The following is a 139,131-nucleotide window of genomic DNA, read 5'->3' as shown; positions in this document are numbered from 1 at the left end:
CAAGGAAAATAGCTCAGTGAGGAAAGGAAACAAAGAAATGAGAGAAGTAATTAACAATTAAGATGGAATGTTTTAAGAACAGTAACAACAATTAAAATGAATATTTCATATATAAATTATAAAAAAAACTTTAACAAATTAAGAGGAAGAGAAATAAAATAGAATAGTGTGCCCGAGTGTACCCTCAAGCAAGAGAATTCTAAATCTGGTGATTGTTTGAACCGTGGTACTTCACTGTAACTTACACAAAATCCAAGATGATTTAGTTCATCAACTAATCAACATGACCCGAAGGCATGGGCAGTTTCGACAGCAAGACCAGATAAAATTGGAGAAATAAAGAATCATGGTCTTGCAGCATATGCAATGGCTTGACCAGAGCAAAAACCTTTAGAAAGACTTTTATTATTATTATTATTATTATTATTATTAGCCAAGCTACAACCCTAGTTGGAAAAGCAAGATGCTATAAGCCCAAGGGCTCCAATAGGGAAAAATAGCCCAGTGAGGAAAGGAAATAAGGAAATGAATAAATGAGGAGAACAAGTTAACAATAAATCATTCTAAAACAGTAACAACGTCAAAACAGATATGTCCTATATAAACTATTAACAACGTCAAAAACAGATATGCCCTATATAAACTATTAACAACGTCAAAAACAGATATGTCATATATAAACTATAAAAAGACTCGTGTCAGCCTGGTCAACATAAAAATATTTGCTCCAACTTTGAACTTTTGAAGTTCTACTGATTCAACCACCCGATTTAGTGAATCATAGATAATTATACTTTAATTTTGAGCTACTTACATGAAACATATTTTTTCCAACTGGTTATCCTATGTTTATTTTGCATTTCTGACCATTATTATTGCTGTAAATCACTTGGTTTTAAAAAATCCCCACCCTCCAAAAAAACTGTTTTCCCATTGGGGTCCCCCACAATTGTCTTTATATAAGGGGGTCCAAACCCTCACGAACAGGTGGTTTACCCCAATAATCGTGGCTAGAGTTCGTCTTCCACTAGTGCTGACACCACTCGTTGTGACAGAACATTTTCTCTGAAGAATCTCTGCCATTATTATTATTATTATTATTATTATTATTATTATTATTATTATTATTATTATTATTACTTGCTAAGCTTAAGCTACAACCCTAGTTGGAAAAGCAGGATGCTATATGCTGCTGCTTTTATGATACGATGAACCTCTTTACTACTATCTTCTCTTCTTGAATCTTACCATTTTTTTATATAAGTTAAAGAATAGAATATCTCTATCAGCATTAATTCATACTATTTGCCACAATACTTTTACAGTAAAAACACGTTTTAAAATCATAACCCTAGAATAATACAGGCAATATAATACATTTGTGGGTACTAAGATTACTTCAGTATTTCAAAGTGATAGTATTGCAGGGGTTTTGTTATATCTCCTCTTTGTATTTTCTCTTTTATCCAAGCATCGAAGCAATGGTCTCAATATGAATGTAACTTAGTATACTTTGGATTATCAGGAAGGATATTATGTGGCAAAAAGAAGGATATTGCTATTTTAATCTCTCTCTCTCTCTCTCTCTCTCTCTCTCTCTCTCTCTCTCTCTCTCTCTCTCTCTCTCTCTCTCTCATGATCGTGGATATATAACAAATAAACAGGAATACAAACCAAGACTATAGCTTGTCAGATTTGTATATTACAAACTTATGAAATAAATTCAGAGATATGTTTTTTTTTTTTTAGTCAAAGTTTATTTATCTATGATTATTAAATATTTTATCTATGCGGTGACTAAATTTTTCTTTTTTCTTACAATGTTAAGAATTATGAAATTCTAAAACAGAAATTAGTGACTCTACATAGGTTTCTTGAGAGATAATGTCACAGGTCATCATAGACGAGTGGTTTTGATGTTAAAATGTAGATGGCGCCGCTGCTCATGCAAGGACACTAAAGGATACCTTTCACTACGGATGTCTGCTTTCGTGGTTTTGCCACCCTTGTTACGTCAGAGGGGTGGGGGAGGTAAGATTGAAGACTTGTTAATTTTAAATGTAGATGGCGCCACTGCCTATACAAGGACACTAAAGCATACCTTATAATACGGATGTCTGCTTCTTTCTATATCTTGCAATATTAAGTTTTATGAAATTGTAAGAAGAAATTTTTTAGTTTACAGCAGTTTCTTGTAAGGTAATGTCACATGTCGTCAAAGAATAGTGGTTTTCATATCTAGATGAAGATGGCACCACTGCTTATGCAAGGACACTAAAGCATACCTTCAAGTAGAGATGTCAGCTTTCTGGGTTTTGCCACCCTTGTTACGTCAGACGGGGGGGAGGTAAGATGGAATACTTGTTAAGTTTAAATATAGATGGCGCCACTGCCTATACAAGGACACTAAAGCATACCTTCCACTACGGATGTCTGCTTCGTAGTTTTGTCATCATTGTTACGTCATTGGTGAAAGCAAGACGGAAGACCTTGTTCAAGGCCGAGTTTAGTTGTATGTTGAAGTGTAGGTAGTGAAGGTATTAGGCACTGAGTCTTAATAGGTGAGTGTTGGATTATTTTTCAAGGTTTGTTTTATTCCGTGCTTGGTACATTATAATAAGAAATGTTAATGGCAAAGAGTAATTGGTGACTTCGGTAACATTCTTATTGAACTTAAAATCAGGCGAATGGTCGTAAGTGTTGGTACAGGTCGCATACTTCATTTTCACTAGTTTTAAAGACTCAGGCCGGCAATATTAAGGAGTGCTTAGGCAATCAATAGTGCTTTCTATTCAGCGCCTTTGACGATGTATTAAAAAGGTTGTCCTGGTGACCGGTACTAGTCTTGGTGCACTCTATCCTTGTTGGTCATAGTGAAAGGATGGTAGGTAGATGTTATTACGACTGCACCTTCACGGGCTCTAGTGCTAAGGGAGGGCGAAAGGAAGCTTCCTCCAGTCATTTTAACATGTTCGTTCGAAAGCATTCAACATACTGAAAGGAATTTTTCATACATCAAGGCCCATCTGAACAGAGTGTCGGATGGACGGCGAGAAATAAACTCCTAAACCCGTACAGCCTAATTAAATATGACAGCCTAAAACAGTACTTAGGTTGGGGGTTAAGGTGAGGTGCCATCTTTAAGAATTCATTGAGCCTACGATCCAATATGTCTTTTCAAAGTTCCCTAGAAAATGGATACTAACTATACCTTTTTTCCCTTTTTTTTTTTCTTTTTAATACAACATGCCTTCTGTCACACTGAAATGCTTTTAATATAAAGTCGGCACTTAGAACCACAGGTGGGGGAAAGTCTTAAACTTTTAATTAGCGATCTTGGCAATACTTTACTTGTTTACTTGTTTGTGTTTAAATTCAACCCTCCACTGAAGTACTGTAGAGTGAACTACTACTCGGGCGGGTCCATATCAATCATCTAATGAAACATTTTCATGAAACTTATACAATTCCTTTATTGTAGTATCTTCCAAATCATATGATCTTGTGAAAAGTAATGTCTATAGTTTCTTCTTAAATTCAATTGTTCCCTTTAGGTCCTTCATTCAGTTGGCAGTTTATTATGCCAGGCGCACAGTAGCTAAAATTCCTTTCATCAAATTTACTGTTTGTTAGTGGTTCAGAGAGACTGTCACTTGTCTTATGGTAACATTTGTTTAGTTCTAGTTTAATCAGGCATTCTTTTAGATATTTTGGCTCATTATAGTTGTATCTTAAACGTTAGTAAGAGTAGCTTGTATTAAATTCTCGCCTTTACCGACAGCCAGTGCAATTTAAATTAGTGCAGGGGTAATTCTATCCCTATTGTGTAGTCCTTTTATTAATCTAGAGGCTTTGTTTTGTACTAAATGAATTTTCTAAAGCTGATAATTTGGTAAGCCATAGAACAGTGAGTTGCAGTAATCAATTCTTGAAAATGTGGTTGTTAATAATTTTGGCCATAAATCTTTCATCTAAGTATTTACTAATAAATGCTATGTTTATAATGTGATAGTTACAATTTCTTACCATATGTTCATTCGTTGTCAGTCTATCATCCATGATTACTCAGATTTCTGACGGTGTTCTTTAGGTCAATGATTGATTTACCTATTTCAATTCTTTGTAAGCATAAGATTTTTTAATTTTTGTCTATTTCCAAAAATACACTCACTTTTATCTTCATTGAGCTTGAGCTTTTTTAACATCCAAGGCTTAATGTCCCTCATTATTTGACGTTACCACGATAATGCAAAAACAAAAAAAAAAATCTAACTTAATTGAGACAAGAACTTAGGAGAAAATCCACAGAAACTGGTTAAAGTAGATGGTAAATGAGAAACCACGCTATTTGTTTGAAGGTTAATCTTATGGCTCTCAAAAGACTGGGATATTAGTGATGGAAAGAGTGTGTTTCCTATTAAACTGTCCCTGATTGGGTATTAGTCACGCGATTCTCGTGTTTGTTCAAATGCTAGTCCACAAGTAAAATGTGGGTAATCATTGGTTAAAAACTGTCTGGGTGACGACTTGCTACGTAGAATACAGTCGGTGATGTATAAATGACATAATCTATTTTTGACTTCAAACGAACAAAGTGCTCATTCTGAAGAGTAACTTGATAGTTAAGAAGTTGAGGGATTAGGTTTTTTCGGGTGGGTCAAATTTAATTTTGATATTTAAACCACTTGTAGACCTAGTGCCGCTTAGATTTATATAGTGTATTAAATGAAACCTTAGACTTTTTTAGTGAAAGTACTTTAAATTTGAAAACTTTCTGGCAGAGCTATTGTATAGAATTAGACTAGATTTTTCCTCAGCCGTATCATGCTACTAAACTTCCTCATTGTTCCTTTGTTCTGGCAAGCAATATGTTTTGCTACATGCATTACCCCACTGGGCTAGTACTCCAGCGTAATAATACTGCCATGGCACATACTTTGAGACGCAACACTTTTGGTAGCACAATGTTCACACAAACCTGTAAATTACATCTGGAGTTCTACATGTAATGTCCATTAAAACTTTTAATAACCTCCAAATATAAGCAGCAATGATTACTGTAATCTGAATAATGGAACCCACAAGTCAACAAACTTTCATAGTTTTGGAGGGACGTATGAAATCCGAAATCATAGTTAACTGATTAGATTTTAACAGAGCAACCACTGGCGTTTGCAATTTTTACCGTACCCATAACTCTAACAATAAACTCTTAGTACTTTTACCTACAATCCGTTGACAAAACAATACCATCGGGAATAAAACTCCATAGCAGCGTAATCATACATGGGATAATAATTGGTATATAAGTCGGCAAATATTTTTTGCAATTGTTAATTTCTGGGGTATTGTAGCAACCTTTTTAGTAAGGAATTAATCATAGTACATGATGGTATTATAGAAAAACAAAGCTTTACTAATAGAAATAATTTTTATATGGGTAAACTTAATCTTCATTTGTCTAAAATAGTAAATATGTACACAATATATATCCTAAAGTAATGGGTGCCACCCATTGGGAACCTGGTGTTTGGGGTGGGGAAAATTTACTGGGGAATTGATAATGGTAAAACTACCCTTTTCTCTATACTGTACATTATTCTTGAACATAAAATATAATGGTGAAACTACCCTTTTCTCTATACACTATTCTTGAACATATAATAGAATGGTAAAACTAACCTTTTCTCTATGCCTTATTCTTGAACATATAATAGATCCACAATAAGATTACACAACACTGGCATCAGTCCCTTGAAATATTTATTTCACTTTCGTTTAAATTTTACAAATAACTCTTATCTGCTCCTATGCATAGGTTTATACATACCTTGTTGTACAATAACCATATACTTGTGTACACAATCCCTCCTCCCACTTTCCTTCTACCAATGGAATTAAAGCTGTTTGTAAGTCACTCCTCCTCCTACCTTCCTTTACCACATGAGGTTTACCATATTTTGGGCATGTTTGTATGCTGAGTGTGACGTAGGCACTTTTTGACACATTTTTCTTGGCACTTGCCAGTTCCCTTGTAGTTTCGTATTGTTGGTTGTGTGTTAATGGAGCCAACGTAATGTAGTGTAAAGGCTGCCATTATGGTTATATGGATGCAATAGCAAAGCATAGTGTTGAATATTACGGTACACCTAGTGTAATGAACAATTTGTTAGCTTTGTTATCCCTCAAAGGTTAGTGTCCAAGTGCTATTCTGTTAGCTTTTAAGAAAGACTAGGAAGTTTTTTATGCAACTCTGCAGCAAAAATTGTCAAGAGACAGGTGTGGTTAGTGTTAGTTCATGTAAAGGAACATTCCTAGGTCTGTGACCAGTGTAGGTTTGGGACCTCAAGAGGGGTCCAGGCCTTTGACCCCCACACTGGAACTAGTGACCTGGGAACTACTAGGTTAGGTCAGGTCGGGTGTTAGGTTCTGTGGCCTTTTACGAATCTCTATTGTTAAATAATCCTTTTTTTTTTTTATTTTTTTTTTTTTTTTTTTTTTTGCCCATCCAGAGTCCCAGGTTAACACCTGTGTTGGGAAGGGTGTTGGATAGAGAGAACGGCTTATTTGCTGTGTGGAAATAGTGTAACTTGTTGAATGCATGATATCTATTGTAGGAAAGAAGTTTTTTTCTTTATTTTGGAAATGTAGTTCCATAATTTTACCAACTAGTGCAGTTAGCGGGAATTGGTTTGGCTCTATTAGTTTTGACCAGTGTTTTGATTTTAAAGTTTGATTTTAAAGTATCCTGTGTGTACAAGGATGAAAAATGGTGTAACATTTTTTTCTCAAGTTTGTCATGGGTGTCTTAATTTAACCTTCAGCTGTCGTTTAGCACATCTTCTATTTAGTGTCATTTTCTCTCGGCAACTTTCGCCTCATAGTTGGTACGATAAGATTTTGTCAGACGCCAGTCTGTCCTTCTCCTTTAGTTATTATTCAGCCAATCAATGCCTAGGCTGATTGTCAATTCTGCTTAAATTCTGCCTTGGCTTTTGTTAGCTATTCATCTTGTATCGGGTGAATTCTTAAAGTTCGGTATTTTCATGCTAGAATTAATCTTGGTTACCTCCTATTCTAAAAAGGGGCTAGATAAGTTGTCCTAAGGCAATGTGTGTGAAACTTTCACGCTTAAATTAATACATAATTGGATAATTTAGCTAGTCCTACCCAGCCTTCACCACTATTGGTATTGCACAACTGAAAGAATTGCGTAAGGTCTCGTTCCAACTGTCCTATATTACCAATGATAGGAGGTATCAGCGTTGCCAATGTGGTCAATTTTTGCAGGTTATGGGGCTTAGGTCTAGCTGAATTATCCAGTTAAGTTTTAATTTCTGAATGAGAATTCCATATTTAAACATTTGATATACATACAAAGAAGGTTTTAATAAGATGTTTCTGCAAACCTCTTCCAAATCATAGTATTGAAACATTCAATGTCTGACTATACAGGACAGGAAATAAAATCCAACATTGGAACAGAATATATATTAAATCATGAGATATAGTCCTTTCAACTTGACAGTTAGTGGGTCTCTAACCATTGACTTAGTTACAAAAGTTGTAACACTATTGAAATGTGTTTGTAGTATCAGTAAATTTTTATGCAAATTTTCACTTTTATTGTAACTAATATTAATACTTTGGTTTGCAGATGTGAAGAGGAGCTCTTGGGACTTCCAAAAGTTTTTGACTCATCTGCCTAGCAGGCCTAATTAAAGATATCCAGGCTCAACCAGAGCACATTAGATTAACAATGTGTGCATCATTGCCTGGTGACGAACCCTTTCAGCACAAAATGCTTTGTGGAAGGCTTCCAAGATCAGCAACCAATCAAGAGTGATCCCACAATCAGAACAGTTAAGTAAACAGTTGAAGTAAATCTTAATGACCTTGGAAGAAATAGTTTAAAGAATTTATGTACAAAGTGCAGGCCAGATTTCTATAAAGTAGATTAATAATGAAACTATTGGGAATCTCTTTAATATAAGATTCATTGTATTTCAGAGCAATGTCTAATCTTGGATGGTCCTCGTTGAAGATGGAGGGAGAGTTCACACCTTGCTAAACAACGCTTAACAGAGCAGTAGCAGCAATCAACATGAGAGATCCTACAAGTTAGTCTTCCAGCTGATGCTTTCGGAGGAGAACTTGGATGTGAGATTCTTGCGAACGGACGATTAACTTTGTCGATCTTGCTGGCTCGTAGAATGGAGGATTCAACTATGAAGGGGTTTGCCTTGTCTCACAGAAAATCACAAGGTCTCAGTCAGACCTCAGTCATGGCGATCAGCCAGAAGCAGTCTCATTCCGTACAGGATCCCTGCAGAAAGTCTGCCTATAGCGCTCTGAGCGGCAACTCTTGCCCTTTTGTTGGAAAACTTTCTCCCATGTTGTCCGTCCATGACTCTGATCGAATGTCATAATGGCGTTGCATGTAAAGATTAAGTGGGGTTTTCGATTTTCATGTTTGTGACCATATTCTGCAAATTACGAAGTACTAAGGAATTTTAAAGCTTGCTTTAAATTTGGATAGAAAATTACCTGCACTGAGCAATTTTAATATATGTAGCTTTAAATGACTGTGAAATTACTTGCATTGAAAATACTAAGATTTTTGTAAGATAAACTATTTACCCTTGCCGGGGATTGAATTTTCTTAGGCATAACCTCAATATATTGCTTGATTTGCAATGCTGAGTTTTTATATCTGTCTATAAATGTAGGTGTAAATGCTTTTGAGAATGGAGATTAGCCAGTTTTGCTATTGTTTGTTTTCTTTGGACCAATTCAGAAGCTTGAGCAGTTTTGAGAATATAACTTATAAAAGGAAAAGAGCAGGAAAAATATTAAATTTTGGTTGGTTAATGATATAACACTATGTATTATGTTCATTATATGGTTACTAATATAAGAAAAAAAACTTTGTTAATGTACTGTAATGTTCAAGAAAATTAAATTGCCTCGACAAGTTAGCCGTGATGTCAGTTACCATAGATTTGCTTCTACCAAAGTATTTATAAAAGTTCCTCCCACAACAATTTTTCTATAGTTTTTTAGAATTGTGTATTCTATATCCACTAACTTTTCTTTTAGTCAGATATCTGGGCTGCTCTTCTAATGTGGTTAGTCTTCATTTTTTTAAACTGTTTTAATGTAAATATTCAACATAGTTTTTACTGATCTCCTTTTTCTACATATAATACCACAAAGGCTTTGATTAAATTATGAAAGTTATCTATTGAATCTCGCCATAAGACTCCAATATCAGTGTTTATGCTTTCCCTATAACTTAATTATTCAAGGAAAAGTCATCTCTATTTGAGTAACAATTTTGACTTATGCCGTTCTCAAATGTGAAAATATTCCTTGCATATATACTGGTTCCTATATAATATTGAAGACTAAGTCTTAACTAATAAACTGAGACTAATTTATGAACTGCTACTGACCAATGACATTGCCTAATCAAAATTACTGTTATTAAGCTTTTTAATCCAGTGTGTTTCAAACCTTTACACGATTAAGGTAAAGGTGTTCCTCCACATATGTTAAGTATCTTTTTATTCATTCTTTTTAAATGGAGTTTTTTGGAAGCTTTTATATTGAATCAATGTTTAATATGAAGAACCCATAGATGGTAGTACATGTGAATCCCAGACAGATACAGCAGGTCCCTCATTCATTTAGTTGTTAAGTACTGTTAAGAGTTATGGGATAACTGCTATTAAGTAAAAACCAAATTGTTATATGGTACAAAGTAATTCATTATATGCCGATGGTAAAAACTTCCTAGAGGTATTGAAAATATCCGAGTAGAAATTAGAAATTTTTAGCAAACAAATAAACAAGGTGGTTGTATGAAGTGGTGACACCTAGTCGGGTAGTTTTTTGCAAAACTACATCGACTAAATACATAAAACTGTGAATGCAGTTTGTAAGTAATTCTTTTCAGAATGTTAAGAACTTATATATTTATAATGTCGGTACAGGACTTAAAGCATTCATGCCAGCTTCAGAATCAAATGAAATGCCAAAATATGAGGTGCTGCTTGTAGTGCAGCTTCAATGGCTGCTCACTCCGGACTTCAAATAGTGTACTTTGATTTGGTAAACTTTGTCTTCGAACTGCCTAGCTGACAAAATACAAAGCTGCCATCCTGTGCAGTGACTGAAATTTTAACAAACGTAAGTCTGGTATGGTTTAATCCCTGTCCACACGATCGTGCATGGCCGACGGGCAAATAGCGATACCAAGGCCATTGAGCGATACCAGACCACAGTAGTTCGTAAGAAGATGAATGACGTCAGAAGCGGGAAACCAAAGAAAGGGACCTGGCAACACTGTATGATGCCAGATCAGTCTGTGGTTTTCCCGCTTCTGACGTCATTAACCATCATTCTTACTATTGTGGTCTGGTATCGCTGTTTGCCGGTCAGGCATGATCGATCGTGTGGACAGGGTAGTTTTTAGCAAGGCCTGAGAAAAGCAATCGTGCATGAAATTAATAAGAAATGGCTGCTGGCTAAAACATTAGACTACAGCAGTGTTGGATCTGAAGGCCTGGGAGTGATCAAAACACATGAAGCCCTGTGCCTTACAGTATACAAAGGATAAATTATAAATGAGTCTGAACTTAAATTCTGTAAGTTTTGAGAGAATTCTATAAATTGAAAATAATAGGACATTTATTGAAAGAAGTGCTTTACCGATCTGGGATCCAAATATCTAACCATTATAACATTTAGGAGATAACTTAAGTCTGTTGCTGTTTCCTACATTTTTTTTTTCCGAATTGGGTATAACATTGGCATTATATGGTTTATTCCCTCACATGAATTTTCAGTTTTTAACACGCAGAATTTTTCTTATCTCTAGTCTCCTCATCGAACAAATATCTGCTCTTACTAGTTATAACCTTTAACCTGAATAGTCACAGGTTGTCATAATCATTCTTATTGTATAATTGTAAAGAAATCTCAAAAATCGTAAAAATGTTTTGAGGTTCGGACCCAAATGTCTATGTCCTCCCACTCGATCATATATTATGTAAGTGAGGTTGCCAAAAACTGTTAACAGTTGGCCCATTATAGTATTTATTCCAAACTTTGTCTCGTTCAGTATAACAATGGAGTTTACCATGAATGAAAAATTTAAAGCATTTTTTCTTTCTTCCAACAAATAATCTTACGAATTTGACACTGAAATTTCTTGACAGGAATATTTTTTGCCTATTAAATGTTATCCAGGTAATAAATGTAGCCTTTGTCTAGTAGCATAATGACTAGCAAACCTTCGGTCAAAAGCAGGAAATTGAAGAGGAAACAGATGAGCTGTGCTGGTGTATGTGTCGTCTGTTGATAAACTGAAGAAATGTTTAGGTGAAGGCTCAAATGCGAATATGAAAGAGGTTAAGGATCATGCTATAAGGCCTCTGCTATATTTAATGTTTGGGCCTCCACAATCAGGTTCGAAGGGCAGTTTAGCCGTTCAAGTGTCATCCAGAATTGAAGTTATTTTTTCAGGAAGAGAGGAACGTTCCATATATAATTGAAGGACAAGGTTGCTGTTTTTTAGTGGCTCTGAAAGTACTGTAATAAATTAACAAAAGGAACCGTATGGTGTAATACAAAGGTTATTTGGACATAAATGTGTAGTTGAGTTATTTATATGGGCAAAGAGCAGATAGGTTAAATTTAATGGCGATTCTATCCCTGAACCACAATTGCACTTATAAGGGGGCTTCCAATAATAGTAATCAAGTGCTTAGGATCTAAACACGTTGTTGTATACACACTGCAACCTTATGTTATGTAAGTGTCTTATGGTCTAGAAGTGTCTAAATGAGCATGGCAATCGATGTTGTGGCAAATCCCACGATTCGATGGTGTGGGTGGACAATCGAGGAAAAGGAAAAAATCGAACCAAAAATGTAATTGCGGAGATGTTCGTAATGCCAGCTCCAGTGTTTGTCCCCCGAAGTCCCAAAAGTGATTGATCGCCTAAGACAATGGGACCGGAAAAGCAGCTTTAAGTAAGAAATGGTGGTTCTACTTTTTTTCTCCAGGTTCCAGTGGTTGTTGAAAATATCTGGGAAAACGTATGTAGCAAAACCAAAGTTCGGTCAAAAATAAATCTTGAGTCTTGAGTTCAGTATAATAACTATATCTCAGAATTGCGTAACGAGATTGAACTTAAACTAGCCGTGTTAAGTATTAAGAATACTAAGAATAGTAAATATTAGCAATATAAGGAGGTTGTTCTTAATGAAAGGGTTAAACAGATTGAACGCCCTGTTAAGTACCATGTACCATGAATACCATGAACAGTATATGATTTGCAAAATAAGAAGGCTTTTCTTAATGAAAGGGTTAAAGAGATTGAAGAACTTAAACGCCATGGTAAGTATTAACATTACTGTGAATAGTATATATTTGTAATATAAGGTGGTGGTGGTTGTTAAATGGTGACTCAAAATGTTACAGGTTGCAAATGTATATATATGATAGTAGTGGTTACATACAAAGTTGGCTTGTCAGTTAATATGCCAGGTTATGTGGAAAATGTGGTTGGCGATTGTACCTACATTCTTGATTCGATAACAGATTTTATGAAACGTTCAGCCAGTGAGCTGAGAATAAATGTTCTTCGTTATGCAAGTAAGTTAGAGTATTTCTCAAACTAGCACATACACTCCATATTATATTCTGAAATATAAATAGTTTAAGAAAACGAAATACTGATTTGTATGTACATAGCATCCTGCTTAATGATAATAATAATAATAATAATAATAATAATAATAATAATAATAATAATAATGTTGATGCAATAGCTTTGCAGGAAGTAGGTAGACACGTTTCCTCACTACAAATCAACGGTTATAATAATTTTAAATTACAAGTGGATGAATCCATGAATTGCAAAGGTTTAATCATTGACATAAATACTATTCCAGCATCATACTACTATGCTAGTAAAGTCAATTATACCGTGTTGGGCTGTTAAAGTAACTTTTCAAGTTGCAGAAATATATATTGTTTTTGGTTATGGGCATGCAGATTCTTTGGCTATTCAGGCTCTACCAGATATCATTTATTCTGAGGATTACTCTGTGATTTATATGCTAGTCATATTAATCTTGGTAGTTGCTCCCGAAATCACAAGGGAATTATGGAATAGTGAAGCAACACTTGTTAGAGGATGCAGGCATGATTGTTCTATACTGAGTACAGACAGATTTCTCTGTTGTGACCACTTTATCAGGTGACCAATTAGCTCTAAGAATTGGTTATTTAGAAAAGATTCCACTTATTAATAATGGAAATCGATATTTATTGCAAAATAGGCAGAAAACTGATTTGATAGAAAAAGTAAGTGACTGGCACAAGGAGTATTAACTGTCGGGTAATGAGGAAAAGGTTTTCTTTAAAGACTTGCTAGCAGTGATATAATGTATACTTTACAAACGACAGAAATAAAAACTAATTCTAAAATTAATCATAAATCTAGGTATCATAACGATCAAACAGAAGCAGGCTGGAACAAGTGGCTACGAAAATGCTATGGGGAATCGTCTGAAGACCATAGTAATATGCAATGCAGAGAAACGATGGTTACAGTGTCTACGAATGCTACAGAAAAGAGGCAAAAAGTTAGAAGTGAGTATTGAGAAGGATTTTTTATTATGGGACATTTCTTTTTCAAGTGGACATCTTTTCAAAGTTATGTCATATTTGGGATGGTGTCAATAAAGTAAGGAGAGCTAAAAGAAAGACTAATGTCTTTTCTGTCTCCTATTTTTTACGATGAATATGGCTGTTCTGTTAATAGCATTACACAACTTGCACAAGACCATAGGGTTTAGGAGAGAGAGAGAGAGAGAGAGAGAGAGAGAGAGAGAGAGAGAGAGAGAGAGAGAGAGAGAGATTCACATGATTGTGCACCTAAACATTTTCTTCATCCTAACTTTATTAGTAGTAGTAGTAGTAGTAGTAGTAGTTACAAGGCAAACTTCAAAGTTCTAGTTTGAGAACCCAAATTCTTCAAGTCTAAGGTACCTAATATAGGGAAAGCAGCCTATGGGACGGAAAAATTAACAAAATAATAAACTAGAAATTAGAAATAAGATAACAATATAAACATGATCATAGGCGCAAAGGAATCTGAAACCTATCCTGATTGAAAATTGTAACGTGTTTTTAGAGCACCCGAGAATTATTAGTGGGATAATTGGTTCATTTTGTTCACTTTAAAATAAAGATGAAATTTTGACTAGAATTTTGTACATGGTACCCAATGCACTATTTCGATCAACAAGCAATGTCTATTCCATAGTGAATCTTGAAGTAAAAAAGGATACAATAAGAATTTTTTTATCTATTTTTACTTATCAACATTTCCCTTAAGATAATGAATTGTTTCCTTATCAAATATTGAATATATGATTTCCTCATGTGATACATTAAGAATTTATTATTTATTTTTACTAATCAACATTTCCCTTTAGATAACGAATTGTTTACTTGTCGAACATTGAATATATGATTTTTTCGTTTTTTTCATGGTTAATTATGCAACCAACAGATGGCACTGGTTTTGTAAGTGGTGACGTAACATCTTTTGAAAGAAACTGTTTTCATGAAGAGTCCTTGTTAGTCTCTCAACCAATCAGGAGTCGTTTTCCCATTCTTTGTCTCGAAATAACGATACGGAGCCTTCTGATTGGTTGAAACTTGGAAGAAAGCCGGCGAGATGGAACTGTAAACGGTGAGAAATCAGGAAGCAATGGCAGTGCGTCTTGGGATTCAGACATATTCACATCTTCAGTTAGCTGCTCAAGTCATCTGCATATCGTGTTTGCATCTACTCCTTTGGATCTGTGGTTCCAGTAAGCGTCGCCTTTTTATGGGCCTGTGGCATGAAGGTAAGCCGGCTTTTGCAAATCTGTTGTCCAGGGTTTTTGAGTTAGGAATTAGGTTTTGAAATGAATTTTAAGTTGATTTTCAGTGTTGTATAGGGATGTTTTGATGTTATGTATCTCTGGAAAACAAAGGCAGGACTTTTAATTGCTAGAAGATGCCGGTTATAACCATATAAACAGTATTTAGTACCGAAAGCTTCAAATTCCTATAAATCAAATGCGAGATATAAACTTTAGTTTCCCGTAATGTCCCTTTTTTTCAAATTTAAAGAAATTCCAACCATGAGACCCGTTTAACTGGCTGTGTATTGAATCTGCCAAATTCTTAAAGGCTAAACCCTTAGTTATAATTCAAGGTTTGAACGCAAGACTTATTTAGTATAGCAAGCCTATTGCTTGGGGGTAATCAATAAAATAGCAAATCTTAAGGAGCGTCAACTAAATCATTTAAAATCTTTGGTTATTTGCACGTGCAAAGCAATAAATCATTCAAGTTGTTTTGGCCATTTACACGTGCAATAAATTAAATTTTTGGTTACGTGCAAAGCAATATATCATTTAAATTTTTGGTTATTTACGTGCAAAGCACAATCATTTAAATTGTTTGGTTACGTGCAAAGCAGTAAATTTACATTTTTTGGTTATTTACACGTGTAAAGCAATAAATCGTGTACATTTTTTGTTATTTGCGTGCAAAGCACAATCATTTAAATATTTTGGTTACGTGCAAAGCAATAAATTTAAATTTTGGGTTATTTAAACGTGCAAAGAAATCATTTAATTTCGGTTAATTGCGTTCAAAGCAATAAGACTTGGGCGCAATTCTTATATCATAATTTTTGTATTTTATTTGGAAGCGTTTAGCATATCCTGAGGACTTTTATTCGGGAACATTCGGTATATTGCAAATCGACGTAATTTTTTGTTTCCATGGGTAGGATTTTCAAAAGCGGAATTAATTAGATAGGTTTTAAAATTTCCATATAACCCATACGTATTTCATTTTGTAGTAATTTTGTCTTAGCGTAAATTTTAACGGATTAGTTCCGCGTAAATTATAACATTTCGTTTTTTTTTCTGTATTGTGAATTAGCACTATTTTTGCTTTGATTTTTTGAAGTAACTTCAAAGGCCAAGTTTGAGGTCTTAACGGTGTAATTTCCAGAGATTTTGAATCATATTTTGGTAGTTTTTTCTATCGTACTTGATATGTATTGATCAGTCATAAGTTTGTTTTTCTTTAATCTTTTGTGATAACCGGCAAATCTAGCAAGTGTAGGCTGTATAGATGAAAACAACTACTTAAAGTAAATTTTTATTCTATTGGAAACCTAGTTCTGTAATTTTATTTTTTTTTTGTATCATTGAATTATATAGGTCCCATTTCGGTTTTATAGCTTAGGTTTTGTTCTCTGGAATATTCCTGTCTTCAACGATTTTAGCTGTAATATATTAAGTCTAGGGAAATTTAGCATGAATTTGGTAGGCTTTTTATAGTTTTAATTTTCTGCTTAAAAAATATGGCTATTACTTTGGGTAAACTATCATCTAAGTTATCAGAGGGAAGTCTTAATTTTGTTTTAGAAAATATGGCGCTTTACTCAGGGTAAACTGAATCCTATACTTGTGGTTGCTAGCCTTGAAATTGTCTAAAAGTTAGCGAGCACTGTTAGATATCTCAATATACAGTAATTTAGCTTGTTAAAAGTAGCATTGTCCTGAGTTTCATTAATTTTGAATGAAAAGTTGAGTGGCTTAGTTCAGATGAATAAAGTTATATGGCTTTACCACAATGAATTAGAAATTGACTAGATAATATTTTATGGTACGTTATTAGTAAATATAGTTTTGTTTAATGCTGCTGTGATTTGATTTAAGCATAGCTACTTACAATTGATATTTGAACCCTTTAGCTAGTGTTCTTTAGTAAGTTACTTTATAGTCTCGGGATATCTTGTCAGGTTTTATGTAAATAATTTTAAACTAGTGTCCCTGATTTGAGTTTCTCATATTTGTAAATTTAGAGAAAAAAAAACAACTTCTAAATCACACTTTTTTATTATCGTGTATAAATGATTTTGCGTGTTTAAAATTTCATGTAATTAAATTTAGTAACTTAGGGTTTTTATTATAGAATTTTACTAAAACATTCAACCTCGTGACCATCTTGTCATATCTTGAAATTCCAGTTAATGGTAGTTATGTATATTTCAATAGTTTTTTCTCTATTGTGAATGAAATAGAAATGAATCTACTGTGTTTTTTTCATTTTCAGGCTGTGCAGTGTGGACTCAACCTAGACTTGTTTCCAAATAAGTTTTAGCTTTTTTCTTTTATTACGACGAACAGAAAAAGTGTACAAATTTAGTACAACTTGCATTCATTTTTCTGGCTTCGTAATTTAGGAAAACTTTATGGAGCGTATTTGGAAGTTTGTCAGGGTTGGGATTTATACGAGAAGAGAACACGAATAGAAAAACGTGTCAGAAGTATGAGACACGCTACTGAAGAGAAGGAAGAACGTTGAATGTTAGAAGTGAGAAAACGCAACCGAAGAGAATAGAGAATGTATAATGCAAGAGAAAATGCGACTGAAGACCGTCGAATGCAATAGCAGAAATAGAAGTAAAACAAATTTAAACTATTGTTCATACTAGTAAGCTCTTTTTCAATAAATGTCACAATAAAATTCATCTTTCTCCCTTCGTATTTTTTATTTATTCATCAATATATATTATCTGTATTTAAAGTTTAGTGGTCTGATCCAGTACATTGGCCGTACTGGAGTTTAAGGCAAGATGTAACAGGCTTTTACTTCATAAATGATGTGGTTAATCTCTCGACCGCTCAGTTTTTTTCAATCCATACGTTCTTTTTTCTCTTTCCGCTTCAGTATGTATCTCCTCACTAGCAACCAGACCTGAAAGAAAATTAAACAGATTAACGTTTACTAGCTTATCTGATTATAATCTCCGGCACAGATTTCATTGACAAACTATTGTTAAAATTAGAGGCATTAATGAATATTTTATGCCGTACATTACATATTTACATTAAAGAAAATTTTTTTTCAAATTAATTCTTCACTTAAGTTCGAAACACTTAATCCAAAATACAGATTTACACTGCGAATAATTTAATAATTTACGTAAAAAAGCTCACTAAAACGCAAAATTGTTTTGAAAGACAATTCTGTATAAAACTTACCCGTGTTCGTTTTCACTCCTTTGGAAGCCAAATCTGACTTGGAGGACATAACTACTTTTTGTCTACATCTTTTCCCACTTTTATGTAGGATCGCTGTTTCTGATCAAATTTTTCCATCTACCTATGTTCCACACCTCATCACCGGTTAATCCCTTTGATCTTAGGTCATCGTTGCAGTCCAACCACCTTCGCATCTTGGAAGAAAATGTAACCTGAAATAATACAATATTTCAAAATACTATTTTCTGGTAATATAATTGCTTGCCTTATCTTATCTAAAAATCAGTAAGAAAATGAAGCTCCAATGTATTTGTCTAATATATGTTAAATACCCAAAATGAGCTAAAATCCGGTCCAAATATTACCGGTGAATATGATACCAACAAATTAGCATTCCACAGGTATTCCCCTTAACCTCATTCCACTCAACCTAAATCTACAATTCTCTCATTCCACTCGATACCCTTAACGGAATCTACAATTCTATCATATTTGAAATTGTTTTACTTTTCACGTAAATTAGTTAGGATTTATACTACCTACCTATGTATAAATAAAGCTATAAATGTTACAATTTATACAACATTTTCCTATTGCAAACCTTAGTCTTATTAGCATCCTGTTTATAATAAGCTTCATGCTTATAATGCACATTAAAGTTACAGCAATGAATCTTCCAAAAATAATTTACACATCGTTCCCACATCTTGAAACTATACATAACTGGCTCTACGATTAATATTCATGTGCTATATTTAGTCAAATTTTGTAATAAAATCATTAAATCTTAGAAAATTATATTTGCAAATTGCTTTTACAGATAACTGATTAAGTTAAATGTTTCATTCACTTACTAACACCAATATTTCAATTGAACAGGAGAAATGGCAGCAAATTACTTTTCAATTCATGTCACTCCACAATACTTGAATGTGTCTTCTTTTATTGGCCAAGATTCTTTCAAGGATTTCTCTGGTACAAAATGCTAATCTTGTTTCCGTATGAGCTCCCATATCATTAAGGTCTCCTTAAAACCTGGAAAATTTGTTTTCATCATTGATGTGTACAAAGATTTGCAAAATATCGTGTAACTCTTAAATAGAAAAGTCTTAATGTTTAAGATTAATTTACAATGAGGATTAATTTATATAGAACAATTTTCATATATGCTAAGATATATATAGGTAGGCAACACCTTTAGAATATTAAATTGCTATTACAAGGCCAAATATCCTAATTTAACCTTCAAGTATCTCTTAAATTGCTTTCACACTTAACTCCATCACTAACGTACATAATAAGCCAACTGCTTTCGTGAGTATTTAGCTGAAATTTTCACTTCCATAGACGACAGAGAGGAAGATTGAAAAGGATTTTCAAGTGTCATGTATGAAATTCTTAAAAGAATACAATGTAGACAGTTTCCTTCATATTAAGCTCCTCAACTGACTGTTTCCAAAGTTGAAACCTCGAAAAACAAAATGCAACATTTCAATTTACATTCTCAGCAATTTGAGAAACTACAAATTAACTAGAGTTATTAACAATAAACGCGTTTGATTAACTGATCTTTTATAACATCCTCACCAATTTCAGAAACTTTAGACTAATTAGCTAGAATCATTAACATTTAACGCATTTCAACTGATTTTAGTTAACATTCTCAGCAATTTGAAAATCTTCATACAATCTATTACCTAGAATCATTAACATTTAACGCGTTTTATTATCTAGTCCTAGTGGACATCCTCACCAATGAGATCAACTAGCTCGAATCATTAACATTTAAGGCGTTTTATTAACTGATCTTAGTGGACATTTTCACCAATTTGAAAAACTTTATACAATCGACTAGCTAAAATCATTAACATTTAAAGCGTTTTATCAACTGATCTTAGTGGACATTTTCACCGATTTGAGAAACTTTATACAATCAACTATCTAGAATCATTAACATAACGGTTTTTTATTAACACATTTTATTAAATAGCATTTCCACCTAAATTTAGCCTAAAACAGTCAAAGTCAAACCTTCAAAATTCACCAGGAATCTAAATATACCAGGAAAGGTCTTGAGAAAGTAAATACCCTCACTGAAGACCAAAGTCAGCGTCAAAGGTATATATTTTGGCAAGAAAATTTTTAGAAATAGCAAACTAACAGCTTAAACACCTGTCACGAAAATCAAGAATCTTCCAAAATCGCCGGAAATTTAAAACCTACACGTAGAGATCAACAAACTCGTAACAAAGGCAAGAATTTTAAGAACTACAAAATCAGTCTTATTTGTAGAAATTATTTTTTCCTATTGATATATCAAATTGCAGGCAAATGAAGCCTAAAAATCTAGTAATCTCAATTACTATGATAATCTATGCCAATCGAAGACATTTCATATTTCCTCAATGTTAAAATCTTGCATTAGAAAAATCTAGTAACAAGACACCAAATAAGAATTTCTAAAAACTATTTTTGTAGACATGTAAATTACAGGTAAATACAAACTATATGCTTCTGAAAACCATTTAAATCAAATGGTACATCAAGATGAAACCTGCCATAAGAATGGGTAAGGAAAAAACACACAAGAATCTCGTGAAAATGTAGAAAAGAAACTTTACAAACGAATCTGTTGACTGTATTAGTGAAAACTTTATTCTAATGAAGTCGAAATTATGCCAGTTAAGTCACCAAAACTGGTACAAAACTGCTGGAGACAAATGATAAATCGGCACAGTTGTGTGGGAACGTTAACCGAAATCTCTCAACATAAGCCGAAAGAAAAAAATTTAAAAACCAACAAAAATCAATATTCACAGTTGCGTAACCACAGCCTTCAAAACCAAGAGTATACGAAGAAAAGATACAAGACCAGATTATACCAGAAATAGCGCCCTTTAATTAAAGTTTTTTCTTGGAAATGTTTTGACATTTTATCCTCGGTAAAAAAAATACCTGAAACGATGGTTGCTGACTTTCAAACCCAAACCATTGAGTTATATCACATTTGAGTAATTTTTGCATGTTCTATCTATCTTGCACAATTTTTTGCTTTTTATATGGTTCACTTTATAATCATTGTTAATACTAATCATATTTTAAATGAAAAAGGTGGAAAATTCAAATATTTCGAAAACACTTCTCTAGGTGCCAGATGACCAAAAATCATAAAAGCACTTTCACACAAATTTTTTCATTTGCAAGCACGTCACGTTTTTTTACAAATACTACCAATACGGATATCTATTATGCAACTTATAAGCAAAATTAAAACTTATGAGAGCTATTGAATTACAGTTGGAAAATATTTCAAAATCTCATTGATGAATCGACATTGTTCATATGTCTGCTGCCTAAGCTAAAATATTACATTCCGGATTGATCATAGAGCAGTTTCATGAACCATGGTACCCTGAAGCATCGAAGCTTGTTCTGAAACCCGACCTGATAATACCAATCAGACTAACTGGCATTGGAGTGCTAACACTCGATAGTCAAAAATTGTCAAATACTTGTTTTTTTGAGCATAAATGCATTTTGTCACAAGCCCTATACGAATAAGGTTAACAGAGGGATCTTATGAATATGACACCAGCTGTAAAAGAAAAATGACAGAGTCCATAAAAAAAGCTTCCCAATAGGATCAAATCTTAAAGAAATATGGACTCACCGATTTCCTTAAAAGAAATGCACTATCAATTCCTACAAAAGAAGATATGTTTTGGGAATGACAAGTCTCAGCAATGTTAGTGATGGGAGTGCAAGTCTCAGCAATGTTAGTGATGGGAGTGCAAGTCTCAGCAATGTTAGTGATGGGAGTGCAAGTCTCAGCAATGTTAGTGATGGGAGTGCAAGTTTCGGCAATGTTAGTGATGGGAGTGCAAGTCTCAGCAATGTTAGTGATGGGAGTGCAAGTCTCAGCAATGTTAGTGATGGGAGTGCAAGTCTCAGCAATGTTAGGGATGGGAGTGCAAGTCTCAGCAATGTTAGGGATGGGAGTGCAAGTCTCAGCAATGTTAGGGATGGGAGTGCAAGTCTCAGCAATGTTAGCGATGGGAGTGCAAGTCTCAGCAATGTTAGCGATGGGAGTGCAAGTCTCAGCAATGTTAGCGATGGGAGTGCAAGTCTCAGCAATGTTAGTGATGGGTTTACAAGTCTCACAATGTTAGTGATGGGAGTGCAAATCTCAGCAATGTTAGTGATGGGAGTGCAAATCTCAGCAATGTTAGTGATGGGAGTGCAAATCTCAGCTATATTAGTGATGGGAGTGCAAGTCTCAGCAATGTTAGTGATGGGGGTGCAAGTATCAGCAATGTTAGTGATTGATGGGAGTGCAAGTCTCAGCAATGTTAGTGATGGGAGTGCAAGTCTCAGCAATGTTAGTGATGGGGGTGCAAGTCTGGGGTGCAAGTCTCAGCAACGTTAGTGATGGGAGTGCAAGTCTCAGCAACGTCAGTGATGGGAGTGCAAGTCTCAGCAACGTTAGTGATGGGAGTGCAAGTCTCAGCAACGTTAATGATGGGGGTGCAATTCTCAGCAATGTTGATGATGGGGGTGCAAGTCTCAGCAATGTTAATGATGGGGGTGCAAGTCTCAGCAATGTTAATGATGGGGGTGCAAGTCTCAGCAATGTTAGTGATGGGGGTGCAAGTCTCAGCAATATTAGCGATGGGGGAGCATATCTCAGCAATGTTAGTGATGGGAGTGCAAGTCTCAGCAATGTTAGTGATGGGAGTGCAAGTCTCAGCAATGTTAGTGATGGGGGTGCAAGTCTCAGCAATGTTAGTGATGGGGTGCAAGTCTCAGCAATGTTAGTGATGGGGGTGCAAGTCTCAGCAATGTTAGTGATGGGGGTGCAAGTCTCAGCAATGTTAGTGATGGGGGTGCAAGTCTCAGCAATGTTAGTGATTGATGGGAGTGCAAGTCTCAGCAATGTTAGTGATTGATGGGAGTGCAAGTCTCAGCAATGTTAGTGATTGATGGGAGTGCAAGTCTCAGCAATGTTAATGATGGAAGTGCAAGTCTCAGTAATGTTAATGATGGAGTTAATGATGGAAGTGCAAGTTTCAGTAATGTTAATGATGGAAGTGCAAGTCTCAGTAATGTTAATGATGGAGTTAATGATGGAAGTGCAAGTCTCAGCAATGTTAATGATGGGGGTGCAAGTCTCAGCAATGTTAATGATGGGGGTGCAAGTCTCAGCAATGTTAATGATGGGGGTGCAAGTCTCAGCAATGTTAGTGAGGGGGGGTGCAAGTCTCAGCAATGTTAGTGAGGGGGGTGCAAGTCTCAGCAATGTTAGTGAGGGGGGTGCAAGTCTCAGCAATGTTAGTGATGGGGGTGCAAGTCTCAGCAATGTTAGTGATGGGGGTGCAAGTCTCAGCAATATTAGTGATGGGGGAGCAAGTCTCAGCAATGTCAGTGATGGGGGTGCAAATCTCAGCAATGTTAGTGATGGGGGTGCAAATCTCAGCAATGTTAGTGATGGGAGTGCAAGTCTCAGCAATGTTAGTGATGGGAGTGCAAGTCTCAGCAATGTTAGTGATTGATGGGAGTGCAAGTCTCAGCAATATTAATGATGGAAGTGCAAGTCTCAGTAATGTTAATGATGGAAGTGCAAGTCTCAGCAATATTAATGATGGAAGTGCAAGTCTCAGTAATGTTAATGATGGAAGTGCAAGTCTCAGTAATGTTAATGATGGAGTAATGATGGAAGTGCAAGTCTCAGCAATGTTAATGATGGAAGTGCAAGTCTCAGCAATGTTAATTAATGGTGGGAGTGCAAGTCTCAGCAATGTTAGTGATAGTGATGGGAGTGCAAGTCTCAGCAATGTTAATGATGGGGTGCAAGAAGTTCTCCTTTAGTAAAAAGACAAGTCTTAAGATGAATTGCAGAGAATTAAGGATCCTGAAATATACATAGAATTCTTTCCCTTTGGTGCTGTTTGATGATGACAAATACTTGGAACTTAAAAGAAAACCACTTATTGGATATGCATCTTAAAAACTAGTATTTGCTAGAATAGCTTATTTCTCGTTTTGGAAGCAAATTTAATGCTCAGATGGAAAGTCAAAGAAAAATCAGAACATATGTTGCTTTATACTAGAGTCCAGAGATGCTGGATAGCAAAAAATTATTTAAAAATGACTGCTGATCACCTGGTAGAAAAAAAATAGATACGCCAGAAGAATTGCTTTACTTTAACAAAGTGCTCAATACTGGTGCCTAAGATAATGGTGCAAAGAATGATGAATGTGTAAGTTTGAGAAGAAATTAAACTGCAGATCACGTATACAAGACTACCAAGAGTTGAGTGAAGCCCTACAGGCATAAACTTTTAGGACTGAAGTCAATGGTAGAATAGTTAAATTACAGATGATTTGAAAAAAAAAAGTTAGTTATTTCATTGGATACCATGTTGCTTAAAAGTATGAAGCAGTATTAGCACAAACTCTCGTGGGAAAAGATAAGCCCTTGCCAGAATTGTTGAAAATCTTCGAGTCCTTGCATGGACATTTATGACTGAAATACTGACAACTTGTCTAGAGAAGGTTCTCACCATGATATGCAAGGGTTATGATACCAAAATATACGAAACTTTGAAAAGCTCAAGGACCCTTAGAACAATCACCATAATTACTGATTCAATTAAGATTTTATATCACCATCTCATATAAAGTACAAACAAAACATTTCTTTGAAAAATTCAACTGGCAAACTAGTAAGAAAACTGGTAGTACCTGAACTCGCCAGTATGTACAACGTTAAAAGCTGCTAGCTTTGAATTTAGCAACAAATTGATGAACCCCAACCATACATCACTTGGGAAATGTTAAGATATAGCTTGGACATTATGTAAACCTAACAACACAGCAATGTTGTCAGGATGGAAATCTCAACCTCCATTTACCAGACCTCTTACAACCTCAGTGGGTTAAATAAATGGAGACATATTGCTTGGACAGATATGTAAATCTATCAATAACACAGCAATGTTATCACGATGGAAATTTCAATCTCATTGTACAAGATCTTTTACCACCTCAAACACAGTGGGGTACATACAAAACATAGGATTACCTCCAAAAAGATTTGATGTAGGTATAGAAACTAGCCCAGTCCTACAGTTGCAGATTAGTGGTGAGAGAAGAACATCCCTATCATTATCTATGCATTACCAAGCCTGCTCTCCAATTGAAAGTTTAAACCCTGAGTTTTGTGCATGTTATGCTTGGTGCTTTTTACATAATGTACCGCTATCTTCAAGTCTTGGGTAACTATCTAGATGTTAGTGAGGCTGACCCATTAAAAATTCTGTCTAGGTTTATACAGACTGGTGTGGCATGGAAACATAATGGAGGATTACAACAAACACCCTGACATTTGAGAAAAAGGGGAGTGTTAAGAATTTAATCAGTGCAACAGTTGCAACAAATGTTAAGGGAAAAAAACTAGTTTAACTGAAACGAACCATATGGAAGTGAGGCTGACGCATTAAAAATTCTCTCCAAGTTTATACAGACTGGTGAGGCATGAAACAACATGGCGGCTGCAAGAAAGACCTGACAGATTTGAGAAAGAATAATTTAGTTAGTGAAACAGTTGCAAGAAAGCTCAAGGGAAAATATCAAACCAGTTTTACTGAAAACAACCTGTGATTTCTTAGGTCAACTTGCATATGTAACCTGTACACAGTATATTGATTTGGCGTGGGTTTCTGAATATCCTTTGACACCTTTGTCACTGTGTAGCAGGTATTGATGGTACAGTGAATGAAACACCTAGGTCTGCCTTACCCAATCATCCGAATAATTTTATATATGTACCAGATGAAATATATATATGATGGCAATTATTCAAGCTTTACCTTCATACATTCCAGATGCAGAGTGACCTGGCAAAGATGTAGATCATGTTGTGCAAGACATCCCTTAAAGTCCATGTAGTCTTTTATATATATGAAAGTAACATCAAAGACATTGATACGAGTTTAGAGGGGAAATTAATGAGGACAGTGTCGTTATTAATTGAAGTGCACAAACTTGACCCAAAGTCTATAAAGCCTTAAATCTCAGGCCTACTAAGACAAGCCTAATCAAATTCTTTTTCAAGAGTTGGAACATAATATATGCTGAAGGGATACAAGGTGAGGGGGTAATAGCAACACATGCAAATTCACAGAACTAAAAAAACTAAGTTATAGTGCATAGTGCAGAAGTCCCCATAAACTGCTGTGGCCACAGAAGCAGATACAAGAATCTATACCCATCTAGACCAGATCAGATGTGGTAATGATGTTGGGAGGACAAGCGAGACATTTTTTTTATCTGGGCATCAGATAAGTAGGTAGAGAGATACAAAAAACAATAACGGGCAAACCTAGGTAGTCTAGTATGCAAAATCTAACATGGCCTACATGCTCTAACAATGTATGCTTATGAATCCAGAAAAGGCAAAGTAAGACCACTGCAGATTACAAGGGAAAATGATTGACTTTCTGAACAACCTTTGTAGCAACAACCACAGGCCAGTTAGTTTGTGCTCTTTATTGAATGCCAAAAGTCACATAAATGAATGTAGAAGGAATTCTTTTGAAAAGTGTAAGCCATAGAAAAATAAGCAGCATTAGATGGTTAGATACTATAATGTTAACCACCCTGTCATGACTGTCTTACACACAAAATGCACGTTGTGTGTGTGTGGGCAGGCGATATTCAGAGGACGATCCATTAGACGGTACCCCTTTCAATGAGCAAGTATAGAAGAGGAAAGTTTTGCATCTAGATGAATGTGTTCATGGGTGATCAACTGCTCATAGACCATAGCAAGCATATTGAACTAAAGCATATTAATGATTGAGAATTAATTCACCGTCCGTCATACTGACTTCTAATTCTGAGAATTCAGAATCAGATAAATTAAGACAATTTTTTTTAAACTAATTGTGTAGTGAAATTGTATTTTTAATACAGTGAAGTAGCGTCAAAGGAAGCACTTATAATTGTACAAGTTACTAATAGTAATATTTTGGTCATCTGGCACTTAAAAAGAAAATGGATATAGCTTTCAAAATATTCTCGTTATAACCTTTTAAACAAAACATTTGAATTCCTCACTTTTTCGTTCAAAATATAAATCTAATATCAAAAGATTACAAAATGAACGTTAAATAGAAAACTTAAAATTTTGTAAATATAGAAAATAAAATTTGCAGAAATCTTATAAAACGCAATGGTTTTGGCTTGCAAGCCCTCAACATCGTTTTCAGCATAAATTTTTACCCAGGATAAGATGTCAAAACCTTTCCAACGAAAAATTGGAATTAAAGGGGGTCATCTCTTAGACCAAGAAAACTCAAAGTAAAAGAAGAAAACTTGAAGAAAATGCAGTACAAAAAAAGATGGAAGAACCAGAAGACAACGCAATAGGCAGGAGAAAAGATAAGTACAGCTTAAGAGACTATAAAAAAAAATAAAAAATAAAAAACTCATTGCTCGAGGAAAACTGTACAAAAAATTAGAAATCAGTGCTAAAACGAGATCTGAAAAGTAAGATATTGGAAAATTACATTATAAAAATCAAATGGTAATAGGAATTTTTTTATATATATATATATTAAACTCCTACAATAACTTGCAATGTGAACTAAAGATATTTTTGTTACGATAATCTTTTATTAATAAGATTTACAGGTTTTTTGTAGTATTTAATATCCTTTTTCCTTATCACTTCTTGAGTTCTCTCAATCTGTTGCTTTACTGTTGGAGTTTTAAAGTTCAGCCTGTTTGTAATATTCCTTTTTTTTCTAGTTTCTAAGAAGAGTTTCAAATACACCTGGAAGAAATCGAAGTATTTAGTGTACATATCAAATGTAGATTAGTACTATCTTTGCCAGTAGGAGGCCTACTATTTACCTTGGAAGTTTCAAGCCATATTTCTTACTGTATTATCATTATCCTTATCATCATTATCCTTACCATTATCATTATCCTCATCATTATCCTCATCATTACCCTTATTTCATTACCAACCAAGCTACAACAGTTGGATAAGCAAGATGCTATAAACCCATGGGCTCCAACAGGGAAAAATAGCCCAGTGAGGAAAGAAAATAAGGAAATAAACTACTATATACCAAGAGTAATGCAAAAATTAATGAAATTTAAAAGAACATTTTGATATTAAATTAAAATATCTTATTTCATTTGGATAATTAATTTCTTTGATAAAGAAAAAAAATCATTAAGGATTTTTACGAAAGTGAATTACTAATTCCTCTCTTACCTTTCAAAATAGATATATTCTAATTGACCAAACTATTGAAAAACTTTAGTTACAACAATTTCTTATGCATGAAGCTGAACAGCGGATTAATCTGAAAAACAAGATAAATTGAAAATCTTACATGTTATACACATTAGCAATCTTTGACGTTCTACACATTCATAGTCTATTCTACACAGTAACGTTCTACACATTCACAGTCTTTCACGTTCTCCACATTCGCAGTCTTTCACGTTCTACACATTCGCAGTCTTCCACGTTCTACACATTCGCAGTCTTTCATCTATACACTCACTATCTCGCGTTCTAAATCTTCACAATCTCATTCTACACATTAATCTTTTTACATTCTACACATTCACAATCTTGCAAGTTCTACACATTCGCCGTCTTTCACGTTCTACACATTAACAATCTCAGGTTCTACACATTCACAATCTTTCATCTACACATTCACAATCTTACAAGTTCTACACATTTACAATCTTTCACGTTCTAAACATTCACAATCTCGCGTTCTACACATTAACAATCTTTTACATTCTACACATTCACAATCTTACAAGCTATACAAATTCACAATCTTACAAGTTATACAAATTCACAATCTTAAAAGTTATATATATTAACAAAATTACGTACACCAAGCATTTTCACAAATTCTATCTTTTGCATTAGACATTTGTTATGAGATAAATCTTTTTAACGGCTCAAAATTAAGAATTTAAAACAGTAAAAAAACTTAAATCTATAATATACAACAAAAACAACTGCACCTGTTTCTAGTCTACTGCAATACAAAGGCCTCGGACATGTCCTTATGTCTGGGGTTTGGCCAATTCTCATCAACACGCTGTCCAGGGCAGATTGGCGATGGTGGCGACTTTAGTCTGGTCGTTCACAGCAACCCGACCTATAATAAATGTTTCACTAAGTCACCAGTTTTCGTTCTATCACCAATTTAAAATTTTTTCTATAGTAGACAATTTAGTTATATTTTAAGTGCATTAACTTTTATCATCAAAGTATCTGCTCATCAAAACTTAATCGGAGAATTACGCAATGGTAACTAACACCGAAGATTATGTTCAAATACAGAAGCTTGATGTCAAGAATAGCAAAAATGTGGCAGCTTTCAAGCAAAACCTGAAGACTTATTTCTTTAGAAAGCGTTATAATAGTGATCAGAAAAATATCAGACCTGGATACAAATGCTAGCGAATACTGAAAAGATACAGGGCAAAATATTAACTGGAAAGAAATTATTTTCACACACCAAGGCCCGCCTGAACAGACTTAGTGTCTGATGGAGGGCGAGAAATAAACCCCTAAAAGTAAAAGTAAAACATTCTTTTACTCGAGACGGGTACCTAGTGAACATTTAATATTCATTGATTACGTTTGTCTCTAATAAAGTTACGGCCAAGTAATGTAAAAATTATATAACTTCAGAGATAATTTTTTTTTACCAGGAATGGCTACTGCCAATTTTAAATCAAGCCAAAATCTAATTCCCAATATAAACGCTAATTTCAATTTTCATGTTTTATTGTTTCATTTGAACTGACATTTCAAAAATTTTTAATTGCATAATAACAAATCTCACAAGGAATGACTTCTGCCAATTTTAAATCAAGCCAAAATCTAATTCCCAATATAAAATCTAACTTCAATTTTCAAGTTTTATTGTTTCATTTGAAGTGACATTTCAAAAAAAAATAATTGCTTAATAACCATGAAACAAAAAGGTCAGCTTTTATCCACCTACCAGTGCTGACGGTTTTGAATTTGTGGGTAAATTTCAAGGAAAATACTCTCTTCAACTTACTCCAATTCATCTGAATGAAGTCTTCCTCAATAAATTTCTTTTGTTGGTTTATATACATCGAGTTCATGGTTCGATCTTCAGCACCTTAGTATGGCCATTAAAATCTGGAAAAGAAAATTCGTTAATGTGCAAATATTTTGGCCACTAAGATTCTTCATTCATTACCAGCGAGAATAAGATAATTTTCATGTTTAACAAGAAATCTTTTTATTAACAAGAAATCTTTATAAAATAATAACAGCATTATTAAAATAATCTTATTACAATTTGCGCCGAGTATATCAATGTTTTTAAAGATTTTCTAATTTGCTGACCCACTTAAACTGCATTAAAGCACTTGGTAAAAAACATCTATCTACTTTATGAATTTGCTGAAATAATTTTCAGACAAAATTGAAGCATTTGAATACCCAAAGGTTGTCTTTATAAACTTGACACAGCAACTTAGGTTAAAATGGTCATTTAAAAATCTGGAAAAAAATTAATTAATGTGCAAATATTTTGGCCACTAAAAAAAATATTTAATATAATCAGCGAGAATATGCTAATCATTTTCAGATATGCAAAGATTTTTTTTTTTTTTTTCAAAATAACAGCATTATTAAAATACTAAATTGTTTTTGCGCCTTTTGCCGAATTTATCCCAATAAATGCTTTTAAAAAATCTCGTAATTTTGCTTACCTACATACGGCATTACTAAAACACCTGGTAAAAACACCAAACTATTTGTGTATGAAAGTACCGAAATTTTCAGACAAAATTGACGCATTTATGTTATATTTATAAACTTCAACACAGGATCACTAATGACACTACATTAATTCCAATTCCATATCAATCACTTCTTGCATCAATTTTCCAAAAAGTTCATTGACAACTACAGCAGTCATAACAGCTGTTTCTAGTCCACTGTAAAACAAAGGACTCAGACATGTCCTTAATCATGACTTTACGAGTTTTCATCACCACGTTGACCAGTGCGAATTGGTGATGGTGGCGACTTCAGTCAGGTCGTTCACACCAAACCAACCTATAGTAAATGTTTCACTAAGTCGCTGGTTTATGTTCTACCTTCAATTTGAATGTACTTTCTATAGTAAGCAATTTATAGATTTCAGATGCATTAGCCTTTATCACAAAAATATCTACCCATCAAAACTTGAAAGAATTGCGCATGGTAACTAACACGAAACACTATTTTCAAAAATAAAAACTTTTAAGTCTAAAAAATTTCCTTTTACTTGAGCCGGGTACCTAATGAAAATTTTATTTTGTTGATTAAGCTTCCATCTCTAATATAAAATTTGCAGCCAATTTGAAAATTATATAACTAATAAATTTTTCACCTGGAATGACTGCCCACTTTTAAATCAGGCCAAATTCTAATTTCCAGTTTAAACGATAACTATTCTTCATGGTTTATAGTTACTTTAAAATGACAATTCAAAAATTTTAATTGCATAATAGCCATGAAGCTAAAAAAATAAAGTTTGATCCACCTGCCTGTACTGGTTTCTAATTTGTGGGTCAGTGTCCAAGTAGATATTCTCTTCAATTTACGCCACTTTAGCTGAAAGAAATCTTCCTTATATAGGTTTATCATTGGTATATGCATGAAGTTCTTGGTTCAAGCTTCAACACTTTAGTAAGAATCTGGAATTACGAAAATTATGTGCAAATATTCCGGCCACTCCTAAAATTTTTAATTTGAAGACATTACCAGCGAGAATGAAAAACATTTTGAAAACATGAAAATAGACAAAGTAATAACAGCATTAAAATAATTTTTATTACAATTTGGGCCAAATATATCCCAATGTTTCTAAAGCATCTCTCTTTGTTTACCCACTTGAACCTGGTAAAACACCAAACTACTTGTGTATGAAAGTGCCAAAATAATTTTGAGACAGCACGAAGCATTTAAATTTCAAAATGTTATGTTTATAAACTTAACAGGAACACCAATAACACCGCATTCATTCCAATTCCATATCAATCACTTCTTGCATCTAATTTAAAAAAAAAAAAAAAAAGTTCATTCCCAACATACTAATTCTATGTGAAAACTTCTATACATCTTTGTCAGTATAAAAAAATGGAACTTAATTTACTAATTCCAGTAAGCCTAACAAGTATCTGCATCTAACAATACATCACGAAGAGAAAAAGACAAATGCAATTAAAATTCGTCAGGAAAGCAGCATTTCTTAAAGTACTGAGATATTTAAGTAATCATCGTCACGTATTAAGACGACCCTAAAAGCAAATTATATACTTTGTGTAAACAAAAATTGAAAAATTTAATACGCACCTAAAACACTTCAGTGTTACAGAAGCATGTAATCTTATAGAATATGAATGAAATCGAAGAAATTTAGCTAGGCTATCCAAACAACCCTTTATGGAAGTGCTCAACTATAGACGTCAAGTTTTGTAGAAAAAATATTTCAAATTATAAACTCATAAGGCTAAATATACACAAATTTCTAACAAAATACATGAAGCATATATTTTCCTACTTACTATCTTGTATTTTATGCATTTCTGACCATGTTTGAGCCAAACCTACGGGCGAGTTTTTGGACCACCTTACACAATTTGCAGCAATAATGACCATAAAAGCAAAAACACAACCAGTAGGAAAAATATATAGTTCAAGTAAGCGTGTGGAATCTTGAGTATAATTATCTATGATTCACTTCATTTCTAATGGTTTTTGCTCGGTCGTAACTCTCTCTGCTCGCAAAATTAACGTTACATCACTGCTCCTTTGGTCTGGCATGCAGATCCATGTGTTACTCATGCAAGACCCGTGGGTCATTATTCCATGGATATTTTTTTTTTACTTTCACACGAGCAACAATAACTATTTAATAAACTTGAGAGCATTTTCAAGATCAATTACCAAAATAGATTAAATTACACTAAATTAGGATTGCAATTCCCTCTAAGATGCGTTTAAGATGATTCTAAAACTGAAGGGGAAGGTGAATAAAGATGACTTGTGAAACAGCGAATAACTCAAAAATAGGTTAAAAATGCTATGGAATTATGTCAAAAAAAAAAAAACTAGCATATTGAATAAACTACAAACAACGGATGCACAGTAACCCTTAATCAGTCTGTCTACCAAAAGTAAACAATGAACTTACTGAGAAATACTTAAATTTTGAACAACCGAAACGAATGATATGTCACTCCCAACACAGGTAACCAGAAAAATACCAAACTAGCCAGCACTCTTCGAATTCTGAGAGAATTCCAGTTTCTCTAGTAAGAAAGGTATCATTAACCATCAAAAAAGGATATTTACATGCTATTCAACAGAAAGGCAGGAGGTGAATTAATACATTTTCTTTTAACTGAAAACTAGTAATAGTAAGATTTTAACAAATCTCTTCGTGTTAATTTTTCACGTTTTTAACCAAATTAACTAAACCTTCACATGGGTGAACGAAATCCAATAAACCTTTTCAAGTGTATAACCAAATTCCTTAAACCGTCACTAGTGTGTAACCAAATTCAATAAACCTTCATCGATGTGCAACCAAAATCAATAAACCTTCACAAATGTGCAACCAAATTCAATAAATTTTCACAAGTGTCACCAAAATCACTAAACCTTCACAAATGTGCAACCAAAATCACTAAACCTTCACAAATGTGCAACCAAAATCACTAAACCTTCAGAAATGTGCAACCAAAATCGATAAACCTACACATATATGCAACCAAATTCACTAAACCTTCACAAGTGTGCAACCAAATTCACTAAATCTTCACAAGTGTGTAACCAAATTCATTAAACCGTCACAAGTTTGTAACCAAATTCAATAAACAAACAAATGTGCAACCAAAATAACTAAACCTTCAGAAATGTGCAACCAGAATCACTAAACCTTCAGTAATGTGCAACCAAAATCACTAAACCTTCACAAATGTGCAACCAAAATCACTAAACCCTCACAAATGTGCAATCAAAATCACTAAACCTACACAAATATGCAACCAAATTTACTAAACCTTCACAAGTGTGCAACCACCTTCACCAAACCTTCACATATATACAACCAAATTCACCAAACCTTCACAATGTGTAACCAAATTCACTAAAACTTCACAAATGTGCAACCAAAATCACTAAACCTTCACAAATGTGCAACCAAAATCACTAAACCTTCACAAATGAGCAACCAAATTCACTAAACCTTCACAAATGAGCAACCAAAATCAGTAAACCTTCACAAATGTGTCACCAAAATCACTAAACCTTCACAAATGTGCAACCAAAATCAATAAACCTTCACAAATGTGCAACCAAAATCACTAAACCTTCACAAATGTGCAACCAAAATCACTAAACCTTCACAAATGTGCAACCAAAATAACCAAACCTTCACAAACGCTTATCCAAAATCACTAAACCTTCACAAATGTGTCACCAAAATCACTAAACTTTCGCAAATATGTCACCAAATTCATTAAACCTTCACAAATGTGCAACCAAAATCACTAAACCTTCAAAAATGTGTCACCAAAATCACTAAACCTTAACAAATGTTTCACCAAAATCACTAAACCTCCACAAATGTGTCACCAGAATCACTAAACCTTCACAAATGTGTAACCAGAATCACTAAAACCTCAAATGTGCAACCAAAATCACTAAACCTTCACAAATGTGTAACCAGAATCACTAAACCCTCACAAATGTGCAACCAAAATCACTAAACCTTCACAAGTGTGAAACCAAATCACTAAACCATCACAAATGTGCAACCAAAATCACTAAACCATCACAAATATGCAACCAAATTCACTAAACCTTCACAAATGTGCAACCAAATTCATTGAACCTTCACAAGTTGTGCAACCAAATTCACTAAACCTTCTCAAGTGTGCAACCAAATTCACTTAACCTTCACAAATGTGCAACCAAAATCAATAAACCTTCACGAATGTGTCAAGAAAATCACTAAACCTTCACAAATGTGCAACCAAAATCAGTAAACCTTCACAAATGTGCAACCAAAATCAGTAAACCTTCACAATGTATAACCAAAAAAACACTAAGCCTTCACAAATGTGCAACCAAAATCAATAAACCTTCACAAATGTGCAACCAAATTCACTAAACCTTCAAAAGTGTGCAACCAAATTCACTAAATCTTCACAAGTGTGTAACCAAATTCATTAAACCGTCACGAGTGTGTAACCAAATTCATTAAACCGTCACGAGTGTGTAACCAAATTCAAAGAACCTTCACAAATGTGCAACCAAATTCATTAACCTTCACAAATGTGCAACCAAAATCACTAAACCTTCACAAATGTACAACCAAAATCACTAAACCACAAATGTGTCACAAAAATCACTAAACCTTCCCAAATGTTCAACCAAAATCACTAAAACTTCACAAATATGCAACCGAAATGAATTAACCTACAAAAATATACAACCAAATTCACCAAACCTTCAAATATGTGCAACCAAATTCACCAAACCTTCAAATATGTGCAACCAAATTCACCAAACCTTCACAATTGTAACTAAATTCACTAGACTTTCAGAAGAATGTGAAACCAAATTCACTAACCCTTCACAAGTGTAACCAAATTCACAAAACCTTCACAAATGTGCAACCAAAATCACTAAACCTTCACAATGTGTCACCAAAATCACTAAACCTTCACAAATGTGTCACCAAAATCACTAAACCTTCACAAATGTGCAACCAAAATCAATAAACCTTCACAAATGTGCAACCAAAATCAATAAACCTTCACAAGTGTGCAATCAAATTCACTAAACCTTCACAAGTGTGCAACCAAATTCACTAAATCTTCAAGTGCAACCAAATTCACTAAACCTTCACAAATGTGTCACAAAAATAACCAAACCTTCACAAATGTGCAATCAAAATTACTAAATCACAGATGTGCAACCAAATTCCCTAAACCTTCATAAATGTGCAACCAAAATCACTAAACCTTCACAAGTGTTTAACCAAATTCACTAACCCTTCACAAGTGTGCAATCAAATTCACTAACCCTTCACAAGTGTGTAACCAAAATCACTAACCCTTCACAAGTGTGTAACCAAAATCACTAAACCTTCACTAATGTGTCACCAAAATCGCTAACACTTCACAAATGTATCACCAAAATCACTAAACATTCACAATGTGTCACCAAAATCAATAAACCTTCACAACTGTGCAACCAAAATCACTAAACCTTCACAAGTGTAACAAAATTCACCAAACCTTCACTAGTGTAAACAAATTCAATACTCTCACAAGTGTGCAACCAAATTCACTAACCATCCACAAGTGTGCAACCAAAATCACTGAACCTTCCCAAATGTCTCACCAAAATCACTAAACCTTCCCAAATTTCTCGCCAAAATCACTAAACCTTCCCAAATGTCTCACTAAAATCACTAAACCTTCACAAATGTGCAACCAAAATCACTAAACCTTCACAAATGTGCAACCAAAATCACTAAACCTTCACAAATGTGCAACCAAAATCCTTAAACCTTCACAAGTGTGCAACCAAATTCACTAAATCTTAAAGTGTGTAACCAAATTCACTAAACCATCACAAGCGTGTAACCAAATTCAATAAACCTTCACAAGTGTGCAACACAATTCAATAAACCTTCACAAGTGTGCAACAATTCACTAACCCTCCACAAGTGCAACCAAATTCACTAAACCTTCACAAATGTGGAACCAAAATCACTAAACCTTCACAAGTGTGCAACCAAATTCACTGAATCTTCAAGTGCAACCAAATTCACTAATCTTCAAGTGCAACCAAATTCACTAAACCTTCACAAATGTGTCACCAAATCACCAAACCTTCACAAATGTGCAATCAAAATTACTAAATCACAAATGTGCAACCAAATTCCCTAAACCTTCACAAATGTGCAATCAAAATCACTAAACCTTCACAAATGTTTAACCAAATTCAATAACCCTTCACAAGTGTGCAGTCAAATTCACTAACCCTTCACAAGTGTGTAACCAAAATCACTAAACCTTCACTAACCATCACTAATGTGTCACCAAAATCGCTAACCCTTCACAAATGTGTCACCAAAATCACTAAACCTTCACAAATGTGCAACCAAAATCACTAAACCTTCACAAATGAGCAACCAAAATCACTAAACCTTCACAAATGAGCAACCAAAATCACTAAACCTTCACAAATGAGCAACCAAAATCACTAAACCTTCACAAATGAGCAACCAAAATCACTAAACCTTCACAAATGAGCAACCAAAATCACTAAACCTTCACAAATGAGCAACCAAAATCACTAAACCTTCACAAATGTGCAACCAAATTCACTAAACCTTCACAAATGTGCAACCAAAATCAATAAACCTTTACAAATGTGCAACCAAAATCAATAAACCTTCGCAAATGTGCTACCAAAAACTACCAAAATCAATAAACCTTCACCAATGTGCAACCAAAATCAATAAACCTTCACAAATATGCAACCAAAATCAATAAACCTTCACAAAAGTGCAACCAAAATCAATAAACCTTCACAAGTGTGCAACCAAAATCAATAAACCTTCACAAATGTGTCACCAAAATCAATAAACCTTCCCAAATATGCAACCAAAATCAATAAACCTTCTCAAATATGCAACCAAAATCACTAAACCTTCACAAGTGTGAACAAATTCAATAAACTCACAAGTGTGCAACCAAATTCACTAACCCTCCACAAGTGTGCAACCAAAATCACTAAACCTTCACAAATGTGCAACCAAAATCAATAAACCTTCCCAAATGTGCAACCAAAATCAATAAACCTTCTCAAATATGCAACCAAAATCACTAAACCTTCATAAATGTGCAACCAAAATCCGTAAACCTTCACATATATGGAACCAAAATCAATAAACCTTAACAAGTGTGCAACCAAAATCAATAAACCTTCATAAATGTGCAAACAAAATCACAACCTTCACTAATGTGCAACCAAAATCAATAAACCTTCACGAGTGTGATACCAAATTCACTAAACCTTCATAAGTGTGCAACCAAATTCACTAAATCTTCTCAAGTGTGTAACCAAATTCACTAAACCATCACAAGCGTGTAACCAAAATCAATAAACCATCACAAGCGTGTAACCAAATTCAATAAACCATCACAAGCATGTAACCAATTTCAATAAACCTTCACAAGTGTGCAACAATTCACTAACCCTCCACGAGTGCAACCAAATTCACTAAACCTTCACAAATGTGCAACCAGAATCACTAAACCTTCAGTAATGTGCAACCAAAATCACTAAACCTTCACAAATGTGCAACCAAAATCACTAAACCTTCACAAATATGATACCAAATTCACTAAACCTTCATAAGTGTGCAACCAAATTCACCGAACCTTCACATATGTGCAACCAAATTCCTAAATCTACACAAATGTGTAACCAAAATCACTAAACCTTCACAAATGTGATACCAAATTCACTAAACCTTCATAAGTGTGCAACCAAATTCCTAAATCTTCACAAATGTGCATCCAAAATCAATAAACTTTCATATATGTGCAACCAAAATCACTAAACCTTCATAAGTGTGCAACCAAATTCACCAAACTTTCAAATATGTGCAACCAAATTCACTAAAATAACTCACTATACCATCACAAGCGTGTAACCAAATTCAATAAACCTTCACAAGTGTGCAACCAAATTCCCTAACCCTCCACTAGCGCAATCAAATAAACTAAACCTTCACAAATGTGCAATCAAAATTACTAAACAATCAAAAATGTGCAACCAAAATCCCTAAACCTTCACAAATGTGCAACCAAAATCACTAAACCTTCACAAATGTGCAACCAAAATCAATAAACCTTCACAAATAAGATACCAAATTCACTAAACCTTCATAAGTGTGCAACCAAATTCACCGAACCTTCACATATGTGCAACCAAATTCCTAAATCTACACAAATGTGTAACCAAAATCAATAAACTTTCATAAATGTGCAACCGAAATCACTAAACCTTCACATATGTGTAACCAAATTCACTAAACCTTCATAAGTGTGCAGCCAAATTCACCAAACCTTCACATAAGTGTAACCAAATTATCTAAACCTTCACATATGTGTAACCAAATTCACTAAACCTTCACAAGTGTAACCAAATTCACTAAACCTTCACAAGTGTGTAACCAAATTCACTAAACCTTCACATATGTGTAACCAAATTCACTAAACCTTCACGAGTGTGCAACCAAATTCACTAAACCTTCACAAGTGTGCAACCAAATTCACTAACCCTTCACAAGTGTGCAACCAAATTCACTAACCCTTCACAAGTGTGCAACCAAATTCACTAAACCTAAACAAGTATGCAACCAAAATCAATAAACATTTACAAATATGCAACAAAATTCACTGAACCTTCACAAATTTGCAACCAAAATCACTAAACCTTCACAAATGTTTCACCAAAATAACTAAACCACCACAAATGTTTCACCAAAATCACTAAACCTTCACAAATGTTTTTGGTCACTAAACCTTCACAAATGTTTCACCAAAATCACAAAATTACTAAACCTTCACAAGTGTGCAACCAAATTCACTAAACTTTCCCTAATGCACAACAAAAATCTCCAAACCTTCCCCAATGAGTAACCAAAATTACTAAATCTTCACAAAAGTGGCACCAAAATCACTAAACCTTCACAAATGTCTCACAAAAATACTAATCCTACACAAATGTGTCACCAAAATCATTAAACCTTCTCAAATGTGCAACCAAAATCCCTAAACCTTCACAAATGTGCAATCAAAATCAGTAAACCTTCACAAATGTGTCACCAAAATCACTAAACCTTCACAAATATGTCACCAAAATCACTAAACCTTACAAATATGCAACCAAAATTACTAAACCTTCACACATGTGCAACCAAAATAACTATACCTTCACAAATGTGTCACCAAAATAACTAAAACTTCACAAATGTGTCACCAAAATAACTAAACCTTCACAAATGTGTCACCAAAATAACTAAACCTTCACAAATGTGTCACCAAAATCACTAAACCTTCACAAATGTGTCACCAAAATCACTAAACCTTCACAAATGTGTCACCAAAATCACTAAACCTTCACAAATGTGTCACCAAAATCACTAAACCTTCACAAATGTGTCACCAAAATCACTAAACCTTCACAAATGTGCAACCAAAATCACTAAACCTTCACAAATGTGCAACCAAAATCACTAAACCTTCACAAATGTGCAACCAAAATTACTAAACCTTCACAAATGTGCAACCAAAGTCACTAAACCTTCGCAAGTGTGTAACCAAATTCACTAAACCTTCACAAGTGTGTAACCAAATTCACTAAACCTTCACAAGTGTGGAACCAAATTCACTAAACCCTCACAATTGTGCAACCAAATATACTAAACCTTCACAAGTGTGCAACCAAATTCACTAACCCTTCACAAGTGTGCAACCAAATTCACTAACCCTTCACAAGTGTGAAACCAAATTCAATAAACCTTCACAAGTGTGCAACCAAATTCACTAAACCTAAACAAATGTGTCACCAAAATCACTAAACCTTCAGAAATGTTTAACCAAAATCACTAAACCTTCACAAATGTGCAACCAAAATCACTAAACCTTCACAAATGTGCAACCAAAATCCTTAAACCTTCACAAGTGTGCAACCAAATTCACTAAACCATCACAAGCGTGTAACCAAATTCAATAAACCTTCACAAGTGTGCAACACAATTCACTAACCCTCCACAAGTGCAACCAAATTCACTAAACCTTCACAAATGTGGAACAAAAATCACTAAACCTTCACAAGTGTGCAACCAAATTCACTGAATCTTCAAGTGCAACCAAATTCACTAAACCTTCACAAATGTGTCACCAAATCACCAAACCTTCACAAATGTGCAATCAAAATTACTAAATTACAAATGTGCAACCAAATTCCCTAAACCTTCACAAATGTGCAATCAAAATCACTAAACCTTCACAAATGTTTAACCAAATTCACTAACCCTTCACAAGTGTGCAATCAAATTCACTAACCCTTCACAAGTGTGTAACCAAAATCACTAAACCTTCACTAACCTTCACTAATGTGTCACCAAAATCGCTAACCCTTCACAAATGTGTCACCGAAATCACTAAACATTCACAATGTCACCAAAATCACTAAACCTTCACCAATGTGCAACCAACATCACTAAACCTTCACAAATGAGCAACCAAAATCACTAAACCTTCACAAATGAGCAACCAAAATCACTAAACCTTCACAAATGAGCAACCAAAATCACTAAACCTTCACAGATGTGCAACCAAAATCAATAAACCTTTACAAATGTGCAACCAAAATCAATAAACCTTCGCGAATGTGCTACCAAAAACTACCAAAATCAATAAACCTTCACCAATGTGCAACCAAAATCAATAAACCTTCACCAATGTGCAACCAAAATCAATAAACCTTCACAAATGTGCAACCAAAATCACTAAACCTTCACAAATGTGTCACCAAAATCACTAAACCTTCACAAGTTTAACCAAATTCACTAAACCTTCACAAGTTTAACCAAATTCACTAAACCTTCACAAGTTTAACCAAATTCACTAAACCTTCACAAGTTTAACCAAATTCACTAAACCTTCACAAGTGTGAACAAATTCAATAAACTCTCACAAGTGTGCAACCAAATTCACTAACCCTCCACAAGTGTGCAACCAAAATCACTAAACCTTCACAAATGTGCAACCAAAATCAATAAACCTTCCCAAATGTGCAACCAAAATCAATAAACCTTCCCAAATATGCAACCAAAATCACTAAACCTTCACAAATGTGCAACCAAAATCCGTAAACCTTCACATATATGGAACCAAAATCAATAAACCTTAACAAGTGTGCAACCAATTTCACTAAATCTTATCAAATGTGCAACCAAAATCAATAAACCTTCATAAATGTGCAAACAAAATCACAACCTTCACTAATGTGCAACCAAAATCAATAAACCTTCACGAGTGTGATACCAAAATCACTAAACCTTCATAAGTGTGCAACCAAATTCACTAAACCATCACAAGCGTGTAACCAAATTCAATAAACCATCACAAGCGTGTAACCAAATTCAATAAACCATCACAAGCGTGTAACCAAATTCAATAAACCATCACAAGCGTGTAACCAAATTCAATAAAACATCACAAGCGTGTAACCAATTTCAATAAACCTTCAGTGTGCAACACAATTCACTAACCCTCCACGAGTGCAATCAAATTCACTAAACCTTCACAAATGTGTCACCAGAGTCACTAAACCTCACAATGTGCAATCAAAATTACTAAACAATCACAAATGTGCAACCAAAATCCCTAAACCTTCACAAATGTGCAACCAAAATCACTAAACCTTCACAAATGTGCAACCAAAATCACTAAACCTTCACAAATGTGATACCAAATTCACTAAACCTTCATAAGTGTGCAACCAAATTCCTAAATCTTCACAAATGTGCATCCAAAATCAATAAACTTTCATATATGTGCAACCAAAATCACTAAACCTTCATAAGTGTGCAACCAAATTCACCAAACCTTCAAATATGTGCAACCAAATTCACTAAAATAACTCACTATACCATCACAAGTGTGTAACCAAATTCAATAAACCTTCACAAGTGTGCAACCAAATTCCCTAACCCTCCACTAGTGCAATCAAATTAACTAAACCTTCACAAATGTGCAATCAAAATTACTAAACAATCACAAATGTGCAACCAAAATCCCTAAACCTTCACAAATGTGCAACCAAAATCACTAAACCTTCACAAATGTGCAACCAAAATCACTAAACCTTCACAAATATGATACCAAATTCACTAAACCTTCAAAGTGTGCAACCAAATTCACCGAACCTTCACATATGTGCAACCAAATTCCTAAATCTACACAAATGTGTAACCAAAATCAATAAACTCATAAATGTGCACCCAAAATCACTAAACCTTCACATATGTGTAACCAAATTCACTAAACCTTCATAAGTGTGCAGCCAAATTCACCAAACCTTCACATATGTGTAACCAAATTCACTAAACCTTCACATATGTGTAACCAAATTCACTAAACCTTCACAAGTGTAACCAAATTCACTATACCTTCACAAGTGTAACCAAATTCACTAAACATTCACAAGTGTGTAACCAAATTCACTAAACCTTCACAAGTGTGTAACCAAATTCACTAAACCTTCACAAGTGTGTAACCAAATTCACTAAACCTTCACAAGTGTGTAACCAAATTCACTAAACCTTCACAAGTGTGTAACCAAATTCACTAAACCTTCACAAGTGTGTAACCAAATTCACTAAACCTTCACATATGTGTACCCAAATTCACTAACCCTTCACAAGTGTGCAACCAAATTCACTAACCCTTCACAAGTGTGCAACCAAATTCACTAACCCTTCACAAGTGTGCAACCAAATTCACTAAACCTAAACAAGTATGCAACCAAAATCAATAAACATTTACAAATATGCAACAAAATTCACTGAACCTTCACAAATTTGCAACCAAAATCACTAAACCTTCACAAATGTTTCACCAAAATAACTAAACCACCACAAATGTTTCACCAAAATCACTAAACCTTCACAAATGTTTTTGGTCACTAAACCTTCACAAATGTTTCACCAAAATCACAAAATCACTAAACCTTCACAAGTGTGCAACCAAATTAACTAAACTTTCCCTAATGCACAACCAAAATCACCAAACCTTCCCAATGAGTAACCAAAATCACTAAACCTTCACAAATGTTTCACCAAAATCATTAAACCTTCACAAATATGTCACCAAAATTACTAAATCTTCACAAAAGTGGCACCAAAATCACTAAACCTACACAAATGTCTCACCAAAATACTAATCCTACACAAATGTGTCACCAAAATCACTAAACCTTCTCAAATGTGCAACCAAAATCCCTAAACCTTCTCAAATGTGCAACCAAAATCCCTAAACCTTCACAAATGTGCAATCAAAATCAGTAAACCTTCACAAATGTGTCACCAAAATCACTAAACCTTCACAAATGTGTCACCAAAATCACTAAACCTTACAAATATGCAACCAAAATTACTAAACCTTCACAAATATGCAACCAAAATAACTAAACCTTCACAAATGTGTCACCAAAATCACTAAACCTTCATAAATGTGTCACCAAAACAACTAAACCTTCACAAATGTGTCACCAAAATCACTAAACCTTCGAAAACAAATGTGCAACCAAAATCACTAAACCTTCACAAATGTGCAACCAAAATCACTAAACCTTCACAAATGTGCAACCAAATTCACTAAACCTTCGCAAGTGTGTAACCAAATTCACTAAACCTTCACTAGTGTGTAACCAAATTCACTAAACCTTCACAAGTGTGGAACCAAATTCACTAAACCCTCACAATTGTGCAACCAAATATACTAAACCTTCACAAGTGTGCAACCAAATTCACTAACCCTTCACAAGTGTGCAACCAAATTCAATAAACCTTTACAAGTGTGCAACCAAATTCACTAAACCTTCACAAATGTGTCACCAAAATCAGTAAACCTTCACAAATGTATCACCAAATTCAATAATCCTTCACAAGTGTGCAACCAAATTCACTAACCCTTCACAAGTGTGCAACCAAATTCACTAACCCTTCACAAGTGTGCAACCAAATTCACAAATCCTTCACAAGTGTGCAACCAAATTCACTAACCCTTCACAAGTGTGCAAACAAATTCAATAAACCTTCACAAGTGTGCAACCAAATTCAATAAACCTTCACAAGTGCAACCAAATTCACTAAACCTACACAAGTGTACAACCAAAATCACTAAACCTTCACAAGTGTAACGAAATTCACCAAACCTTCACTAGTGTAAACAAATTCAATACTCGAACAAGTGTGCAACCAAATTCACTAACCATCCACAGTGTGCAACCAAAATCACTGAACCTTCAAAAATGTGCAACCAAAATCACTAAACCTTCATAAATGAGCAACCAAAATCACTAAACCTTCACAAATGAGCAACCAAAATCACTAAACCTTCACAAATGAGCAACCAAAATCACTAAACCTTCACAAATGAGCAACCAAAATCACTAAACCTTCACAAATGAGCAACCAAAATCACTAAACCTTCACAAATGTGCAACCAAATTCACTAAACCTTCACAAATGTGCAACCAAAATCAATAAACCTTTACAAATGTGCTACGAAAATCAATAAACCTTCGCAAATGTGCTACCAAAAACTACCAAAATCAATAAACCTTCACCAATGTGCAACCAAAATCAATAAACCTTCACAAATATGCAACCAAAATCAATAAACCTTCACAAAAGTGCAACCAAAATCAATAAACCTTCACAAATGTGTCACCAAAATCACTAAACCTTCACAAGTTTAACCAAATTCACTAAACCTTCACAAGTGTGAACAAATTCAATAAACTCTCACAAGTGTTCAACCAAAATCACTAAACCTTCACAAATATGCAACCAAATTCACTAACCCTCCACAAGTGTGCAACCAAAATCACTAAACCTTCACAAATGTGCAACCAAAATCAATAAACCTTCCCAAATGTGCAACCAAAATCAATAAACCTCAAATATGCAACCAAAATCACTAAACCTTCATAAATGTGCAACCAAAATCCGTAAAACTTCACATATATGGAACCAAAATCAATAAACCTTAACAAGTGTGCAACCAAAATCAATAAACCTTCATAAATGTGCAAACAAAATCACAACCTTCACTAATGTGCAACCAAAATCAATAAACCTTCACGAGTGTGATACCAAATTCACTAAACCTTCACAAATGTGTCACCAGAGTCACTAAACCTCACAATGTGCAACCAAAATCACTAAACCTTCACAAATATGATACCAAATTCACTAAACCTTCATAAGTGTGCAACCAAATTCACCGAACCTTCACATATGTGCAACCAAATTCCTAAATCTACACAAATGTGTAACCAAAATCACTAAACCTTCACAAATGTGATACCAAATTCACTAAACCTTCATAAGTGTGCAACCAAATTCCTAAATCTTCACAAATGTGCATCCAAAATCAATAAACTTTCATATATGTGCAACCAAAATCACTAAACCTTCATAAGTGTGCAACCAAATTCACCAAACTTTCAAATATGTGCAACCAAATTCACTAAAATAACTCACTATACCATCACAAGCGTGTAACCAAATTCAATAAACCTTCACAAGTGTGCAACCAAATTCCCTAACCCTCCACTAGCGCAATCAAATTAACTAAACCTTCACAAATGTGCAATCAAAATTACTAAACAATCAAAAATGTGCAACCAAAATCCCTAAACCTTCACAAATGTGCAACCAAAATCACTAAACCTTCACAAATGTGCAACCAAAATCACTAAACCTTCACAAATATGATACCAAATTCACTAAACCTTCATCAGTGTGCAACCAAATTCACCGAACCTTCACATATGTGCAACCAAATTCCTAAATCTCACAAATGTGTAACCAAAATCAATAAACCTTCATAAATGTGCAACCGAAATCACTAAACCTTCACATATGTGTAACCAAATTCACTAAACCTTCATAAGTGTGCACCAATTCACCAAACCTTCACATAAGTGTAACCAAATTCACTAAACCTTCACAATGTGTAACCAAATTCACTAAACCTTCACAAGTGTAACCAAATTCACTAAACCTTCACAAGTGTAACCAAATTCACTAAACCTTCACAAGTGTAACCAAATTCACTAAACCTTCACAAGTGTGTAACCAAATTCACTAAACCTTCACAATGTGTAACCAAATTCACTAAACCTTCACGAGTGTGCAACCAAATTCACTAAACCTTCACAAGTGTGCAACCAAATTCACTAACCTTCACAAGTGTGCAACCAAATTCACTAACCCTTCACAAATGTGCAACCAAATTCACTAAACCTAAACAAGTATGCAACCAAAATCAATAAACATTTACAAATATGCAACAAAATTCACTGAACCTTCACAAATTTGCAACCAAAATCACTAAACCTTCACAAATGTTTCACCAAAATAACTAAACCACCACAAATGTTTCACCAAAATCACTAAACCTTCACAAATGTTTTTGGTCACTAAACCTTCACAAATGTTTCACCAAAATCACAAAATTACTAAACCTTCACAAGTGTGCAACCAAATTCACTAAACTTTCCCTAATGCACAACAAAAATCACCAAACCTTCCCCAATGAGTAACCAAAATTACTAAATCTTCACAAAATTGGCACCAAAATCACTAAACCTTCACAAATGTCTCACGAAAATACTAATCCTACACAAATGTGTCACCAAAATCATTAAACCTTCTCAAATGTGTCACCAAAATCACTAAACCTTACAAATATGCAACCAAAATTACTAAACCTTCACAAATGTGTCACCAAAATAACTAAACTTCACAAATGTGTCACCAAAATAACTAAAACTTCACAAATGTGTCACCAAAATCACTAAACCTTCACAAATGTGTCACCAAAATCACTAAACCTTCACAAATGTGTCACCAAAATCACTAAACCTTCACAAATGTGTCACCAAAATCACTAAACCTTCACAAATGTGTCACCAAAATCACTAAACCTTCACAAATGTGTCACCAAAATCACTAAACCTTCACAAATGTGCAACCAAAATCACTAAACCTTCACAAATGTGCAACCAAAATCACTAAACCTTCACAAATGTGCAACCAAAATTACTAAACCTTCAAAATGTGCAACCAAAGTCACTAAACCTTCGCAAGTGTGTAACCAAATTCACTAAACCTTCACAAGTGTGTAACCAAATTCACTAAACCTTCACAAGTGTGAACCAAATTCACTAAACCCTTCACAATTGTGCAACCAAATTCACTAAACCTTCACAAGTGTGCAACCAAATATACTAACCCTTCACAAGTGTGCAACCAAATTCACTAACCCTTCACAAGTGTGCAACCAAATTCACTAACCCTTCACAAGTGTGAAACCAAATTCAATAAACCTTCACAAGTGTGCAACCAAATTCACTAAACCTTAAACAAATGTGTCACCAAAATCACTAAACCTTCAGAAATGTTTGCAACCAAAATCACTAAACCTTCACAAATGTGCAACCAAAATCACTAAACCTTCACAAATGTGAAACCAAAATCCTTAAACCTTCACAAGTGTGCAACCAAATTCACTAAACCATCACAAGCGTGTAACCAAATTCAATAAACCTTCACAAGTGTGCAACACAATTCACTAACCCTCCACAAGTGCAACCAAATTCACTAAACCTTCACAAATGTGGAACAAAAATCACTAAACCTTCACAAGTGTGCAACCAAATTCACTGAATCTTCAAGTGCAATCAAATTCACTAAACCTTCACAAATGTCACCAAATCACAAACCTTCACAAATGTGCAATCAAAATTACTAAATCACACATGTGCAACCAAATTCCCTAAACCTTCACAAATGTGCAATCAAAATCACTAAACCTTCACAAATGTTTAACCAAATTCACTAACCCTTCACAAGTGTGCAATCAAATTCACTAAACCCTTCACAAGTGTGTAACCAAAATCACTAAACCGTCACTAACCTTCACTAATGTGTCACCAAAATCGCTAACCTTCACAAATGTGTCACCGAAATCACTAAACCATTCACAATGTCACCAAAATCACTAAACCTTCACAAATGTGCAACCAAAATCAATAAACCTTTACAAATGTGCAACCAAAATCAATAAACCTTCGCGAATGTGCTACCAAAAACTACCAAAATCAATAAACCTTCACCAATGTGCAACCAAAATCAATAAACCTTCACAATGTGCAACCAAAATCAATAAACCTTCACAAATGTGCAACCAAAATCAATAAACCTTCACAAGTGTGCAACCAAAATCACTAAACCTTCACAAATGTGTCACCAAAATCACTAAACCTTCACAAGTTTAACCAAATTCACTAAACCTTCACAAGTTTAACCAAATTCACTAAACCTTCACAAGTGTGAACAAATTCAATAAACTCTCACAAGTGTGCAACCAAATTCACTAACCCTCCACAAGTGTGCAACCAAAATCACTAAACCTTCACAAATGTGCAACCAAAATCAATAAACCTTCCCAAATGTGCAACCAAAATCAATAAACCTTCCCAAATATGCAACCAAAATCACTAAACCTTCACAAATGTGCAACCAAAATCCGTAAACCTTCACATATATGGAACCAAAATCAATAAACCTTAACAAGTGTGCAACCAAATTCACTAAATCTTATCAAATGTGCAACCAAAATCAATAAACCTTCATAAATGTGCAAACAAAATCACAACCTTCACTAATGTGCAACCAAAATCAATAAACCTTCACGAGTGTGATACCAAAATCACTAAACCTTCATAAGTGTGCAACCAAATTCACTAAACCATCACAAGCGTGTAACCAAATTCAATAAACCATCACAAGCGTGTAACCAAATTCAATAAACCATCACAAGCGTGTAACCAAATTCAATAAACCATCACAAGCGTGTAACCAAATTCAATAAACCATCACAAGCGTGTAACCAATTTCAATAAACCTTCAGTGTGCAACACAATTCACTAACCCTCCACGAGTGCAATCAAATTCACTAAACCTTCACAAATGTGTCACCAGAGTCACTAAACCTCACAATGTGCAATCAAAATTACTAAACAATCACAAATGTGCAACCAAAATCCCTAAACCTTCACAAATGTGCAACCAAAATCACTAAACCTTCACAAATGTGCAACCAAAATCACTAAACCTTCACAAATGTGATACCAAATTCACTAAACCTTCATAAGTGTGCAACCAAATTCCTAAATCTTCACAAATGTGCATCCAAAATCAATAAACTTTCATATATGTGCAACCAAAATCACTAAACCTTCATAAGTGTGCAACCAAATTCACCAAACCTTCAAATATGTGCAACCAAATTCACTAAAATAACTCACTATACCATCACAAGTGTGTAACCAAATTCAATAAACCTTCACAAGTGTGCAACCAAATTCCCTAACCCTCCACTAGTGCAATCAAATTAACTAAACCTTCACAAATGTGCAATCAAAATTACTAAACAATCACAAATGTGCAACCAAAATCCCTAAACCTTCACAAATGTGCAACCAAAATCACTAAACCTTCACAAATGTGCAACCAAAATCACTAAACCTTCACAAATATGATACCAAATTCACTAAACCTTCAAAGTGTGCAACCAAATTCACCGAACCTTCACATATGTGCAACCAAATTCCTAAATCTACACAAATGTGTAACCAAAATCAATAAACTTCATAAATGTGCACCCAAAATCACTAAACCTTCACATATGTGTAACCAAATTCACTAAACCTTCATAAGTGTGCAGCCAAATTCACCTAAACCTTCACATATGTGTAACCAAATTCACTAAACCTTCACAATGTGTAACCAAATTCACTAAACCTTCACAAGTGTAACCAAATTCACTAAACCTTCACAAGTGTAACCAAATTCACTAAACCTTCACAAGTGTGTAACCAAATTCACTAAACCTTCACAAGTGTGTAACCAAATTCACTAAACCTTCACAAGTGTGTAACCAAATTCACTAAACCTTCACAAGTGTGTAACCAAATTCACTAAACCTTCACAAGTGTGTAACCAAATTCACTAAACCTTCACATGTGTACCCAAATTCACTAAACCTTCACAAGTGTGCAACCAAATTCACTAACCCTTCACAAGTGTGCAACCAAATTCACTAACCCTTCACAAGTGTGCAACCAAATTCACTAAACCTAAACAAGTATGCAACCAAAATCAATAAACATTTACAAATATGCAACAAAATTCACTGAACCTTCACAAATTTGCAACCAAAATCACTAAACCTTCACAAATGTTTCACCAAAATAACTAAACCACCACAAATGTTTCACCAAAATCACTAAACCACCACAAATGTTTTTGGTCACTAAACCTTCACAAATGTTTCACCAAAATCACAAAATCACTAAACCTTCACAAGTGTGCAACCAAATTAACTAAACTTTCCCTAATGCACAACCAAAATCACCAAACCTTCCCAATGAGTAACCAAAATCACTAAACCTTCACAAATGTTTCACCAAAATCATTAAACCTTCACAAATATGTCACCAAAATTACTAAATCTTCACAAAAGTGGCACCAAAATCACTAAACCTACACAAATGTCTCACCAAAATACTAATCCTACACAAATGTGTCACCAAAATCACTAAACCTTCTCAAATGTGCAACCAAAATCCCTAAACCTTCACAAATGTGCAACCAAAATCAGTAAACCTTCACAAATGTGTCACAAAAAACACAACCTTCACAAATGTGACCAAAATCACTAAACCTTACAAATGTGCAACCAAAATCACTAAACCTTCACAAATATGCAACCAAAATAACTAAACCTTCACAAATGTGTCACCAAAATCACTAAACCTTCACAAATGTGTCACCAAAATCACTAAACCTTCACAAATGTGTCACCAAAATCACTAAACCTTCACAAATGTGCAACCAAAATCACTAAACCTTCACAAATGTGCAACCAAAATCACTAAACCTTCACAAATGTGCAACCAAATTCACTAAACCTTCACAAGTGTGTAACCAAATTCACTAAACCTTCACAATGTGTAACCAAATTCACTAAACCTTCACAAGTGTGAACCAAATTCACTAAACCCTCACAATTGTGCAACCAAATATACTAAACCTTCACAAGTGTGCAACCAAATTCACTAAACCCTTCACAAGTGTGCAACCAAATTCATAAACCTTCACAAGTGTGCAACCAAATTCAATAAACCTTCACAAGTGTGCAACCAAATTCAATAAACCTTTACAAGTGTGCAACCAAATTCACTAAACCTTCACAAATGTGTCACCAAAATCAGTAAACCTTCACAAATGTATCACCAAATTCAATAATCCTTCACAAGTGTGCAACCAAATTCACTAACCCTTCACAAGTGTGCAACCAAATTCACTAACCCTTCACAAGTGTGCAACCAAATTCACAAATCCTTCACAAGTGTGCAACCAAATTCACTAACCTTCACAAGTGTGCAAACAAATTCAATAAACCTTCACAAGTGTGCAACCAAATTCAATAAACCTTCACAAGTGCAACCAAATTCACTAAACCTACACAAGTGTACAACCAAAATCACTAAACCTTCACAAGTGTAACGAAATTCACCAAACCTTCACTAGTGTAAACAAATTCAATACTCGAACAAGTGTGCAACCAAATTCACTAATCATCCACAGTGTGCAACCAAAATCACTGAACCTTCAAAAATGTGCAACCAAAATCACTAAACCTTCCAAATGTCTCACCAAAATCACTAAACCTTCACAAATGTGCAACCAAAATCACTAAACCTTCACAAATGTGCAACCAAAATCACTAAACCTTCACAAATGTGCAACCAAAATCCTAAACCTTCACAAATGTGAACCAAAATCCTAAACCTTCACAAGTGTGCAACCAAATTCACTAAACCTTCACAAAGTGTGTAACCAAATTCACTAAACCTTCACAAGCGTGTAACCAAATTCAATAAACCTTCAAAAGTGTGCAACAAATTCACTAAACCTTCACAAGTGCAACCAAATTCACTAAACCTTCACAAATGTGGAACCAAAATCACTAAACCTTCACAAGTGTGCAACCAAATTCACTAAACCTTCACAAGTGCAACCAAATTCACTAAACCTTCACAAATGTGTCACCAAATCACTAAACCTTCACAAATGTGCAACCAAAATTACTAAATCACAAATGTGCAACCAAATCTAAACCTTCACAAATGTGCAACCAAAATCACTAAACCTTCACAAGTGTTTGCAACCAAATTCACTAACCCTTCACAAGTGTGCAACCAAATTCAATAAACCCTTCACAAGTGTGTAACCAAAATCACTAAACCTTCACTAACCATCAAATGTGTCACCAAAATCGCTAACCTTCACAAATGTGTCACCAAAATCACTAAACCTTCACAATGTGTCACCAAAATCACTAAACCTTCACAAATGTGCAACCAAAATCACTAAACCTTCACAATGAGCAACCAAAATCACTAAACCTTCACAAATGTGCAACCAAATTCACTAAACCTTCACAAATGTGCAACCAAAATCACTAAACCTTACAAATGTGCAACCAAAATCAATAAACCTTCACAAATGTGCTACCAAAAACTACCAAAATCAATAAACCTTCACAAATGTGCAACCAAAATCACTAAACCTTCACAAATGTGCAACCAAAATCAATAAACCTTCACAAATGTGCAACCAAAATCAATAAACCTTCACAATGTGCAACCAAAATCCTAAACCTTCACAAATGTGTCACCAAAATCACTAAACCTTCACAAATGTGCACCAAAATCACTAAACCTTACAAATATGCAACCAAAATTACTAAACCTTCACAAATGTGCAACCAAAATAACTAAACCTTCACAAATGTGTCACCAAAATCACTAAACCTTCACAAATGTGTCACCAAAATCACTAAACCTTCACAAATGTGCAACCAAAATCACTAAACCTTCACAAATGTGCAACCAAAATCACTAAACCTTCACAAATGTGCAACCAAATTCACTAAACCTTCGCAAGTGTGTAACCAAATTCACTAAACCTTCACAAGTGTGTAACCAAATTCACTAAACCTTCACAAGTGTGGAACCAAATTCACTAAACCCTCACAATTGTGCAACCAAATATACTAAACCTTCACAAGTGTGCAACCAAATATCACTAAACCTTCACAAGTGTGCAACCAAATTCACTAAACCTTCACAAGTGTGCAACCAAATTCAATAAACCTTCACAAGTGTGCAACCAAATTCACTAAACCTTCACAAATGTGTCACCAAATCACTAAACCTTCACAAGTGTGCAACCAAATTCACTAAACCTTCACAAGTGTGCAACCAAATTCACTAACCTTCACAAGTGTGCAACCAAATTCACTAACCCTTCACAAGTGTGCAACCAAATTCACTAACCCTTCACAAGTGTGCAACCAAATTCACTAAACCTTCACAAGTGTGCAACCAAATTCACTAAACCTTCACAAGTGTGCAACCAAATTCAATAAACCTTCACAAGTGTGCAACCAAATTCAATAAACCTTCACAAGTGCAACCAAATTCACTAAACCTACACAAGTGTGCAACCAAAATCACTAAACCTTCACAAGTGTAACGAAATTCACCAAACCTTCACTAGTGTAAACAAATTCAATACTCGAACAAGTGTGCAACCAAATTCACTAACCATCCACAAGTGTGCAACCAAAATCACTGAACCTTCAAAAATGTGCAACCAAAATCACTAAACCTTCCCAAATGTCTCACAAAATCACTAAACCTTCACAAATGTGCAACCAAAATCACTAAACCTTCACAAATGGGCAACCAAAATCACTAAACCTTCACAAATGGGCAACCAAAATCCCTAAACCTTCACAAATGTGGAACCAAAATCCTTAAACCTTCACAAGTGTGCAACCAAATTCACTAAATCTTGAAGTGTGTAACCAAATTCACTAAACCATCACAAGCGTGTAACCAAATTCAATAAACCTTCAAAAGTGTGCAACACAATTCACTAACCCTCCACAAGTGCAACCAAATTCACTAAACCTTCACAAATGTGGAACCAAAATCACTAAACCTTCACAAGTGTGCAACCAAATTCACTGAATCTTCAAGTGCAACCAAATTCACTAAACCTTCACAAATGTGTCACCAAATCACCAAACCTTCACAAATGTGCAACCAAAATTCACTAAACCTTCACAAATGTGTAACCAAAATCACTAAACCTTCACTAACCTTCACTAATGTGTCACCAAAATCACTAACCCTTCACAAATGTGTCACCAAAATCACTAAACCTTCACAATGTGTCACCAAAATCACTAAACCTCCACAAATGTGCAACCAAAATCACTAAACCTTCACAAATGTGCAACCAAAATCACTAAACCTTCACAAATGTGCAACCAAATTCACTAAACCTTCACAAATGTGTCAACCAAAATCACTAAACCTTCACAAATGTATCACCAAATTCAACTAAACCTTCACAAGTGTGCAACCAAATTCACTAAACCCTTCACAAGTGTGCAACCAAATTCACTAAACCTTCACAAGTGTGCAACCAAATTCACTAACCCTTCACAAGTGTGCAACCAAATTCACTAACCCTTCACAAGTGTGCAACCAAATTCACTAACCCTTCACAAGTGTGAACCAAATTCACTAACCCTTCACAAGTGTGCAACCAAATTCAATAAACCTTCACAAGTGTGCAACCAAATTAAATAAACCTTCACAAGTGTGCAACCAAAATCAATAAACCTTCGCAAATGTGCTACCAAAAACTACCAAAATCATAAACCTTCACAATGTGCAACCAAAATCAATAAACCTTCACAAATGTGCAACCAAAATCAACTAAACCTTCACAAATGTGCAACCAAAATCAATAAACCTTCACAAATGTGCAACCAAAATCATAAACCTTCACAAGTGTGCAACCAAAATCCTAAACCTTCACAAATGTCACCAAAATCACTAAACCTTCCAAATGTGCAACCAAATTCACTAAACCTTCACAATGTGCAATCAAAATCACTAAACCTTCACATATATGGAACCAAAATCACTAAACCTTCACAAGTGTGCAACCAAATTCACTAAATCTTATCAAATGTGCAACCAAATCAATAAACCTTCATAAATGTGCAAACAAAATCACAACCTTCACTAATGTGCAACCAAAATTCAATAAACCTTCACAAGTGTGATACCAAATTCACTAAACCTTCATAAGTGTGCAACCAAATTCACTAAATCTTCTCAAGTGTGTAACCAAATTCACTAAACCTTCACAAGCGTGTAACCAAATTCACTAAACCATCACAAGCGTGTAACCAAATTCACTAAACCATCACAAGCGTGTAACCAATTTCAATAAACCTTCACAAGTGTGCAACCAAATTCACTAAACCTTCACAAATGTGTCACCAAGTCACTAAACCTTCACAATGTGCAATCAAAATTACTAAACAATCACAAATGTGCAACCAAAATCCCTAAACCTTCACAAATGTGCAACCAAAATCCCTAAACCTTCACAAATGTGCAACCAAAATCACTAAACCTTCACAAATGTGATACCAAATTCACTAAACCTTCATAAGTGTGCAATCAAATTTACTAAAATAACTCACTATACCATCACAAGCGTGTAACCAAATTCAATAAACCTTCACAAGTGTGCAACCAAATTCCTAACCCTCCACTAGTGCAATCAAATTAACTAAACCTTCACAAATGTGCAATCAAAATTACTAAACAATCACAAATGTGCAACCAAAATCCCTAAACCTTCACAAATGTGCAACCAAAATCACTAAACCTTCACAAATGTGCAACCAAAATCACTAAACCTTCACAAATATGAACCAAATTCATTAAACCATCACAAGCGTGTAACCAAATTCAATAAACCTTCAAAAGTGTGCAACCACAATTTACTAACCCTCCACAAGTGCAACCAAATTCACTAAACCTTCACAAATGTGGAACCAAAATCACTAAACCTTCACAAGTGTGCAACCAAATTCACTGAATCTTCAAGTGCAACCAAATTCACTAAACCTTCACAAATGTGTCACCAAATCACCAAACCTTCACAAATGTGCAACCAAATTCCCTAAACCTTCACAAATGTGCAACCAAAATCACTAAACCTTCACAAGTGTTTAACCAAATTCACTAACCTTCACAAGTGTGCAACCAAATTCACTAACCTTCACAAGTGTGTAACCAAAATCACTAAACCTTAACTAACCTTCACTAATGTGTCACCAAAATCGCTAACCCTTCACAAATGTCACCAAAATCACTAAACATTCACAATGTGTCACCAAAATCACTAAACCTTCACAAATGTGCAACCAAAATCACTAAACCTTCACAAATGTGCAACCAAATTCACTAAACCTTCACAAATGTGTCACCAAAATCAGTAAACCTTCACAAATATATCACCAAATTCAATAACCCTTCACAAGTGTGCAACCAAATTCACTAACCCTTCACAAGTGTGCAACCAAATTCACTAACCCTTCACAAGTGTGCAACCAAATTCACTAACCCTTCACAAGTGGCAACCAAATTCACTAACCCTTCACAAGTGTGCAACCAAATTCACTAACCCTTCACAAGTGTGCAACCAAATTCAATAAACCTTCACAAGTGTGCAACCAAATTAAATAAACCTTCACAAGTGTGCAACCAAAATCAATAAACCTTCGCAAATGTGCTACCAAAAACTACCAAAATCAATAAACCTTCACAATGTGCAACCAAAATCAATAAACCTTCACAAATGTGCAACCAAAATCAATAAACCTTCACAAATGTGCAACCAAAATCAATAAACCTTCACAAATGTGCAACCAAAATCAATAAACCTTCACAAATGTGCAACCAAAATCAATAAACCTTCACAAATGTGCAACCAAAATCAATAAACCTTCACAAGTGTGCAACCAAAATCCCTAAACCTTCACAAATGTCACCAAAATCACTAAACCTTCCCAAATATGCAACCAAATTCACTAAACCTTCACTAATGTGCAACCAAAATCCGTAAACCTTCACATATATGGAACCAAAATCACTAAACCTTAACAAGTGTGCAACCAAATTCACTAAATCTTATCAAATGTGCAACCAAAATCAATAAACCTTCATAAATGTGCAAACAAAATCACAACCTTCACTAATGTGCAACCAAAATCAATAAACCTTCACGAGTGTGATACCAAATTCACTAAACCTTCATAAGTGTGCAACCAAATTCACTAAATCTTCTCAAGTGTGTAACCAAATTCACTAAACCATCACAAGCGTGTAACCAAATTCACTAAACCATCACAAGCGTGTAACCAAATTCAATAAACCATCACAAGCGTGTAACCAATTACAATAAACCTTCACAAGTGTGCAACACAATTCACTAAACCTTCACAAATGTGTCACCAGAGTCACTAAACCTCACAATGTGCAATCAAAATTACTAAACAATCACAAATATGCAACCAAAATCCCTAAACCTTCACAAATGTGCAACCAAAATCCCTAAACCTTCACAAATGTGCAACCAAAATCACTAAACCTTCACAAATGTGATACCAAATTCACTAAACCTTCATAAGTGTGCAATCAAATTCACTAAAATAACTCACTATACCATCACAAGCGTGTAACCAAATTCAATAAACCTTCACAAGTGTGCAACCAAATTCCCTAACCCTCCACTAGTGCAATCAAATTAACTAAACCTTCACAAATGTGCAATCAAAATTACTAAACAATCACAAATGTGCAACCAAAATCCCTAAAACTTCACAAATGTGCAACCAAAATCACTAAACCTTCACAAATGTGCAACCAAAATCACTAAACCTTCACAAATATGATACCAAATTCATTAAACCATCACAAGCGTGTAACCAAATTCAATAAACCTTCAAAAGTGTGCAACACAATTCACTAACCCTCCACAAGTGCAATCAAATTCACTAAACCTTCACAAATGTGGAACCAAAATCACTAAACCTTCACAAGTGTGCAACCAAATTCACTGAATCTTCACAAATGTGTCACCAAATCACCAAACCTTCACAAATGTGCAACCAAATTCACTAAACCTTATCAAATGTGTAACCAAAATCAATAAACCTTTCATAAATGCGCAACCAAAATCACTAAACCTTCACATATGTGTAACCAAATTCACTAAACTTCATAAGTGTGCAGCCAAATTCACCAAACCTTCACATATGTGTAACCAAATTCACTAAACCTTCAAATATGTGTAACCAAATTCACTAAACCTTCACATGTGTAACCAAATTCACTAAACCTTCACAAGTGTGTAACCAAATTCACAAAACCTTCACATATGTGTAACCAAATTCACTAAACCTTCACATATGTGTAACCAAATTCACTAAACCTTCACAAGTGTGTAACCAAATTCACTAAACCTTCACATATGTGTAGCCAAATTCACTAAACCTTCACAAGTGTGCAACCAAATTCACTAAACCTTCACAAGTGTGTAACCAAATTCACTAAACCTTCACGAGTGTGCAACCAAATTCACTAACCCTTCACAAGTGTGCAACCAAATTCACTAACCCTTCACAAGTGTGCAACCAAATTCACTAAACCTAAACAAGTATGCAACCAAAATCAATAAACCTTACAAATATGCAACCAAAATCAATAAACCTTACAAATATGCAACAAAATTCACTGAACCTTCAAAAATTTGCAACCAAAACCACTAAACCTTCACAAATGTTTCACCAAAATAACTAAACCACAAATTTTTCACCAAAATCACTAAACCTTCACAAATGTTTTTGGTCACTAAACCTTCACAAATGTTTCACCAAAATCACAAAATAACTAAACCTTCACAAGTGTGCAACCAAATTCACTAAACTTTCCCTAATGCGCAACCAAAATCACCAAACTTTCCCCAATGAGTAACCAAAATCACTAAACCTTCTCAAATGTTTCACCAAAATCATTAAACCTTCACAAATGTGTCACCAAAATTACTAAATCTTCACAAAAGTGGCACCAAAATCACTAAACCTACACAAATGTCTCACCAAAATCACTAATCCTACAGAAATGTGTCACAAAAATCACTAAACCTTTCTCAAATGTGCAACCAAAATCCCTAAACCTTCACAAATGTGCAACCAAAATCAGTAAACCTTCACAAATGTGTCACCAAAATCACTAAACCTTCACAAATGTGTCACCAAAATCACTAAAACTTCACAAATGTGTCACCAAAATCACTAAACCTTCACAAATGTGTCACCAAAATCACTAAACCTTCACAAATGTGTCACCAAAATCACTAAACCTTCACAAATGTGCAACCAAAATCACTAAACCTTCACAAATGTGCAACCAAAATCACTAAACCTTCACAAATGTGCAATCAAAATCACTAAACCTTCGCAAGTGTGTAACCAAATTCACTAAACCTTCACAAGTGTGTAACCAAATTCACTAAACCTTCACAAGTGTGGAACCAAATTCACTAAACCTCACAATTGTGCAACCAAATATACTAAACCTTCACAATTGTGCAACCAAATTCACTAACCCTTCACAAGTGTGCAACCAAATTCACTAACCCTTCACAAGTGTACAACCAAATTCAATAAACCTTCACAAGTGTGCAACCAAATTCACTAAACCTTCACAAGTGTGCAACCAAATTCACTAAACCTTCACAAGTGTGCAACCAAATTCACTAAACCTTCATAAATGTGTCACCAAAATCAGTAAACCTTCACAAATGTATCACCAAATTCACTAACCCTTCACAAGTGTGCAACTAAATTCACTAAACCCTTCACAAGTGTGCAACCAAATTCACTAACCTTCACAAGTGTGTAACCAAATTCACTAACCTTCACAAGTGTGCAACCAAATTCAATAAACCTTCACAAGTGTGCAACCAAATTCACTAAACCTACACAAGTGTGCAACCAAAATCAATAAACCTTCACAAGTGTAACGAAATTCACCAAACCTTCACTAGTGTAAACAAATTCAATACTCTAACAAGTGTGCAACCAAATTCACTAACCATCCACAGGTGTGCAACAAAATCACTGAACCTTCAAAAATGTGCAACCAAAATCACTAAACCTTCCCAAATGTCTCACCAAAATCACTAAACCTTCACAAATGTGCAACCAAAATCACTAAACCTTCACATATGTGCAACCAAAATCACTAAACCTTCACAAATGTGCAACCAAAATCACTAAACCTTCACAAATGTGCAACCAAAATCACTAAATCTTCACAAATGTGGAACCAAAATCCTCAAACCTTCACAAGTGTGCAAACCAAATTCACTAAATCTTCAAGTGTGTAACCAAATTCACTAAACCTTCACAAGCGTGTAACCAAATTCAATAAACCTTCACAAGTGTGCAACAAATTCACTAACCCTCACAAGTGCAACCAAATTCACTAAACCTTCACAAATGTGGAACCAAAATCACTAAACCTTCACAAGTGTGCAACCAAATTCACTGAATCTTCACAAGTGCAACCAAATTCACTAAACCTTCACAAATGTGTCACCAAATCACCAAACCTTCACAAATGTGAAATCAAAATCACTAAACCTTCACAAGTGTTTAACCAAATTCACTAACCCTTCACAAGTGTGCAATCAAATTCACTAACCCTTCACAAGTGTGTAACCAAAATCACTAAACCTTCACTAACCTTCACTAATGTGTCACCAAAATCGCTAAACATTCACAATGTGTCACCAAAATCACTAAACTTCACAATGTGTCACCAAAATCACTAAACCTTCACAAATGTGCAACCAAAATCACTAAACCTTCACAAATGTGCAACCAAATCACTAAACCATCACAAATGTGCAACCAAAATCACTAAACCTTCACAAATGTGCAACCAAATTCACTAAACCTTCACAAATGTGCAACCAAAATCAATAAACCTTTACAAATGTGCAACCAAAATCAATAAACCTTTACAAATGTGCAACCAAAATCATAAACCTTACAAATGTGCAACCAAAATCAATAAACCTTCACAAATGTGCTACCAAAAACTACCAAAATCAATAAACCTTCACCAATGTGCAACCAAAATCATAAACCTTCAAAAATGTGCAACCAAAATCAATAAACCTTCACAAATGTGCAACCAAAATCAATAAACCTTCACAAGTGTGCAACCAAAATCACTAAACCTTCACAAATGTGTCACCAAAATCACTAAACCTTCACAAGTGTAACCAAATTAACTAAACCTTCACAAGTGTGAACAAATTCAATAAACTCTCACAAGTGTGAACAAATTCAATAAACTCTCACAAGTGTGCAACCAAATTCACTAACCCTCACTAATGTGCAACCAAAATCACTAAACCTTCCAAATGTGCAACCAAAATCACAACCTTCCCAAATATGCAACCAAAATCACTAAACCTTCACTAATGTGCAACCAAAATCCGTAAACCTTCACATATATGGAACCAAAATCACTAAACCTTAACAAGTGTGCAACCAAATTCACTAAATCTTATCAAATGAGCAACCAAAATCAATAAACCTTCATAAATGTGCAAACAAAATCACAACCTTCACTAATGTGCAACCAAAATCAATAAACCTTCACGAGTGTGATACCAAATTCACTAAACCTTCATAAGTGTGTAACCAAATTCACTAAACCATCACAAGCGTGTAACCAAATTCAATAAACCATCACAAGCGTGTAACCAAATTCAATAAACCTTCACAAGCGTGTAACCAAATTCAATAAACCATCACAAGCGTGCAACACAATTCACTAACCCTCACAAGTGCAACCAAATTCACTAAACCTTCACAAATGTGTCACCAAGTCACTAAACCTCAATGTGCAATCAAAATTACTAAATAATCACAAATGTGCAACCAAAATCCCTAAACCTTCACAAATGTGCAACCAAAATCACTAAACCTTCACAAATGTGATACCAAATTCACTAAAATAACTCACTATACCATCACAAGCGTGTAACCAAAATCAATAAACCTTCACAAATGTGCAATCAAAATTACTAAATCACAAATGTGCAACCAAATTCCCTAAACCTTCACAAATTTGCAACCAAAATCACTAAACCTTCACAAGTGTAACCAAATTCACTAACCCTTCACAAGTGTGCAACCAAATCACTAACCTTCACATATGTGTAACCAAAATCACTAAACCTTCACTAACCTTCACTAATGTGTCACCAAAATCGCTACCTTCACAAATGTGTCACCAAAATCACTAAACTTCACAATGTGTCACCAAAATCACTAAACCTTCACAAATGTGCAACCAAAATCAATAAACCTTCACAAATGAGCAACCAAAATCACTAAACCTTCACAAATGTGCAACCAAATTCACTAAACCTTCACAAATGTGTCACCAAAATCACTAAACCTTCACAAGTGTAACCAAATTCACTAAACCTTCACAAGTGTGAACAAATTCAATAAACTCTCACAAGTGTGAACAAATTCAATAAACTCTCACAAGTGTGCAACCAAATTCACTAACCCTCCATAAATGTGCAACCAAAATCAATAAACCTTCCCAAATGTGCAACCAAAATCAATAAACCTTCAAATATGCAACCAAAATCACTAAAACTTCACTAATGTGCAACCAAAATCCGTAAACCTTCACATATATGTGAACCAAAATCACTAAACCTTAACAAGTGTGCAACCAAATTCACTGAATCTTATCAAATGTGCAACCAAAATCAATAAACCTTCATAAATGTGCGAACAAAATCACAACCTTCACTAATGTGCAAACAAAATCACAACCTTCAATAATGTGCAACCAAAATCAATAAACCTTCACGAGTGTGATACCAAATTCACTAAACCTTCATAAGTGTGTAACCAAATTCACTAAACCATCAAAAGCGTGTAACCAAATTCAATAAACCATCACAAGCGTGTAACCAATTTCAATAAACCTTCACAAGTGTGCAACACAAATCACTAACCCTCCACAAGTGCAACCAAATTCACTAAACCTTCAAAAATGTGTCACCAGTCACACTAAACCTCACAATGTGCGATCAAAATTACTAAACAATCACAAATGTGCAACCAAAATCCCTAAACCTTCACAAATGTGCAACCAAAATCACTAAACCTTCACAAATGTGATACCAAATTCACTAAACCTTCATAAGTGTGCAACCAAATTCACTAAAATAACTCGCTATACCATCACAAGCGTGTAACCAAATTCAATAAACCTTCACAAGTGAGCAACCAAATTCCCTAACCCTCCACTAGTGCAATCAAATTAACTAAACCTTCACAAATGTGCAATCAAAATTACTAAACAATCACAAATGTGCAACCAAAATCCCTAAACCTTCACAAATGTGCAACCAAAATCACTAAACCTTCACAAATGTGCAACCAAAATCACTAAACCTTCACAAATATGATACCAAATTCACTAAACCTTCATAAGTGTGCAACCAAATTCACCGAACCTTCACATATGTGCAACCAAATTCCTAAATCTACACAAATGTGTAACCAAAATAAATAAACTTTCATAAATGTGCAACCAAAATCACTAAACCTTCACATATGTGTAACCAAATTCACAAAACCTTCATAAGTGTGCAGCCAAATTCACCAAACCTTCACATATGTGTAACCAAATTCACTAAACCTTCACATATGTGTAACCAAATTCACTAAACCTTCACGTGTGTAACCAAATTCACTAAACCTTCACATATGTGTAACCAAATTCACTAAACCTTCACATATGTGTAACCAATTTCACTAAACCTTCACAAGTGTGCAACCAAATTCACTAAACCTTCATGTGTGTAACCAAATTCTCTAACCCTTCACAAGTGTGCAACCAAATTCACTAACCCTTCACAAGTGTGCAACCAAATTCACTAAACCTAAACAAGTATGCAACCAAAATCAATAAACCTTTACAAATATGCAACAAAATTCACTGAACCTTCACAAATGTGCAACCAAAATCACTAAACCACCACAAATGTTTCACCAAAATCACTGAACCTTCAAAAATGTTTTTGGTCACTAAACCTTCACAAATGTTTCACCAAAATCAAAAAATCACTAAACCTTCACAAGTGTGCAACCAAATTCACTAAACTTTCCCTAATGCGCAACCAAAATCACCAAACCTTCCCCAATGAGTAACCAAAATCACTAAACCTTCACAAATGTTTCACCAAAATCATTAAACCTTCACAAATGTCACCAAAATTACTAAATCTTCACAAAAGTGGCACCAAAATCACTAAACCTACACAAATGTCTCACCAAAATCACTAATCCTACACAAATGTGTCACCAAAATCACTAAACCTTCTCAAATGTGCAACCAAAATCCCTAAACCTTCACAAATGTGCAATCAAAATCAGTAAACCTTCACAAATGTGTCACCAAAATCACTAAACCTTCACAAATGTGTCACCAAAATCACTAAACCTTACAAATATGCAACCAAAATTACTAAACCTTCACAAATGTGCAACCAAAATAACTAAACCTTCACAAATGTGTCACCAAAATCACTAAACCTTCAAAAATGTGTCACCAAAATCACTAAACCTTCACAAATGTGTCACCAAAATCACTAAACCTTCACAAATGTGTCACCAAAATCACTAAACCTTCACAAATGTGTCACCAAAATCACTAAACCTTCACAAATGTGCAACTAAAATCACTAAATTTTCACAAATGTGCAACCAAAATCACTAAACCTTCACAAATGTGAAACCAAATTCACTAAACCTTCACAAGTGTGTAACCAAATTCACTAAACCTTCACAAGTGTGTAACCAAATTCACTAAACCTTCACAAGTGTGGAACCAAATTCACTAAACCCTCACAATTGTGCAACCAAATTCACTAACCCTTCACAAGTGTGCAACCAAATTCACTAACCCTTCACAAGTGTGCAACCAAATTCAATAAACCTTCACAAGTGTGCAACCAAATTCAATAAACCTTCACAAGTGAGCAACCAAATTCACTAAACCTTCACAAGTGTGCAACCAAATTCACTAAACCTTCACAATTGTGTCACCAAAATCAATAAACCTTCACAAATGTATCACCAAATTCACTAACCCTTCACAAGTGTGCAACCAAATTCACTAACCCTTCACAAGTGTGCACCCAAATTCACTAACCCTTCACAAGTGTGCAACCAAATTCACTAACCCTTCACAAGTGTGCAACCAAATTCACTAACCCTTCACAAGTGTGCAACCAAATTCACTAAAGCTACACAAGTGTGCAACCAAAATCACTAAACATTCACAAAAGTGCAACCAAAATCACTAAAAATTCACAAATGTGACACCAAAATCACTAAACCTTCACAATTGTGTAACCAAATTCACTAAACCTTCATAAGTGTGCAACCAAATTCACTAACACTGCACAAGTGTGCAACCAAAATCCCTGAACCTTCAAAAATGTGCAACCAAAATCAATAAACCTTCCCAAATGTCTCACCAAAATCAATAAACCTTCACAAATGTGCAACCAAATCCCTAAACCTTCACAAATGTGCAACCAAATCCCTAAACCTTCACAAATGTGCAACCAAAATCACTAAACTTTCAAAAATGTTCAACCAAAATCCCTAAACCTTCACAAATGTGGAACCAAAATCCCTAAACCTTCACAAGTGTGCAACCAAATTCACTAAATCTTCAAGTGTGTAACCAAATTCACTAAACCATCACAAGCGTGTAACCAAATTCAATAAACCTTCACAAGTGTGCAACACAATTCACTAACCCTCCACAAATGCAACCAAATTCACTAAACCTTCACAAATGTGGAACCAAAATCACTAAACTTTCACAAGTGTGCAACCAAATTCACTAAATCTTCAAGTGCAACCAAATTCACTAAACCTTCACAAATGTGTCACCAAAATCACCAAACCTTCACAAATGTGCAATCAAAATTACTAAATCACAGATGTGCAACCAAATTCCCTAAACCTTCACAAATGTGCAACAAAAATCACTAAACCTTCACAAGTGTTTAACCAAATTCACTAACCCTTCACAAGTGTGCAATCAAATTCACTAACCCTTCACAAGTGTGCAACCAAAATCACTAAACCTTCACTAATGTGTCACCAAATTCGCTAACCCTTCACAAATGTGTCACCAAAATCACTAAACATTCACAATGTGTCACCAAAATCCCTAAACCTTCACAAATGTGCAACCAAAATCACTAAACCTTCACTAATGTGCAACCAAAATCCATAAACCTTCACATATATGGAACCAAAATCACTAAACCTTAACAAGTGTGCAACCAAATTCACTAAATCTTATCAAATGTGCAACCAAAATCAATAAACCTTCATAAATGTGCAAACAAAATCACAACCTTCACTAATGTGCAACCAAAATCACTAAACATTCACAAATGTGCAACCAAAATCAATAAACCTTCACGAGTGTGATACCAAATTCACTAAACCTTCATAAGTGTGCAACCAAATTCACTAAATCTTCTCAAGTGTGTAACCAAATTCACTAAATCATCACAAGCGTGTAACCAAATTCAATAAACCATCACAAGCGTGTAACCAAATCCTTCACAAGTGTGCAACACAATTCACTAACCCTCCACAAGTGCAACCAAATTCACTAACCTTCACAAATGTCACCAAAGTCACTAAACCTCACAATGTGCAATCAAAATTACTCAACAATCACAAATGTGCAACCAAAATCCCTAAACCTTCACAAATGTGCAACCAAAATCACTAAACCTTCACAAATGTGATACCAAATTCACTTATCCTTCATAAGTGTGCAACCAAATTCCTAAATCTTCACAAATGTGCAACCAAAATCAATAAACTTTCATATATGTGCAACCAAAATCACTAAACCTTCATAAGTGTGCAACCAAATTCACCAAACCTTCAAATATGTGCAACCAAATTCACTAAAATAACTCACTATACCATCACAAGCGTGTAACCAAATTCAATAAACCTTCACAAGTGTGCAACCAAATTCCCTAACCCTCCACTAGTGCAATCAAATTATCTTAACCTTCACAAATGTGCAATCAAAATTACTAAACAATCACAAATGTGCAACCAAAATCCCTAAACCTTCACAAATGTGTAACCAAAATCCCTAAACCTTCACAAATGTGCAACCAAAATAACAACCTTCACAAATGTGCAACCAAAATCACTAAACCTTCTCAAATATGATACCAAATTCACTAAACCTTCATAAGTGTGCAACCAAATTCACCGAACCTTCACATATGTGAAACCAAATTCCTAAATCTACACAAATGTGTAACCAAAATCAATAAACTTTCATAAATGTGCAACCAAAATCACTAAACCTTCACATATGTGTAACCAAATTCACTAAACCTTCATAAGTGTGCAGCCAAATTCACCAAACCTTCACATGTGTAACCAAATTCACTAAACCTTCACAAGTGTAACCAAATTCACTAAACCTTCACAAGTGTGTAACCAAATTCACTTAACCTTCACAAGTGTATAACCAAATTCACTAAACCTTCACAAGTGTATAACCAAATTCACTAAACCTTCACAAGCGTGTAACCAAATTCATTAAACCTTCACAAGCGTGTAACCAAATTCACTAAACCTTCACAAGCGTGTAACCAAATTCACTAAACCTTCACAAGTGTGTAACCAAATTCACTAAACCTTCACAAATGTGCAACCAAATTCACTAAACCTTCACAAGTGTGTAACTAAATTCACTAAACCTTCAAAATTATGTAACTAAATTCACTAAACCTTTACAAATGTGCAACCAAATTCACTAAACCTTCACAAATGTGCAACCAAATTCACTAAACCTTTACAAATGTGCAACCAAATTCACTAAACCTTCACAAATGTGCAACCAAAATCAATAAACCTTCACAAATGTTCAACCAAAATCAGTAAACCTTCAGAAACGTGCAACCAAAAACACTAAACCTTCACAAATGTGCAACCCAAATCAATAAACCTACATAGTGTGCAACCAAATTGGCTAAACCTTCACAAGTGTATAACTGAATTAAAAAAAACCTTCACAAGTGTGTAACCAAATTCAATAAACCTAAACAAGTATGCAACCAAAATCAATAAACCTTTACAAATATGCAACCAAATTCACTGAACCTTCACAAATATGCAACCAAAATAACTAAACCTTCACAAATGTTTCACCAAAATCACTAAACCACCACAAATGTTTCACCAAAATCACTAAACCCTCACAAATGTTTTTGGTCACTAAACCTTCACAAATGTTTCACCAAAATCACAATCACTAAACCTTCACAAGTGTGCAACCAAATTCACTAAACTCTCCCTAGTGCGCAACCAAAATCACCAAACCTTCCCCAATGAGTGACCAAAATCACTAAACCTTCACAAATGTTTCACCAAAATCATTAAACCTTCACAAATATGTCACCAAAATTACTAAATCTTCACAAAAGTGGCACCAAAATCACTAAACCTACACAAATGTGTCACCAAAATCACTAAACCTACACAAATGTGTCACCAAAATCACTAAACCTACACAAATGTGTCACCAAAATCCCTAAACCTTCACAAATGTGCAATCAAAATCAGTAAACCTTCACAAATGTATAACCAGAATCACTAAACCTTCACAAATGTTTCACCAAAATCACTAAACCTTCACAAATGTTTCACCAAAATCACTAAACCTTACAAATATGCAACCAAAATTACTAAACCTTCACAAATGTGCAACCAAAATCACTAAACCTTCACAAATGTGTCACCAAAATCACTAAACCTTCACAAATGTGTCACCAAAATCACTAAACCTTCAGAAATGTGCAACCAAATTCACTAAACCTTCACAAATGTGCAACCAAATTCACTAAACCTTCACAAATGTGCAACCAAATTCACTAAACCTTCGCAAGTGTGTAACCAAATTCAATAAACCTTCACAAGTGTGTAACCAAATTCCCTAGCCCTTCACAAGTGTGCAACCAAATTCACTAAACCCTCACAATTGTGCAACCAAATATACTAAACCTTCACAAGTGTGCAACCAAATTCACTAACCCTTCACAAGTGTGCAACCAAATTCACTAACCCTTCACAAGTGTGCAACCAAATTCACTAACCCTTCACAAGTGTGCAACCAAATTCACTAACCCTTCACAAGTGTGCAACCAAATTCACTAACCCTTCACAAGTGTGCAACCAAATTCACTAACCCTTCACAAGTGTGCAACCAAATTCACTAAACTTTCACAAATGTGTCACCAAAATCAGTAAACCTTCACAAATGTGTAACCAAATTCACTAAACCTACACAAGTATGCAACCAAATTCACTAAACCTACACAAGTGTGCAACCAAAATCACTAAACATTCACAATGTGCAACCAAAATCACTAAAAATTCACAAATGTGACACCAAAATCACTAAACCTTCACAATTGTGTAACCAAATCCTCTAAACCTTCACAAGTATGTAACCAAATCCACTAAACCTTCATAAATGTGCAACCAAATTCACTAAACGCTCACAATTGTGCAACCAAATATACTAAACCTTCACAAGTGTTCAACCAAATTCACTAACCCTTCACAAGTGTGTAACCAAATTCACTCACCCTTCACAAGCGTGTAACCAAATTCACTAAACCTTCACAAGCGTGTAACCAAATTCACTAAACCTTCACAAGTGTGTAACCAAATTCACTAAACCTTCACTAATGTGCAACCAAAATCCATAAACCTTCACATATATGGAACCAAAATCACTAAACCTTAACAAGTGTGCAACCAAATTCACTAAATCTTATCAAATGTGCAACCAAAATCAATAAACCTTCACAAATGTGGAACCAAAATCCCTAAACCTTCACAAGTGTGCAACCAAATTCACTAAATCTTCAAGTGTGTAACCAAATTCACTAAACCATCACAAGCGTGTAACCAAATTCAATAAACCTTCACAAGTGTGCAACACAATTCACTAACCCTCCACAAATGCAACCAAATTCACTAAACCTTCACAAATGTGGAACCAAAATCACTAAACTTTCACAAGTGTGCAACCAAATTCACTAAATCTTCAAGTGCAACCAAATTCACTAAACCTTCACAAATGTGTCACCAAAATCACCAAACCTTCACAAATGTGCAATCAAAATTACTAAATCACAGATGTGCAACCAAATTCCCTAAACCTTCACAAATGTGCAACAAAAATCACTAAACCTTCACAAGTGTTTAACCAAATTCACTAACCCTTCACAAGTGTGCAATCAAATTCACTAACCCTTCACAAGTGTGCAACCAAAATCACTAAACCTTCACTAATGTGTCACCAAATTCGCTAACCCTTCACAAATGTGTCACCAAAATCACTAAACATTCACAATGTGTCACCAAAATCCCTAAACCTTCACAAATGTGCAACCAAAATCACTAAACCTTCACTAATGTGCAACCAAAATCCATAAACCTTCACATATATGGAACCAAAATCACTAAACCTTAACAAGTGTGCAACCAAATTCACTAAATCTTATCAAATGTGCAACCAAAATCAATAAACCTTCATAAATGTACAAACAAAATCACAACCTTCACTAATGTGCAACCAAAATCACTAAACATTCACAAATGTGCAACCAAAATCAATAAACCTTCACGAGTGTGATACCAAATTCACTAAACCTTCATAAGTGTGCAACCAAATTCACTAAATCTTCTCAAGTGTGTAACCAAATTCACTAAATCATCACAAGCGTGTAACCAAATTCAATAAACCATCACAAGCGTGTAACCAAATCCTTCACAAGTGTGCAACACAATTCACTAACCCTCCACAAGTGCAACCAAATTCACTAACCTTCACAAATGTCACCAAAGTCACTAAACCCCACAATGTGCAATCAAAATTACTCAACAATCACAAATGTGCAACCAAAATCCCTAAACCTTCACAAATGTGCAACCAAAATCACTAAACCTTCACAAATGTGATACCAAATTCACTTATCCTTCATAAGTGTGCAACCAAATTCCTAAATCTTCACAAATGTGCAACCAAAATCAATAAACTTTCATATATGTGCAACCAAAATCACTAAACCTTCATAAGTGTGCAACCAAATTCACCAAACCTTCAAATATGTGCAACCAAATTCACTAAAATAACTCACTATACCATCACAAGCGTGTAACCAAATTCAATAAACCTTCACAAGTGTGCAACCAAATTCCCTAACCCTCCACTAGTGCAATCAAATTATCTTAACCTTCACAAATGTGCAATCAAAATTACTAAACAATCACAAATGTGCAACCAAAATCCCTAAACCTTCACAAATGTGTAACCAAAATCCCTAAACCTTCACAAATGTGCAACCAAAATAACAACCTTCACAAATGTGCAACCAAAATCACTAAACCTTCTCAAATATGATACCAAATTCACTAAACCTTCATAAGTGTGCAACCAAATTCACCGAACCTTCACATATGTGAAACCAAATTCCCAAATCTACACAAATGTGTAACCAAAATCAATAAACTTTCATAAATGTGCAACCAAAATCACTAAACCTTCACATGTGTAACCAAATTCACTAAACCTTCATAAGTGTGCAGCCAAATTCACCAAACCTTCACATGTGTAACCAAATTCACTAAACCTTCACAAGTGTAACCAAATTCACTAAACCTTCACAAGTGTGTAACCAAATTCACTTAACCTTCACAAGTGTATAACCAAATTCACTAAACCTTCACAAGTGTAACCAAATTCACTAAACCTTCACAAGCGTGTAACCAAATTCACTAAACCTTCACAAGCGTGTAACAAAATTCACTAAACCTTCACAAGCGTGTAACCAAATTCACTAAACCTTCACAAGTGTGTAACCAAATTCACTAAACCTTCACAAATGTGCAACCAAATTCACTAAACCTTCACAAGTGTGTAACTAAATTCACTAAACCTTCACAATTATGTAACTAAATTCACTAAACCTTTACAAATGTGCAACCAAATTCACTAAACCTTCACAAATGTGCAACCAAATTCACTAAACCTTTACAAATGTGCAGCCAAATTCACTAAACCTTCACAAATGTGCAACCAAAATCAATAAACCTTCACAAATGTTCAACCAAAATCAGTAAACCTTCAGAAACGTGCAACCAAAAACACTAAACCTTCACAAATGTGCAACCCAAATCAATAAACCTACATAGTGTGCAACCAAATTGGCTAAACCTTCACAAGTGTATAACTAAATTAAAAAAACCTTCACAAGTGTGTAACCAAATTCAATAAACCTAAACAAGTATGCAACCAAAATCAATAAACCTTTACAAATATGCAACCAAATTCACTGAACCTTCACAAATTTGCAACCAAAATAACTAAACCTTCACAAATGTTTCACCAAAATCACTAAACCACCACAAATGTTTCACCAAAATCACTAAACCCTCACAAATGTTTTTGGTCACTAAACCTTCACAAATGTTTCACCAAAATCACAATCACTAAACCTTCACAAGTGTGCAACCAAATTCACTAAACTCTCCCTAGTGCGCAACCAAAATCACCAAACCTTCCCCAATGAGTGACCAAAATCACTAAACCTTCACAAATGTTTCACCAAAATCATTAAACCTTCACAAATATGTCACCAAAATTACTAAATCTTCACAAAAGTGGCACCAAAATCACTAAACCTACACAAATGTGTCACCAAAATCACTAAACCTACACAAATGTGTCACCAAAATCACTAAACCTACACAAATGTGTCACCAAAATCCCTAAACCTTCACAAATGTGCAATCAAAATCAGTAAACCTTCACAAATGTATAACCAGAATCACTAAACCTTCACAAATGTTTCACCAAAATCACTAAACCTTCACAAATGTTTCACCAAAATCACTAAACCTTACAAATATGCAACCAAAATTACTAAACCTTCACAAATGTGCAACCAAAATCACTAAACCTTCACAAATGTGTCACCAAAATCACTAAACCTTCACAAATGTGTCACCAAAATCACTAAACCTTCAGAAATGTGCAACCAAATTCACTAAACCTTCACAAATGTGCAACCAAATTCACTAAACCTTCACAAATGTGCAACCAAATTCACTAAACCTTCGCAAGTGTGTAACCAAATTCAATAAACCTTCACAAGTGTGTAACCAAATTCCCTAGCCCTTCACAAGTGTGCAACCAAATTCACTAAACCCTCACAATTGTGCAACCAAATATACTAAACCTTCACAAGTGTGCAACCAAATTCACTAACCCTTCACAAGTGTGCAACCAAATTCACTAACCCTTCACAAGTGTGCAACCAAATTCACTAACCCTTCACAAGTGTGCAACCAAATTCACTAACCCTTCACAAGTGTGCAACCAAATTCACTAACCCTTCACAAGTGTGCAACCAAATTCACTAACCCTTCACAAGTGTGCAACCAAATTCAATAAACCTTCACAAGTGTGCAACCAAATTCACTAAACTTTCACAAATGTGTCACCAAAATCAGTAAACCTTCACAAATGTGTAACCAAATTCACTAAACCTACACAAGTATGCAACCAAATTCACTAAACCTACACAAGTGTGCAACCAAAATCACTAAACATTCACAATGTGCAACCAAAATCACTAAAAATTCACAAATGTGACACCAAAATCACTAAACCTTCACAATTGTGTAACCAAATCCACTAAACCTTCACAAGTATGTAACCAAATCCACTAAACCTTCATAAATGTGCAACCAAATTCACTAAACCCTCACAATTGTGCAACCAAATATACTAAACCTTCACAAGTGTTCAACCAAATTCACTAACCCTTCACAAGTGTGTAACCAAATTCACTCACCCTTCACAAGTGTGCAACCAAATTCACTAACCCTTCACAAGTGTGCAACCAAATTCACTAACCCTCCACAAGTGTGCAACCAAATTCACTAAACCTTCACAAATGTGTCAACAAAATCAGTAAACCTTCACAATTGTATCACCAAAATCAATAAACTTTCACAAATGTGTAACCAGTCTCGAAACCTTCACAAGTGTTCAACCAAAGTCATCAACTTTTTGCAAATGTACTACCAAAATCAAGTGAATTAAGTTTAAAATTGATGGATTTTTATTGATAGAAATTCGGCGAAGCGGACTTAATCGAACAAGCGATTTTGAGAAGCTATTAACACACTCGTTATCTTCAACACTTAGTATAGCATCAGCTCATATGAAATAAGTACCGAAGTCAATGTAATTACTTTTAAAAAGTTCACATGAAATTAGTACCGAAATCAATGGAATCGCTTATTAAAAAGTTCACATGAAATTAGTACTGGAATCAATGGAATCGCTTATTAAAAAGTTCACATATTAATACGGAATCAATGGAATCGCTTATTAAAAAGTTCACATGAAATTAGAACTTATCAATGGAACCACTTTAACTTAAAAATTTCACATGTAATTAGTAGTGAAACAAAGCAATTATTAAAAAGTTCACATGAAATTAGTACCGAAATAAATGAAATCACTTTGAAGTTAACTTGAAATTAGTACCGAAATAAATTAAATCACTTAAAAAGTTCACTTGAAATTAGTACGGAAATAAATGGAATTTTTTATCAAAAGGTTCCCATGAAATTTGTACCGAAGTCAATGGAATCACTTAAGTTCACTTGAAATTAGTACCGAAATAAATGTTATTACTTATTAAAAAGTTCACTTGAAATTAGTACCGAAATCAATGGAATCACTTTAAAAAAAGTTCATGAAATTAGTACCGAAAACAATGGAATTAGTTGAGAAGTTCACATGAAATTAGTACAAAAATCAATGGAATGATTTATTAAAAAGTTTAAATGAAATTAGTACCGAAAACAATGGAAATACTTGAGAACGCAGACGTGAATGTATGTATGTTACATTTAGGAAGTGTAAATCTGGTAAAAGTTTTTTCCTTGTTTCTAAATAAACAAACCTCGGAACTTTTGCAAAACAGATTTACTTTTAACCAAAATAAGACTTTTGACTTCAATCATAACGGCTACGATAAAAAAAAAAAAAAACCCAACAATAATAATCCCAAAAGAGGTGACAATCTTTACATTGATTTTTAACAAATAAAAATATGGTATAAATAAACACTAGCCAAAAATATACCCTGATACATTAAACATTTACGCAAATACTTCAAACTAAATTTCGTAAAAAGAAAAAAAAAAAAAGTTTCAGAAGATATTCAATAGATTTCACTTCCACAAATCTTCTCTATGGCAACGAACAATTAGGAGAGTTGGACGAAAAGGTTTTCCCCAGTTTTGCACTGCAACGAATTTTACCTAACAGTTTCAAAGGATATAAAAGGTTTAAGATAGAAAACTATTCTATAACAAGATATATCAGTTTTATTGCTTTGCGCGTGTAAGTCTAGACCAGAAAGGGTAAAATCTAGTAAAGCAGTCGAATATTTGAAAAATGCATACGAGAACATTTGTGAAATGCTGAATGCTTTTGAACGAACATAAAACTGGAGGCCCTGTATAGAGTATGGTTCCCCTGCTATACAGGACCAGAAAAGCAGCCCTTAAAGACATAAGGAAATGAAACCCCTTTTTCAAGTATGGCGGACTCGCAAAAGCACGTACGAGGAACTGCGAAATGTATGGAATCGGTATTGATAGAATTCAGGGTTAATCCTGTATGGAATATGGATAATTTGACACGGCGATGTCAGCATCATGATCAAATTCGCAAATCAGTTCAATTAACGTGTAATAATTGGAATAAGGAAGCAAAACCACAATGTAAAATCCTTACCAATAAACCTTTAAAAATAACACTTACATATAATATCCACGATTGAAGTTCACATCCTCGGGCCCATGACATAAATGGCCCAAAACAGTCTGAAGGTTCAGAATGTAGAGTTTTAAAAATCAAGGAAGCAGAAATCATTGTTTTGTCGTCCTTGGGAGACAAGTGGCTCCATCTGTATTTGGTTTTCAAGATCATTATTGCTTAGGAAAATTCTAACTTTTTTATAGAATTGTCCATTGGAAGCTATTTCATTGATACTGAAGAACATAGTTTTACTAAAATTAAAGCAAAATTTCACCTCCAATTAAATTATTAAAATAGTTTCTGCTCCTTACCTGGGACAAAAGATTATCAAAAACTATATATTTTCAAAAAAATTTAGTGAATAGCAGGATATTGGTATAAAAAACGACGGAAAATGAAAACAGGGCACAACTGAAGTGAATCATTGAGCAAGTTCTACCAAAATCACTAAACCTTCACGAATGTGTCCCCAAAATCACTAAACCTTCACAAATGTTTCACCAAAATCACCAAACCTTCCCAAATGTTTCACCAAAATCACTAAACCTTCCCAAATGTTTCACCAAAATCACTAAACCTTCGCAAACGTTTCACCAAAATCACTAAACCTTCACAAATGTGTCCCCAAAATCACCAAACCTTCACAAATGTGTCCCCAAAATCACCAAACCTTCACAAATGTGTCCCCAAAATCACTAAACCTTCACAAATGTGTCCCCAAAATCACTAAACCTTCACAAATGTGTCCCCAAAATCCCCAAACCTTCACAAATGTGTCCCCAAAATCACCCAACCTTCACAAATGTGTCCCCAAAATCACCAAACCTTCACAAATGTGTCCCCAAAATCACCAAACCTTCACAAATGTGTCCCCAAAATCACCAAACCTTCAAAAAATGTGTCCCCAGAATCACCAAACCTTCACAAATGTGTCACCAGGATATTTATTAAAATAGTTTCTGATCCTTACCTGGGACAAAAGATTATCAAAATCTATATATTTTCAACATTTTAGTGAATAGCAGGATAACATTAATTGTATATTTATAAAAAAAAAAGACGGAAAATGAAAACAGGGCACAACTGAAGTGAATGACTGGGCAAGTTCTACTCTTTTATCTGGTACATTTTGCCACTTAACTTCGGAATGTATGGGATACAAGTATCATTTCAGTAATTCCAATACTCGTATGGAACGCTCTATGGGATACAAGTATCATTTGAATAATTTCAACACTCGTATAGAACGCTCTATGGGATACAAGTATCATTTCAATACTCGTATGAAATGCTCTATGGGATACAAGGATCATTTCAATCATTTTAATACTCGTATGGAACGCTCTATGGGATACAAGCATCATTTCAATGATTTCAATACTCGTATGGAACGCTCTATGGGATACAAGCATCATTTCAATGATTTCAATACTCGTATGGAACGCTCTATGGGATACAAGTATCATTTCAGTAATTCCAATACTCGTATGGAACGCTCTATGGGATACAAGTATCATTTCAATAATTTCAATACTCCTATGAAACGCTCTATGGGATACAAGTATCATTTCAATAATTTCAATACTCGTATGGAACGCTCTATGGGATACAAGTATCATTTCAATTATTTCAATACTCGAATGGAACGCTCTATGGGATACAAGTATCATTTCAATAATTTCAATACTCGTATGGAACGCTCAAGAAAATTTTTTTGCAATCGATCTGGTAGCATTGTTTTGAGCATTTTAGGAATCAAAGAGTGGTAGAACATTTAGAATTAACTGAGTGTGTAAATGTTCTTTTATTCGTTAAAGATATTTTTCCGCATTTTTTTTTCTTTTTTTTCTTTTTGTTTGCTAAAGTAAATTATGCCTGGTAAAATTGTTTTTTCTTTCAATCGATCATTATAAGAATCTGGTAAATAGGGAGGACAATTACCGTAAAAATAAATAGACCACCGCTATCTTAAACCGCCCCAGTATATAAGACGTCAACTTTATACCAACCATTTTACTCTCGGTTTGCGAAAGGTTGCTTTTTAGCATTATAATGTACAGGGTGTCCCATAAGTCTCCATACATGGGAGAAATAATACACGGCATTTAATCTAAGCATTATTAGCCCAGGTAATTAAGCCAAGCATTTAATGGCAGTCATATAGAATATATATATATATATATATATATATATATATATATATATATATATATGTATGTATATATATACATATATATATATATATACATATATATATATATATATATATATATATATATATATATGTGTGTGTGTGTGTGTCTGTGTGTGTGTATATATAAATGGTTTATATCAAGAAACGTTTATTTTTCCTATATATGGAGACTTAAGGGACACCCTGTATAACACTAAAAGTTCGTACACTTCAGAGAAGATATATTTTGGATTTAAAGTGTCCAATGTCACTTCAGACTTTTAAAAAAAAAAAGAGAGAGAATGTGTTTGTAAACAGGAATATTTTAGAGTAGGGTTTTACTATTCCATATATAAAAAAAGATAACTGAATACCTTATGTTAAATCTTTTATCCCAAACATGAATACAGCCATGCTCTTGAGGCTCAATTCCATCTCTCCAGTGGGTCCTTCACAGGAGATGGTCTATGTTCAATTACCTAAATAATACTTTCACATCTACTCAACCCCTGTCCCACATTGACGCCTCTTTCATAGACACAATAACATTGATATAAAGGTAGGGACAGTATGGAAGTATATATATATATATATATATATATATATATATATATATATATATATATATATATATATATATATATATATATACATGTATATATATATATATATGTATATATTGTATGTATATTTATATGTATATATATATAAGATTTTTCACATTCAAATGTGTTTATACATATATTCATATAAGCCATAAATAACTCTTAATATCGAATTCCCTCTCCATTGGGATCAAAGATCCAAGGCATATATATATATATATATATATATATATATATATATATATATATATATATATATATATAATTATGAAAGCTCAATAATTTGTTACGTAATATTTATTTTGTTTTCATTTTTGTGTAGTTACCGCTTAGTTGTACCCTCATAACATTTACTACGTAATCAATTTTTGAACTGTTGTTTTGTTTGTATTTATTTATCCTTGTCGGAGTGTAGGTTAGTCTTCTTTGAGAGTTAGAGATTGCGGAAAGGTTAGTTTCATTTGTTCAGTGTAACCAGACAGGCCTCCTCTTTTTAAGTGTCTCAAGTTTTTCGTAAGTTTGTACAGCAATTATTTTTGCTCTGTTACATTTGATTGTTTTCGATTTTCATGTAGAGTGTATTTTAAGCATGTCCATAGTGTTGGACAAGTATATTTTTATTAATATTTCGTAAATTGAGTTCTTTAGGGTTAGTCTCGTGTATATTCAACTTCATTAGCGGTTGACTAGTTCCATCTTACCGTTTCAGTATTCAATATTCTGTGGTGACCGACTAGGTCAAGATTACAGTGATACGTTGTGTTATCCCCTTCCGTGGATTTTTTGTTGTGCTAATATTACTACTTTTACTGACAATTAGATTTTAAAGATTTATTGGCTTAAGGTTTAATTCCAGAAGAGATAATGATTGATGATAAATGTAGAGATATTGGGCGAATCTGCTTTGGAATAAATTTAAGGATTTTGATATTGAAATTTTAAAGGCTAGAATTTAATTTTTGATTAATGCCAAGCTGTAAGGTAGGGAAATTAAAAACTTTAAAATATTTTATAAAAAACAAACTTAATTCGGTAAAAGTTCTGTACAAATTTCAGCTATAAATTATCGAACTTGTGAATTAATTTTTTTTTACTTTTGGGCAAATAGCATAAATTCCCTAGTGTCCCAGGGAACAGTGGGCTGCTTTAATTGAGGAATTTTATAGGGCAAGGTTTAACTACCTTCTACTCAAACTTATCGATAGTTCTGATTCTAAAACCCAAGAGGCAGTTTGTAAGGCACCAAAGCTAATATATTTAACTATAGAAGCGAGTCTTTTAACTCTAGATGGGTGCAATGTTTGTTTAGGATATGCGGATTTTAATATAGAATTTGTAACGATTACATCAGCTTGGGCTGGCTTATTTAAAAAAGTTTAGTGAAATTAGTTTTGTAGGCACTCTTAAGGCATCCCATTAAACAGTTGTATAATGGAGAAAACTAACTACCTCAGAGCAGCAGCTTTGGGGGAAGACTGTTGCTGAAATATTTTAATGCATTAAATCAAAATTATACCTAGTCGCAATTGACACAATGTAACCTAAGGTAATATGGAATATATGGTACTGACTCTTGGTACTAAGACTGGAATTAGGTCATAGTTGTCGCAAACTAAGTTTGAGTGGCCTTACATGAAATGCTATTATTTCGGATATTGAATAAAGTCCAACCCATAGCTCAGTCATTAATTCCCTCTTATTATCGTCACCAGGTGGGGTAGCAGCTGATATTTTCTGCTTCGGGGTCAAAAAACTTTTAACCAGTACAAATCTTCCAGTTTTAAGTTATTTAAACTTTTCTGCTAATCTTTGTTCATACTCGCTATAGGCATTCCCTAACGCTCAATTTTGTTATTGTCTGATTGTTTTTTTTAATCGTGAACAGCAATTAATCAAATTATTTTAATTATCCAAATTATTTTCACTAGGCTTGGTACGTTCTAATGTGAACTACATAAATACAAACTTCTAATTGATACTTTCCATCGAAGTCATAGCCACTTTACGATCTCAATAGATTTCGGAGAGGGTGTGGGGAGAGCAGCTGATTGTAGTGGCCCGGTCAATAATATAGTATACAAACTAATTTAAATGAAATATAAAGGTATTTTGATGTATTTAAGCTTTGATTTTGCCAACTTTAAATGTTCATACCCGCTATGGGCATGCCCTGGCTGTCTCTTTTCGTGTGAGTGATTGCTTTTACTTTAAATTTACGTTTAGGGGTTTATTTCTCGCGCTCTAAGTCTGTTCAGGCGGGCCTTTATGTGTGAAAAATTTCTTTCCAGTTTATATTTGGCTTATAGATAAAAAATCTGGAGCCGTATTACACCAGTTCTAGATACCAAAATATTTTCCAAAGTTTCGAAGAGCTGTGTAAACTACATTAGTATCCATTGTGTTATTGATACTTGCCTGAGTAAAATCACGGTAGCAGTTTTTTAATATTCGCTAGAAGCAGATTTTCGGCGGCGCCGTGAATTTCTCAAAATGCCTACATATCTAGATGGAAATTTTAGATTTTTCAGATTTAACTTTTTCACAAACTTTATCTGCCATAGAAAAGCCACAGCAAACTTTTATTTCGGTATGGGTTAAATGGTCATTGTTGGCGCTGGGAGTAAAATTTAGTAAAATTCCCTTATCCAATTAAAAATCTAAGGTATGTGAAATTTTCTGTTCGTACCAAATTTTTATGGTTTTAAAAATTTAAGACGCGGCTATAGTGTAACATTCCTAGTGTTAAATTTAGAGACAGCAGTGAACATTGATACATCGAGGAACTATGCCCCTCTCGCAAACTTACTTTGCAGAGTTGCAGCGAAGTCTAGCATGTTTTTATTGTAAGCTAACCTGAAATTTAGCAAATGATTGTCCAAATAAATGGAAGCCGCTAAAGTTATTGCAAGGTTTGTGCATATAAAGTATTGTGTTAAGATTGTAATTAGATTGTTAAGTCTGGATGATTCTGTAATGTCTGTGGATCCGGAAGTCTATTAAATCAAAGTTAGGGTGGTTGTTGCACCCTTGGATAAAGATTAGATACCAGTAAAAATTCAGTTGTGCATCGCAAATTGTACTTTTGAAGTATTTTGTCCAATACTGAAAAGTTGCTGGCAGGTTAGTCTTGTTTTAGATAGTGTTGTAGACTCAGTAGTCCAATGTTCCTTTAGTCTGATCTATGTACAGGGCTTGTGACAATGACAGGGAGAATCTTTAAAGTGTACAGAAATTTTAGATGACAATACTGGCTCTAAAGTGGTCCTTAGCCTGTTGTAGGCCTTGAGCGTTTGGAGAGTCCTACTGTTGCAGTAAGCCAGAGGGAACCTGAACTAAAGACTTTTAGTGAATTATAGTAAACTATAGTTATAGTACTGTTATGCCTTTGGAGCTTCTAACATGGTGCTGCTTCTGTGTATAGTTCAGAATCGGGAGGCTGATTTAAAGTAATCCTTTTGACCCTGTGGGTCAGTCTAGAGGTTCCTGTTATAGTTCCTCGGTGGAAAGGAAAACTCTGAAATTAAGTGCGCAGTTAGATGAAGGTAATGCTGGTTTTGGCTGGTGTTCCTAATTGCTCACTCCGCAAAATAAGTATTCGGGTCTCTATTGTAGTCATATAGGTATAATTTTATCTGCAACATGCCTAAACTAAAAGTCTTTAATTATATACCATTACCTTTAAATCGGGTAGGTAACTCATTGCTACAAGTTTTGGCAGACTTTTGTGTTGGACTTAATAAACACTATTACATATGCGAAGCCCTACTTTTCACCAGTTCTCTATAGATGGTAATTATTATGCTTATCTCATAATTACTAGGTAGCTGAACAGCATAAAGATAAACTTTAGAATGTTTTCTCAATCTTGCTTTAGATTAAGCTTAGTAGTTCAAGAAATTCTTCCTGGGAAGATGCATAGGTTTAGGACTTTAGTTATAAAGTCCTAAAGTTTGTCATGACCTTGGTGAAATCCTGGGGAGTCTTATTTTTAGATTTTGGCACAATTTAGTTTCATTGCATTGTAGGGACTGTTTATCTTGTCAATGCTTGATAAACCGAATCCAAATTAGATGGTAACCATACCAGTGACTAAACATTTTTCACAGGTACAATTTGACTGTAAATTCCCCAAGAAAGAGGGTATTCGCTCTACTTTAAAAAGTACTAGACATCAAAGGGCCTTAACTTATATAATTAAACTTCAGGCTACTCTAGTTTGTAAAACTAATTTTCGACAAGTACCTTTGAAATAATGGCAATTGTAGCGTAAATTAGAGGTAATTTAGGAATTTGCACTAAAGTCCTAATAAAGTCCTGAAGACTGCTTTAAGGCAGATAAAGGGCCTTTAATTAAGTCTTAAACTTTAAGTTTTTTAAGGCAGCTACGAAACCTAAGTTTAGTCTAGTGTTAGGTCCCCTGAACTTAGATAAATAATTCTAATCTTGTATTAGAAACCTGGCAAATGGGAAAACTCTAGCAGTTCATGTGAATCTCCTAAAATTCTAGGTTATGAAAGTTTGTGATGGCTAACATAGCCAGAGATAGCTGTATTTTTCCTGCCATAAAAAGTATCTTTGTATTATCTATAATCATAAGCATTTAGTCTTATGTCCATAAGTGGAAAAGTTGTGCAGTTTTGAGATTTTTCAGATATCCCTTAACAAACTCGTTTCACGTGTACGAACCCAGTCTGGCAATCTTTAGATTGCCTCCTTATAAGAAGGAAACTTTAAAACCTTCTAAGTATTTTCTTACACTGAATGGTATAGCAGTTCAGTGACAGCTCCTAGGCCTTGCCCAGCATCTGCATCCAAAAGTCTACGGATTATTTTAAGTAAAATTCTCCTTGTTGATTACTATACTTTGCTTAGAACAGATTAATTTTTGAACTTTTAATTTTTAATCCGGAAATTTATCTAAGGAATACTTCAAAGTACCATAGTCAGCATGCAAAGAAGGCTTCTAACTTTATCCCTTCTATATAAATAAACTTCCTTAAAGTTGAGTGTCGCAACTTTTCAATGTTTAATGAATGTCTTCTTTTTTAGATGCAGTGGAGGTTTACGTTGATATCTTGGTGTAGACCAGTACTTTGCAAGAATAAGTGTCTTGAGACTAGTTTCTTAACCAAAGGGAGAAGACTGCCATCCGGAAGATGCCATTTAGAGAGACTAGTAGCATTCTTGGTTCATGGGGTTTCGAGTAGAATGGTAGAATCCAAAGGATGCTGAAGGTACTTACGAATTGCATACTCCTATAAAAAGGGAGTACAGCTCTTTTGTTGGTAGGAGATTTATCGAAAGTTTATTCAGACATTTGCTGAAGTTGGTGAATCTGATTAATCTCTCCAACCCTAAGCTTGACTGAGTGGAAGATTCTTTTACCTTTAGGGCTATCAAAGTTTTCCTGCATTGAAGGCACCTGTATTCGGCAAGCTGTTTATCAAAGATGCTAGTGGTTAACTCTACGGGCAGTTTTGATGTTGACTGGCGACTATGACTTACTGAAAGTCTCTTCATACAGAAAAATTAAGCCTTATTGGAGTACCGTGGAGGCGGCGGCGGCTTGAGCTCTCCTTCATGGGCTTTCAGAGAAAAAAAAATTCTAAAGCAAATCTCATTGTCTGAAGGTTTGGACTATATCTGTTTGTAAATAAAATTAAATTCTTAAACTGTAGGATCTTGGACCTGCAGCTACTTAACCTTGATTGCATATCAAAGGTACATAATCCTTGTTGCTGACATGCTTTCCATATGTTTTTCTGTGTAAACTTTTGTATTGAAAGTTTCTCTCCCAAGGGGAGGGTTATGATAGCTTAATAAGGTTACAAAACTGTTCTTATTTCCTAACATTTACATTAATATTTGCTTGAACTGTTATAACTTAATGTTGCGTAATATTATAAATTACCCCTTAATTGTAACTTCATAAAATTTGCATTGTACTTGTTTGAACTTTTTTTAATAACCTTTCTGAAGTTTTTTGTCTTCACTGGCTCTTTAACCATTTGTATTTAGCCAATTGCCCCAGCCAAAATTTATTTCAAATATATTAGAGTTATTTTAGTTTCAATATTAGTATTGCTGTGCACTTCTATATTTTTTTTTTATCGATTTTTTCTAGTTTTAAGTTTATATAAAGTTTCAAATAAACTAAGTACTGTTTTCCTATAGTTTTCGTATCCTTTGTTAGCAGACAGTCTCTTTAGACGGTTTCAGTATTTTACTAGTAGCGTAACAGTTAATATATTACCGTAGAAAGTGCTATTGTATATACGCACACCTACATAATGTATAAATGTACTGTACTGTTACAATATATGTAAACTTTTATACCTTACTATGTATATTCAATCTTATTGTCTTGCAATATTCAAGATCTACAGTTACCTAGTAATTAATTTTTTAAGTCTTTAAATAATCATAACCATCATTTGCATTCTTATCTTCCCGGACATTTTCAGTAATACTGATGGGTATACAGTAATTTCTGTTTTGCTTCCTACATAAGGGTCAACACTACATAAGTTTTATTCAAACTATAACGGTGTAGAATGAGCTTCTATATCGGTTAGTCAAATCAGTGGAAAAGTTTTGCGATTTTATGTTGAACAGGCCGGAAATAGTATATATTTATTTAAAAAATTTTATTACAGCAATTCTGAAGTTTCTAAGCTGGGCTGATGATTTACTGGTATACTGGTACTATTATAGGTTTTATGGCCTAACTAAAAATACACACCTGCCACAGAGAATGATTAATTTTGCCCGTCATTCGTAGATATATTAATTTATTGGTACCTTAAAGAAAATAATTTATCAGTTTAGATAGCTCTAAACACAACATTAAGTTTACCCTAAAAATGTTTAACCTCTAATTCCTAAATCTAAACTGATTATGTAATCGGTGTTACAAAACTCAAATTTTAGTAGAGATTCAGCTTAAAGCTGAGCATTGCCTATATTGGGGTCTCCTACAAAATAGTTTGAGACAGGCTGCACTTTAATTCGATCAACCGACGATTAATACTTCTGGTTTCTTTATCTATTACAATCTTTAGTTTTACTTAAGGCGCCAATTAAGTTTTTCCTATATAAGACTAGTATTAATAAACATTTAGATTAAATCCTATGTGCAAGCTCTTAAACACTGGCACTTTCCTCAAAGATATGAACAGTTTAATTTGTAGAAAATAAAACAAAATAACATAGTCGCAGTACCCATCTTTAGGGTCTGACTGGAGGTGGTATTTTAAGCAGTACCGGTGACTATTAAGACTGCCAAAATCCTAGGGAAGTTGGTTGTGAAAACTTTCTCGCACCACCAAAGGTGGGCGGAGTCTGCCTCCTGTTCGTCAGCCACTGATAAAGGCTTATAAATGGTCCTTAGACACCAATTACCAAGGAAAGCTTCCCTTAAGATTTTTATTAAACATATTTAGTAAAGAAATTTCTATGTACAAGCTGTCACACTGGCAGTTTTCTCAAATATAAGTGTTATATAGAAATAAACCAAAATAACCAGTCTTCCCATTTAAAAAAAGACCAGGTTTAGGGTCTGGCAGGATATGGTGTTATTTTAGGCAGTACAGGAGACTATTAAGACTGCCAAAATCGTAGGGAGGTTTGGTCGTGAAAACGTTCTCTGCCACCAAAGGTGGGCGGAGTGCCTCCTGTTCGCCAGCCACTGATACAGGCTTATGGGCATTTTCAAGGTCTATAGAATAAGTTTTCTATAGACCTTGGGCCTTTTCATGTACGGCAACTTAATTAAAACGTCAGTCTATTGCGACACTGTTGCAATGTCTTTAAATTGTGTAGGGCTACGAAAACACTAAATACATAGTCCGATATAGGGTAGCATATAGCAAATGCAGCTAATGAACTGTTACCTTTTACAGTAGGTAAAAGAGTGACTACATTTTACATAATGAAACTACGAAAATCAGTTATTACAATGTTGCAAACATCAATAGGCATATTGAAGAAATTCAGCGAATTATAATTTCCGTAACATTTCTGAACGGTTGGCAACCCTGACAATTATGCATACGAAAATGCATTGCCATATATTGAACGCTAACACGAGGGCAGGGGTGCTATCTTACTAGAAAATTGAGTAAAGCTACTAGAAAAGCGTACGAGAAATTACAAAGTAAAGCCAACAGAAGAATGGCGCGTAAATTGCGAAAAAAAATAAACCATTTGATACATCGCTCGGTTCACATCACGTGTGCCATTAAACTCCAGACAGTTGTTATTCTGGTATTAAAAACATACTCTGAAACAGGATGGATCAATAAGAAATTTTATTGTAATTACTGAAATTTTCATGAGGGATATTTAGGAGAGTCTTGAATTAAAGAACCTTTTTCTTCCCATTCCGTGCGTTGCTTTTGAAAGGAAGAATAGTGTAAAATTGCCATGCGTAGGCATATTTTAGTCAGTCCTATACCTTGTTTTTCAATAAATCGGTTTTAAATCTCCGATCTTACTGAATTTAGGCATAATTTCCATTCACAAACTTTTTTTTTCATTTTTTTTCATTTTTTTTTCATTTTTTTTCCTCATGATAGGGAGGTTCCTTAGGCCTACTTTGAATAAACCGGCATAAAGGAAGTGTATTCCTTGAACGAACAGGGAAGTCATCTATCCACTTTGTGTACGTTATTCTCATTTAAATGTATAAGCAATTCATTTTTCTGTAGATCAAAATATCAGATAAAATCTTATGCGCTACTGTATTATAGTACGATCTAATCCCAATGCAACAACCGTTGGTAGAAGTCTTTAAATATTTCTCTTCTGTGATAATGTTTATAAAAATATTGAAGTTCTCCTTTACTTAAATCATTAATTTTGACACCTTGAGCTTGTTTTATTTAAACGAGTATGAATAATGAATAGGTAATTGCATTGTGAAGACGTATCTCTTTGGAAAGTATTATATTAGTGATCTGAAAACTATTAAGCCTGAATACAAATGCTAGCGAATAACTGAAAAGATAGAGCAAAATATTAACTGGAAAGAAATTATTTTCACACACCAAGGCCCGTCTGAACAGACTCTGTGTCTGATGGAGGGCGAGAAATAAACCCCTAAAAGTGAAAGTAAAAGTAAATACACGAATGTTGGAAAATTGATTGTTACTGCTACATTATAGGGGTAATTCACCTACTTAGAGCACATCATAACGTTACTAAATGCATCTTTTGAAGTTTAACTAATGTTATCTAGGTAGTTTGATGGAACAGGCAGTTCGCTGGGTTGGCTGGCCGGGTTGCTTCGAAATTCAGGCTTTTTCGTTACCCATCACTTCATTACTCGGAAAGTGTTTTTGGAGTGTGCGTGTGTATTTGTTTGTGCGGCGTGAATCGTTATTACAATTGATGGATCTTATGGTTTAATATCGATGAGGTGTTTGTTGTGTTTCTGTAGTATTGAAGTGTGAAGTTAGGCCAGGAAGTGTTCAAATGTGGTGAGTTCTTTCATGCCACGATCGGTCATTGTTTTGAATATTCATTAAAGAAATTGGTTTATAACGCTATGTAATGTAACACGACCTATCAGTATGAGTGCAGTCATCGTCATTATCATCATCATTATTATTATCTCCTCCTGCCCGTATTGACTCGAAGGGCATCGAGTAGATTTAGCAACCCGTATTTATCTTGAGCTTTTAATTCAATACTTCTCCATTTGTCATCATCTACTTCACGTTGCGTAGTCCTCAGCCATGTAAGCCTGGGTTTTCCAACTCTTTTCGTGTTTTGGGGTGCCCAGTTTAAAGTATGGTGAACTGATCTCTCTCTCTCTCTCTCTCTCTCTCTCTCTCTCTCTCTCTCTCTCTCTCTCTCTCTCTCTCTCTCTCTCTCTCTCTCTCTATGGGAGTACGAAGAGCATGCCCAAAGCATACCCAAACCAACGCCATCTAGGCCTACCCCTCACCATGGCACTCGAGTAATCTCTCCTAATCCTGCCCTGCCGTTTAACTCCCAATATCCTTCTAAGGGCCTTGTTCTCAAATCTACAAAATCTGTCTTGAGATTTTGCTACTATAATAGAGCTTGACTTTAAAGGTTCGGTTACCATTACCTTAATAAAAGGCTGCTTTCCTGGTCCTATCACGTAGGGTAACACTACTCTCTACAAGACCTATACGTTCATTTTATCGTATATATTCTTAGGTATTTTATATATTACACTTCATAATATCTGGTGTTTTATTGTTAAATGCATATCATCGTCAGTCTTCAATTTCTTTAACAAAGTATTTCTCATCAATTTCGAATTTGTATCGTTTCATTACCAACAAATAAAATATTTACATAGCCGCCATTTATGACGTCCTTAGTATCTATGGTCTATATTTTCTGCTAATCACTTTAATTACAAAATTTAAACTTTATAATTTCTTGAATTCAATTTATGATCAGGTTTGTTGAAGCTCGTGCATTTTATACATTTTATGTGCTACGAGTTACATTCATTGGTGCCGTGATTTCCCGAAAATTTCCCACACACTTTATCATCAGTCTCGAACTTGCAATCCTTTTCAAAATGTCCATTATCCCCCTTTTCTGAGTTTCGCAAAATTCTACCGGAGGAAATTGTGCTTCCACGGATTCTGTTTGAAAACATGACCTAAAAATAATAATATTAATCATCATTATCTTCATTACCATCTACGCCCATTGACGCAAAGGGCCTCGGTTAGATTTCGCTAGCCGCCTGTATTTTGAGTTTTTAAATCAATACTTCTCCATTCATCTACTTCACGCTTCATAGTCCTCAGCTATGTAGGCCTTGGTCTTCTAACTCTTTTAGTGCCTTGTAAAGCTCAGTCGAAAGTTTTGTTAACTAATCTCTCGTTATACTGACTTTGGTTTATTACCTCTATTGCAAGGCTTTTGTCTATCATAGCATTGGTTTTTAGTCTTTTCATATAGATATCCAGTAACCTTTGATACAGTACTCCAAGTGACTTGGGAAATGAGTAGCATACATTAATTCAAATATATAGATTTGCGAAAAATACATATAACTGGATAATATCTTTTATCACTTTTTCATTGAGGAAATCTGGCGAGAGTAAACGAAGTTGCAGAGCTGTTTGAAAGGCAATGGAAGTAGGCCTAGGCCTAATTGAGTTTAGTCCTTTAGAAGTAAGAGTGGAACAGACCGCTCTATTTTTACATTTAGTCTTGTCTCAAGAATTAAGTTCTGTTTAGGCAATGTATTTTTTAATTCCAATACTTATGCCTATAGTCTCAATACTACACAGTATTCCAGAAGTTTTATTCCACCCGTGTCAGATTAGGGAATGATCTTCAAAATCTGGCGATTGAATCAGTGGGACTTTTAAAAGTTTAAACTTCTTGCAAATACTTTTATGTTCAATAGATTATATAAGTTTATAAATGACTTATACATGTTAACGTTGTTACTAAAATCTATGTATTTTAGATTTGTTTTTTCCAGATTTCTTGTTTTGTTTATTTCCTTATTGCATTTCCGCGCTGGTTTTTTTTTTTAAATATGTCAGTCTAATTTCCGGCGTTTAGTACATTACTTTTCCATCTATGTTGTTAATTTTTAATTTGGTCAATAATAATAAGGGTATTGTATATAACTTCAATTACAAGCGAAACTGGAATTCAAATATGTAAAGAAAACAAAAATGTTGGAAAATTGAATATTACCGCTACCCTGTATTATTATTATTATTATTATTATTATTATTATTATTATTATTATTATTATTATTATTATTATTATTATTACTTGCTAAGCTTCAACCCAAGTTGGAAAAGCAGGATGCTATAAGCCCGGCGGTTCCAACAGGGAAAATAGCCCAGTGGGGAAAGGAAACAAGGAAAAATAATATATTTTAAGATGAGTAACAACATTAAAATAAATACCTCCTATATAATATGTAAAAGCTTTAACTAAGCAATAGGAAGAGAAATAAGATAGAATAGTGTACCCGAGTGTACCCTCAAGCAAGAGAACTCTAACCCAAGACAGTTGAAGACAATGGTACAGAGCCATGGCACTACTCAAGGGGAAATTCAACTTTTGTTTAATGGGCCTAGAGAAGGACACTGAAATCAAACCAGTGTTCTCTAGTCTTGGGTAATGTCATAGCCTCTGTATCATGGTTTAGAGTTCTCTTGCTTGAGGGTACACTCGAGCACTCTATTCTATCCAACTTCTCTTTCTCTTGTTTTGTTAAAGTTTTAATAGTTTATATAGTAAATGTTTATTTTGATGTTATTGCTACTTTTAAAATATTTTAGTTTTCCTATTCTCACTGAGCCATTTTCCCTGTTGGGGCCCCTGGGCTTATAGCATCCTGCTTTTCCAACTGGGGTTGTAGCTTAGCAAGTAATAATAATAATAATAATAATAATAATAATAATAATAATAATAATAATAATAATATCGGTTGATTAAAATCTGAAACCGATTTCTCTCCAACTCCATTGTTTTCAATTGAGCCATTATTAATTAGTGCGCATTCATTGCTTGCATTCGCTTTAGCCAGTTCTGTTTTTATATGGCAATATTTACCGGGCTCGTTTTAACCAAATAATTATACAGGTTCCCGTATGTTGTTCTAAAAAGCCATTTTTCTAAAAAAAAAAAAAAAAAAGCTATTTTTTCCACCCTCCCCTTCAGTTTCAGCCTAACTTGGACAGTGTTGCCAGGTATGGTGATTTATCCCTGGATTTGGGGATTTTGGATGTCTGATAGGAATATTCTGTACAAATTTCTATGAAGAAGAAACAGAGATGAGTAAACATTCATATTGTTGAAATTAGTTTACTTGCACTTATATGAAGTATAGTGAGTAATTTCTATATGAGTAAAGCCTACATGATCAGAAGAAAACATATTTGTGGAAATTAGGATAAGTTTGGGTTTTTTGGGGATATTTTATCATGAGTTTTGGGGATTTTTAGACTACCCCATCTGGCAACACTGCACAGAGGCATAACACTTACGTCAGTTGTTATGATGGAAGCGTTGTAAATGTTATATATGATGTCCGAGATAACATCTGACAGTGATTATAGTGCAATAATTACAGAGGCATAACAGAAGAAAAAACATATTTGTGGATATGGAGTTTTTTTTGTGGGTGTTTTGGGGATATTTTATCATGAGTTTTGGGGATTTTTAAACTATCCCATCTGGCAACATTGTAACCACCAGGCATCATCTCACAAGGATGTAGCAAAGAGTGAAGTACAAAGTATTTCTAAATTTAGTGTAATAACTTCTATGTCGTGAATTAATTATGATGAAAACGCTCTCCGTTCAGTGTATAGCTATTGTTGCTCGTGCAAAAGTGAAGAATATCCCCGAAATAATGACCCATGGCGCTTGTGAGTACATCCCATCCATGTAGGCCTACCCTGAACAGAGCAGCAGTGAGTTTATGTTAATTTAGCTATCGAAGCGAGCCATTGTGGAAAAAAACCATTAGTATGTGAAGTGAATCATAGATAATTATATAACTTTTATTATCAGCCACTTAAATGAACCATATATTTTTAACAACAGGTTAGTTTACAAATCACACTTTTGAGATTTCCTTACTCAGAAAATCCCTGGCTCCTGCTTGAGGTCCCACGTAGCTGCCTTTTAGTTAATATACTTTAATTACTAATCCGACTGGAATTCTAATTCGTTGTATGAAATGTTTGTGCTTGCTAGTTTAGCAGTTTTCTTATTAATGGGGTTTCGGGCATAATTTGCATATTGGTCGATTAAAATGTAAAGTATATTTTTCACAAATTCTATTGTTTACATTTTGAGTTGTGTTGATGTTTTGTGGGTTTTTACCCACCCCAATAAAATTGTTGGTTTTACCCACAGAACCTTTGGTTTTCTCCACATCTGTGGGATTTTCCCTACAGATCTGTGGGTAGATAAGCTCTCTGTGGGTAGGTTTGTAGGCGAGTTATTTTACCGCATATTTGTGTGTGAATTTTGTGGGTATTTGGTGTAATTATGTAGAGAACCGGTTTACACTTATTTACGTTTATATGTACCGCAATATGTAGAGAGAAGATAACGTACTATGATTGATTGATTGATTTTAAGTTTTTTTGTGAATATTCCACTGCTGTAGTAGGGCATAGCAGAGCCTATGTTATAGAGCCATAGGCAAAAGTACAATAATTAATTTTTTTTTTCTTTTTTTTTTTTTTTACGTGGGTACTACAGTAGATTCCTTGTCCGTATGTCCATAGGTTGCCCAAAAATATATGTATTCTGGCTTCACTTCAAAACTCCTAAATCACCAGAAAGAACACTGACCATCCTCTAGTAGGGTTACTCCTGGGGTTTTCCTCCCAGATCTGTTTTTTTTTTTTTTTTCCTTTTTTTTTTAAGTCTCATCTAGGTTACAAGGTTTAAATATGAAAAAGGGGGTAAATTTGTATTGTTTTACAGGGTGTGATTTCGAACAGAAAATATATGTTTTCCTATAGTAAATAACGTGATTTAACCGAATTTGACCTTCATTTCAACCGCAAACAAACAGGTCGACCAATTCGGCTAACTTTCAGTTGCCAAATTGGTTGCTGTTATTACGGATGAAATGAATGTGAAAACCTGTTAAATCACGCTATTTCCTACTGGAAAACATATTTTCTGTTAAAATGGTTAAATATAATTACTGTTGTCATATATGTTGTGTTAAATTATTTAAATATAAGCACTTGTTCAACGGTGTCACTTCCCTTACGAATGTACTGCGAACGATAACATTAGCAACGTTACCAATGATAGTGTTACCAACGTTGACTTATGGTACACAGAGTTACCAACGGCACGATGACATTACTAACGATAGCAATGCTAGATAATTCAATACATATTTTAAATAAATTATCCGTATAAATTTTACTCAATATATAAAAAGTACAAAAAGGGCACAGAACCTAACAAAGCCACCTAACCTAACCTAGTAGTATGACAGGTCACAAACCTCCGGTATTTACTGAGAACGGTAAAATTCTTCATGTTACAAATGATACAGAGTTACCAACGGTACGGTGACATTACTAGGGATATTAATGATAGATATTTCCATACGTATTTTAAATAATTTTTCCATATAAGTTTTACACAATATATAAAAAGTGCAAGAAGGGCACAGAACCTAACAAACCCACCTAACCTAACCTAGGAGTTCCCCGGTCACAAAACACATATAATGACTACTGTATTGAGGAATGACTTACCTTTATGAAAAAGACGTCGAAACTTGCGGGTCACGGGAAGGTGAGACTGACTGCTTAACTCCTATGACTAGGATGAGGATGGTTGTGGGGCCAATGTTTAAGTGAAAAGTGGTTTGCAAATAATATCTTCGATGGAGGTAGACGGCTTTTTCCTAAAAATGTACCATTTATAAGAAGTAATGGTATAACCACAGCGATGTTTCTTTTTGGTTTTAGGTATGTTGGTTTCGGTATTACAATAAAACAAGTGAATGACTCTCCTGTAAGATAAGAGAGAACAGCACTTGGGGCACTGTAAAAGTTGAGGAATTACGTTGTGTGCTTTCAGGAAATTATCAACATTGGTTGAAGAATCATAAGAATCACCTTGGAATTTAGCAAATGCTTTAAGGTACGGAATACTGCAGCCGTTACAAGTTTCTATAACTTCCTCCATCGCAAAATACGAAAAACTAAATCTCACCTGAAATGACAGGCACCTTACTAGGACAAAGGTTTCAAAGGAAAAGGATTTGGTGGAAGGGGTATGAACAGACCACTCGTAGAGATAAAGGCAGGGGGGTAGGGAAATATCAGTTGACAACCCCCTTGTGTAAACTTTGAATATGTATCGGTTCGTGATTGGTTAAGGGAAAAACAACGGAGTCTAAAGGGTAAACATGAATGAACTAAATAGGGAAACTAGTCCAGAGAAAGTATTTATGTGAAACCGGGGAGTGAAAAGGAAATAACAAAAGAAATAAAAACAATATAGGAAGATAAAATGGAATGTATGATAAATAGTATTGAATGGGAATATAAAATGAGATGATTTTAAAATATACGATAATAAAACGAGTAATTGGAGGGCGAAAAGCTTCTGCACAGTGGGAGGGATTTTTGCGCAGGTCGAAAACTGGTATGCATGTTTCATGAAATAATCTTTACAACGGCGCCTCCAAAGTTTATCCAGATATACTGTTTTGTATTTCCCTCCGATCATAATATATTCAAGAAGGTAATTTATAGAGAAGAAATGGTTTGTTTTACGATTATATATCATTTCCCCAGTATGTTTTCCCCACCCAAAACCCCGAGTTCCCACTGGCGGTCCCCCATTATCGTAGGATATAGATGTATATATATTTCTGAAACTATTCGTTTGCGACGGGAACGAGTGTCATTTTCGGAGAGCTTAATTTTTTCTATAAGAAAAAGTACAGTGATGCCTCAGCATACGAAAGTATTCCGTTCAGGATACGGTTTCGTATGCTGATTTTTTCGTATCCTGAGTCGCGTTTTACATTTAAATAGCCTAATCCGTTCCAAGCCTTACGAAAAGACACCGTTTCTTTCATAAACACGCTAAACTGTAGTAATAAACATGCAATGTAGCCATTTCTATCATTCAATAATTAACCCAACCGTTAAAAACAGCCTAATCCATTCCAGAAACCACCATGAGATTATTCAATAATGTAGTTATAGCCTAGTTATCCCCTCCAAGCCCTAAGAAAACGGTCCGTTTTCTTTACTACTGTATAAAAGTTACGGTACTGTATGTAAAGCATTTGGATCAGTGAAGGTGTATTGTTACCTGTACACCTAAATTAAGGGTTGATACCCTGAAAAAAAAAGGTTTGAGTTTATCCAAGTTCAAAGTCTGGCGGTGCACGCTTTTTAAAATTACTCTCAGCGACTAGTTGGGATCTCGTAAGCTTTTCGTATCCTGAAAATTTTTTCGTATACTGGGGCATAAAAATCTTCGTATCGCTTTTCATACCCTGAATTTTTCAATATTAAACTTACCCGATAATCATGTAGCTGTCAACTCCGTTGCCCGACAGAATTCTATGGAGGGATACGCCAGCTATCACAATACTAGAAGGGGGTGTATTTACCAGCGCCACCTGTGGCCAGGTACTCAAGTACTTCTTGTTGTCACCTCCTCAATTATTCCTCTGTCGTGCTTCCGGCAAGACGTTCTGGGATACGCTTATGTTCTTGGAGTATTTTCACGACTTTGGTGAAGTATTTCTCTTTGATTTCGGCTGTCGCTTTACTGGAAACTTCTATATTAGCTTAGTTAGCTTTTGGAATTAATTTGATTAATTATGGTGACGAGAGAGTATGAACTCCCGTTCACTTTTCAATGGCCGACCCTTCCCTTAGACGGAAGTGTTGGTGTCTAAGAGAGTATAGACTCTCTTTCTTAATTTTGCTTAACAAAAGTTATAGATTTATTTTATATCTCTCCGCCTCTTATAGGCCTCTTCGATTAACTTCCTTTTATTATAAACTCATTAAAATTAATTTTTATATTTGTTTATATTCGACCTTCCTAATAGTAGGCGGTCTTTTACCGAAGTTAATAAACTTTGAGCCCGTTATTTCGGTTTTACCTGTTAACATATTATGCTATTTCCGCCACAGAGTTTGAAAGATTTTCTTTGACAGTCTCGTACTGTTTTCAAAGTTGAACTAACGTTTTGTTTTGTCTCTGCAGTTGTTGACGTTCAGAACGTTCAACTTGCACTCTATCGTTACGATAGAGAAAGAATGTTCACGGTTTCACGTTGCAGTAAGAGTAACCGTGTCTAGCGTTTTGTTCATTCTTTCTTAACTTAATGGTTTTGATCCTAATAAAGGAACTTTTCAGTTTTTTCCTTTAACAATAATATGTTTTAACGATATATATGATTGGGCTCTTCTCTCAGGTTCTAAGTCAGAGAGAGAGAGAGAGAGAGAGAGAGAGAGAGAGAGAGAGAGACGGAGGGAGAAAGAGGATAAACGTTTCATTCAAGCCTGCCAGGCGTACGAGTAACGTCGTTATCGTTTTTGCTCTTCTCCCTAGTCTCTTTAGGGGAAGAAACTAAACGTTTCTAGAGTGATCTAGTGTTTAGTCTCTTTCCAACCACTGAATTATCTTTCATTAGATTTTTCTGTTACATTGTAATTCTGTTTTCGCAATTACTAACTTTGAGAAAGGATAGAATTGCGTATTTCAGGTACAAACCACTTAAAGTTTCGAGTTCAGTGAAATAAGTGCAAACAGAAATCAAAGTGATAAGTGATTAGTGCGTGAGGGTACTTTTGTGCGCGCCAGTCGTCCTCCCAGTCCGGGACCTCTTGCAAGCTCCCAAGCCCAGGGGAGAAGCAATGTCGAAGGGCATAAGGGTTCAGCAGGCCTTGATCGGCGCACAGAAGTATTCTCGGTGGTTGTGGGCGTGTCTTACCGAGACCGTCACTCCCACCCGCAGACGATTGAGCCCTTATTTTGCTCGTCTGCAGAAGAGATTAGGGGAGAAAATAAAGGCAGAGTAACGCTGGTCTCAGGTCTCAAGACCTCTTAAACGTTAAGTCCAGACCTATGCCAGACGTACGAAGTTAAAGTTCACAACCCGAATGCAGTCATTGGGTTAGCTCTGACTCTCCTCAGTCATCAGTTGATTACACTCCGCCTAAGAGGAGTAAGGTTCTGCCACAACAGATCTCTGCTGTTAAGGCTTTACCTCAGCAGAACTTAGTGTCTGCCGACCCCAAGTTAACTCTACTGCAGTCCATACAGTCACAACTTTCGGTCTTGATGCGTGAGTGTCGGGCTGAGAGTGTTGCGCCTCCGCCTCCGCCTACACTCCCCCCCGCCTATGATCGCTCCGCCTGATCACAGTACCACCTGCCAGGCGTACGATGTTGTGAACTCTACTACAGTCCATGCAAGCACAGCTTTCGGACTTGATGCGTGAGTGTCGGGCTGAGAGTGTTGCTCCTCCGCCTCCGCCTACACTCCCTACACCTACACTCGCTCCGCCTGATCACAGTACCATCTGCCAGGCGTACGATGTTGTGGACTCTACTACAGTCCATGCAAGCACAGCTTTCGGACTTGATGCGTGAGTGTCGGGCTGAGAGTGTTGCTCCTCCGCCTCCGCCTACACTCCCTCCACCTACACTCGCTCCGCCTGATCGCAGTACCACCTGCCAGCAGTTCCACCTGCCAGGCGTACGATGTTGAGCCACGTGCTGAGTTTGCTGTTCCCTGTGGTGTTCAGCCTCCGCCTTCCTTAAGGCAACCTTTACATTGGGATCAGGAGGATTATACCTCTCTTTCTCCGCCTCCACTTGCTGCTCCACCAGTGATGCAACACTCGGTTGAGGTACAACAACCTCTCCCGTCCATGAGTCAGTCTCCTCAGCTCTTGCTGCAGCGAGCTCAACCCTCCACAAGGCAAGCACCACAACACCTTAGCCTTGCGCCTCAGGAGCCTCAGCTTGCGAGACATTTACCTTGTTCTGCGCAGCCTCTTCCTCATCGCGCTCCGCTCACACCACAGGAACTGGAACTTGCTACTCCGCTTCCGCCAACCGCTCAGCAAGCGCAACCCTTGGGTTCAACCACTCATGCTAGGAGTCAGCCTCCTCCACCCATGTGCCTTCCTTCTGCTTGTCTTTTATTCAGCCTTTGCAGACTGAGCCTCAGGTGTTCCCTCATCGGAGTCTTGAAGAGGAAACCACAACTATTGTTGTTCCAGCTCGTTCTGACTCTGCTGTTCAGCATACCTTACCTCCAGGTGTGAATCAGCTACATGATTTTCATACCATGGTTTAAACCCCATGCAAGCATGCATAAAGCACTCTAGCACTGGTCATGGAATTTCTGAGAAATGTTAAACGCCATGCACACGCTCTGCTTTCCTTACAGCAGGCTCTGCTTACAGCAGGCTCTGCTTACTACATGCTCAGCATTCAGCATGCTCTGCATTCAGCATGCTCTGCATACAACATGCTCTGCATACAGCATGCTCTGCATTCAGCATGCTCTGCATACAACATGCTCTACATACAGCATGCTCTGCATACAGCATACTCTGCATACATCATGCTCTGCATACCTTACCGCATGCTTCTCAACACATCTTGGGTTGTTGCCAACTCACTAGACTGTCAAGCAGTTTCATAACGTTGCCTTCTAGTCTGCTGCTTTTGCACCAGTGAACCCTCACTCAGAGAACTTAGCTTTTCTAGGATAAGGTCCCTGTAGATGAGAAAGTTCTTTTCTCCCTCCTTCTGATATTCCCTTGAGGACTCTGTCATTTGGAGGGAGCCTTTAGCTGCATAACCTCTTATGGACTTTTATTTAAGCATAACATGCTTACAGGGAAGGTAATGGTTCCACTTCAGCCGCTAATCCCGTCTGTTACCACACCTGCTCCCATAGACCTTGAGCTGTGTTGCATGACATGCAGTCCAAGCTTAGTCCTTGTTAGAGGATTTTTTGTTTACGGAGTCAATGTGTCACGGGGAAGACGTTCAACAACCAACAGAAGGGACTTGTTGTGACGCAGTGCGGCAACCTCAGCAACCCGTTAAGGAGTTGTCTGTTCGACCCAGACAGTCTAGACAGATTCGGGTTGTCACTGTACTTCCTCGCTTGCCCATGATTGACAGTTTACAGACTGTGCAGCAGTATCATGATCTTGTGTCCGGCTCCGTCAGACGACTGGCTTTTAAGAGCTCCCACAAGTCGTCGCTGTCTGGAGATTTTCAAATGGACTATGGATCTGACCAAGGAACTGGGCCTCCTGGTCAATTTTGAGGAGTCTCAGCTCGTTCCATCCCAGACCATTGTCTCCTTGGGTATGGATCTTCAGAGTCGAGCTTTTCGGACTTGTCCGTCGGCCCCAAGGATCTTCCAAGCCCTAGAATGCATCCAGAGCATGCTGAGAAGGAACCGATGCTTAGTCAGGCAGTGGATGAGTCTAACAGGGACACTTTCATCGCTGGCCCTGTTCATCGAGTTAGGGAGACTCCACCTCCGCCCCCTTCAGTATCATCTAGCTGCTCACTGGATAAAGGACATGACGCTAGAGACGGGCTCAGTTCCTGTTTCCGAAGAGATGAGGTCTACTCTAACGTGGTGGAAGAACAGCATTCTTCTCAAGGAAGGTCTACCATTGGCTGTTCAGACCCCCGACCACCGTCTCTTCTCGGACGCATCGGACACGGGCTGGGGTGCGACACTGGACGGACAGGAATGCTCGGGAACATGGAATCAGGAGCAAAGGACACTTCACATCTATTGCAAGGAGTTGTTGGCAGTTCATCTGGCCTTGATAAACTTCAAGTCCCTCCAGCTTAACAAGGTGGTGGAGGTGAACTCCGACTACACCACAGCCTTGGCTTACATCTCCAAGCAGGGAGGGACTCATTCGAGGAAGTTGTTCGAGATCGCAAGGGACCTCCTCATTTGGTCAAAAGATCGAAAGCTCACGCTGGTAACGAGGCTCATTCAGGGCGATATGAAGGACCCTTCACAAGAATGTTTGCAGCAGACTTTGGGCCCTGTGGGGTCAGCCAACCATAGATCTATTCGCTACCTCGATGACCAAGAGGCTCCTCTTGTATTGTTCTCCGATTCCAGACCCAGCAGCAGTTCGCGTGGATGCCTTTCTGCTGGATTGGTCCCATCTCGACCTGTATGCATTCCCGCCGTTCAAGATTGTCAACAGGGTACTTCAGAAGTTCGCCTCTCACAAAGGGACACGGCTGACGTGGGTTGCTCCCCTCTGGCCCGCGAGAGAATGGTTCTCCGAGGTACTGCAATGGCTGGTCGACGTTCCCAGGACTCTTCCTCCTAGAGTGGACCTTCTGCGTCAACCTCACGTAAAGAAGGTACACCCAAACCTCCACGCTCTTCGTCTGACTGCCTTCAGACTATCGAAAGACTCTCAAGAGCTAGAGGCTTTTCGAAGGAGGCAGCCAGAGCGATTGCCAGAGCAAGGACGACATCCACTCTCAGAGTCTATCAGTCTTAATGGGAAGTCTTCCGAAGCTGGTGCAAGGCCAATGCAGTTTCATCAACCAGTACCACTGTAACCCAGATTGCTGACTTCCTGTTACATCTAAGGAACGTAAGATCCCTATCAGCTCCTACGATCAAGGGTTACAGAAGTATGTTGGCAGCGGTTTTCCGCCACAGAGGCTTGGATCTTTCCTCCAACAAAGATCTACAGGACCTCCTTAGGTCTTTTGAGACCTCAAAGGAACGTCGGTTGTCCACTCCAGGCTGGAATCTAGACGTGGTCCTAAGGTTCCTAATGTCATCAGGATTTGAACCGCTCCAATCAGCCTCTTTTAAGGACCTCACATTAAAAACTCTTTTCCTCGTGTGCTTAGCAACAGGTAAAAGAGTAAGTGAGATCCACGCCTTCAGCAGGAACATAGGTTTCACATCTGAAACGGCTACATGTTCCTTGCAGCTCGGTTTTTTGGCTAAAAACGAGCTTCCTTCCCGTCCTTGGCCTAAGTCGTTCGAGATCCCAAGCCTGTCCAACATGGTGGGGAACGAACTGGAGAGAGTACTTTGCCCAGTTAGAGCTCTTAAGTACTATCTAAGAAGGTCAAAACCATTACGAGGACAATCAGAAGCCTTATGGTGTGCTATCAAGAAGCCTTCTCTACCAATGTCTAAGAACTCAGTTTCTTACTACATCAGGCTTCTGATTAGAGAAGCAAATTCTCATCTGAAGGAAGAAGACCTTGCTTTGCTGAAGGTAAGGACACATGAAGTGAGAGCTGTGGCTACTTCAGTGGCCTTCAAACAGAACCGTTCTCTGCAGTGTGTTATGGATGCAACCTATTGGAGAAGCAAGTCAGTGTTCGCATCATTCTATCTCAAAGATGTCCAGTCTCTTTACGAGTACTGCTACACCCTGGGTCCATTCGTAGCAACGAATGCAGTAGTAGGTGAGGGCTCAGCCACTACATTCCCATAATCCCATAACTTTTTAACCTTTCTCTTGAATACTTTTTATGGGTTGTACGGTCGGCTAAGAAGCCTTCCACATCCTTGTTGATTTGGCGGGTGGTCAATTCTTTCTTGAGAAGCGCCAAGGTTAAAGGTTGTGATGAGGTCCTTTAGTATGGGTTGCAGCCCTGTATACTTTAGCACCTTTGAGTTGATTCAGCCTCCTAAGAGGAACGCTGCGCTCAGTAAGGAAGACGATCTTATTAAAGGCAGAGTAACGGTTCAAGTCGACTTCCTTACCAGGTACTTATTATTTCATTGTTATTGTGGATAACTGATTATATGAAATACGGGATACTTAGCTATCCTTTAGTCTTGTACACTGGTTTTTCACCCACCCCCCTGGGTGTGAATCAGCTACATGATTATCGGGTAAGTTTAATATTGAAAAATGTTATTTTTATTAATAAAATAAATTTTTGAATATACTTACCCGATAATCATGATTTAATCGACCCTCCCTTCCTCCCCATAGAGAACCAGTGGACCGAGGAATAATTGAGGAGGTGTCAACAAGAAGTACTTGAGTACCTGGCCACAGGTGGCGCTGGTAAATACACCCCCTTCTAGTATTGTGATAGCTGGCGTATCCCTCCATAGAATTCTGTCGGGCAACGGAGTTGACAGCTACATGATTATCGGGTAAGTATATTCAAAAATTTATTTTATTAATAAAAATAACATTTTTCGTAAGCAGAAACTTTCGTATCCAGAGGTATCACTGTAGTTGTTTTCCTAGGTTACATTGCCCTGTAATACACTACAATAAAACCAAAAAGGGTGGGTGACCCCTACCTATTTTTGCCATGAAGTTGCTGACGAAGCAGAGTATATTGCTCCAAGGAGATATTCCGATGCTCTGATTTAAAAGGTGTAACATTTACACCTTTTAAGCCTTTAAAATCTCCAGAGAAATAAATTTGATATACAGTAGTAAGGGAAAGTGTCTAAATCAACATAGAGTCATTAGCGTATAAGATAATCCTGAATACAATGCGGTGGGAGGAGAAAGTTAATTGATTAATTCGGGGAAGGATTAACCTAACTTTTAATTCCATTGCAAGTAAATACAAACAACTTTTGTTGATACGGAGGAATTAGAAAATGAACTGAGTAATATGGTTTTGGTGCAGTAACCTCAGGAATGTGCGCATTAGAGATAGGCATACCGTCAGTTTTTTGGCTGAGGTAAATGAATACTCCAATTCCTCTGGTGAGAAAAAATGTCTTAAATATATCGTCACTACACCTATCTTTATTGTCATTACCATTTTCAAATGCCAGTATCCAAATAATTTTTTCACTCTAAAGTTGAGGAATAAAGTTACATGTGAGATCAGTGGAAGTTTAATGTAAATATACAATAAGAATGTTTGTTTGATTATTTTGTTGAATTAAGCTACAGTACTTAGAAAGTAGTGATTTTTATGATAAAAATTTAAATAGTTTGAGGGTGTAGATTGAAAAATCTGTAGGTGATTTGTGGGTAAAATTCACAATTTTGTGGGGAATGCCCGACACTAAAGGTTATAAGTACATATAAGTACCCGGATGTACGGTACTTTTCAACACCCATATCAAGCCCAACTTTTTCTTCAGTTTCATTATGTTGTTCATATGTAAAGGTTGTGTGGTGTTTTTATTAAACCAAAGTAGGCCTACTTTTAATGATCAACTCTCTACAGAAAGGGAGGATCCATTTAGGCTCTATCAAAAAATGTAAGTTTTCTAAATCAAGGTACTTTTTATGCGAGAGCTATATTTCCTCCTGTTCAGGCAAAATTAACCTACTGCACATAAAAGTTCTAACAAAAATACCGATTCATCCCATCAGACGTATAAGTGAACCCTCGCCACTTCGCGGTTCGACCATCGCGGATTCACCACTTCGCGGATTTTTTCCATAACCCATATATATACAGTAATATATATATATATATATATATATATATATATATATATATATATATATATATATATATATATATATAAGTATGCATGTATTTATGTATATATGTATGTATGTATACTGTATATGTAGGTATGTATATGTGTATATATATATATATATATATATATATATATATATATATATATATATATATATATATATATATATATATATATATATATATATATATTATATATATATATATATATATTATATATATATACATATATATATATCTAAAGTAGGAAGATGTGACGTAGTTCTAAGGGAAAAGTATGGGAAATATGTCTGGGTAATAAGCAAAGCTCTACCTCCAGTTTGTTTCTTCATTATGATCAGAGATAAATGTAAACAAAACATTGGTTGCCATTTTTTATCGTGCTTTTTAGCATGTTTAGGAAACTCATGATATAAAATCACCTTTAATATTTGTGCCTGTTTTAGTTTAGGGTACTGTAGTACATGCATTAAGTGTTCTGTACATTAAAGGGTAGTTTGTTAACAGTACTACGTACAAGGGAAGGTTTAAAAAGTCTGAATATACATGTTGAATAAATAGGTAAATATGGTGTCACTACTTCGCGGATTTTCACCTATCGCGGCCGCGTCTGGAACCTATCTACCGCGATAAACGAGGGTTCACTGTAATGCCCTTCCTGCCAACAGTCGTCTGTCTTTAAACCTCAAGTTAATCAGTGGGCTTGTAATCAATCTGTCAAGGTTACTAGGAAAGGAAAACATTGTGCATGCCGTTTTTCCCGGAACCGCACTTTAGGGAGCTTTCTTGGAAAAGGCTCATGGTCAGGCGTGGGAAATGCTCCTGTTCGTGAATCTTTTTGCGAGGTGCTATTACCTATAACTTTGGGTGCACATCATGCTTAGATTTCCTGGAGGTCTTATTGTTCTGAAGTAGTGGAAAATTACTGCCAGAGCTTACCTATTGGTGGGCCTAGCATTGTTGTTGAAGTGGATGAATCCAAGTTTAGGTGGATTAAATATAAGAGAGGTAGACCTTTGTTTGGTGGCATGGAGCTGGAGAGCAAAATATATTTTTGTTTATTTCGTAGATCAACCAAGAAATACCAAGTCGCTTGTGCCTTTGATAAAATTTTATATCAGGGCAGGGACCATAAGACTGTGATTTCTGGAAAGGATATAAAGATTTTACCACTGATGGGTATGTGCACCTAGCTTTAAATCTTTCAGAAAATTTTGTGGATCCTAAGACAAGTGCTCATACCCAGAACCCCAGAATATCCAAAGGCTGTGGCGAGACATCAAGAGTTACGTTCTCCGTGGTGGAGTGTAAAAAGAATTTTTGTTCACTATACAAACCCATTCGCTATTTGTTAGCTTTATTCGCTCTTGTAGTGAGGTGTAACCACCTCACCGCTAGTTAGTTGGGGCCCAGTAAAGGCACCCCCTCACACATACAACAGTGTTGTATTGTCACTTTTTATTTTAGCTCAGCTGAGAGCGGACGTTGTCTCTCTCTACCCCCCAACTGAGGGGTGCGAATGTCTTTGGTCAAGAGCGACCCCCCCTTGTTGTGTCCGGCCTGCAGAGGACGGCCTTGTACAGAGGATGATACCTGCGAGGAATGCTTGGAGTGGTTCTTCTCCCAGTGGGAGGGATTTGGGAGGCGGCGTAAGAAGTCTAAAAGGGACTAGTCTTTCTCGAAGTCTAAGAAACCTCGGACTTCTTCATTAACCCCATATCTCATCCCAAAGCTCCTGCTTGCTTGGCTTTCTTTGGTGAATGATCGAACAAGAGTGTTGACTGTGTGAAGGAGTGCTCTAAGTTCCCCTAGGAGATTCCAAGCGCCATTGTCTCTGGCTCACATTAAGCGCCACACTTAAATTTGCTCTTCATCGTACATGAGCAGAAGGATTGCCCTTGATAACCCTCAGCATTGACATTTTTCTCATCCCTGGTCCAGGAACTCGCTAGCCTGTGATCTTCCAATTGCTCACCATCACTAATCTTCTAGAGATCAGTCTTCTGCTCGCCAGTGTATTCCAGCGCTCTCCTCCTCTGTCGCACGCGATGTATATTCTCGACAGCCTGCGTACTATCACCCTCCATTGCACGCTCTCCTAGGTCTCGGAGAACATTGCATGATCCAACTCCTGTGCGTGTTTTTGATGCGCACATGCCGGCATCTTCTAGAATAGCTTTCAATTCCGCTCCTACACACTTCCCTTCATCAGCACATGATCAAGTAGCAGAGCGTGAATGTCAGGTTCCATGCAGAAGCCCAGCTAAAGATCTTCCGATGGACCATACTCGTCCACTATAGTTTCCAACCACCAGCAGGGACACACAGGTACCAGGACCACAGTAGCTCATTCTCCAGCTCACTCTTTCAAGCCAGAGTGAAAGACTCTGCTGGTTCCATTACGGCCAGGTTAGCAACATCTCTATATTCCTTTGCATATGCTGACACTGTGGACCCCCAGCAGGCAAACTTCACCTCGTAGCTTCCCCAGCGGGAATTCCTTCCTTCCATCGTTTGAAAGGAAAAGTTTTGTTTTGACACCATAGTAAATGCGGTGAGTTTGGCTATTGCTGGTACATCTCCCAGTAAACACCCAGCAGTGGCCTCAACCAGAACACCCAATATTCCCTTTGAGAAGATAGTCTCTTCCAAATCTTCCTCTCTACTGTTTAATCCTAGACGTAGACCTACAATGCCGAAGCTTGACAGGGATATACCATCTCGAATGTTAATCTCCCTGATCAAGAGAATGCAGATAACCCTGGGTGAAAACCAGTCAGTTGGTTCAGACTTCTACACACCTCAAGGGTGAGTCATCCCTTATAAAGAGCAAAAGGGTTTGCATTTAGTCAAAATTAATAACAAATTCGAAAGTAATTTGTAATTTTCCTAATAATACAAAACTTGAGAGCTCTTTATACAAATTTGGCCTGCCAACGCCTATCCCCCAGTAATTCCTACCTGCAATGTAAAGTGACGAGACAACCCCTACCCCCTACTAACTAGCGGTGGGTTAGTTACACCTCGCTAAAAGTCTTATGGCTGGTGTTCCATCTTCCTCAAAAGTATAATCCCTTATAAAGAGCTCAAGGTTTGTATCATTAAGAAAAATACAAAGTACTTTCAGATTTATCATTTTATTCAAGATTTGTCTCTTGTTTTTATTCACATTGTAAAAATTATTATTATATGTCTTTTAATATTCAGTTTCGTTTTTCAATAAATAGCAAACTAAATTGTGTTTATTTCTTCAGCACAAGAGGTCTGAGCGCTTGTGGTATTTCCTGCTCCAAGCCGCCAAGATATACCCCCACCATTCTACGTCTACGACAGGGTCAGTCGTAATGCTCCCACTGTCGAACCAGGACACTCGACTTCGACCTCCCAAACTTAGGTAAGGATTTGTTTAAAACTTGCTCCAGTAAGTATATATATATTATTATTATTTATTATTATTATTATTATTATTATTATTATTATTATTATTATTATTATTGATATTGTTATTGTTATTATTACAAGGTAGTTTGAAAAGCAAGGTGCCATAAGCCCAAGGCTCCAATAGGGAAAAATAGCCCAGTTAGGAAAGGAAACAAGTAAATAAGTAAACTATAAGAGAGGTAATAAATAGTCAAAAGATATCTTAAGAACAGTAACATTAGATTATTTCATATATTGGGCTATTATTGCTCATGTGAAAGTAAAAAATATCCCCGAAATAGTGTCCCACGGGACTGGCGTGTACAGCACATCCATCTACTGCTTGCCAGAACAGAGGATTATTGAAGTATAATAATGGTAATGTTCTGAGCCAGAGCTTAGTAAAAACCATTAGGAGGACTTTAAGTGAATGATAGATAATTGACTTTTTCATCCACTTGCATGAACCATATATTTTTCTAACTGGTTTTCTTTTGTTTATCATTTCTGACCATTATTATTTCAGCAAATTGCTCGGCTTTGGCATTTCCTCACCCTAAAAACCCCGGTTTCCCGCTAGTGTCCCCCACAATTCTCTATATACAGTAAAGGGGTCCAAAACTCATAAATGGGTTTTTTGCCCCAATAATCATGGCCATAAAGGCATAAAAGACAACATAGCAAGTAGGAAAAATATATGGTTCCTGTATTTGGTTAGAAATTACACCATCTTATATGTACCAATAATATTAATGATAATAGTAACCTATTACTATCTACGGGAAACAATTTTTTGGGCAGAAAGTTTTAAAATTTTTTAGTAAAAAGCAGTTGGTGATATGGTAAAAGGATAATCCCCTTCTGATAAAATATGAAAGTTCATCCAGATCTATTTTTCAGATTTTTTTTTTCTTTTTTCTTTATCTTTATACAAAACCAGGATATCTTTCCCACACATATGCAAACCCTTTATCCTGTAAACTAGAGAATATTTACAGCTAAGCTGGGAGATAGTCAAAGCACAGTAGTTAATAGGAGGTGGTAAGTGTGGGCAAGTAGCATCGTCCACTCTCCTGTCTTTGACTCCTCTTACACTGCAAGGTTTTTCATACTGTTGCTTCCTATCGATGGCTTTTAATCTTTTTTCTCGTGCTTTTTAGTTTTAAGGTGATTTTGACTTTGTGAATACTGAAATGAAACCCCCCATTTCCCATAATCACACAGATGATGATGATGATTTAGTTAATGTGTGGGGGCTCGTCCCCCAAACCCCCGTCTTCACATAATCATGCATGTGCTGTTTACTAATTCACTTTATACCTTAGTACACAAAAGTGATGGGCACAACTCTAGGTTATAATTTATGTAAACTGTGATAAAAAAAATTTTAATCCTTCTTACCTTAACCCTTTTACCCCCGGGGTATTTGGAAATTTCCAACCCTTAACCCCCAGGGGGTTATTTTTTTCCCAGCACATTTTGCAGTATATTTTTTTAAAATTGCTCTAACAGCCTTAATTTTGGTCATAGAGAGGTCAGGTTGGTCTCATTCTCTTGGAAAAGGCCTGAATTTTCTCAAAAAACTATCAAAAAATATGAAAAACAAATTTTTATAGCATTTTTTTTGCAAGGACTTACCGGTACGTCCATGGCGGTAAAGGGATGGCTTTTGTGAAACGTACCAGTACGTCCTTTGGGGGTAAAAGGGTTAATATTCAATGTCGCTCTTCAAAGCATCCAGGTGATCAATGTGAGTGATAAATTTGACCACATTGCTCAAAGTTAAACTATAAGGCACACTTCTATCCATTGCGGCAGTTAAGATTAGAAAGGCTGACTTCAGTATGGCCAATTTTGGGTCGCGACGGGGTTATAACAATTTTGAAGTTACGCGGCTAACAAAAGCAAACTTATGAGTGCATGATCCTTTCAATGGCTGTAAATACGAAAATATACTGTGCTGCAAAATGATAAGATATGTCCCAACAAACTGCAAACTTAACAGATACTGGAAATATAACTACGGTATGGTTAATGTGTAAACAGGTAAACGAATGGTTAGTTCGGGTTTGCTGATTGACACAGGCTTAATCCAATAAACTTCTTAACTATACTGTACTCAATTTTTTTTAATGAGGCGCATTTGCACTGACTCGCAGGGGTACCCTTTTAGCTCGGAAAGTTTCCTAATAACTGATTGGTTGGAAGGATTTTGTTCAACCAATCAGCGATTAGGAAGCTTTTCCGAGCTAAAAGGGCACCCCTGCGAGACCGTTCAAATGCACCTCATTAAGAAAAATTGACTATAGATGATCCTAAACCTGACATTTGGTTGTACATATAACAAATTAGTGTTCGGCATAATTCCAGGACATGTTCCAACAAACTACAAACATAAGAGCAACCATCACTGAATTTTTATATAAAGCACCAGACAAAGAAGGGTCTATATTCATAACATTCGGTTGTTAATACGAAATAGAGCATTCAGTGCAATTAAAGGGCATGTCTCAATGAATTGCAAACTTACCGGGGTTGAGAATGAACTGTAGATTGTTCAGACTAATAACAGATACTTGGAATATAACTATACTGTGATGCATAAACATGGAAACGTATGGTCAGTTTGGGTTTGATGATTGATTCTGGCTTAATCCACCTAAACATCTTAACTAGATGGTCTCAAACATCAACTTTGGGTGTGTATATAACAAATTAGTGTTCGGCATAATTCCAAGAAACTACAAACTTAACAAGGGTCTAAGAAAGTACAGTAGATTGCTGGGATTAGCGAAAACATAAATCCGAATATCACTGAATTTCAATCTTGCGACACCAGCTGATGGGTGAGTGACGTGCCGCCAAACTTGTGTTTTTTAAGTCTAGTAGGAAGCAGTGTTTAGGGGCAATTTTACGATAGAGTAACTTGGCCATGGTTTTAGCGACCTATGTATTATAACAACATGTTCCCCACCTAACATTTCATGATACTGTACTTATTACAGCAGTATTAATTGTAGATGTATAGAACGTGTTCCAACCAGCTACAAACTTAACCAAAAGGTAAGATTGAATAGGAATGGGACATCAATAGTAAAAACGAACTTTTCATAACCTAGGACAACAGAGGCTCTAATTATTGGGAAATCTGGAAGCTAAGCAGGAGCTACCCGTAGATAGTGTCCAGACCAGGCTGAACTTTGAAAATATGGCCATGGTGAAGGTACATCATATTATGCAAATGAAAAAAAATAACTTCATTTTTTAGTATATCAGACCATTATAAAGAACATTTTCCCAATAAAGAAAAATGATTTGTCAAGTAATAAGTAAGATATCACCTGTCCCAATGAACTACATTCATCTGTTATTTTATGCAAGTTAGCAAGACTAGGTTCTTTCAGCACTTGCTGGAGAATTGGTAATGTTACTCCATTATGTAAATGTGTTTGTGGTAGCTCAAGTCTATCTGATTGCCGCCAAATTTCCATAACTCCTGTATCATTTAAAGTTTTTAAATGTCTTTTGGCTAAACGATTAAATAGGCTCGCAGAAGGTAAACATCTGTTCCCTAGTCTGCAATTTGGCTTTTGTAAAGGCCTTGAAGCATGTGATGTCCTTCTTACAATCTCCAATGCTGTACAGAAACCCCTTGTTTGTGGTCAGGAAGTTCGTATGATTAGCCTTTATTTTAGTGCTGCCTTTGACCGTGTTATCATGAGGCCCTTGTTTTCAAACTCGCAGTTGGGAGTGGGTGGGTCTTTTCTTGACATCATTATTGAATTTTAAGTAATAGCTCGCAGAGAGTTGTTGTTGATGGGCACCATTGTGAGTATAGGAATGTGATATCTGGTGTTCCTCAGGGCAGTGCTCTTGGCCCATTAATTTTCCTATTATATACACATGTGCTTTGGCCTAGAAAACAGGCTCGTTGCCTATGCAGGTGATGTTACTCGTTTTATATCAATTCTGTCTCTTGAATGTAGATCTGGGGTGGCTGAATCCTTTAGGGATCTAGGTAGAATTAGTGCATGGTGCAAATTATGGGATATGAAGTTAAATTCTAACAAAATTCAAAGTATGATTGTAAATAGGTTGAGGACAGTGGCTCCTCAGCATCTGCCCTCTCAAGAAGAGAATGTCTTTATGAAGTCATTGGGCTTTAACATGGCATATCACTCCCTTGCTGTAGCCTTGTGATGAGCAAGAGGCCTCTTGAACTGAGAACATTTCCTGTTTTCTCTCATCTTATTTCTTTTACTTATAATTTCTTCATTCTCCTTCATATTTATCAACTGTCCCCAACCTTGCTCTCAAAACTCTTACCCATTTTACGGTCCAGATTTTTTGATAGGACTCCATATCTAGGATTGGATTTTTTTTTACAAAATCAATAGCGGGGTCTGTTTGGACACCTATGAGTGTCAGTATTCCCATACTGGCAGGCAGAACTATTCTCTAGCAAAAACTTGGCCTTTGGATTCAAGGGGTTCGCTGGTTTCATAGTGGTAGAACTCTTGACATTCTGTCCGGTTTGCCGACCACTGTGGTTGAAGTGGGGATTAGTGTATTCTTGAAATGCTCTGTCCCATCAAGTGGGTTTGGTATACAGTTGAGGACCTTTAATCATAGTGGTACTATCTGTTTGTGGTAGGGTAGGGAGTGGACATTTGGGAAGCAACTCTTGCAAATGTCATTGGTGGAGAAATTAATTCCAAGAAAGGCTAACGGCGTCTTTTTGGGGATTTCACACTCATAATATTTTCGTATCCCTTAAACTTACACCTTTTCCCTCCTCTTACTCCTGGATCCGGTGGTGAACCCTAGACACCGTTGATGACCTCTGCTTGTGTAAATAGGAAAAATTCTGTTGACAACCTCGGCAGTATAAAGGATTCCTCCAACAGTACTTCTTTGTCCAGTGTTGTTATAGACAATTCATTGGCACTAGCAGAAAATTTTTCTTGTAATAATGACATCAGTAATACTTTACTCCGGTTCTGACACATTACCGATATAATTAAGAATGTGAAAATTCTCCATCTAGAAAACATTCCAGTTGGTTGTAGCTATGGTACAATTCATGAAGCCTTATATAAATTTGGAGAAATCAAAGAAATCGTCATGGAGTTTGATAGTAGTAAAGGCTTTTGGGAAGCTTGTGTATTATTTTCAAGTTTTGAGATTGCTTTACAAGCATACAAAAAAAAAAAGAGCATAAGAATTGTCAATTTTATGAATTCAGGGGTCTATAGTATTTGATAAAGTACCAAGAAACCTGGATGCTAATGAACGTGAAGAATGGATAGTAAAAGTAATAGCGCATAGACTTCCAGAAGTAAGAATCCCCAAGCCTCCAACCTGGATCATTGCATCTCGGAAGATTGATAATTATAGTTATTACAGGATGAGTAAATTTATACAAAGAGAAGTGGGTTTTAGTAAAAAGTAAGGATATTAGCTTACTGTTTTGATCAAAGCTAAATTAGAGACTCAAGCTCACATGCTTTGTGGCATGAAGATTGAAGACACTGATCCTATTAACCACACATGAGCTTCAGTTATGGTAAGAGAGTAGTTTTTGATAGTGATCTACATGGTTTTTCAGAACCCGAAATTTTAGACATGTGCCTTTCTAATGTTTGGAAAGTAAGATCCCCAAAAATATCATGATAGTTTTAACATTTGAAACCTGTGTTATACTTGATCATTGAGATTGAAAGAGTATGTGTTTGAAAATATAAACCTTAGGCCTTTACAATACAGTACAAAAATTGTTTAAAGTATGGCCACCCATCCTAGTACTGCAATGATACAAACGTCTGTATTAACTGTGAATTCTTCGTTAAACATGGCCAATGCAACAGAGATACAACCTATGCTGACTGTAAAGAACATCATAAATCAAACGAGTATACAAGAAAGAAAAAGCTGCTATCTTGAAACTAAGTGCTGAACATATTAGTGTAGGCCATGCAAAGAATTTGCTTAATCGGCAACTTAATTTTACTCAAGCTATTAAAGTGCCACCAAAAAGTAAAAATCCACTACCCCTTACTACCAAAGGGGGGACCAGTGGGAGCTCCTTCCCCATCAGGTGCATCTCCCTTAGTGGTAGTGGTTCAGCAATCTGGGTCCAGTGCTTGCCCTGTTAAAGCCAGAGCATAAACTTCTAAAGAGTTTCAAGATGGCTTCCATCACGTCAAAAGTACTACCACAGACAGGATCCCCATTGGATGCATCTCCCCTAGAGATGGTACCCCAGCCTACCGAGTCAAGTGGTTGACCTTATGAAGTCAAAGCACAATCCTCCAAGGAAGTTGATATGGGTCCCTCCACCTCAAAAGTTTTGTCCCAGACAGAATCTCTTGCCTGACTTAATGGAGATTGGAAAACAGGAGCATCCTAAGAGGAAAAGTTCTCCCTCATCCTCACCATCTACACCCATAAGTGCCTTCCTGCTCATTATCTTAAGGCTTACTTATACGAAGATAACAGAAAGAAAAGATGAGTGGTACCATATTAAAACCTTCCATATTAAGGCCTTACCTGGCTTCATCTGAGAAGTCCTAAAAGACAAATGAGACCAAGGAAAATGATAATAAAAGATAATGTCCATCATCCAGTGGAACTGAAGAAGTCTAAATACTAGTATTGATCAATTAAAATCTCTAACCAGGTACAGTACTTTGTCTACACAACCAAGATCAGTGACAAACCATTTAATCCTGGACTCGACTATCATTTATGTGGATCCCTTCCTTTGCAAGCTGCAAGAACTCAAGGTGTCACAGGTTTTATGATTTACAAGTCTGTAACCTTTGAAACCATCCCCCTCAATACACCACTTCAGGAATGTGCTGTTAAAACACATATCCGGAAAAGAATTACTGTACTTTATGCTCGCTATATCTTGAACCATCTTAAGAACTTTTACTAGACTATGCTGGGAATTAAGAAGTCTTAGACTCTGACTTCCAAGACCTGATCAATCGGCTCCCTGTCCCCTTTTAAATTAATGGGTGATTTTAATGCAAAGTATACTTTATGGGGTGCAAATGTGTGTGATAGATGGGGTAATCTTGTTGAGGGATTAATCAACAACATTGAGCTAATACTAATGAATGGTGGTTCTCTAAATAGGTATGATGTATCCCACAACAATAAGTCGGCCATCGATTTGTCAATCTGTTCCTCATCCATTCGATTGAATTACCTTTGGTCAGTCAAACAACATCTACATGGCAGGGACCATTGGTTGATAATGTTAAATTATGCCCTTAATCTTCCTTCCCTCTGTCCACCAAAATGGAAGATAGATTAGGCAGACAGGAGAACTGTGCACACACCAATAGTATAGTAACTTTACATCTCCAGTGCAGGCTTATCAACACCTTACAAATGCTATTGATGATAATGCTAGCAAGTTTATACCTAAAACATGCAGTTTACCCCACCGCTCTGTAGTTCCTTGGTGGAGTAAAGAATGTCCCAATGCAAGAAAAGTCACCCGAACTTTCAGAAGATACTTGAGAAGGAACTATGAAGCAGATAGAATAGCATACCTCAGATCCTGTGCCAGACAAAAAGAACTTTTTAAAAAGCAAAAAGAGCAAGCTGGAGAAAATATATATTTAATATCAATACCAAAACACCTTTAAAGGGGAAAGGGGACAAGATTAGAAAACTTCGAGGCAAATTTGTCCCTAGGCCTTTACCAATATCAAGGAAAAATAATATGGTAGATATATATCTGACACCAAAGATGTAGCAGAGGTACTTGTTAAGTACTTTGCTCATGTATCAAGTGCTGATAATTATTCTCCAGCATTTCAACAAATTAGAGTAACATCTGTTGTTCCTACTGCTTCTGCCAATACTGAAGCTTTTAACTTGCCTTTTAGTATGGAAGAGATGCAAAATGCTATTTCTAGCTTGTCTTTGACTGCCCCTTGAGGATTTCATCCGATATGAAATGATTACAAATTTCCCAGCAGATACTAAGGAAATTTTATTAGAAACCCTTAATGGTCTATGGACTTCCCATACCATTCCTGATTCCTGGCATACTTCAATCATAATTCCCAGCTACAAGTCTGGTAAAGATCCAGAACTGTCATCTTGTTATAGGCCTATAGCCTTGACTAGTTGCATAGGCTTACTATTTTAGAGAATGGTCAACAACAAACTTATGTGGTATCTAGAATAAAAGAAACTTATCAAACTGACATTTTGGTTTTAGGAAGAACCAAAGTACACAAGACCCTTTGCTGATGTTATCAAGGGAAATTTAATGACCTATCCATCAGGGTTTAAAAAGTCTCTGAAAATCATGAAAGTTGTATCACGTTTTGATTGGGGTGCTGACAGAACAAACTTTGCTTAGAATTTATATATCTTTGTGTCTGAGTAAGTTAGGCTATGCATGTCAAATTTATGGTTCAGCTACAAAGACTTTTACTAGAAAAACTTTGTTGTTCACAATATTGGGCTCTGAATCTGCACTGGTGCATACAGAACATCTCCCATTGATAGTCTGTTTGTGGATTCTGGTATGCCTCCCCTTTCCATCCACAGAGAGGAGTTGAGTTTGAGGTTTTTAGCTAGGTCCCTTGCTATGAGAAACAAACCTAAAAGTAAATATGTTAGGGCTCCCTTAGAACGAGCTCCTAACAGGTCTTAACGTGCTCAAGCCTTTGGAAGTACAGCTGAAAAATGAGGCCAGAGATGTAGGTTGGTAGCAGCACAAATAGCAGAGGTAGGGTATCCCAAGTCTCCCCCTTTGATTAAATCCACCTGTTAAATTGTTTTACGGCAGGAGGGAAAAATACCTTGGCTGGTAAGGTAATGAAAAGTGAATTTTTAAATCAAGTTCCTCAACATCATGGGAAACTTGTTTTTATGCTTGGGTCCAAATTGGCTGCGGGAGTTGGGAGTGCAGTTGTGGTGGGGGATATTATTATTAGAAAGAAACTTCATCTTCTTGTTCAGTATTTACTGCTGAGCTGTATGCAATAATTCTCACAGTCCGATATATTTTTAAAAATGGTAATCAAAATAGTTTTTGTACAATTTTTATGGATTCAAATACAGTAGTATTTTACTATCAATTAAACAAATTATGCTAGACCATCATCTAGTACAAGAGGTGCAGGACTGGTTGGTAGTTCTGCAGTCTAGGAAGAATATGTGTTCATTTCTGTTGGGTCCTTGCCTAGGAAGAATGTCGGTGTTCATTTTTGTTGGGTCCCTGCCCACGTTGGGGTGAATTGGAATGAATGAGTAGATGAGGCCGGTAAGGAAGCTTCAGTGCTACTTAACCCATCCCCCATAAGTATTCTTTACAAAGATCTTAGAAGCAAGATATAATGTATTTTCACTAAGAATAAGTGGCAGGGTTAATGGTCTAAACTGACCACCAATACAAAATTGAAACAAATCGCCCTTCGATGGATAAATGGTCATCTTTAAATTCTACATGTAGGAGGGATAACATGATTTTAGTATTCTCCGGCTTTATTCTTGGCAATGACAGTGTCATTCATAGTTAGTTGTTTGCTGAACTTTGTTGTATGCTTTTGGAGTAGGGAGAACTCTAATCTATATAAGGTATAGTACTGTCTTTAAGAAGGTGATCGCTGCAGTCCAACAAGTGCAGGAAAGCACTGGATAGTTAGTGTCCTTCAAGATGAGTACTTTAAACCTCTACTGGACCATCAGCCACACACCTATCTGGTAGACTGATAGTGGTTATGAAAAATATGCAAAACATCACTAAAAACCTTTGATTTACTTGTAGAGGTGAAAGGTATGCTGAAGATTAATACAGTCTGTCATTAGAAATGGGTCTTTATGCTTCTACAGTATAACTAATCCTAGTAGAGAAGTCAATGGGGGCCTGGAGACTAGTCATTGATCTCTCTCCTCTGTACCAAATTGTCCAAAAATAGTACTTCATAGTGGAAATAGGATGGATATTTCCTGCTTTCAGTAGATCTGAGGAATGAGGACGACAGTACTCATTCGTCAGTCTTCTCGGAAGTACGAACAGTTCTTCCTTAACGGTATGGTTTACCAGTTTAAGACTGGTTCGAACTATGTACTGTTCCCCATTTGTTCATTCAATGGATCACTCCGGTGGAAGCTTGGGCTCACCCACATGAGATGAGTCTATTGATGTATCGTGACTATTGGCTGATTCTGGCTTCCTCGGTGAGGTGGTTACTACAGAATTGAGATCTGCTTCTCGCCTTTCTTCACTATCTGGAAATGTGTAAAATTGAGAGAAGTAATCTAATGCCCAAGCAGAAATTGTAGTATCTGGGCATGCTGATAGACATGACTGCAGCTAGTGTCTTTCCATTAAAAAGATAACCTCAGCAAATTCAGAGGTGGTGCAACTATGAGGTTAGCACTGGCAGAGTCTTCTCGTCCTTCTTTCCTCTTTGGAGAAGCTCATTCCACACAGGTGCTTCCACCAGAGATGTCTTCAGTTGCCATTGAAGTATCACTAGTCAGCCTCCAGAGATACCCAAAACCATCGTGTTCCTGTTGGTTTTCTTGGTGGCATGATGAGAAGAACCTAATTAAGGGAGTCCCTCTAAACACTCCGCCTCATCATGTGAAACTACAGCATTCTCAGTTGTGTTGAAATAGTGGTGGGGCACACACCTGAGTGACATGGTCACCTCAGGGGTTTGGTCAGTAGAAGAAAAGCTTCTGCACATAACCTTTCAGGAAATGCTTAGCAAGAATTCCTAGCACTGGAAGCATCTTTCCAAGAATGTTTGAGGCAGTACTGAGTAAGTGTTGATGAGCGACATCTCGGTATTAGCGACAATGTCACACTACTGTAGTGTCTTATATCAAGAAGCAAGGGGCCATGGTTTTGCTTATTTCATGAGTCCTACTCCAAATTTTGGTTGACTCACCAGTCTATGCTGTTATTTAGATAGTCTATTTAAAGTTCAAGAAATGACATGATAGCCATTTCAGACAAGTAATTTTTTGGTTATCACCGTTCAAACCTATAAGGCAGACGAATTCTTTTATAGCCATTTTTCCAAATTCAAGTAACAAAATCATTCATAACTTTTAAACCACTCATATCCTCACAAATAAGACCCCAAAATGTTGCTCATAAGATTTTGTAGGTCAAAATATAAAATAGGGTTATGTATGTTGAAAACTTCATTCATTGTACAAAGTTATTTTTATCCATAATTTTTCCAATTTTTTGAGCTCTTCAATATGTGACCACTGTATGGAAATATAGGAATAATTAAAATCTAAAGCTACGAAGCTGCAAGGGAAATTTAAATTTATATACTGTATGTGGTCGTAAATGAATATTTGTTGTAAATGAGGTTTCAAATATCTATTCTGAAAATGTTGCAAATATTTTAGGTTGGTACCCTATGAGGTAATGTTATTTTTCACCTCATGGTACAAGGTACCAATTCCAATAAACCTTTTACACAATTCTTTAAATTATTAGTATAATGAAATTTATGTACAATAAAGTATTAGATTATATTTCAATAGCTTTTAGAGGTACAAGAAGTGAGAGAAACAAACATATATAAGCACTTCTTTAACCTGGATTGTAGTTTTGGCCTATTATATACAAAACTATTAAGCTTGTTAAGAACTCATTACACTTGGAAGGTCTAGATATATGTAAAATGAATAGGTATTTGTAAAGTTTGCTTGTATCTTTTTGCTAATCACAGCCAGAGAATTTTGTACAGTTAGAAAATTAAGGTTGAAGCCTCACGTATGGACTTATTAGAACTTGACTCAACCTATTAAAATTACCTATAATATTCCGTCAACTCAAACTTTTAATCTTCCTGTGAATCCTCAGAGTCTGGTTCAAGGTCAGGTTCCTCCTGCTGCACTGCTTGTGTTTTGCAGGTCTGTAGCTTGCACATATCGGTACATGTGAGGCTGACCAGACGTCTGCAATAAGACAGGGTTCAGACCCATAAACACACAAAAGCCAGTAACTCCTGGAAGAGGCAGTCTCTGCATGATGGCAGTTAGCTTGACTTCCCACTTCTTGATGGAGAAAGGCTGGTAGCACAGCTCGTTGACACTGCTGCAATTGATGTTACTGCTTCTGCTCTTGTTACTCCTGTAGCCAGCATAAATTTCACAGGTGAATTGCTCAAGCTTATCAAAGATCTGTTTGATTGCCAAAGTTGGCCCAGCTTCTTGAATGCCCGGTTAGTTGGGTCTTTCTCGAGTTGCTTTAGTACTAATGGCTTACCTTTATCAGCAAAGCAGCTAACAGTCACATCCAGTGATTGCTTGTAGACAAATCAGTCAGTCGCAGAGCCACTGCCCTTGACTTTTTTCAATCTTGTTTGTCTGCGTATCGTGTGCGACATTTCAAACTTATGTTATACTGACATCCATGGTGCTGTATATGGCAGGGCTAATGATGAAAACAACATTGTACTCATGAGGAAGTAGCCATCTCTGGCTGTGTGTGCAGAAATGGGTGGGAATCAGCCTCCTCTTTAGTTGACTTGAGATGGGTACTTCCTTCCACTTCTCTTTTGTTATCTTGAAAAACAATTTTTCAATATTTAACTTAGCCAGTGATTATAATAGCTGCAACTCTGTTGCTCGACAGAAAACTCTAAGGTAAAATTCGCTAGCGATCGCTACACAGGTTGCGGGTGTGCCTAACAGCGCCATCTGTCGTCCAGATACCCAGTACTCAATGTAAACAAAGAACTCAATTTTCTCTCTGTCGTGCTCCCGACAAGACGTGCTTATTCGCTGTTGCTAAACTGGATTTGTTTTCACAACTAATTGGTGAAGTACACTATTCTAGTTTTGAGCTTTCGCTATGCAGGTGTTTTATCTTCATCTTAAATCTTGAACTCGTTTTGGATAGATTTAATTATGGTGACAAAGAGAGTATGGACTTTCTTTCACTTTTAAATGGCCGACCCTTCCCTTAGCGGAAGTGTGTTTAGGCTTTTATTAATTATATCACGTTATAGATTTTCCTCTATATATTTTATATCTCTCCGCCTTTATTAGGCCTCTTCGATTAACTTTCCATTTATTATAAACATATAAAAATAAATTTTAATGTTTTGTTTATATAGACCTTTCCTGAGAGTAGGCGGTCCTAACTTGGAAACTGAAGTTAATCAACGTTGAGCCCTTTATATCGTAATTAGCTTTTAAAGAGCTAAGGATTTAAAACTTTTTAAATGTAATATTTTATGAAAGAATTTCTTTGATAGTCTTCGTACTGTTTTCAAAGATGAACTAACGTTTAGTTTTTTTATGCTACGCAGTTGTTGACGTTCAGGACGTTCAACATGCGCTCTATCGTTACGATAGAGAGAGAGTGTATCACGGTTTCACTTTGCAGTAAGAGTAAATCGATTCTGACGTTTTGTTCATTCTTTCTTAGCTTAAATGTTTTAAATTCTAATTTAAAGGAACTTTTTATTTGAAAAACATTTCAGTTTTTTCCTTTAGTCAAATAACATGTTTTTTTGACGAAATATAATTGGGCTCTTCTCTTAGGTGCGAAATCAAGAGAGAAAGAGAGAGAGAGATAGAGACGGAGGGAGAGAGAGGAGAGAAAACGTTCCGTTGAAGCGGGTAACGTTGTTCTCGTGTTACTCGCGTCCCTAGTCGCTGTACGGGGAGGAAGGATAAAACGTTTTTAGGTTTTTATTCTCGTCCCCAGGCTATGTGCGGTGAGAGATTGAAAACGTAGTTATATGAACTAGTGTTTAGTCTCTTTCCCAGCCACTGATTTTTTTATCTTAAAATATGTTTTCTGTTTTTTGCTAGTATTAATGAGCTTGCATTATACGACTGATTTCGCAATTACTAACTTTTAATGAAGGGTAGAATGCGTGTTTCAGGTAGAAATAAGTGCAAAACAGAAAATCGAAGTTATAAAGTGATATGCGCAAAGTGTTACAGTGTTGCGTCCGAGGCGCAAAGTGTTACAGTGTTGCGTCCGAGGGTTCGTCTGTTCTTGCCTGTCGTTCACCTAGTCCGGGACCTCTTACATGCTCCCAAGCCCAGGGGAGAAGTAATGTCAAACGACTTATGGGTTCGAGAGGCCTTGACCAACGAACAGACGTTTTTTCCCTCTATGGTATCGGGTGTATCTTACCAAGATCTCCCCTACCATAAGACGAGAGAGACGTTGTTTCTCCTCGTCATCCGAAGGCTTTTCGCATAAGAAACCTGTCACAAGGTTTCGAAGCCCTTAAGCGAAAGTCAGTCCTTTCAGGACAGGTCCAGCGTCCTGGTTACAACCATTAGGACAGCTCTGACCCTATGCAGTCATCGGATAACTGCTCGCCGCCTAACAAAAGCGTAACACAGACTCCGAGAGTCTTTTTTTGTAGGCAAAGTGTTGCGGTCACAGACGTTACCCTCGTCTCTTACCACAACCATTTCCGTTGATCCTTAATGGGTTGTATGGCAAGACATGCAGTATATGCTTGCCTCCCTTATGGAAGACTATTCTACCGATTAGTCCGTTGAGTCTAGCCGTTTATCTCATCGATATCCTGGCTTTCAGCCAACCTAACGTTCCTTTGTGCTTACTGTTGACGTTGGCGTAGCTTAGTCACGTCAGTCAGGTTGTTTAGAACCACACTCGATGCGGTCTCGTGTGGTTTTTCAGCCGCATTTGGACGTTAGGCCACTTGCTGATGCTCCTGTTGACGTTCAAGACGTTCACTAACAATCGGAGTTGACTTGTTTTGACGCTGTGCGTCAACCTCCGCATTCTAGAGTTGTTTTGACTGCTCAGTCTAGGCAGTCAAAGCAGTCTCGAGGGGACGCTGTGCGTCCTCACGCACCTGTTGTGGTTGACTGTTCAGTTGTTGACAGTTCACAGACTGTCAAGCAGTTACATGACGTTGCGTTCTGGTCCGCTACTAATGCACCACTGAGTGTGGACTCTGCTTGTAAAGCATTGCCACCACGGTAGGTCTCTCCCTTGCTTGAGACTCAGCTTTTATCGGACAAGGTTCCTGTAGATGAGGAAGTTGCTGTTCTCCCTCCTACTGATATTCCCTTGAGGACTCTGTCAGATGGAGAGGAGCCTAAAGCTGCTTAGCCTCCTATGGACTTTATTTAAATCATGATGATTTTTTTTAAGGATCTTTGTCCGGATCTTTTTGTAACTGCTGCTCCTCGTTCGCCTAAACGTCAGAGCTTACACTAGGCCTAGCTACTTCGAAGCCGTTGTATTTAAGCTAGTGCTCTCTCACTCTCCTAGAGAGCGTTACATTGGCTAGGCGACTGGTTTTTCACCAGGAGGAGTTTGGGGGATACAGCCTTTGCTTTCCCTTCTTTTAATCTGGTTTTTAGAGCGAGAGTCTGATATGACACGAGAGAAGTTCTCGGCTTGGGAGTTCATGCCTCTGCCCAGATAGACTTCTCAATTCTCGTAGACTCTCCCTGGCGCCTAGCCAGGAGACGCTCCAAGTTGTTTACAGGTCAACTTCACAGCTGTTTTCGAGCCTTTGAAGTTTTGCTGTACAATTATGTCACGCATAACAAGGCTTTCAGGGATGGTAAACGGTACCGCCTCAGTCGCTAACCCCGTCTGTTGCCACACCTGCTCCCGTAGACCCTAAATGGGCTTTGCTGCAAGACATGCAGTCCAAGCTTGCGTCCTTGATAGAGGACTTTAATGCGGAGAAGGTTGCTACCGAACCTTCTGGCCAACAACCTTCCAACCGGACGGTTGTGCGCCCTTTTGACGCTGAGGTAACCTACTCGCGTCTGCCAGTTGAGGTGGTTCCTCCACCGATGCGACCCAGTGTGGGTTGCCAGCCGCACGTTGACGTTAAGCGACGCTCGGAGGTGGTTGTTGACGTTCAGGACGTTCAACAACCAGCAGAGGTGACTTGTTTTGACGCAGTGCGTCAACCTCAGCAACCCGGTAGGGTGTTGACTGCACAACCCAGACAGTCTAGACAGTCTCGGGTTGACGCTGTGTTTCCTCGCGCACCCATGGTTGTTGACAGTTCACAGACTGTGCAGCAGTTCCATGATATTGTGTCCGGCTCCGTCACGCATCCACCAGTGCGACCGGACTCAGCGAGCCAGACGTTGCCCACTCCGTTGCCGTTTCCTCATCAGTTTTCGGATGAGGAACCCTCTGATGAGGACGTTGCTGAACAACAAGACGATCAGCCCCCAGAATAGATCAAGCCCTGCTATCCATCCAGAAGATGCTGAAGAAGGAACGCTGCTCAGTCAGGCTGTGGATGATTCTGGTAGGGACGCTGTCATCCGTGAAACAATTTGTGTCACTAGGAAGACTACACCTCCGTCCTCTTCAATACCATCTAGCTTTTCACTGGAAAAAGGAAAAGACGCTAGAAGCGGTCTCGATCCCGGTTTCCAAAAAGATAAAGTCTTGTCTGACTTGGTGGAAGGACAATATCAACCCAAGAGAGGGTCTTCCCCTGGCTGTTCAGACTCCCAACCACGTTCTCTTCTCGGACGCATCGGACGTAGGCTGGGGTGCGACATTAGACGGTTGGGAATGCTCGGGAATATGGAACTCGAGTCAAAGGACAATGCATATCAACTGCAAGGAGCTACTGGCAGTACATCTGGCCTTGAAAAGCTTCAGGTCTCTCCTTCAAGGCAAAGTGGTGGAGGTGAACTCGGACAACACCACGGCTTTGGCGTACATCTCCAAGCAAGGAGGGACCTACTCTCTGACGTTGTACGAGATCGCAAGGGACCTCCTCACCTGGTCAAAAGGTCTAAACATATCACTAGTAACGAGGTTCATCCAAGGCAACTTGAATGTCATGGCAGATTGTCTCAGTCGGAAGGGACAAATAATTCCAACAGAATGGACCCTCCACAAGGATGTATGCAAGAGACTTTGGGCCACCTGGGGCCATCCAACCATAGATCTCTTCGCAACCTCGATGACCAAGAGGCTCCCAATCTATTGCTCACCAATCCCGGACCCAGCAGCAGTTCATATAGATGCCTTTCTCCTAGATTGGTCACATCTAGATCTATATGCATTCCCTCCGTTCAAGATTGTCAACAAGGTACTGCAGAAGTTCGCCTCTCACGAAGGGACAAGGTTGACGCTAGTTGCTCCCCTCTGGCCCGCGAGAGAATGGTTCACCGAGGTACTTCGATGGCTAGTAGACGTTCCCAGAACACTTCCCCTAAGGGTGGACCTTCTACGTCAGCCACACGTAAAGAAGGTACACCAAGGCCTCCACGCTCTTCGTCTGACTGCCTTCAGACTATCGAAAGACTCTCGAGAGCTAGAGGCTTTTCGAAGGAGGCAGCCAGAGCGATTGCTAGAGCAAGGAGAACATCCACCCTTAGAGTCTACCAATCGAAGTGGGAAATCTTCCGAAACTGGTGCAAGTCAGTATCCGTATCCTCGACCAGTACCTCTGTAACTCAAATAGCTGACTTCCTCTTATATCTGAGGAAAGAACGATCTCTTTCAGCTCCCACTATCAAGGGTTACAGAAGCATGTTGGCATCAGTCTGCCGTCACAGAGGCTTAGATCTTTCCAACAATAAAGATCTACAGGACCTCCTTAAGTCTTTTGAGACCACGAAGGAGCGTCGTTTGGTTACACCTGGTTGAAATTTAGACGTGGTACTAAGATTCCTTATGTCAGACAGGTTCGAGCCGCTACAATCAGCCTCCCTGAAAGATCTCACCTTAAAGACTCTTTTCCGGGTATGCTTAGTCACAGCTAAAAGAGTCAGTGAGATTCATGCCTTCAGCAAGAACATCGGATTCTCATCTGAAACGGCTACATGTTCTCTACAACTTGGTTTTCTAGCCAAAAACGAGCTGCCTTCTCGACCTTGGCCAAAATCGTTCGATATTCCAAGCTTATCGAATATGGTTGGAAATGAACTAGAAAGAGTCTTATGCCCTGTAAGAGCTCTTAAGTTCTATTTAAAATGAACTAAACCTTTACGAGGCCCGTCTGAAGCTTTATGGTGTTCAGTTAAGAAACCATCTTTGCCTATGTCAAAGAATGCTTTATCCTATTTTATCAGACTGTTAATACGAGAAGCTCATTCCCATCTGAGTGAGGAAGACCAAGCTTTGCTGAAGATAAGGACACACGAAGTTAGAGCTGTCGCAACTTCCGTGGCCTTTAAACAAAATAGATCTCTGCGAAGTATAATGGACGCAACCTATTGGAGAAGCAAGTCAGTGTTCGCGTCTTTTTATCTTAAGGATGTCCAGTCTCTGTACGAGGACTGCTACACTCTGGGACCATTCGTAGCAGCGAGTGCAGTAGTGGGTGAGGGCTCAACCACTACAATTCCCTAATTCCATAACCTTTTTAATCTTTCTCTTGAAATGTTTTTATTGTTGTTTTTGGGTTGTCCGGAAGGCTAAGAAGCCTTTCGCATCCTGGTTGATTTGGCGGGTGGTCAGAGTCATTTCTTGAGAAGCGCCTAGATTAGAGGTTTTGATGAGGTCCTGTTGTATGGGTTGCAACCCTTGATACTTCAGATCCTAGGGGTCGATCAGCATCCTGAGAGGATCGCGAAGCTCCGTAAGGAAGACGTACTTAAAAAGGCAGAGTAATTGTTCAAGTCGACTTCCTTACCAGGTACCTATTTATTTTGTTTTTGTTATTTTGATAACTTCTAAAATGAAATAAAAATTCTTAGCTCATAATAATGTAAACATATAGTGCTGGTCTCTACCCACCCCCCTGGGTGTGAATCAGCTATTATAATCACCGGCTAAGTTAAATATTGAAAAATGTTATTTTGATAATAAAATAAATTTTTGAATATACTTACCCGGTGATTATAAATTAAAGGACCCTCCCTTCCTCCCCAATAGAGACGCAGTGGAACGAGGAGAAAATTGAGTTCTTTGTTTACATTGAGTACTGGGTATCTGGACGACAGATGGCGCTGTTAGGCACACCCGCAACCTGTGTAGCGATCGCTGGCGAATTTTACCTTAGAGTTTTCTGTCGAGCAACAGAGTTGCAGCTATTATAATCACCGGGTAAGTATATTCAAAAATTTATTTTATTATCAAAATAACATATTGTTCACATGTAACATAGAGAACCTTGTCCTTTAACTTCTCGCTATAATTTGAGTGTTTCCACTCCTCTTGAAAACTCTATTAGAGAGGTCTTTTTTGAAGATCCAGATTGAAACTTCTGCCACTGCTGCACATGATTTCTGTAAGCTAACTTCTTGCAGTGTAGAGCATTGTTGTTTGAGTTGGAGCACTAAATTTCAAAGACATAATTCTCTTGCTTTGTCCTTTTTCAAGGAGGATGTGGGTTAAGGCCACCTCTGCCACCTGTCCAAAAGTCTTGTTTCCTTTCAGTATCAGAACCAAGCCCATCCCATCAATGATGGTTGCTGATGTGGTTGGGATCTCATCTACTGCAGATGCTTTCTTCTCTAGTTCTCTAGCAGGGACAACCTTGTTTGTTTTCTTTAGTGTCCCATCAGTATGTCAATGCCTATGGCAATGAGACTAGAGGGTGGGTAAGAACATCTTTCGTGCTCTTCTGCCGGCTTTCAAGAACTAAGATCATTTGGCTGTATAAATTCCTGTCCACCGTTTGAACATCTTGTGGATTCTTGGACTTTTATTTTATACTAACATTGGTAAAAGTCTCTATTCCTTGTTTTTTCAATTTCCCATAGAACTCCTCATGCTGGTCCTCATCTTGCCTTGCTTTAAATTATTGGTATACTGCTGTACTGCATGTCTCTCAATAAGTCTCTCTAGACTTCAGGAGGCACTACAGTGCAAGTAGACAGCCTGAGCAAGTCTTCCTCTTTTGGAGACATGGGGTTAAGCCAGTTATTTTCCATGTCTTGTCAGGCCTCTACATCTGCCTATCAGTTTAGAGAACAGGATGTCTTAGCTTTGAGCTGCTCCCTCTTGTCATTTCTCAGAGTTGTCTAAGGTATTGGCTTTTGTACTCTTGTGTACTGTAATACTTTGTGACGAGTCCTGATTTGAGACTACAGCGTTTTGTTACCTCAGCAGTCTGCGTATCCTTGTTCTCAGTCTCTTCAGTAGTTTTGGCCACAGGAATACAGCCAAATGGGTTCACTGATTCCAGCTGGATGGAAATTTTTCCTGCCATAAACTTGGCATGAACATATGCATGTGTTTTATGTAGTTGGCTTATCTAAGCTAAGTAGTATAAGTACCTAGCATAGTTGACCCTGTCATATGCAGAGCATCATGGAATTATGCTTCGAATACACAACAGGTGGAGTATTCTTTCCCCTTCTCTGGATGCAGGGATAAGGCCTAAGAGTATCTCATAATGTCTATGTAGATCACCCAGAATGCTGCAAGTCCACTGCTGTGTCCGAGCTCCTCTACATATTCCTCAGTGATTCTCAAGATACATGCGTAAGAGGGGTTCTTTAGGATTTGCTTCAGACCAGTTTGCGAGATGTCCGTGGAAAAGATGTCTGTGACTCTCAGAGACTTCTCCAGATATACCATGCCATCGATGGTTGTAGCTTCTAACCAGGGCAAAAACCCTTTCCACACTATGCGCACTACCCCAGACTGAACACACAGGTCACAGAGCCCAGCATCTTGAAAATGCTTCCTAATGGTTGCTAGAAGAGTGCAGATGGTATCAAGAACATCAATTCTGATTATGTTGCTTAAGTGTTCAGGGTGATTCCATATGATCATGACAGGTTTTTCATATAATGCCTGGTCAAAGACTCGTATAATCTTTGTCGGGCCCAATCACTGCTGGATGTGGAGTGATTGCTTTAGAATCTATTGTGTAGGAACGTAGCCGATGTTATCAGGGGTGACTACCACTTGAAGGTTTAAGGCTGCTTCCTCTTGGGCTTTAATATTGAAGCCTTACCGGCTTTTCACTGACTGATCTTTCTCTTGCAACGCGCAGCTAGGCATCCATACAAGATTTTTCTGCCTGGTAAGCTTGGTCTTCATATCAGCTACATCTTCTGTGGTCTTAGTCATCAGTGGGCCTGGCCGTTGCTTGACATTTTACTTTGGCAGCATCAGCGGAAGTGCATCAATGCTCCTTTTTTGTTCTAACCACAGTAGGCCTGGGCTGATCAGGGACCAAAACTCATTCTTTCTTCCACTGCAATTCCATTCACCCTGTGCTGTGTACCTTCACCACTCAACTTTTCATCTAGACAGTTGATCTTTTCCCAAGCGAAGGTTACGAAAAAACTAGTAAAGATATTGCCTGGTAATGTAAGACCACCTTCTGATGTGGATAACTTCTGCAAGCACAGGGTAGTGTCAATTCCCATATTCTGTAAGGTTTTTGGAGACTGTCGGCAATTTGTGCAAGTAATGCAAAAGAGATTCTAGAATATCAGATTTGACACCCACTATCTCTAGTTGCCAGAATTGGTCGGTATCTTTGGCTTTGGTCTTGATGTCAGCCCCAAGTTGCTTTGCAGTCTTTCCGGGTCACCACATCTGGACAGGGTCTTCAACTGTTTCTTTAGAGATTGGTTTATCCTGACTAGTTCCTGCACAGTTGAGTTGTCTGGATAGATGAGATGTTTGCTAATATAATTTGGGATGATGTAAAGAAAGCCACAAAACTTTGTGTCAGTCCTTCGGCACGTGTACTTTTTGGTGATGTCCTGTATTTTACCCACTCCAAAATCCTTCATCGATGCTGCAAGAGTAGATGTAGTATCGGTCATCATCAAAAACTGTAGGGTACTGTAAAGCTCCTCACAGCTGTAATGAAATAGTTCACTGTATGACCGACTAACAGCTGCCTCATATATATCTTAATTTTCTTGATTATTGGTACTAAGAACATCCTCCTGCGGTGAAGTTTTGCTGGATGTGTAAAATCTATAGTAGGACCTGTGGTTGTGTGCTATAGCAGCCACAATATCTTTAATAACAGTGCCAAGAATTTTGCTGTCCTGATTCTTTGTGGCGGCATTCCTGATCTTAGCATTCAAGTCTTAGTTCTCTACAGTTTATTAACACTTGTCATGTTTTGTCATTTGCTGTATTTGTTTTACAAAATATACACTTTTCTTTACTGTATGTTCTTGAGGGGAATGGGATTGTAGAGTTTGGTGCTTCGTATGATTTTGAGGTGGCTAGGAATTTATGACCAACCCTTGCATGATTGCCAATGTTAATCTTTTTTCTGCAATTATGCCAACTAGTACATTCTTCATTATGAAGATGCCATGACATTTCCTGTAGTAATTGAGAGCTTAGATCTCTCCTTTAGGAGTGTCTTTGCGTACCTCCAGTATGGGTCATGTTACTGTATTTGAGTTGCATGGAGGAGTGTTTTCCAAGAGCCGACAGTTTAGTGCAATTGGGTTGTAAGTATCATATGAACAATGAATAATGCACTTTAACCTTGAATACTCTAGTAAGGGTTAAGATGTAGAGTAAAGAATATCAAGATCAAGATTTCTGTAAAGAAAATTTATTTTTGCCTTTCACATCAGTATATAAAATTTGAAGAAAAACTATTGTAACAGGAATCATCTACTTTACAATCACATCTTTGACCGTTTATCAAAAAATTACTTGTTTTAGTGTTATTGATCAAAATATAGCTTGAAAATGCATTTTTGGTTTTTGGGGGACATGCCTACAGTTTCCGAGTTCATTTGGACATGAATTTTGACATATACCAAAAATAAGCATAGAAATAATTCTGTTAAAAATTGTTCACTAAATTATTAGTATTTATAACTTTCATGCATGCGGTGATCTATTTTCTTAAAAAAAAAGAAAACTGAAAAAGAAAGAATTATCCTTAGAAAATTAGTTTTTCACAAAATAACCCACTAGGCTACTAACATAGAAGGGCTATCATACCATTTTTTTATACTTCTGTTGAATGCAACAAACAAAATGGCATAATCAATATTTTTCCACCGTATGTGGTACTGATATCGATCCTCCCCATGGACTATGCTCCCCCCTTATAGTTTACGAAGCAGATGTACATTTGATCAGTGTGCCAGGTCATTGAGCCATCAGTCAGGTACAGTCTAGGCCAGAGGACTATCACCAGAGGCAGGTTGCAGGGTCGGATTGGTTTCTAAATCCTTGTGTAGCAGAGAGACTGCCGTGTTGGGATCACGGGTTCCTCACTCGGCTAAACAGGAAGCTCACTGTATAGCTTCTCTATCACAGACCCATAGGCAATGTTCCAAGGCTCCTCCCAAAATCCACGGGATCACCTGAAAGCGGACGCTTTCTTCCATTCAGTCTCATTTAACAGGTCATCAAAGTACTGATTGCTGCAGGTCTTGGGATGACCTTGGTTGCTACCAGATGGCCACATACATTGGTATCACAATGTAGTACTTCTAGTCGAAGTTCCGAGAGAACTATCCCTGAGGACCCCCCGTATCATTTCCTGCTGCACCTTCAAAGGTACCACCACTCCGTGAAATCACTTGCACTTCATGGTTAGAGCCTATGTCGATGTGAGACATTTTTTTTCAGGTCTGTACAGAAGATGTCTGGTTACTTGTGATGGTCCGATGTAGCTGTCAACAAAGGAAAGATGGCCATCTTCTATAGGTGTTTTAGTAGGGATACTTCTCTAGTTTGAGCATTGTTAGTACATATTGGTGATTTCCTAGTCAAACATCGCCAAAAGAAGCACCTCTCGGTCACAGATATAAAAGGCTACCACTCAGCCTTTTGTACAGTCTTTCGACTGACGAGCATAGACACACTCCTTATGGGAGCTGTGACCTCAGGCCGCAGATTCGGGATGTGACTCTTGTATTCAGTCTATTACTCGTACCCTATACAAACCTTTGAATAGGGTGTCAAACAAATATATGACTCTTAAAGTCTCTTTCTTCTAGCCTTAGCATTAGCAAAGAAAGTAGACTAGTTGCTTGCTGAGTTTTGGATTTTTTAAAACCTAGAACTTTTCGAGAAACGACCCTAGGTTCGAGTCTTTCTCCAATCTCCATTCTACATGATGCTTCAGTTGGTTATTGAAAGCAAATGCTCTCATTTCGTGAGGCTCTGCATTGCTATCTGGTGAGGTTTCTGCATCTGAGGACTTGAAAGATAGCATCTCTTCCTTAGCACTGGCATATCCAACAAAGAATTCAATAATCACTCCTTCTGGCTTTGTGAGAAAATATAGAGCATACTAACATTTGATCGGGTTCAGGTCCCAGCACAAATTAGAGCTCATTTAGTTGGGTATTAATCCATGTTACGACTTACGAAATACCAATGCTAAAATAGGTAATGGTGTTTGGAAGTGCCATAAAACCATCATATCCTTTTTAAGGTAGTATACCAACCCACAAGTCCCTCAACATTTTTATTCTTGGCTATGTGTTGATAGCTTTAGTAGTTGTGTAAGCAGCCCAACTCCCATACTAAACAGGAAACATCTTGACTTTGGTAAGGAGATTGATATCAGTATGGATGAAACGTATAATCACTGGCTCTTCTATTTCTTCTTTACCATATTTAGGGATGAAGCATTCATACCCTTATATGCTAGGACTGGTATTAATGATGGAAAGTTACATTTCTTAGCACCATTCTTATTAGGCTAGATATCAAAGTATGGGGAGGATGAAGAAATGAATATCAATCATTAGCCATTAGACACCATAACTGACCAAGTACATGGTTCATAGCCAAGTAGTGGCCAGGCACCATCAGCCTAGCCATCATTATGATGGGCTGATAGGAGGTTGCTGGAGTCTTCTTCCTTGCTCCCATATGGGACTTGGGAGACTGGAATATATATTCCAGTGAAGAAAAATAATCAACTAGTTAGGTTGTAGGGGGAAACTTGTTCCTCCCCAATGAGTGAGGTAACCTATTATAAAGAACAAGAGTTTTTTTTATATGCATGGGAACTAACATGAAAATTGATTTGTATTTTTCCCAAACTTGAGCTTCCAGCCTCAAGTATCCCTATCATTCCTGAGTAGGTTAAAAGTGAAGGAGTCTTTGAAGAGAGTAGGCAAGGCTGCTTGTCCACACTCACCACCTGTCAAAACTAACTCTATTTCAACGACCATTCCAGTGCCATTGAAGATATTTCTTATTTTAAAGGACTCTCGCTTGCATAGGAAGGATAAATACTGGTTTGTATAGGAAGGATAAATACTAATTACCTTTGAAATTTATTTGTTCCTTTTATGGGCATTCAGTAAAGTTGGAACTGCCATTAAACATCCAAGGTGGTGAGGAAGCTAGGTCAACCAGTCAGTCAGAGAGACACTTTTGAATTCGGCTGCAAGCTGTACTGTTACTCTTGCTGCCTCTCAAATTTAGGCAGTTTTAATCTTTCGTTTTCTATATAAATGGATGTGTTTGGAGGTAAGCTGTTGTTTTGGGGTAAACCTGGATAAATTAATCAAAGTAAAAGGATACTGTATTCTTTGATATCTCACAGAAAGTAACTATAGCCTACAGGAGAGGGGGATTCCCAGTTACCTCGTCCCATCCCTTGTAGTCCCCTCTTACAGCATGCAGGGTTATGTTGGCGCTATTATAATTGTTGTTATGCCCTCAAGGCCAAAAGAGCGTGCTAGTAATGGGTATGAGTGACAAGTGATTGTGACACAGTTTTGATAGGCCCTGCTGCTTAGGGATTAAGTATATGAAGCTTCATTTGTGGTGGATAACCTTTAAACTGGGGAAGGTGGGCCGTGGCACCCTTGCCAAACTCGGCTAAATCCCTCGTCAGGCTGAGAGGAGCGAAGATAAAAAAAAAATTTTCCGGTTTTTGTCAACTACCTCCAAAATATGGCAGAATTCCCTGGGTAGATATATAGAATTCGGTTGCTCTCCAGACAAACCATAAATGTGTAATCCGTTTGTGTAATCCTTTCATTAATCTCATGGTCCTTGTACCTTTTGCCTGGGGTATTTTTTCAGTCATACCTTCAGTATGAGTGGGTGTTATGCGATGGCAGCGGCAACACAAACCAAAAGAATTTGGCCATCCATAGTGCTGGTTCTCTCTCGGTAGGAGACTGTATTTTTGTCGCTATAAAGATAGAAACCTGCCCCTGAAGTGCCTTTTAGACACTGCCTCTCCCAAGGAGGCACTGAAGGGTGTGGCATCTGCTGGTGGTATTGCGGTTGTTTTTTGAAGAGTCCCCTGTAGTGACTTACTTGGTTGGAAAGTTGTAAATGGTTCCCATGACCTCAACCCCAAAGAAGGCTACCAAGAAGCTTTTGCTCTTCTCCTCCTATTTCTTTCTTATTTTGTCTCATCTTATTAGATTCTTCATATGCATCTACTTTACTGTACTTCGAAGACAATGAAACAGATATCATATATGTCCAGGAAGACAATAGACAAGAGGTACAAAAGACTCCTACCAATTTCTTCCTGCTTATGCAACAGATACTGTGCAGTATCGAGAATCAACCCAGTCTGGTAATGTGTCTTGGTACACAATACAAGGGCTTAAGTGCCAACTATCTGTGTTTGTTCTTGTATTAAACCAAACACTTGCACTGTCGATGGAGATGAATGGTTGCGCCGTTCATCCCTCTCATTCAATGGACAATAGAGGTGCATCTTGGTCACCCTCCCTAATTGTACTTCAGCTCCAAGGGGAGAGAAATTGGCTTATGGTGAGCTGAAAAGAACCAGCAATTATTTTCCTTGCTTTTACAATTGATTAGAAATTCCCTCACCGGAGTGCGATCAGGAATACAATCTTCAGACAGTGAGATTGGTTCTCATGCGTTCACTCTCTTTGTGAGTTCAAAGCCATGAGTATAGTAATATCCCTTATTGTCATTTAGGCATAAATCTATTTTGCCTTTATGTTGCTCATTCTTAAATATTAAGTACATAAATGTAATCTCTGTTATGCCATTTTACCCGACCTTATTTCTGTTCCAGTGTGAAACAATTACAATAAAAAATGGAATGTTTTTATTCTATTTATGAGTTTAGTAGATAAGTATACATTCATTATGAAAATATTTGTTATACATAGCGTAATCAGAAAATATTATGTACTGTGAAGGAGGTCATGCTCTAAAAATATTGTACTTATGTACTGCGAAGATCACAGGCTAATTTGGACAACTTTTTTTTTCTTTAAATTCTCTCGAAGGTGTACAGTACCGTACAGCTTCTACACATTTAACTTTATGCAGACGGAAGCTCAATTGGGCTCGTTACTTGAAGTTGAAAAATTATTTTATTACTAGTTAACTGTATGATATGCTTAATTTTATGACTGTTAAAGAAAAAATAAAATAAGCTAAAATATCTCTTTTAAAGTGAAGGCAAGAATTAAGATATTTAAAATAAATAACTTATACTGTTGTGAACAATGCTTAGATTGTTTCAGCATGAAAAAGGCCTACCACTACCTATGCACCATAGTTTTTTACCAATTTATTCAGTGTTGTACACGCACGAAGTTATCCTTTTTGTGTTTTTGCAATCTTTGCATATTTTAGCATTGCCTTCTAGTAAAGGTTTAGCTATTAAATCTTGAGAGGCATGTCATTACAATGCAAGGTAAATTGGATGTAGAGATGTGAAAAGGGTGAAAATCTCGTGCAGCTTAACGACATTGATCCGAATGCTATTTTTTTCTTACCACTCAGTACCACCTAGTCTTTTCTTGACATGCAGCACCAACACTCGTACAACCTTTTGACCAAAGCATCTTGGTTATCTTCAAGCAGTACTATTTATAGCATATTTTATGCAAGGCTGTTTATGCTGCTCTTGTAGAGGACAAGATGAATATTCGATTGTTTTGTAAGTGATACAACTTTCAAGTAGTGGTGTTAAACTTGTATAAGTACATCTTAAGCTGAAGTGACTCAGTGATGAACAGTGTATGGAAGAATTTGTGCCTTAAATTTGTGTGAAGCCTGGTGACTGTATTGTCCAATGATTGAAAAGGCTCTGTCATTAAAAATTTTATCTATGAAGGTGAAGAGAGGCATAATTCACAATGAAATGAAGCACTCTTAGATAGATTGACAGGCACATTAACGAATTCATATGAGCCAAAGTTTTATTCAAGAGAAGGCCAAGTCTTTGTTTGGGGATTTGTGTAAAAGAAACTTCCCAATGAAAAGGACACTTCATTTGCCAAGAGTAATGGAAGGTTTGATTGGTTCTAGAAGCGTTTTAGTTTGCACTATTAAAACTCGAGCCGAAGCTACTTGCTGCCAAGAAACTTCCCAAATTTCTGAAAAAAATTAATTTGTGAAAAGTAAATTCCCATGGAACTCTTCTTCAATGTTGACGAGACAGTATTATTTAGGAGAAGAATGCCCAACACGCTTTCATTTTTAAGGAAGAGAAAAGTATTCCTGGGTACACGGTAGTCAAAGATAAACCTAATGTTAATGTTAGTGGGTAATATTACTGGTGACAATAAACTTCAGTGTATCATGCCCTTAATCCCTGGGCCCAAAAGCATATTGTTCCAAACTTCCTATAATTTGAATGTCTTATTCAAAGTCATGGGTCACCATGGCCACTTTTTGAGGAATGGGTTCAAAGGCCATTTTTGAAAAATGGTTCAATTGCCAGTTTATACCATCAGTAAAGGAGTAATCTAGGATAAAGAAACTTCCTATCAAGGTTAAGTTGATCTTTGACAATGGCCCTAATATCTCGCGCGGCTTAACGACGTTGATCCGAATGCTATGTTTTTCTTACCACGCAGTACCACCTAGTCTTTTCTTGACATGCAGCACCAACACTCGTACAACCTTTTGACCAAAGCATCTTGGCAATCTTCAAGCAGTACTATTTATAGCATATTTTATGCAAGGCTGTTTATGCTGCTTTCGTAGAGGACGAGATGAATATTCGTTTGTTTTGTAAGTGATACAACTTTCAAGTAGTGGTGTTAAACTTGTATAAGTACATCTTGGGCTGAAGTGATTCAGTGATGAACAGTGTATGGAAGAATCTGTGCCTGAAATTTGTGCATGATTTTAAAGGATTTGAAGAACCAGTCAAGGCCATATTGAGTAATTGGTATCCCCCTTGTAATGAACTTGAGATGGAGTTGGAAGATGGTTATTTTTAATAGTTGAAAGAAGCTCACAGGCAGCCACTGGCAAACTGAAAACTGTTGTTAAGTTACAGCAACCAAAAATTGAAGACTATTAACCTGATCCAGAACTAAGAAGTTTCAAGCTCAAAGAAATGCAGTGGGTTTTACCCATTTATATAAGTGTTTGTCGATATATAAGTCCTAGGATTCTTCAGCTGAGTATTTTGCTCAAATAACTAATGGTGTTTAAGATTTATTCCTATCTTATAGGACACTTTTTAATGATATAAGATGGAACACTTCAGGAAATATAAAATCTAAACATTTTATTCAAATGTTTTGAGTACTGTACTGTATTGTACAGTACCTGTACTTCATATGGAGGCGTATTTATGTATGTATAAAATGATAGCAGGTTGTATGTACTTTTTCATGTTTATTAATTGTATATGGAGCGTATATGTCTCACTTTATAATGATATAATCCAATCTACTCTGAAAATTGACTAACGGCGGGCCTCTTGGAATGAATTATGATGTAGGGTGGGGTATAACTGTAATGTGCTGGAATGAATGAGATCTCCTGTTACTTTTTCTTTCTTTACGTGGCTAGTCTACACCTCAGGAAGGTCCCAGGTGTTTGTGCTACTATGAACCCGAACAGGATTCCACCCAGTAATGCTCTTATGGGCATAGCTGACCTATCGCTTGCTCACTAAGCGGTAGGGTTCTTACCAAAAAACGACAGGTGTGCATGCAATGCACTTGCGCACTGCATACTAATGAGGTCACTCCTATGCTTTTCAAAGGCTCAGGTATGGTGTATTTTGTTTGGAGTTTTGATGGTCAAAGGTAGTTCTGCTTCTTAAGGAGAGACAGATTGTCAACCGGGTCCCTCTTCAGCTTTAAATGTCAGGATGCCCGAAAACCTCAAATCAATCAATCAATCTTCAGCCTCTTCAGGGTGCATTTCTTGTCCAGTTTTTGGTCCAGTGCTGCCATAGGTAGAGATTTTCAAAACTTTTTGTTTGTTGATTCTTTTGCACTTTTTAGTAAAATTGACATGAGAGGCTAACATGGCTCATGTAAAAGTCTGTTTGTTTTTTGTGTTGGGCCATTGTTGGTAGAAACTGATATTGTGTGTGTTCCCCTGCCCTTTGTGTAAAATAATTGTGGGAATCCCCTTGGGAAATCTGGGTTTGGAAACCCCAAGAACAAGACAGCATGAAACCTGGGTTTGGAAACCCCAAGAACAAGACAGCCTAATACACCATACAATAATAGCAGATATACTGTACTTTACTTTACTTTGAATAGTACCTTCCAGTCCCACTCGACTCTGAAAACTCTGGTCGAGTAGTGCAGTGCCCACCAAAAATTTTGTCTAGTACATTTATTTAGTAAGATCATGTGCCATGCATCAAGAGTAAAAGCTGAAAAGACATCTTGTCTATAGCTTTGAACCCAGTCCGTCACCCTGCTGCCAGTGACTTCATCATGATTTAGGGGACCATTTCCTACACACCCAAGGTTCTTGTAACTCCATCAAGTTGCTCATCTGGTTATATAACCGTTGGCAAACATGGATTGCTAAGATATACCGCCCTAGCACTGTTTAGTGAGATCTGTGTTATTGTTTGGACAATGAATCATGGTATGACAATGAAATAATATCCAACAGATTTTGTAGATTTGAGAACAAAGTCCTCAAAAGAATATTGGGATTTAAAGGGCAGGACAGGATAAAAAATTAAACTA

At 36.4% G+C, this 139,131-nt stretch overlaps 3 long non-coding RNA genes across 7 annotated transcripts in view; 2 read left to right on the top strand and 1 right to left on the bottom strand.

Annotated features, from left to right (window-relative positions):
- Positions 1-8,295, top strand: part of LOC137627685 (uncharacterized) — a 561,261-nt gene extending 552,966 nt beyond the window's left edge. The window contains exons 1-3 of one of the 4 annotated variants that reach the window (XR_011041203.1): positions 2,097-2,347; positions 7,658-7,862; positions 8,011-8,295. This is a non-coding gene — a long non-coding RNA (uncharacterized lncRNA). Of the gene's footprint in view, positions 1-2,096; positions 2,348-2,390; positions 2,562-2,862; positions 2,885-7,657; positions 7,863-8,010 lie in introns of those variants that run through there. The other 3 variants (XR_011041200.1, XR_011041202.1, XR_011041201.1) reach the window with 3 other exon arrangements.
- Positions 8,296-17,712: 9,417 nt separating this feature from the next.
- On the bottom strand, positions 17,713-77,173 carry LOC137627413 (uncharacterized). 2 transcript variants are annotated; one of them, XR_011041155.1, is made up of 9 exons: positions 77,134-77,168; positions 31,758-31,901; positions 30,248-30,351; positions 29,196-29,332; positions 28,420-28,510; positions 27,826-27,969; positions 18,989-19,169; positions 18,135-18,346; positions 17,713-17,847 (listed from the first exon to the last, which is right to left on the bottom strand). It is a non-coding gene; the product is annotated as an uncharacterized lncRNA (long non-coding RNA). The 2 variants fall into 2 exon arrangements; XR_011041156.1 differs by lacking the exons at positions 27,826-27,969; positions 28,420-28,510; positions 31,758-31,901 and having other exon boundaries at positions 77,134-77,173.
- Positions 77,174-80,367: 3,194 nt separating this feature from the next.
- LOC137627412 (uncharacterized) lies at positions 80,368-85,859 on the top strand. The gene is made up of 2 exons (XR_011041154.1): positions 80,368-80,421; positions 84,958-85,859. It is a non-coding gene; the product is annotated as an uncharacterized lncRNA (long non-coding RNA).
- The last annotated feature ends 53,272 nt before the right edge of the window (positions 85,860-139,131 follow it).

This window comes from Palaemon carinicauda, chromosome 35 (genome assembly GCF_036898095.1).
Source record: "Palaemon carinicauda isolate YSFRI2023 chromosome 35, ASM3689809v2, whole genome shotgun sequence".
NCBI lineage: Eukaryota > Metazoa > Arthropoda > Malacostraca > Decapoda > Palaemonidae > Palaemon > Palaemon carinicauda.
This window is presented reverse-complemented; position numbering and strand designations above follow the sequence as displayed.